At 34.2% G+C, this 127458-nt stretch overlaps 1 pseudogene; it reads left to right on the top strand.

The window, feature by feature from the left end:
• The first annotated feature begins 10620 nt into the window (after nt 1-10620).
• Nucleotides 10621-80482, top strand: LOC149554630 (triacylglycerol lipase 1-like; annotated as a pseudogene).
• The last annotated feature ends 46976 nt before the right edge of the window (nt 80483-127458 follow it).

Below are 127458 nucleotides of genomic sequence, written 5' to 3'. Positions count from 1 at the left end.
ACGTGATGTCTCCTGTCAATCACAATGATACTTTTCCAACTTGCCATTACAAACTTTTGCCATTACTAAGACAATAACTCCATATTGTCAAAAACAAAGAGCCTTAATGGTAAAATCGTTGTTCCTTGCCAAAAACTTGCACTTTCTTAAAATATTCTCAGACATTGTGTCCAGAGAAATGAATTAGACACCATGCACACCATTGAGATTTTCCAAGAATCTGAACAGCTTTCACCTGAGAGCATGTGAAGAGTGATGGATGTAACACTTGGCAATCATAACAGATAAGAGTTTCCATTTGAATATAACGTAGCATTTTTATCATGAAGAAATAAAAACATCCGACATAAGGAAATTATTATTGCATGATATTTGTCCATTGCGATGTGCCTTCTCACTTGTTGATATGACATGATATAAGCATGCAGAAACAAAGACACCCAATACAATTAAATTTATATATATTATCAATGAAAATACCACATGAGGTGACCCAACAAAATTTGGCCTCCTATTGACATTTGAGAGGAATTCCCTTTGAACCATGATGAAAAGATTAATCGATGAGTCTACAGACAACCTCCAACTTCACGCTTCATGCCACTCTGAACAAGCTTTCTTCATTGCTGAAATCATGACTAGGCTCTGATACCATGTTAAGTTTTGTGCCCAAAAATCAATGAAGATAAACAACAATAAGAAAGAGCCAAAATCAAAACAATAAACACCAAAATTACCCTGGGAAAACCCTTCTAGAATGAAGTGTAAATCCCAGCCATACAATAAAATATATCATTATATTGAATATAAAGTTCAAGCACATAGGTTTCTACTTCATTGATTTATAATATACTAAGCAATCATATAAATAGATTGCATAGCACTCTTCAACTATCACATGATGGTCTCTTTGAGTCTAAAAAATAAGATCCTTCATATTTTCACATATTCAACAATTCATATTTCCATACGCATTACTCTTTGCATGATGTATGAAACATGTCATTTACATAAAAGTAACTTAAATATGATCGTAAATATCTCTTCCAGCTGAAGATGACCATAACAATCATAAAAAACAAATTTCTCTCTCATAAAATTAGAGATAAAGATCTTTACTGCAACTACAATCTTCAACAAAAATTGGCAAACAAATCAACAAATTTTAACACAACAGAGGTTACAACAATTGCGAACTCTTTAAAGGAATCCCTCTCAAAGACTTAACTGTTTTATTTACCACCTACATAATAGGAGTCAAGAATATCCTTTGAACCCTTATCATCTGAATATATAGGTGGAGAAAATATAGTTCGATGTGATCAAGTGTAACAAACATTTTGACCTCAAAATTGCCAAAATGAAGCAAAGTATGTCCTCAAGTATGTAGTTATGCAAGTTAACTCTTTAGGAAAGTACATTTAGGTTGTATTTAATGGGACTTTGAGACAAAGTTACACTCATAGTGAAGTTGATCACTGCGTAAGAACAATCTTATCAAAGTCAACGAGACAAAGAAACACCAAGTCCCCAAGTGTAGATTTCCAGCCATGAAGTTTTTGATTAATGTTTTACAAGGTTTTGTTTGGAGTCATAATTGGAGTTTCTTGTTTGCAAAAGTTCCTCTATTGAATAAAATTCCCAAGTTTAGTTTGATCATAAGGATGAGTTTCATGTTCATAGCTTAAATGTCAATGAGTTTTTTTTCCCCAAATGGTCCAAGCAACTATCAGAATACAATAATTCTTACTAGAGTAATTCACTTAATTACAATAATTTTTTTGATAAAATTTGAAAATCTAATAATAAGGTGATTAAATAATGACCATATCATCAATCTACTAAATTCAATTACTAAATGACTAAATTCAATATAATTATATTCCAATTTAAAATTAAATCATAAGACTAAATTTAAATAATACCATTCATTACCTACTTTAGTTAAAACATAAAAATATCATTGGGAGGTGGACCATTGCACCCCAACCCCCAATGCGTTGTGGCCTTGGCCACACACGACTGCCAAAGGCAATGCGTGCTGCCCAAGGCAACAATGCTGCCTTTGAGGTATGTACAATCCCTTTAAGGGATTTATATTATAAAGTTTTTTTTTTTTAAGTTCTGAAAAAAAATTAGAATTATTCATTTTACACACACACACACACACACACACACACACACACACAAAGTTTTTAAATATTAATTAAAGTAGGTAATAATTAGTATTATTTAAATTTAGTCTTAAGATTTATTTTTAAATTAGAATTTAATTATATTGAATTCAGTCATTTAGTAATTGAATTTAGTATATTGAGGATATGATTACTATTTAATCGCCTTATTAATAGATTTTCAAATACTATAAAAAATAATTGTAACTAAGTGAATTACTCTGGTAAGGATTATCGTAGTCTAATGGTTGCTCAGATCATTTGGGAAAAAGAAAACGTAGGCATTTAAGCTATGAACATGGAACTTATCCTTATGATCAAACTAAACTTGGGAATTTTATTCAACAGAGGAAATTTGCAAACAAGAAACTCCAACTATGACTCCAAACAGAGCCTTGTAAAATATTAATCAAAAACTTCATGTTTGGAAAACTACACTTGGGGTAGAGAAACTATTGTGATGTTGTGTTTTATTCCTATGATGGGTGTGGGGAAACCTAGTAGGTTGACCAAATAGGAACGTGTACCAGAGGCAAGGAGTTAAGTTGTTTTCTAGTGATTCATGCCATCATGATTGTTCTATGTTTTGTGTTGATGACCTGTTCTTTGTGAGCTCTTATATCATGATTCTTGATACAACCTATTTAAGGTGTTTGGTATGTGTTCTATTTGTGAATCTAGTTGCTTGTATAGAACTAAGATGTTTATGGTGATTATTTATGAGATATGTATATATATGAGCTTAGGGTAGGTTATCTATGTGTATGTTGGGAAGTGGCTTGTAATGGACGTTGGAGCCCTAAAGAGGCTGCCTAGGTAACTCACTATAAGTAGTATTAATAAGTGATAACATGATAATTAATGGGGTTTAAAATGAATTAACAAGATGTTAGTTTGGTACCTCGCCCATGCCTTGAGTGCTAGTACAAACTAGGATACTTAAATAATTACTTTAATTAATTTCTTTGGCCGACTAATTACACTTAAAGTCATGAAGTAAATCACATACTCAAAAGAACATCAACTAGGCAAAAAATATAATCAAACTCAAGGCTTAAGTCATCGAATTCACATCACCTTGACGAATTTGGAAGGGTAGAGAATCAGATACTTGTCCTTTACTACATGACAAATTGGCTCAGGGTTGGGATTTGGACTTGAAAACTATCTCCTCTATGTTACCATTGAGATATTGCAATAGGGTACGCTCATCCTGGCAATTTAGGGATGTTGATATTGAAAACTATCTCCCTAACAGTTGACCAACTCTCGACTAGCAGGTGGCTACAATTCTCTCCCTCCCTCAACCACATCAATCTCAACAAACAAAAAGATAAAATAGACACACATACTATACACATGCAAGTATGTGGTAAGTATCCAAAATCAATATAACACATCATCATAGTCTTAACTATAATCATTATATAAAAGCATTGAAACATCATCCCATGAATAACAGTGAATCATAACAACACCATAAATATCTCGAGTACGAAGTATCTCATCAAATATATAAGCAAATCATTAAGATGGTATAAACCCATCTGGGTAACCAAATATTGCTACATCAAATAACGTAACATGAAAAATGACCTAAAAGTGTTTTACAATATGACTGAAAGCAAAAGGAGGTAGGCACTGCATCCACCCCCACTAAAATTAGGCTTACTCGTTGAAGCCTACAAACAAATAGGGATATAAATCTCGTAATTTGGTTGCATCCTCCCATGTAGCTGATGCCTCATTAGTAGGGTCCCATTGGACCCTTACCTGCTCTATGGCCCACCCCTTGAGGGCCAACTGTCACCACTATAGAATGTCAATGGGCTTTAAAGCCAGGTAGTCATACTCTACCTATAACACATTCCAATCAAGAACATGTACCACATCGGGAATATACTGTCTAGGTACACAAACATGGAAAACATCATGAATACAAAATGGTAGGCAACTGAATCTATCCTCTAAAGAATCTCAAATGGACCCACAAACTGAGGTGCTAGCTTTGAACCCTTTCCATAAAGGATCAAACTCTTCTGCGAACGCACCTTGAAGAAAACCTTCTCCCACTGCAAACTGCTTATCTATCCTATGAACATATGCATACGTCTTCTATCTATCATGTACTGTAGAGATGTGCTCACATATGTGCATTACTTGTTGCTCCATATCTTGAAGCATCTCAGGAACCAAGAGGATGTGATCCTCTAGACTATCCCAACTCAAAGGTGTATGACAAGGATGACCATATAATGTTTGAAAAGGTGTCATCCAATCGAACTATGACACCCATTATTATATGCAAACTCGTCTAGGTAAAGGTGATTCTCCCAAAGAGTTTGTCAATTCATGACATACATCCTCAACATATCCTCCATAACCCGATTCACTCTCTCTATCTGACCATCCGCCTGGGTGATATGTTAAGATGAAATTCAGTTGTGCTCCAAGATCATGCTTCAATGAGGTCCAAAATGCGGAAGTAAATACTGGATCCCTATCTGAAATGATTTTTCAGGGAATACCACACAATCTCACAATATTGTGCATAAAAACTTTGGCTATTGAAGCTGTTGTATATGATGACTTCATCAGTGAAAAGTGTGCCACCTTAGTCACTTGATCAATGGTGACCATGATAGCTCATGTCACTGGGGAATCATAGGTAATCTCGCGATGAAGTCCATGGAGTTAATAGTTTACTTCAATGAAGGAATGCGATTAGGCTAAAGAAGCCCTACAGGATGTTGGTGTTTTGCCTTAACTCTCTGGAACTCAAGACATCTAGCCACAAAATCAACGATATCACACTTCATCCTAGACCAATAAATTATAATACAATTGTCACAAGTCTGCATGCATCTTCTTGACACCTAGGTGTGTTGAGTAAGGTGCAAGATGAGCCTTAGATATGATCAGTGTACAAAGATCATCTAACAGTGGTACATAAATCCTCCTTGAATGACACAAAAGTCCATCTGACTCCAATACATAGCCTGAAAATCTGCCCTTTGAAGGTCTACCTGAGTCAATCTTTGCACTCACTTCTTGATACCATGTATCTATAGGAAGTGCCTGAAGTATATGACCCCTCAATTCAACATCAAGACCTCATGTATCTTGCGACTTAAGGCATCTACTACCACATTCTCCTTCCCCTAAATATACTTCACCTCGAAGTCATACTCACACAAAAACTCCATCCAATGCCTTTTCCTAGTGTTCAGATTGGGCTATGTGAAGATTTATTGTAAAATACAATGATGTCTATGAAACTCAAATCGATGGCCCAACAAGATGTGTCTTCATTTCACTAAAGCATGAACCGTGACTGCTAACTCAAGATTGTGAGTGGGGTAGTTCAGCTCATGGTCCTTTAGATTGGGAGACTCATACACAATCACTCATCCCTCATACATAAGGACCACTCCAATCCCCTTTAGGGAAGAATCGATCTTAAGATCAATCTTAGAGAACACCTTGACTCCCTTGATTTGGTCAAATAAATCATCGATCCTCTATAAGAGGTATATATTCTTAATAGTTACCTTGTTCAACTATATGTAGTCAATGCACAAGTATAATTATTCATCCTTCTTCTTCACAAAGAGTACAGGTGCTCCCCATGGGGAAACACTCGGCCTAATGGTAGCCTTAGCTAGGAGTTCCTCTAGCTGCAAGTGCAACTCATCCAACTCTTGAGTTGTCATCTGGTATAGGGCCTTAGATATGGGCTCTACTCTTGGAATGATTTCAATAAAAAAATTAATGTCCCTCTTGGGTGGCATCCCCAAAATCTTGCTAGGAAAGACATCAATAAACTCCTGCAATATAGGGTGATCTAGTGTCTTGTCCTTAGATTCCTCATCTTGCTCTAGTTCATTCACTGTAAGGGCAAACACTTGACATCCCTTCTAGATGCTCTGCCTAAGCTGCATCATGGAGATGATGCAAAGTGATATGGGTATTTGGATGCCTATGATCTCTGTGTCCTTACCCCTGTCATTCTTGCACTTAATAATCTTCCTCCTATAGTCAATTTTGGCTCCATGCACTCCTAACCAATCCATATGCAATACCACATTATACGATTTAAGGGAAATATCTCGAAGGTCTACTTTAGTAGTAAATCCTCCTAGGTCTAACCCACAATGATGCACTAGGGAGCCTCTGGCTACCTTGGCTCCTAAAGCTAGCTCCACTTGCCAACCTAGGTCTTGCTTAACCGCCTTGAGCTTGCACTTGGCTACTATAGAAGGTGATATGAAAGAGTTTGTAGCATTGGAGTCAAATAAAATAGAAAGAGGTGTACCTCTGATAGCTCCGATGGTATCAAAAATGGTACCTTGATGATTTGCCCGATGGTGGTCTACTGCTGCAAAGAATCCATGTGACTTCCTAGCATCACCCATTGTATGCTCAGAAGTTCTAGGTCTCTTTCTAGAATACTATAAAGTATGTTCTGGGTAGTTGGCTACAATATGCCCAAACTGTCCACAAGATAAACATCTTGTACCTCTGCCTAAACATCTAGCAACTAGAGGTAAACTAGATTGTTGGTGGCTTCTCTTACTGGTGAAGGGATGAGTGCTCTGTGTTGGCTAACTATATTGATTGCGCTTATTGCACTGCACATTACAGAAGTTCCAGGAGTTAGAACCATTGACACTGCTTTGAGCTAACTAAAAAGATCCTCTCTGTTGATGTTGTTGTTGATTGCCTTGATTGCCCTTTGAGAAAGGAGACTTCCTTTTACTTCCTGCTCCTCTGTTTTGTGTGCCCTTGGATCTTGAAGGTGCATTTCCACTAGTAGGTGCCCCCAATAAACCACCATATCCCAAAGTGACATTCTGCTCCACAAGAATATCATACTGAACTACATCCTTAAGGGTCTTAGGATGGAACACCTTCACACCCCCAATGATATAATTGTTCAGTCCCCAAATAAAGTATTGTACCATTAGTGGTGAACTCTTACTGATCCCTGCATATGACATGATCTCAAGGAACTTGCGCTTATACTTCACCATGGTCATGGTATACTACCTCAGATTGTTAAACTCATTTTCCCTCTACTGGTGCCTTTGGTCTGGTAAAAAGTGATAATGAAAGTTTTCAATGAACAACTCCCATGTAATAGTACTCATGTCTACTTTGAACTTCTTTTTCTCTATCTTCCACCAAGTGGCTGTAAAGGTATCCAAGTGAGTAATGGAATACCTTTCCTTGACATTAGAATCAAATTCGTGCATCACAAAGCATCTGTCCAAGGCAATCAACCAGTTCTTTGCATTGTAACCAGTACCTTCTCCTATGAAAGTTTTACCTTAGCTTGATGTAGGTCCTTCATTAGGGAAGCATTGATGAACCTCTGTCGATGGTCATGATGCTCTCTCTCTATCTCTCATCATTCCTAGAGTGATGCGATTCCTCATGTTCAATCCCTTTCTGGGGAGGTAGGCCATCTAAGATGATCTTCAACATCTTCCTAGTGTTTGCCTCCTCTAAGTTAGCATGATGCTCTCCAATGTTCTTCTCCTGAACAAGAATCTCATGATCAATTGAATGAGGGCCATTATGCCTGCCTATTCCTTAGTCTCTACCTCATCTTGAGCTATGACCCCTCACACTTGATCTAGTTTCAATCACCATCTTCCTACAACAACCAAGCGAAAACAATGACATACCAAAATCAAACAAAAGCATGATATCATGAAGTAGAATCACATAAATATTCATTTTGAAGAAAAAGGTTATAACTTCTCAGTTTTCCATCTTCCTATGTTTTTTTTTGGGAGGTTTGTCATTCAAGTTGTTTTTCAACTGTGTTTTCAAGTTTATAATTTTTAATGTTGATGTTGCAAGTTATCTACTTGTTATCTAGTGGACACACAATATGCCTAGAGTTCCTAGTGTAGAAACTTGGGCTCTGATACCATATGTAATGCGCCACTAGAGAATCCAGGAGAAATTAACCTATAAGGATGCCAAGTTTTCTATTTTTTTTCAAAAGATTAAAACATACGAGAGATAATAATGTGGAAGCAATAACTCAAATTCACATCACATACATACTTAAGCAAAGCAATAAACATTACATTTGTCAATGGCTCCATAACGTTGAATCACATTTTAAGTTTTATGAAGTTTAATATTAAACAAGTCCATGACTTAGGAATAACCACATGTGGCAAAATCTCCCAAAATAATATATCGATACAAAAGGATGCACACTCATCTGTTGAACATGATACAAGGTATGAGATGCTAAAAGAATATACATCATGATCAGAATATCATCATGTAGGATCACAACAAATGAAGTACAAAATATCATTGTAAGAGTATGCAACATAGTCATCTAGTAGAAAGTATAGAACAACTGCATTAGTGGTATGTCCAGCATCAGTGTCTAGTTGTCAGATTTCAATGGAAAAGAATCACTACCTCCCGACCTTGTGGAACCTAAGTGGCCCCACTCCCACCATGCCGGGGATATAATCTCAAGTCCCAAACATATAGTGATCCAATAGTCACAACAAGAATCTTCTCAAGACCTTGGAAAAACTCTGTAAGGTACATCTAATCCCAGAGGCAACAAGACATGTAAGAAACCTAATGTGCATAAGAGAAAGTTTCATCACATGAGTCAACTCTAAGGTTACCCTAGCACTCTCTCAGGACTGTATTCCCCTAGTGACTATATGTGGCATTGTTGTTACCCAATATGGACACAATTTAAAATCTTTTAGTCTTTGATCTTGAACTCCTTCGAACCATAGTTCAAAGTGGTTCAAAATGCAGAACAGTTGACTCAAAAAAGTTTAGAATCCTTATTCAGTTTAATACTCGAATTTAGTCTCGGTTCATGATTCAAGTTCAGTTTTGGTCAGTTTAACAGTTTCAAAAAAGTACAGAAGGGCAGATCAAGACTGTGAAGATCTGGTCTAGTTCAGAGGTTCAACATTGTAAGACCTTTGATGAGTTCATTCCATATTTAAGCCCCAAGTTTTGTTCAAATCACAATATACTGATTAAGATGCTCCAAATTTGAGCTTCACATATATCTTTCGAAACTATTGGCTCGCATAAGAATGTCGGCACTAAAATCATTGCAGGTATACATTGAGTGACCATATGGAAGCTCCTGACAGTTATTCATTATAATGGCATCGGGTCAAATCTTGGGGTTCTCAATAGCGAGTATTCGTTGGTAATAATGCAAAATTGTTCAAAACCATTATAGATGGCAAGAACCGCGATGCACAATTTTGGAGACTCCCCATAGTCCCTATCTTAGTGTATTCAATTTGAATGGTATAAACAATGGTGATGGGCATGCCCACAATGAGTTCTAACTACTCGGCAAACCATCTTAATGACATATACTAAGCGCTCAAATATAAAAACATGGAGAACAAGCAGCTTGAGTTCGATCACCATAGAAGAAAAGGTGTTAACTAGTTTCAAAGAATATAGAAATACATTTGAAATGTTTCACAAAATGTCGACGACATTTTCAAAAGGATATAATTGGGAGTTTCGAATGCTAGATAGCCATTTTTCCTAATAGCATATACACGTCATCGTGTTAGGCATCCCGAGTGCAGACCAATGTTTTGACAGGATACCACAAAAACCTGCAAAATGAGACAAGTGATATGATAAGACCGGACCTCAGTTGTTATGCATCAAAAGAATAATTTGAAACCCAATTTAAGGAAATCATGCAAATTCGATGTAAATCTGCAATACAACATAGAGTATGTCGTTAGCAATAGAAGGGACCCGACTCCCGTGGCTAAAAAAAGAAAATATCGAACATCGTGTTCGTTGCTGCCATGGAAGACAATGTTATCTTGTAGATCACACGAATTTAGAGACACCCCGATGATTGACATTTTGTTTCACCTCATAATGGGAGTTTTTAGACATTGGTATTGTTGGTGTAAATAAGTACTTTACTATTTACACTTACTTAAGTTTATTTAGGTTAATGTATTATTTAATTATATTACATTATTTTATTAGTTTTATTTATGAGACACTTAGGAGTTTGTGCAACCTTGTGAGTTGTCATGTTGACAACACAAGAGTACACAACTCTATTTCAACACATGGTGTCTACAACACTGTTTTGCGTGTCCCACTCTTCTAGGCTTATCCTCTCATCACCGCACTTACTTTCGTGCTTAATGGAGGATAATCCATATCTGGTGGACATGTGCTTGGTTGTATGACAATTCATGGTGCTAACTTCTATGCATTCTAGAAGCTCTTTTGTAGCCTTTATAATCAGGCACTCCTAGTGTACTCTAAGCATCAAGTTATTGAATACATTGTTATTCTGATCATACTCTCTCCATTTTTTGTCTACAGTTGTGCTTGTGTTTGAGTTCTTAGTTCTTGGGTGAATTTTTCCCTTAGGCAAATTCTTACAGGTATGAAGGCTGCTTTAAGACCCAATGTGGCATTGGCACGGTAGATTAAGTGTCATGTAGCTATCATAAAAAAATGTGAGTACAATGTGGTCGCAGATAGAGAGATTTCAAATAAAGTTGTCTTCTCATACAATACTTAACAGACGAGGTATCAAAGATTATCAATGCAAAATGTGATCTTGGAGATCATAGTAGGCAACTTTGAAAGACACAGCTCGAGATTATGAGAGATATGGGTTATGCGGGCTTACACATTGATTGAAGTTTGATGTTTTGTGTATATTTATGCCTTGTTCCATCATTGCTGCACCTTATTTGGGCTATCACCTATCGCTCTTGTTCCAAACACAAACCATGTTTTAGTGAGATTCGGGGGGGAGGAATTGATCCCTATGAGTAGATTGAATAAATTATTTGCAAGGGAAAGCTTTAGTTGGGTAATGTTTAATTGTTCTTTTGATAATGTGTGAATTTCTACTAAAGGGGTGGTCAATTTCTTCCTTTTCCTGATTTGGTTTCTACTGTAATGAGATTAAAGGGACAGTGATATACAAGCTTGAATATGGATATAATGTGGTTTTGAGGTTGTGTATAAAGAGAAATGTTTGTATATCTTGCTCAATTTTAGCACTATCGGGCCATTTGTCAAGTTAAACAAGAGAATTAGGGGCAGCAAACATCATTGTCCCGTGTACCCTCAATGACACGCTAGAGCATTTGAGACTATTGCAAAGATAGGTGAAGTTATGTTATATATCTACACTAGTGGGAATAATGTCACTTAGTGTCAATGCAGGGGGAATATTTAAAACATCAAGTTATATATGTGTGTGTATGTGTGTGTGTGTGTGTGTGTGTGTGTGTGTGTACACACACACACATACAGACACACTTATCTATTATAAGGAATAGATATGTTACAAGTTGATGAAAAAATTAGGTTTATCTCAATTGCTGAGGAGCATATCACATCGAATGGGTATTTCTTCACAACAAAAGGATATTTAAAGGAACATGATGTATCAAGAAGTAAAAAGGATCATTCATGTGGACTTGAAGACTTTACATAAGTTATAGATCCAAGGATTTGTTAGTCAAAATATAACCAAACAAATGTCATATGCAGAGCAATTTTGAATATAAATGTTGTGGAGGAACTAACAAGTAAAAAAAGGCCCGAGGATATAAATGGAAGATGCATACCCTAGTGATGGTATTAAAACTTTATTTGAATCGCATGCTAATTGTCTTTACTATAAACCTTATAGATGTAATATTTGTAAACATTGGACCATATGAGAAGAGATGATGATTGTCAAGAATCAGTTATGTAACTGAAATGTTATGGAGATAACCAAGTGTTAAATAAGCCAAAGAAAGGTAGAGTAGAGGGCTCTTTTTTTTCTCTCTCTCGATGGCAAACTTTGTGCTACTGTAGGGGAAGGGTTCTAGTTTTTCACAGAGAGATTTCCCAGTTCTTCGAGGAAGGGAAGACAAATTTTGGGGTTGCAGTAGAACAAAGCTTTATTTTTCTAGACTTTGTGTTAGTTAAAGAAGGAAATTTTGATTTTGGGATGTAATGTAAGGGAGGGAAATTTTATTTTCTTCTAAATGGTAATTCTGATGCATTGTGTAATAAGTTCTGCATAGTCTTTTACATTTTAGAGAAGGGAGAGTAGGGAGATCATTGTAGACCAAAACTTGGAGTTTGGGCAGTTTCTTCCCACTGATTGTTATCTTTGTGTAACTTTCAGTTTTCTCTAAATGCATTCAGTGTTGCTATTTTTTGAATACGTTTTGATATCAATATATCTTCGAAGCTTTGATTCTTTACTTTCTTAGGAAAATGGAAGATTCATTCATTGTTTTAGTTCTTTCTGTTATGTAAAATCTGAATGAATGAACTTTGTGTCATTTATTTCTTTTCAGTTGCTTAGTTTTTGTGCATCTATTTTGTGCTTATGGATGGATGTTTGTAAACCTTTTGTGCTTTCAAGTTAAAAGCATTCATATTTGTAATGTAGTTGATTCATCGTATATCATATACGGGGAGCTGTACCCGATAGAATTCAGAGGAAGGTTATTAATCCAATACAAACCTATCCAACTGTTAGTGCTAATTTGGTCTTCTTATCTGGGCATTTAGAGTTAATTTGTATGTATTTTCTTAGAAGACAATCTATTCAATAATAGTCATCAATATCCTTTCATAGAGACAAGGCATACCAATCAAGCAAGGTCACAACCACACACCATCACTACTCTCATCCTAGTCTATACTAGCACTCAAGGCATGATTGAGGTACCAAACTGACATCTTGTTAATTCATTTTAAACCCCCTTAATGATCATGTTATGACTTATTAATACTACTTACAATGTGTTTCCCAGGAAGCCTCTTCAGGTCTTTGACCCCCATTGCAAGCCACTTCCCAACATACACATAGATAACCTACCCTAACCTCATATAAATGTATCTCATAAATAATAACTGTAAACATCTCAGTTTTATACAAGCAACTGGATTCACAAATAGACCGCATATCAATTTCCTTCAATAGGTTGCATGAAGAATCACGATATAAGATCTCGCAAAGCACTGGTTATCATCACGAAACATAGAACAATCATTTTGACATGAATCACTAGAAAACAACTTAATTCCCTGCCTCTAGTACACATTCCTATTTGGTCAACCTACTAGGTTTCCCCACACCCATCACATGAATAAAACACAACATCACAATAATTTCTTTATGCCAAGTGTAATTTTCCAACCATGAAGTTTTCGATTAATGTTTTATAAGGTTCTATTTGGAGTCACAGTTGCAGTTTCCTATTTGTAAAAGTTCCTTGGTTGAATAGAATTCCCAAGTTTAGTTTGATCATAAGGATAAGTTTCATTTTCATAGCTTAAATGTGTATGTTTTTTTTTTTCCCCCAAATGATTCGAGTAACTATTAGACTACAATAATCCTTACCAGAGTAATTCACTTAATTACAATTGTTTTTTGATAATATTTGAAAATCTAATAAGAAGGTGATTAAATAGGTAATCATATCCTCAATGTACTAAATTCAATTACTAAATGACTGAATTCAGTATAGTTAAATTCCAATTTAAAATTAAATCTTAAGACTAAATTTAGATTATACTAATTATTACCTACTCTAATTAATATTTTAAAACTATATATATATATATATATATATATATTCATTTTTTATTATTAGCAATTCTTTTTTTCTTCAGAAATTTAAAAAATATATATATATAATATAAATCTCGTAAAGGGATTACGCCTACCTTAAAGGCAATACTGCTACCTTGGGCAGCTATGTGTGGCCAAGGTTGCAACGCATTGGAGGTGGGGTGTAATGGCCCACCTCCCAATTTGATTTAGATTTTTTTTTGACAAACAAATCTCCCATTAAAAAAAATTGGATTTCCACAAAAAAATTATTTCAATCTTTCATTTTGTTCTATTTAAAGAAAATCTGGTAAATTTTTTGTTGTCTCCAAAGCCTTGGCTTTAGATTGTTTATCTCAATTTAATTTCTCTCCATTGGGGTTTCAATTTTAAATTCCATAGATGTTTTCAGAACAAGAACCATTGATCTCTCTAAGGGGTTTCAAACTTCATCCTACCAATTTTACTAAAATGAATTCAATGTAAATTTTCCAATAGATCAACCATAGTATAATTTCCATTTCTTATAGGCACAAAGAAGATAGAAGTTCTTGAGTGGTGCAGGAGCACCAGGACCAAGGATGAAGACTTATGAAGACACTAGGGTCACTCATAGAACATAGGGGTCACCATAAGGCCAAAATAAAGGATACATGGGGCAATTGATTCTACAAGGTTTAAATGATCATTTGTGATTGTAATTAAGGCTAATAAAGTTATGTGAGTTCATGTAATACATGATTGTAATTGATGTTGTCAATGATGCCTTAATTGGGGCATATGGGTCAAGTGAACCTTATAAGGGTTTGAAGGGATAAATAGGAGTTTAATAAATGATTTGGGTGTCATAAAGTCTCATAAGACCATATGAATGTAATAAAGATGATGGTTAGGTTCCCAAGGTTAGAAAAGTCAAAAATTGCTAAGAATGATAATATGCAATAAGCTTTTGTTAAGGATATAACCGACTAATAGTTGGTTCCATAGGCGGTTTGGATCAGTTGGTATAGTGGGGAAATGTTTAAATATGATGTAAAATGTCCAAAAAGGGCATGATGGACTGTGTAACAAGTAGGACATTAATGAAAGTTCAGTTTCTTGTATTTTCTTCGTTTTATTATATTGTTGCAGTCTGATTACACACATAATTTCATGTGAAAAACTTAGCATATTTATCTAGAACCTATTGGAATACATGAAGGCGCGAATATACTCCATTTTGGTTTTTGAATCACACGATTTCATTGAAAATCAGCAAAGATATTCAATTTTTGGTGTAGGTTGTCCAAGCTTTTACTAGTGTGAACAGAGAGCACTTGAAATGTAGTTTCTTTCATAGTTAACGTGGAATAAACCACCATAATGGACAAGGTTATGGTAGAGAATGTAAATAACCTGTTTTACAAGTTGCAGGCATTTATGCAAGAGTTGGTAGGTGTTTGGAATGGAGAAAGATAGTAACTGTTTGGAAAATGAATGAAAAATTATCCCAAAAAATGCAGTCTCAGTGCGGGGGACATATCTCCATATTGAACTGTTAGATCTTGCCAAATTTTGGATATGTTGGAGAGGGCCAAGATATGCCAAATTTGAATGGTGTGATCAAAGAAATATGATTGGGGCCAAAAGTTATGGATGACTGTTTACGGGTATGTGTAGAGGACAGTGATAGGGAAGATTTTCATGGATTTGTTTCATGAATGTGTTGGGATGTTTTATAAAGGGATTAAAGGGTTATAGGGGTACATATAGAAGAGTCCTTTTGTTTCAAGTAGTAGTGGATCCTTTGAGAGTGATCTTAGTTGATAGGTTATTGGAGACAAGCGGAGTGCTGGAAGACTAGGACAGTCACAACACCATATGTTCAAAATGCATTGATGTATGAGTGGGAGGGTTCAAAGAGTGAAGACATTAAGATGTGGAGTCTAGTGGAAGATAATATTGTTGTAGACCACTAGCCTCTGTATCATTGAGGAATTTTCAAATGGATTTTCTCAGCTTCCTACCTCAATTTGATGCTAATGAAAACTGTTGAAACCTTGTGCCCACGAATTCCCATCTTCAAAAGCCCATAGAGAAATTCCTACCTACCAATTCTCAAGGTTCTCTTGCAAACCTTTGTGTGGAGAAATGAGCTCCAATTACAAATTAAAAGGCCTCTAACCCTAGTTAGGGTTTCTATTTTTCGATTGGCCTCACTTAATTATTTTTATTTTATTTTATTTTAATTAGACATTTCATGCACACTTAGTGCCTTTTGTATTTTATTTTACTTTATTTTAATTTCCATTTGTCTTAATTTAGCAAGCTACTTTTAGAGAATAATATTATTGTTGCAATTTCAAATAATATTTAGTTCTCGTTATTTATAGGTAACTTCTAAATTTACATAGGCTAAAAATAAAATAATTACTATTTGCCCACATTAGTTTTTGACATATTTAATTATTTCTAATTCTAAAGTTAGAATTTTTAGGTAAGTCTTGCAATTAACACTTTTATTTAACTAATTCTTATTTAATTAAATAAGTATGGTAATATTTTCTTCCTAAAGTTTTTTCCCATTTAAATAATTACTTTAATTAATTCCTTTCACTGATTAATTACACTTAAAGCTGCAAAGTAAATTGTGTACTCAGAAGAACCTCAACAACCAAGCAAAATATAAAATCAATCTCAAAGCTTAAGTCATCAAATTCACATCACCTTGACAAATTTAGAAGGGTAGAGAATCATATACTTGTCATTTACCATGGGAAAAATTGGCTCGGGGTTGGGATTTGGACTTCAAAACTATCTCCCCTCTTTTACCTTTGAGATATTGCGATAGGGCACACTCATCTTAGAAATTCAAGGAAGTATAAAAGTAACTTGCAACCTGCATAAAAGATGAGAATATATATATATATATATATATATATATATATATATATATATATATATATATATATATATATATATATATATATATATATATATATATATATATATATATATATATATATATATATATATATATATATATATATATATATATATATATATATATATAAAGCTAAACATGCAATGACAAGGAGTGGTACATTGTGTAGATGCCAATTAACAAGTGACTACGACTCCCTCTCTCAACCACATTAGTCACGAAAAAAAGAGATAAAAAAAACACACACACCACACATGCAAGTATGAGGAAAGTATCCAAATTCAATATAACACATCATTATATTCTTAATTGTAATCGTTATATAAAAGCATCTAAACATCATCACATGAATATCCATGAATCATAATAACACTAGAAATATCCCGAGTACAAAATATCTCATCAAACATATAAGAAAATCATGAAGATAGTATCAACCCATCCGGGTAACCAAGTACTGCTACATCAAATAACATAACATGGAAGTTGGCCTAAAAGTGTTCAACAACATAACTGAAAGCGAAATGGGGTAGGCACTACATTCACCTTCTTAACAACTTTAGGTTGCTCCTAAAGAGTAAACATAAATATCAACTCATAGATAGACAATATGATAAAGCATGAATTGATGCAACATGCATCTTTCTCTAATGACCAATAGATAGTGGAATAATCCCTAGTTTACCTCTGAGGTAGTCATAAGTATCCCTAGGTAATGGCTTGGTGAAGATATCAACAAATTTCACTTTCGATTTCACATATTTCAGCTTTACTTGTTTCTCTAGTACTTGTTTTCTCAAATAGTGACACTTGATTGATATATGCTTTTTCATGGAATGCATCACAGGGTTCTTTGAAATGTTTATAACAATGGTACTGTCATAATAGATTGTCACATGAACATTTACTTCCTCTTCTATCCCTTCAAGCAACTATTTGATCTATGCAATGTTTGAACAATTGATTGCAACTACTACATGTTCAGCCTCAACAGTAGACTGTGAAATGAAACTTTTCTTTTTTGCTTATCCATGTCACTAATCTTTCTCCTATAAAGAAAGCTCCTCCACTTGTTCTTTTTCTATAATCCACATTATATTCCCAATCAAAATCATATACACTTTCAATTCAAAATCTTCATTCTTTTTGTACCACAAGCCATAATCCTCGGCTCTTTTTCAGACATCTAAAGATTCTCTTCACAATAGTCAAATGTGTCTCTATACTTTGATTGTGTTATGTATATCCCATCCTTGGTATGTTGAACTTGTCAGCCAATGAAGAATTTGATCCCTCTTATCATTGACATTTCAAATTCTTTTCTCCTTTCATCAGCAAATGATCTACAAATTAGTGTGTTTCCTCCAAATATGATGTCATTAACAAAAGAATTTAGCGAGTAATACCTTATCTTCAGATTCACTTTTCAAGTAGAAGTTTCTATTTTCACTAGTTCTAATGAAACCTATTCTCATCATATATGAGTGGAGTCTTTCATATCATGCTTGGGGTGCCTATTTTAAACCATAAAGTGCCTTGTAAAGTTTGCATGCCATGTTTTTCTTGCCTTTTTCAGAAAATCCTTATAGTTGCTCAATGTGCATTTCTTCTTGTAGTATTGCATTAAAAAATGCAAACTTTGCATCCATTTGATATACCTTGAATCTTTTATAAGCTACGCATGCAAATAGAACTCTCACACCTTCTAATCTAGCAACATGAGAAAATGTCTCACCACAATCAATGCCTTCCTCTTAAGCATATCCTTTACACACTAGTGTTTCGTTATTTCTTGTCGCATATCCATTCTCATTCAACTTATTCCTTGAAATTCACTTGGTTCCAATAATATTTTATCCTTAGTTCTTGGTACCAATGTCCAATTGTTCTTTTCAATCTCATTAATCTCTTCTTTCATTCCATGAATCCAATTTTCATTATCTAGTGCATCTTTAACTAGTGTAGGCTCATAGTCACAAATAAAACATGCACTATCTCTCAACTTACTTCTTGTCATGGCTCTTGTATCTTTATTTTGAATTATTTGATTCAGCGAATGGTTCCTTCTAACATACTTTTCTTAGATGATTCTTTGTTGTTCAACATTTTCTTTACTCGGTGTGGGTTTAATTGGTTCCTCAATTTCCGCTTGGGTAAAGTGTTAGGAAATCCTTTATGATCATATACAAATCTTTGATAATCTTTAGGTTCCTTTTTTCTATCTCCTTCATTCTTATCCACAAACTCATCAATCCTTACATTCACACTTTCCAATATCTTGTTAGTAACCTTATTCAAATATTTATAAGCTTTTCTCTTTGTGGAGAAATATGCTTTCATCTCCTTTAAAATCAAAATTTCCATTCCTAGAATCTTTTAGAATGTAACACCTACTTCCAAAGATCTTAAAGTAGCTAACATTAGGTGTATGGCCATACCAAAACTCATAAGGAGTGTTGTTTGTACCTTTCTTCAATTGTACTCGACTGAAGGTATAAACAATAGTACTCATGGCTTCTCTCAAGAATATTTCTGAAACCTCCTTCTCAATTAACAATGTTCTAGCACAAGCAACTATATATATGTTCCTTCTTTTAGTTATTTCATTATGTTGTGGCATCCTTTGTACAAAGAGTTGTCTTTTAATTCTATTTTCATTGCATAAGACAATAAATTTATCAAAAATAACTTCACCTCCTCTATAAGATCTTATGCACTTTAGTTTCTTATATGTTTCCTTCTCAAATCTTTCCTTATACCATTTAGACATTTGAAATGCAACATATTTTTCCTTCAAAAAATATTACATATATCATCCTAGAGTAGTCATGAACAAACAAAATGAAATATTGATCACAATAATAGTTTTGCAATCTTGTAGGACCATAAAGATCAATATGAACCAACTCTAATATATCATTAGATGAATAATAATTTCTTGAAAAACTTGATTTTGTCATCTTACTGATCTAACATTCCTTATAGATGACTTTATCTAACTTGAACAATCTTAGTGAACCCCTAATTCTTTGCTTCTTACTAATCTTGATCAAGTTATCACAGTTTACATTATAGAATCTTTTGTGCAATAACCAAACATCTTCATATCTTGTTTCACCTATTGCAATATGACATGTATTTGCACTAGAGTTCAAATAGAAAAATATACCTTTAGATTGTTCACTAATACCAATCAATTCTCCAACAACATCATATATTTTTTGCTTTCGGTCTTGAAATGCTAGTTAGTGACCTGCATTGTTTAGTTTTGCCACACTCAACAAATTATATTTTAGTCTTTGAACCAAATAAGCATTATCACACTTAATATTTTCAATTAGAATAATGGATCCTTTCCTTTTCCAAAACACAAAGTATCATTACCAAGCCTAACACATCCTCCATCATATTCTTCTATGTTTTCAAACTTGTTAGCATCACTAGTCATATGATGTAAACAACTGCTATCAATAATCTATGTATCCATCTTATCAACTTGAGAAATAGGAGCTTTTCATCTCCACACCTTTCTTCTCCTGAATTATCCTTCATAGCAACATAGACTACTTTCTCACCTTCTTCTAAGTCATCAAATTCCTCATTAGTTTGGCCTTCCTTAGCTAGGTATGATGATTTCTTTCCTCTGTCCTTGTTATCTTTGAACTTTTAGAATTAATATTCCTTGTCCTTATCATTCATGTAATTGTTAGGACTCCTAGATGTAATATGACCAATATTTTTGTAATTGAAATATTTTAGAGGTAATTTATCTTTGTACTTTCCTTTCCCTCTTCGTGACCTCTTTACCAACATTGCTTCCAATTCTTCTTGTTCTTTCTCCTTGGGTAATATGTAGTCATAACCACTTCCACCTAAACTATGGTGAACATCTCTTTCTTTTTCTCTTCTTGCGCTAGCAATGGTTAGAGCCGTCTTGAAAGCATTTTCTATCTTTTGGTAAACTATTATCAAATTTATTAAGCTCAAATGCAGTCATCCTACCAATCAAAACATCAAGGATACCAATATTATCATGTATGGACCTCAATTCCTAAATAGCAGAGACTTTAATAACATATATAGGTGAGATAGTTTTAAGAATTTTTCTTACTGCATCTTCTTCACTCATAATTCCACTAGCTCCTTTGATAGCACTAACTACCTCCTTGATTTTGTTACTGTAGTGTACAATGTTCTCACCTTCTTGCATTCTCATGTCATCATATTTTCCTTTGTGACTCTCAACCTTTTCTCTCAGTACATTTTGATCACCTCCATTAACACATGCAAGTTTTTTTCGCATTTCCTTTGTTGTAGCACAATTCTTGATATCATCAAATTCAACATTAGTCAAAGAAGAAGCTATCTCAATTATTAACATATTGTGTTCTTGCTTTTCCCTCATTTGCTCAATTGTCATATGTCCAAGTGGTGGTGAAGTATAGTGATTATCCAAGTAGTATAGTTTGTAATCTCCAATTTCAAATAGGTACAAGATCATCCTTCTTAATTTCCATGTAGGGAAGTGTTCCTTGTTTGACTTGGATATCTCTTTCTTATAAATCTTTAGATCTTTAGCTAAAGTATTTTAAACCTTTATGTCTAAGCACCAAAAACTCTGATACCAATTGTTGGATAACTTAGGGGGGTAAATCAGTTATTTTAGGTCCCCTTAAACCAATTTTCCCCTTATAAAACCTCTCAAAAATTAACTTGGTTAAGCATTCAATTGACCAACAAGATTTTACAACATTATGCATATGAAAACATGAAATAACATGAAACACATTCATCATACATTGACACTAGTATTTAATGTGGAAATCTGATTTGGTTAAAAACCACCATAGGAATTGTCACCCACAAATAAATTTACTATTAAGAAGTGAGTTCGGTTAAAAGTTAACCATGTTAAAGTTTATAAACACATTTGCTAAATGTGACCCTGTTAGGGGATTTTCACCAAAGATCACCTAGATTTGTCACTCCTCAATTAGCAACCTTATTAAAGGACTCAATACATTCATTAGAATGCCACGTTACAAAGGATTTACAAATATGACTATCTAATCCTTTCGCTTAACATATTTTCTACTAAAATGGTTAGAAAGTAAAAGTGAAATGATTTGTAGAGATAAAAACTACCTCTGCCTATTCAGATATCCTTTCAACTCTTATCACTTCTTCAAACTCTTCTTTGTTGGTTGATCAAAAAACACACTTCATATCACTTCTTTCCTTCACACTTTTATTGGCCTCTGTTATGCTCGATGACTCTTCTGTCTTCCCTTGGCTATCAACAACTTTAACCTTTCTCACTCATCCCTTATACATGCAATGTTTTTTCGCTTAATCATATTCATTAGGGTTTCCATAATTTTTTCTCATCTGTTCGATCATATCTCATCTTACATTCAATATTTTTGCCACTTGGAAACATGTTTTATACATCACGTCGACTATAATTTACCTTGAAATTTGATCTTTTCTTGGATTAAAAACCTTTCCTTTAATCTTCTCTATTTGATCTTACCAATCCAATTTTATTTTTAGATTTCACTAAAAAACTTCTTTCTTTCCTTAGAATCTTCTTAGATCAGTCCAAATTCTCACTCGATGTAGTTTCGTGGTCGATTTTATCAAAACTATTTATCTTTACCAATTTGTGTTCTTCCCTTGCCAAACACTTTCATGTCCTCAATTAACACTATTAATTGGTTGACACTTATTTTCTCAACAACACTTACTTTCTTTTTAACACATGTTTGGTACACTTGCACTAAACGATATCTTTGCTTGTCGACTGCCATTTCTATCTTGATAGCACACACTTATTCCTTGTCTTTTCACTTCAAAACTTCAATCCTTCATTACTGACCAATATAACTGACTTATACATCATTCTAACACTTTATCAAATCATGTAAAATAACCAAACTAAAATTACCTTGTCAAATTCTGATTCATCAATTCCCCATTTAAGCTCATACACTTAACATCACTTCTTCATTCATATTTTGTCTTTAACAACCATTTCTCTTCTCAACATATCCTTCAGATAATTTTTCAAGCTTACATAAATCAATGAGTCAATAGACTTGACATCAATGATCATATAACAACTGATTCAATTCTCCTACATTCCTTTCAGTGCCTAGTTAACTAATATTGTTCATCATCAACATGAGTTTAGGTACAGTATGACTTGTAGTAACAATAATTTGAGTGGAGGTTTGGATGTGTCAATTAGCAGATTTAACACTTTATCATTAATTAACTTTGTCATAATACAAATGTCTATAAAGATAAGTAAAATTATGGGTGGGTCTAAAAATTGATGATAAAGTTCCATCAACATTGTTTGATAAATTGTTGATAATGATGAAGTTCTTGATTTTCTATTTTTTTGAAATTACTGGATGTGCCATCACACTTATTAATTGGAGCCATTGGAGTGGTTTTCTCAAACTAACTCACTTGAAGTTGATAATTATGAAGGATTGCACATTATTGAGGAAAATAAGAGAACTTATAAAGTACAATCTTATTTCTATAATCATTTTGTTAAGTAGTAATGAAAATATATTGCACATCAAGATGAGACTCATACTAAGAAATATGAGCATGTAAATGTATTAATGTACCAATGAATCGGTCACTTTTTCTCTAACACCTTGCTTGGAATCCATTAAATCAGTCAAAGAAATCTTAACTACACAAGGTTTGAAAATATTTAATATGGGTCAAAGGATCATCTTTATTGTTATAAGTATCAAGATGAGGAATCTCCATGTATTGTAGAAAAACACGAATGATATCCAATGACAAAGGACTAACAATGCCATAAGTAAATATGTTAAGCATGGATTAAGTCATTGAAGTGAGTTGTACTTGCAAGGAAGACATAGTTTTAGCTGAGATTATAAGAATAATATTGGTACAAAGGATGGTAAGAGGAGATGTGTTTAAAAAAGTTTAGGAGCATTATTATAAATTGAAGGAACAATAAATTATGAAAAGGTAATACTATTATAAGTGGGCATTGATGAAGGTATTGAAACACTTCAAGGAATGGTGATGATGATAAGATTAGAAATGCTAACATGTGTAGGATTGGGATTTTGATTTGAAGTTATGATGACGGGTGGAGTGTATGTTGATACACAAGGAATAGAGGTAGGTATAGGCATAGATGTATTGACCCTAGTATAAGGTGGAACAAATTATTACTCTTTGGCACAATCTCCAATAGGTTTGACATTATTATCAATAAGACGAGAGATAATATGGAGTATATTACCACTATGTTTATCATTATGAATTATCTTCCTTAAGCCTTCTACAATGGATATGAGCTTGGGATTTGAATTTTCTTGTCCTAACCATTATTTAATCTTTTCAAATTCATTGAAGGGTTTTTAGCTTTTACAGGAGAGACACTTAAGGCCCCTTCTTAATCATATGGTGGGCCCCAACATGAAATTAAGACAGCTTTGCTGAGATTGAGGAATCTAAAATATATTTAGTAAAAACAAGTGAAACCCTAAATAAATTTAAGGATGTGTGTCTAGAAAGGAAATACTAAAATGAAAAAAAAAGTCAATGTTAAAGCTAATGGTAGGAACCAGTGGAAGATTTACAAATTTTTTGATAAAGTAAGCATTAAAAGATTTGCAATGGTTTTGTTTAACTTCATGTGACACGTGCCTTGTGCTTGTATATCTTTGAACTTTATAGGACATGATTGCAAAAATATGCAATGGTATGAATTGACATAAAATGTAACCCTGAGGCTTCAACATTCAATTATTTCTATATTGTGATGTTTTGCATCCCACATCTTTTACTTGCATCTCTATAACCATAAATGAAAATGCCTCATCTAATGTACAATAATGCCAAAAGGCGTCAAAATTGACCTTAGAAAGAATAGTTATTTCAAGGACTTATTTATAAGAGGGGAACTATCTTGCAAGTCAAGGTGAAAATGCAACCATAAATTTAATCCTTTCACTTGTTAAAATTTCTTCACATTGGTGTCAAAAATATTTTTGGTATATAAAGGCAGCAAAATAAAGGGTGTTGACCCATACATAAAAATTTAAGAAGGCTTATAAGAGGGGACTATAGGGGTATGCTAATAACACATAATTTAAAAACCAAAAATATCAAAAAACTTTAACAATAAAATGATAAGTAAAGTAACTAGAAAGCATCCACCATTGTAAAAATTACATAAACACTCATGTGAGTAATGGTGTATTAAAATAAAGTTTCATATCCAACAACATGAATCTAAAACTAGTCTAATACATAGTCTGTCTCTGGGTTTGATTGTGTATGATTTTATAGCATCGACATTTCGGTCACACTATGTGATCCATCACGAGAATGAGAGGGATGTATATATAAAGAAAGAGATACAGACAAGCCTCACATTAGAGAAATAAAAAGGCAAGGGGAGAAACAACAACATGCAACACCAAGTAAAAATAAATAAAAGAAAAGGAATACAAAATCAAATATAAATAAATAAATGTGTGTGTGTGTGTGTGTGTGTGTGTGTGTGTGTGTGTGTGTGTGTGTGTGTGTGTGTGTGTGTGTAGATATATTATATTAAAAAAATACACAAAAGAGAAAGAAAAAATAAATAAAAATAAATAATATGGAAAAAATATAACTAGGAAAATGAAAACAGGAACAAGGGAAAAAAGCTAAAGAGGCATACTAATAGAAAAAAAGGCACAAAAACAAAAAAAAAAAAAGTGCAAGAAAGGGGATGAAAGCACACAAACCAACCAACAACCTGAGAGAAGTGTAAGGACAAAACTAAGATAAGTTATGAGCAGGGAAAATATGTATATATGCATATCAAGGCACAAGCATAAAATATATTTAAGGAAAAGAACAAAAGAACACAAATAAAGGCTCAAAAGATAGAAACAAGAGAAAAGAAAAAAGGAAAAAAAAGAGCAACAAGCAAAGAGGACCACCAAAAGGCCACGAAGATAGGGCAACTAAAAAAGGAGAGAATGACATAATAAAGGTGGGAGGGTAGGGAAGGGGGATAAGGGGCGAGGAGAGGGGGAGGATGGGGAGCGAGAGGGGGAAACAAAGACCAAGAAATAAAGCTAGGGTAGAAGAAAACACAAGGATCAAAAGAGTCCAACAAGATAGAGCGAAACATGTTACAAAGAGAACATTGAGACACAAATAGGGCAAGGACATGACAAGAGAACATGAAGGTTGATGGTGGTTGTCAAGCATGCTTAACAAAGGTTTCCAAGTGAGGCTTATTGACCACCCATCATTTCAATTGTGGTTGATGGGATGGTAGTTGATTTGGAGTCTCCTCTTGCAGTTATTGTTCTCCTTCAACAAGATTTGGATGCTCTCCAAAATAATTATAATTTTTGGTAGAGGAGGCGTTCTCAACTAAAGAAATTTTGAGGACCCTGTCATGCTTGATATTAACACTATGCTCATGGATTTTGGTGTGGAAAGAGTAACCCATTTCACCTATATATGGGGCTTCATAGGAGCACATAATATTATAGACTCTAGTCTAGAAAAGAATCTTTGGATGACAACATGAGCAGGGGGAATTGATTACTTCACCTAGAAAGGGGATTTGAAGGTAACATGAAGGTTGTTTCTAATTAAGATTTTGTTAATATTTTCGGAGATGGCATTCACAAAAGGGAGGGAGTCATGCAAGAGAGGCAAGGCTGGAGAAGGTTTAGGCTTGAAGCTAGAGAGAAAGAAGGACTTGGCTTGGTTAAGAGTCTTAGATTTTTCTTATGTGAGTACCCATTAAGTTGAAGATCTATCGAAGATGATTCATTATCGTAAATCCTATGGGCTCTATGGGAAAAATTCTTAAGGATTCCCACTTTTTGGCTTGGGTGGTGGTGGAATGACAAGTGGATATACAAGTTAGAATTGGTGCCCTTGCAATACACAAGTTGACCAAATGTACCATCAGGATTCAAGATAAGAAGAACATCAATAAAGGGTAACTAGTTGTTGAGCTCAAGCTTCTTGGTGAAAGATATGTTAGAAGCCAAGTTGTCGACGTTCTTGTGAAACTCTTCAATTTTTTCAAGACCATGTTGCTAACACACATTGGTGTCATCAACATATCATTTCCACCATATAGGTTTGAATGGGAAGGAATAGAAGGTCAACTCCTCAAAATAGTCCTTATAAAGCTTTTCTATGACATGGGTGAGGGGGGAACCATAGTGACCCGATGGGACTGCCCATAGATGACATTTCAAAAGGAGAAGAAAGTGGATCTCAAACATCACCAAATTGGCAATGTCATCACCAACCTTTCTTTTAATGATGTGAATACAACCTTACCCTTAGAACCCATAGAATATGTGATGATGACAACTTATACCAATAGTTGTCACATCTTCAACATATAATAAGCTTTAATGGGTATTCACATAAGAAAACTTCTAAGGCTCTTAACCAAGACAAGTCCTTTCTTTGTAGCTCTTAGCCTAAACATTCTCCGACCTTGCCTCTCTTGCATGCTTCCCTCCCTTTTGTGGATAACATCTCCCAAATTATTTTTAAAATTATATTAACTAGAAAGGGCCTTTGTGTTACCTTCAAACCCCTTTCTTGGTTAAATAATCAAGTTCCCCTTCTCAAGGGCTCCAAAGACTGTATTCCAAATTTAGGAGTCTCTAAGATTGTGCGCTCATGTGGAACCCCTATATAGGTGAAATCGGTTTCTCTTTCCACACCAAAATCTGTGGGCATAGTGCTCACATCAAGCATGATAGGGTCCACAAATCCTCTTTACTCGAGCACTCCTCCTCTGCCAAACATCTCATCTATTCCAACAGCTCCCAAATCCTGTCTAAGGAGGACAATTGTTTCAAGAAGAATCTCAAAGAAGCCATTGAAATCAACTATCATCCCATAAACCTCAACCAAGATGATGGGTGGTCCTTAAACCTCTCTTAGAAACCTTCATTAGGCATGCTTGACAACCACCATCATCCTTGTTGCTCTCTTGCCTTGTTCGTTCCCTATTTGTGTCTCAATGCTCTCTTTTACAACATACTTTGTGTTCTCTTGTTGGACTCTTTTGGTTCTTGCATTTTATTCTCCCATAGCTTTGTTTCTTGGTCTTTGTTTTCCTTCTCCCATTTCCTTTTTGTGCAAAAATGAAGGCTATGGAAAAAGTATTGCAGAACCAACTTCTGAAAGTAATCCGTGGTTAATGGAAGAAGGATTTTAATTAAAATAAGATGTGCAAGATAAAGGTGAATCATATATAACACAGGTAATGAACCCAACCTGCTCGGTATGAAAGCTCACATGACTGTTCATTACCTTCCTATCTAGCCCGTGGTGCCTCAGTCTTAAAACTACATGAGGAGCAATTAAAGGAAACATCATTTGTTCAAAGTTTTAGCTATAGAGGTTGGTTAGACAATGCCGATGATTTGTTTGACAATTTGAATGTTGAGTTGTTTGGCCAAAAAAAAGGTCTACAAGAAAAGTGAGCTCAATATGTATTACCAAGAAAATGTTGATGGCCGCCTCATAAGACTGTTGTGGCACAAGTGTAGAAGGAGCACAAATACAACCAATTTCCTTGGAGAAATTATGTAAATCCTCACACACCACTAAGGATAGAAAATACAACTTATTTGGAAATGAAGTTTTAGATGAAACTCTCGAGCTATGCAATTTACAAGCACAAAGCTATTAAATCTTCAAAGTTATGGTGAAGATGGAAAACAACGAAGGCATGCTAAATGCTTGATAAAATGTTGCAAAGAATTAGAATCTCATGGTAGTGAGATATGCATTTAAAAAAGAAGGTAGTTTCTCAAAGGCTAAAGTGGGGCTAGGAGGTAGTGTTCTATTGAGCTTGTTCAACTGGCAAGATGAATGCATTAACGAGCTTTGCATTAAGATGAAATGGAACGAGTCCAAAACTGTTTAATATAATGAAGCATGACCATACCAAAAATAATCCAAATATATGGATGAATTCGGGGCACAAATGTCGATGAACTGTAGTTGATTAGTTTTCACAAAATCAGTTGGATGGATTATGTTAGATTGTTTGAAGGAAGTAACTTGTTTGATAAAATTCTCATAGATATGTTGCCTCACGAGCTGTTCATTATAATATACAACAGTGATATCAGATATTTTCAGAATAGAAGAAAAACAGAGAAAAAAACATGACAATTATAGGCAGAAAATATTATCAATTACTTTCTCATGAATCCGCTTACATAATACATTTAAAGGATCTAAAATAAAGTATTAAAAGGGTGTCATGATTTGAAACTCAAATTTGGAGGGAATGTAAAACGTTCACCTAACTCATTAAATACAAAAGCTAATTGTTGGAAAATTCAAATGTGCGCGGTTAACATGACGTGATGGTATTTCACAAGAACTATCATGGTGAATACTGCAAAATAGGCATAACATGACATAAATCGACAAGAATAACTGATAGAGCCAACAACAACAAACAATAGAGCCAACAATTACATTTAATATACCCCCTTAATTTTGACTCGATCTCTATGCCCTTAATATTGGTGTATATAGGTTTATGAATAGTCAACTTGTGACTATCTTAATTCTTAATTAAGTCATGTTATCATTATTATATTGTTATTTAGGTAGGTAGGTAGGACTAGGTGTTATGTAGGGTTGTTTCTATTCAACCTAAGTATAATTAGGTATATATAGGAGGTTGTGAGTCTTATTTTAACATCATATTGTGAAGTGTGTTCTCATTGGAGATATTTGGAGGTTGCCCCCTCAAAGTGGCCTATTACTCTCAATTTTTATCAAATATTTATATAATATTTCATATTATTTCTTCTATTGTGTAAGTTATTTCATTACAAGTGGTATCAGAGCATGATCTTAGCACCATAGAGGCAAGATTATTTTCCAACATTGAGATGATTTTGGGAAGAGCATAACTTCCAGATTTTAGCGAAATTTTCAAATATTTTTAAATGGTTTGTGAAGACCATATTAAAAAAGATATAGTCCAAAATTTAGAGGAATTGGAGCAAATTTGAAAAATTTATTGCAGAAATACTATTTCTACACAATTTATTGAGATCTTCATATCTCTCACATCTTGTCGAATTGGAATGTAACTTGTATTGGGTTTTTGAATACATAGTAGAGGAGCCTAAATTTCAAAGCTTGGAGAAATTGAAAAATAAAAAAGTAAGATATTGCAAAATTAGGAAAATTCTCTCTCAAGGCGGCAAATTTGCTATTTTTTTTTTGGATATTTTCCGAGTTAGGGTATCTTGGCCTTAGTAAGTTATAGAAAAATAAATAAATAAATAAATCAGAGAATTTACATTTCATTTGTGTGATTTATTTCAAAAATATTGGTTTCTATCATGACGGGGACTTCAACAAGAGGTAAAAAGAATGCTACCACATCAAGCAAATCCTCTAATCAAGATTGTGAAGAAACAGATGATAATAATCCCAATGAGGAACTTAGTAAATTCAAGGAAGAGGTTAAGAGGGATATGTGTGACCTATGAGGAGATGTATCAGATATATGATGCATGTTAAGCACCTATATGAATGAAACAAGGAAGGAGCTCTCAAGCAATCAAGGTGAAACCTTCAAGTGGACTAATAATGACACAAATTTTATTAATCCTACGGGATCTAAAATTTTTTTTCCAAAGGTAGATATGCACAAATTTGATGGCAAGGATCCTCTAACATGGATAAATCAAATGGAGATTTTTTTCGAAGTACATCAAATCCCATATGGACTAAAATTCACAATGGCTTCCTTATATCTAGAACCAAATCAATTCATTTGGTGTCGTTGGCTTTGTACTCATAGAAGGAAAAAGGGTCTCACTATATCATGGTCAAATTTTACAGAAGAACTCCAAGCATAATATATCAATAGTGCGACAATAAGCTTCTTTAGCCAACTTGCTAAACTTTGATAAATATGATCAGTTAAGGATTATATTCAAAAATTCCAAAATCTATCCTTAAGAGTGGATATAATTATAGAGGATAACTTGAATGATTTATTCTTGGGTGGTCTCAAAGATCACATTCAACATGAGGTACACATGTTTTTTCCCAGCTCAGTAAATGAGTCTTTTATAATGGCAAGCAAGCTAGAGGAGAAGTTCTTGATCCCTAGAAAGTAAGGGGCTAATGTGACAAGAGAAAAAGGATATTCAATAGGTTCTCTTCCTCAACCAATTAGGTTGACTCCACAACAAATTGAGGAGAAAAGAGCAAAAGGGTTGTGTTTCAATTGTGATAGCAAATATAGTCGAGGACATAAATGTAGTGAAAAGAAATTGTTCTATATTGAAAGTCCAAGTGAGGAAGAAGAGGATGAGCCCATATTAGAGGAGGATATGGAGTCAGGTGAGGAATCACATGATTCTCAACCAATCATTCTTGTCATGCACTTTCAGGTTTCAGTGCACCACAAAATCTCAAGGTAGTGGGTTTCTTAAAGAAGTAGAAAGTAATAGTGTTGATCATCTCAGGTAGTACTCAAAATTTCATCAACAAAAAGAAGGCAACTCTTCTAAATTTTTTTATATATCCAACCCCAAAGTTTCAAATTTTGATTGGAGATGCGGGCATAGTTAGTTGTTCAGGGAAGTGTCATAACATTAAATTATGTATGGGAGATTATCAACTTGATACCCCAATGTATGCAATATCCATGGGTGCAATGGATATTATTTTGGGAGTACAATGGCTTACTAAATTGGGAATAATTGAGATGAACTACCAAGAACTATTCATGCAATTTCAATCAAAAGGAAAGGTAGCGGAGCTAAGATGATTGAAGGAAAAATCCCCACAGATGGTAAGCTCTCATCAAATGCAAAAGTTTCTTAAGAAAGGTGTGGATGGATTTGTGGCCCAGCTATGTTCATTAGAAGTCTCTCAATCTAATGCTCTTACTCATCTAGATTTACAAGCAATAATTGATCGTCACTCAATGATTCTTGGAGATATGCCTAAAGGACTTCCTCCTAAGAGGGATAATGACCATGCCATACAACTAGTTCCAGGGATCCAACCACCAAACATCAGGCCTTATAGGTACCCACACATTAAAAAAAATGAGATAGAAAAAATTGTTGAGAAAATGCTAGAGGCAAGAATTACCAGGCATAGCCAAAGTGCTTACTCTTCACCAGTTGTGATGGTGCATAAGAAGAATGAAACTTGGCAGATGTGTTCAGATTATAGAGTGCTCAACAAGTACACCATTAAAGATAAGTTTCCTATTCTAGTCATCGATGATCTTCTAGATGAATTAAATGGAGCTATGCATTTTACCAAGTTAGATCTTAGAACGGACTATCACCAAATTCAAATTAAGGAGAAAGATATTTGTAAGACAACATTTTGAACTCATGAGGGTCATTATGAATTTTTTGGTGATGTCATTTGGTCTTACCAATGCACCATCTACATTCCAATGTTTGATGAATTCCATTTTTAAGAAGTTCTTGAGAAAGTTTGTGTTGTGTTTCTTGATGATATATTAATTTATAGTAAGACTTGGGAAGAACATTTGCAACATGTAGATCAAGCATTACAATTACTTGAAGATCATCAACTCTATGCTAAGCCATCCAAGTGTTCTTTTGGTCTTAAGGAGGTGGATTATTTGGGACACATAGTTTCACACAAAGGAGTAAAGGTGGACCTTAACAAAATCTCTATTCCAAAAACTATGAAGTTGAGGGGTTTCTTGGGATTGACAATATACTATAGAAGATTTGTGAAGAATTATGGTTGTATAGCAGCACCCCTTACCACTCTATTGAAGAAGGATTCTTTTCATTGGAATGAATCTGCTAATGTATCATTTAAGCAATTGAAGAAGGCTACGTGTACAACTCTAGTGCTTTCCACTCTAGACTTCACCAAGGAATTAATTATGGAATGTGATGCTTCTGGAAATGGGATAGAAGTAGTTCTCATGCAAGAAGGTCGACCAATTGCTTTTAAGAGTCATCAATTAAAAGGTGAAAAATCAACTCAAACCTATTTATGAGAAGGAAATGCTAGCAATCCTTCATGCAGTTAAAAATGGAGGCCTTATTTAATGGGTCGACACTTCAAGGTTAAGATAGATCATGATAGCCTAAAATATTTTTGGAACAAAGATTATCATTAGAAGAGCAACAAAAATGGGTCACTAAGATGTTGGGATATGACTTTGAAATTGTATACAAGAAAGGGAAGGAAAATATTATGGCTGATGCACTTTCTAGGAAGGATGAAAAAGATGAAGCCTTATTGTGTGCCCTTTCAATATTACAAGAAAATTGAGTGGTAGAAGCCAAAGAAGAGTGGTAAACTGATGTTGCAACAAGTAATCTCATCTAGCGAATAAAAAGTGACCCTAGCAGTTTAGATAAGTTTTCTTTAAAGCGGGATATTCTTTGGTATAAAGAGCACTTGTATTTTTGCAAGAATTCCACTCTTAAACACAAGATTCTCAAAGAACTACATGAGTCCCCAATTGGCGGTCATTTAGGATTTTTGAAAACATATCATTAGGTTAAGCAAGATTTTTTTGGGAAAGGGCTAAGAGGTGATGTTCAAAAATTTGTGGCTGAATGTTTGGTTTGTCAAAGAAATAAGGGGGAAACAATTAAGACACCAGGTCTCTTGCAACCTTTATCTATTCCTAGCCAACATTGGGAAGAGGTATCCATGGACTTCATCATAGGGCTTCCCAAATCTAAAGGTCATCATGGTAGTAGTTGACCGCCTCATTAAATATGCACATTTCATTGCATTATCACATTCTTTTACAAGTATAGTGGAAAAAATTTTCTTGGAGAATATCCAAAAGCTACATGGTACACCTAAAGTTGTTGTTAGTGATCATGATCCTATCTTTACTAGTCACTTTTGGAAAGATTTATTCTCATGTTTGGGTACTCAATTGGCTCATAGTTCTTCATACCATCCTTAATCAGATGGGCAAACTGAGGTTGTTAATAAATGTTTGGAAGGATATCTACGTTGTTTCACTAGTAAAAAATAATCTCAATGGGTATATTGGCTACCTCATCTAGAATGGTGGTACAATACTTCTTTTCATAGCTCATCAAAAATGTCTCCATTTTTGGCACTTTATGGATATCATTCTCCTTCCATCACATCATCATTAAAGGTGTCACCAAGAGTTCAAGTAGTAGAGGACCACTTGCTTCATCAACAATAGGTACTTTCAGGACTCAAGGAGAATTTAGCTATGGCACAAAATCAAATGAAACAATAAGCAGACCAACATCACAGTGAAAGAAATTTTGAAGTTGGGGAATGGGTCTTCTTGAGATTGCAGCCTTATAAACAAATCTCAATAAAGAAAAAAAAAAAGAATAATAAGTTGTCTCCAAGATATTATGGACCATTCCAAATCATGCAAATGATTGGCAGTGTTGCCTACAAACTTGAGTTGCCACCACCAACAAAGCTACATCCAATTTTTTATGTTTCTTGTTTGAAGAAGGTAATTGGGTAGAATATTCCTATTCAAATAGTACTACCAGAACTTGACGAAGAAGGAAGAATAATTTTGGAACCAGAATGCATTCTTCAAACACGCATGAAGAAACTAAGGAATAAAACCCTAACTCAATATCCCATTCAATGGAAGAGCTTACTAGTTGAAGAGGTCACATGTGAGGATGAAGATTTCATTCAAAAGAATCCACACTTGGTTAGCATTGAGGAAAATGCTTCTTTCAAGAGAGGGGGCATGCTGCACCCTTAATATTGGTGTATATAGGGTTATGAATAGTCAACTTGTGGCTATCTTAATCCTTAATTAAATCATGTTATCATTATTATATTATTATTTATGTAGGTAGATTGGACTAGGTGTTATGTAGGGTTGCGTCTATTAAACCTAAGCATTAGTAGGCATATATAGGAGGTTGTGAGTCTTATTTCAACATCATATTGTGAAGTGTGTTCTCATTGGAGATATTTGGAGGTTTCCCCCTTGAAGTGGCCTATTACTCTCAGTTATTATCAAGTATTCATATAATATTTCATATTATTTCTTCTATTGTGCAAGTTATTTCATTACACTATCTATATTACAACATTTTCAACACTAACGATTCCTAATTGTTGCTTTTGAAATTTAAAACTTGCTTTGGCTAATAAATTTGTGAATACGTCTACCAATTGATCCCTTGATTTGCAATATTATAGGTTGATTTCTCCATTGCTGACAAGCTTTATGATGAAATGATATTGAGTGTCAATGTGCTTGCTCTTCTGATGAAAGACTAAATTTCTAGAAAGTGTAATTGCTAAGTTGTTGTCACAAAAAATGGTGATTGGTTCCTTCTTTGATGTTGGTTCAAGATCACTTATCAATCTCTTCATCCATACTACTTGACAAGCTGCTGATGTGGTTGTTGCGTACTCTACCTCTGTTGATGAAATGGTGACAATTGGCTGCTTCTTGTATGACCATGAAATTATACCTGTACCTAAACAAAATGGATAACCTGACGTGCTCCTTTTGTCATCTACACTTCCAACAAAGTCACTATCTGTGAATCCAATTAGTTGGTTGTCTTCATTACCTTCATACAAAATACCATGTTGCATTGTTCTTGCAATATACCTTGGTATTCTTTTTCCTACATTCCAATGCTTTAGTGATTCCATGAACCAAGAGAGAAGGCTAACTAAAAACATAATATCTAGCCTTTTTGGTGTCAAGTACATTAGGCTACCTACCAATTGCTTGTATAAAGTGGAATTTACTAATGCACCTTCATCACTTTTTCTCAAATTTGTACCTGGAACAAATTATTCATTCTAAGTTTTGTCAAAACATCTTGTGCATATTTCTTTTGATTGATAAAAATGCCATGTTCCAATTGTTCAATTTCTAAACAAAGAAAGTATTTCATCTAACCAAGATTGGTCATTTCAAATTCTCTTTCCATGTCAAGCTTGAATTCTTCAAAATGCAAATTACTAGTATATAGTAAATCATCCACATGGATACATACAATTAAAATTTCACCTTGTAAGTTTGTTTTGGTTTACAATGTTGGCTTATTGTTTCTGCGCTTGAACTCTTTACTGAATAGATATGAATCTATTTTGTTGTATCAAGCCCTTGGTGCTTATTTCAATCTACATAGAGCCTTTTTCAGCTTATATACCTTTTTTTCTTGTCCTTTGATCTCAAACCTAGGTGGTTGATCAACATATACCTCTTCATTTAAGATTCCCTTTAAAAATGTTGTTTCACTGATAGACTAACCAATGGTGTTTTGCTACTACTCCTAATATAGTTCTTATTATGTCTAATCTTGCTAATGGTGCAAAAGTGTCTTCATATTCTATATCGGGCTTCTATACATAACCTTTGGCTACTAACCTTTCCTTGTACTTTTCAATTTGACCTTTTTCATTAAGCTTTGTCTTATAAACCCACTTAACTCCTATTTTTGTTTTTTCTTGTGGTAAGTCCACTAACTCCCATGTGATATTTTTCTCTATGGCTTCAATTTCATTGTTCATTGCTTCTACCCACTCTTTCTTCTCAATTGCTTCTTCGAATCATATATGTTGACTAGACATCAAAGAAAATACTACTTATTCATCATTGTTCTACTATTCATATATTTCTTTAAGTGTTCTAGTCTTTTGGATCCTTAATTGTGCTATTGTAGGATTTGAATCACTACTAGAAGAAGGAGTATGCACTTGTTGTCCTTGATTTTCTCTTATTTCTATTGGAACCTCTAATCTAGGGAGTCTTTCTCTTGGTTGATCAACATCTATTGGTTCAAAAATATGTGGAGTAGGATGACTATGATTTGTTCCATTATCTTGTTCATATAATGGCTTATCTTCAAGAAACTTTACATCTCTACGTACTATTATTTTATTACTAATTGAATTATACAACTTGTAGGATTTTTATGCATCACTATAACCTAGGAATATACATTTATCACTTCTATCATCAAAATTTTTCCTTAGCTCCTCGGGTACATGTTTATAAGTTGCACTTCAAAAAATTCTCAAATTTGTTACATCTAGTTTTACTCCACCTCATGCTTCTAGAGGTGTCTTATCCTTCACACTTTTTCTAGGTGATCTATTCAAGGTGTAGATTGAACATGCAACTACCTTTGCCCAATATTTATTTGATAAATTTTTAGCTTTCAACATGCTTCTTGCTATGTTCATGACTTTTTTATTTTCTCTCTCTACTACTCCATTTTGCTACAGAGTATAGTGGGAAGTAAATTGTCTATGAATTCATTGTTCTCTACAATATGCAACAAAGCCTTTGGAATCATATTCACCCACCATCAGACCTTAAGATTTTAATTCTTTTACCACTATGATTTTCTGCCATTGCCTTAATTTTTTGAATCTCTCAAAGGTGTCAAATTTGTTCCTGATAAAATACACCCATGTCATCCTACTACAATAATCAATAAAAGACAAAAAATAATATCTCCCTCCAATAGACTCTATTTGCATGGGGTCACAAAAGTCGGTATGCACCAACTCTAAAAAATCTTTGGCTCTATAAGTTGCAACATTTCGAAAGGCACTCCTCTTATGCTTGGCAATTATGCAACTCTCACAAGGATTATGGTGAACATCTATTGTTGGTAGACCTAGAACCATCATAGAGACTGTTAAAAGCTAGATGACCATATTTAAGATGCGATAAACAAGTTTCATTAGAATTTGTAACATATTGTAGATAACCTATAGATTGTTTGACACTTCTCAAGTTTAGAGGATACAATCTATTTCTTGCCATTTGGACTCTAGCTATGACCATTTTACTGGGGGTTTTATCTAGGATAGTGCAGGTAGGTACTTTGAAATTGACTCCAATCCCATTTTAACTCATTTAACCTATACTCAATAGATTATGCTTTAGATTCTCAACAAAAAAAAAAATTTATGGATATCTTTCTTTTCATTTTTCGTATTTACAACAATGACAATACCTCTTCCTAGAGCATGAACCAAGTGATCATAGCCTAAATTTATGTTGCTCTTGATTGTTTCATCAAGTCTAGTAAAATTATTTTTGTTACCTATCATGTCATTGTTGCAGGTGTTTTCCAACAACCATGTGTCTTCTTTGTTGTTATCTTCTCATGCTTAGCATAATAGAAACATTGAATAAGTTTCTTCTTCCGAAATGGACACATTAACTCTTCCTTCATTTCGGCCTACTTGTTTCTTCCTGCACCCACTCTCAAAATGACCATATCTTTTGCAATAATAACAATGTATGTTTGATTTATCAAATATGCCTTAGTGAACATTTTACATTCCCACCCAAATTTGAGTTTCAAATCATGGCGCCCTTTTATTGATATATTTTAGATCTTTTAGATGTATTATGTAAGGGGATTCATGAGAAAGTAATAGATAATTTTTTATGCATGTAGTTTTCATCTTTTGCTATGTTTTTCCTTAGGTGAACATTTTTACATTCCCATATAGATTTGAGTTTCAAAGCATGATGCCCTTTTATTGCTTTATTTTATGTCTTATAAATGTATTATGTAAGGGGATTCATGAGAAATTGATAGATAATCTTTTCTGTCTATAGTTTTCATCTTTTGCTCTATTTTCCCTCTATTATGAAAATATATCTTTTGTTGTTGAGCATGATAGAAACATTGAAATGAGTTTCCTCTTCCACATTGGACACATTAGCTCTCCCTCTATTCTGATATGCTTGTTTCTTCATGCACTCACTCTCAAAATGTCCATATCTTTTTCAATAATAACATTGCATGTTTGATTTATCAAATCTGCAATAATAACATTGTACGCTTGATTTTTGTTACTTGTCATTTGATTGCTACAAGCATAGTACAAGAACCATGTGTCTTTTTTGTTGTTATCTTTTGGTGTTGAGCATGGTAGACACATTGACTGAATTTTGTTACATCCCAAATTTTGACCTAAATTTAAAGTTGTTTATAGCCATTAGATTGAATGGATTTTCTTTCATAATCATGTGAAGTGGGGAGTTAAATATATCCATTGTATTCATTACGTTAATTGTTTAATGAAGATGGTCATTATCCATTATTTGTCATGTGATGTTTAGTAGTTGGTTGATTTTGGAATTGTGGTTAATATTAAATACTTTTAAAAATGTTATTATGGAATTATTATGGAACTTGTTATTATCATGGAAATATTGCAAGGGTGATTGTAGGAGAAGATGAAGGAGGGAAACATTGCTAAACAGGATCAACAGAATGAGATACTAGCTTAGTTCAATTATTAGGTTGACATGTATGACCTTTAATTGTCTTGGTACGGACCTAGTGATTTGAACTTCAGGATAGAATCGATGGACCTGCATGAGCTAATAAGTAAACATTTAAAACATAAATTAATTAAATTAAAAATAATACATACCTCAAAAGGTTTTTGATTGATTTTTCCACCGCATCATTATAATGTATACCTATGTACGTGCACATAGATATATGAATAAAGTGACACCATAATATTATTTTTATAAATAATATGATGTCACCTCATAAGTATATTTACGTGCAAATAGATGGATATAAATTATAATTATTCTCGATTTATAAACTTCAACTCTTTTTCCATATTTATTCTTTTTCTTGCAAAAAAATGAATGAACATTTGGCATCCAAAAGCCAAGTCTCTTCTTTAGGAGTTACGGCTTTTTGGAAGCCAAAGAGACTTAGAACCTTCTTATATCATGAAGTCAAGAGAGATGGAGAGCATTAACTCATTATCTAACTTCCTTCTCATCACCTGACTTCCTTTTCTATCAATCGATCTCTATTCTTTTAACACCCGATACTTTTAGAGATATCACGATATCTCTACATTATACAATTTGATTAACATTTCCAATCTCCTTTTCATTATGCCTTTTATTAATTTTCTTTGCTAAAAACATGATTATAAGTCCATTGAGATTGCACTTGGAGATTTATCTTGAGGAATAGCTGTCATTAACGTCTAGCAAGACTCCATTCTTTTCTATATTATACCAGGTTATGTGGTCAATCATACTCCAAGTATTGCATTATATTTCATTATTAGTTGTTACTACAGTCCGATTACCATAGCAATAAGCTACAGTTTATATTCATCTTGCTTAATTATTATCAATTAGACCCTCTCTAGGAAGGAGTTATTTATGACAAATAAAAGCCCAGTATCCATGACATGATATCATAATTTATTTATGTCGTTGATAGTCAAAATCAAATGATTGTTTTCTACAAGTCTTTAAGAACACATTCTTCAAATCGCAGATTGCGATAAGCTAGAAACATATAATATTCATGAATTAGTTGAGAATCAACAGACATAGTCGATTGCTCTAAGATTCGAGCACCTAGGACTCACTGGTTGTATAACCATAGAAAAGGTGAAGAGGTGAGATGGAATCTACAATGTCATGGAAATAAAAGTCAGACATGATACAATAAATCTAAATTAATTTCATTTAATAGCTCATGCTTGTTAATATTATTGTTTCTTTGTCAAGTTGAATGGTGGTGATCGGGTCATCCATCAGAAAAACTTGGCCAAGGTTATTTTAAGACATGTTTTCCATCTATGATCACTTGATGTCAGTAGAGCTAGTTATTCAGACATGTCCGTTTATAACTGTGCAGACATTCTAAATATTGAAATGCCATGTGGCTAGACTAAAAATATCTCAAGCCTGATCCCATGGTAGGGAGGGCTTGTCTATTCAATAGATTGTGAGGGGATAAATATGGTCTGAGATTGGGAGGTTAAGCCTAAGTCAATACTTCTCCTCTCACCAAAAGCCAAGGCTTGCACAACCAATTAAAAGACTCACTGGATACATCTCGTATGTTCTTCTTTCCTTTTCATCTTATGCATTTACTTTACTTATATGTATGGAAGAATAGTAAATTGTTATTTTAGTTATTACAATTGATCATTATTAAATTATTTCAGTTGAACATTATCATATTTATTTGTATTAATCGTTATTTCAGTTATCATAATTGATCATTATTATAGTTATTTTAGTTGATTAATGCTATAGTTATTTCAGTTGAGCTTTGTTAACTCAATTAATCATTGGTAGTTAAAAGAAGTTAATGTCTCATGAAAGGATTCAATATATTTGTTTAATATTTATAGTTGATGAAAATTCTTTATAGATCATTTTTATTTTGTTATGAAAATCTGTCTATTACAAGTTTCCTCTTCCACAATGGACACATTAGCTCTTCCTCTGTTCTAGTTTGCTTGTTTCTTCCTGCACTCACACTCAAAATGTCCATATCTTTTGCAATAATAATATTGTATGTTGATTTATCAAATCTACCTTTTCCTTTATTGCTTCTTCCTTTTCCTCTTCCTCTTTTGATTGTGGCTTGTGTTTGTAGAGAAATCTCCAAAGATTCATTTCTCTTTTGAATTCTAGACTGATGGTTTAGCATTGAACCAATCATTTCTTCATTTGAATATGTAGAAAGATTTTTACATTCTTTAATTGTAGTTACCAAAGTATCATATGGATGTAGAAGACTTCTAATTATTTTCTCCACAACTCTTTTATCTGTGACATCTTCACCATATGCTCTTAGCTGATTTACTACATCCATGACTTGAGATGTGAACTGATCAACACCCCTAGTATCCTTCATTTGCAAGCTTTCAAACCTTTTTCTCAAAATTTGTAGCTTAGCATTCTTTACCTTTTCTACTCCTTGATATGTTTTTGCAAGTACCTCCCATGCTTGATTTGCATTAGTTGCTGTTGAAATCTTGGGAAAGACGGATTCCTCAACTCCATTAAGTATGTTCCACAAAGCTTTTGAATCTTTTCTTTTGTTCTCTATATTAGCATTCTTTTGTGCATTTATCATTTGAACTAGTTCTTGTGCACTGGGCTCTTCATACTTAGTTTATACAGCCTCCCAACAATCTAACTTCTTCAAGTAACTCTTCATGTTAATGGCCCATACATAATATAGTTTGTCATTCAATATTGGTCCTTGTGTGCTAGGATTACTTGTGGAAGCCATAACTACTTTAATCTATTTTTCCTTTTTCTCTGAGCTAGATGGCAAGATTTCTTTGCCAATAAATAGTTAAACACTTGATTACCTTGATCTGCTTTTATGCTGAGAGATATTATATACCCTTGGACGTTTTTGTTGTGGATGCTTCGATCTCTGCAGGTTAAACACAAGTGGTTTAACGTATGGCTGTACAGATTAAGAACATGACTAGTTCACCCAAAATGCTTTCAGACTTCAAACTATTGCTAAGAGAGGCACACTTTCTCCAACAAGATCTTGATCTTCTTCAGCTTCCAACTGTTAGCTCTCAAGTACTATCTTTCAACCATAAGCTTTGATACCATATTAGATAATTTTAGAAAAAAGAAAAAATATGAAAACTATAGACATCGATTACTTTCTCATGAATCTACTTACATTATATATCTAAAGGATCTAAAACAAAATATTAAAAGGGTACCATGATTTGAAACTCAAATCTGGGCGGGAATGTAAAATGTTCACCTAAATCATTAAATACAAAGATAACTATCAAAAAAATTCATACACGCGCGGTTAACATGACTTTTCGGTATTTTGCAAGGGCTAACGTGGTGAACACTGTGAAATAGTGAAGCACATGTCATGACGTAAATCGACAGGGTTAAGCAACAGAGTCAACAACAACAAACAACATAGTCAACAATTACTTTTAACGAGTGAGACCTGAGGATATGAGTTGGGTATGAAGGTGATCGACATGTGCAAATTCAACATACGTTTCAACTCTTATCTTCCTGTTGAAAGTTTAAGTGGTGTCATATCACAGAATGCAACGATCCTCGTGTATTCGCAAGATGTATGCATCATGGTGTATGAGTACCAATCCAAATAAAAGTTTGCATCTGGGCTTCCCAATATCAGCGGCTTTAACAGTGCAAATTGACTATTTGAAATTCACCAAAAAAAATATATTTCCAAAAGAATGAAATGAAGCCAGTGTAAATTTGTTACGCTAAATATGCTTTACTGGACGTTCTCAATTCTCTGGAAAAATAGAACTGCCACCAATATGGGAAAAGCGGGACAATTACATGTAAGCCACAAAATTTTTGTTATAATCTTGAACATGCATCCTACCTTCCCTTTTTAAAGATCTTTTCCTGTGACCTCCACAACAGAGTTGTCGTACTAGCCACTAATGATGACATCATTGCCAACAAACTTTCTTGTATAAGGGTTATATAAAGGATAACTATGTTCACTTTATTTGTCAGAAGGTCAAGGTCAGTCAAGAGATCTCCAATCATTAACTGTGGTTATTATGCTTGATGGGAAACATAGATTCATCTAGAAGATGCATTTGGACAACAGATGATCCCAAACTTGGAGAGTCTTGGTTGTTCTCTCCTTAGTCTAGATGATACACTATTCTTAGAAGCAAAGCAATTATTGTTCACAGATTCGGGCTGACAGAAACTACTTGCTTTGGTGATGAAAGGTGCTCCTTTTTTATTACAAAGACATAATAGAAATACAAAAACAACAACAATTTTTTGATAAAAAAAAATGGGTTCTTTATTATCTTCATATATGCAAAATTATAGAATTCTGAAATTGAATATGCAAACCCATGTGGACACCTTGCTTACAATAATCTGCAAGACAAAGTGCAAACTATCACCTAGAATTTCCGTAGACAACCCACTACTATATTTGGTACTGAATTGTGATTGCAGGTCGTCGCAATTGTGATGCCTACCCCTTGCCCTAGCGATAGAACCACAAATTATCTCTCGTCGAATGACCATCGAACTTTTGCTATCACAAATTGCAACGATGAGGGTATTCGTCGTAATAGCGACGGATGATACTATCATAACTTGGAAGAATGAAGGGACAAGAGTTCATATTCACGACATCGCAAGTGCAACGACACGCCGTCATAATTATGATGTCTTAAGCTTCTAGTCCGTCATCGCAATTGCGATGTCAATGTGATAGTTGTGCTATGGAAGCAATGCTCATCCGTCAGGAGTAGCCGTTGTAATTGCAACATTGTGCGACAACTATCTTGTGCAAGTGACAACTAGCCATTGGAACAAACCGTCACAATTGTGACATCTAGTTGAATTATTAACAAAAAATGTTTCTTTTAATGCCTAGGTTGCTTTTGTTGTCAAAGAAGCTTCAAGCTTTGGTTGTCATATGCAAATAGAAGTAAAGCAAGTGAAGAGATCTAAGAATGACATGGAACTATGTCTCAAAGTTCTCTTTTCAGAAGGGGCTAGGTGGCATGGACAAATGTGACATTGAAAGGACACCTTCAATGAAAAGAAATATGGTTACAAAACTAGGTCAGCATGGTTAATTGAGTTAGTTGCAATTAATAAGAAGCCTTCCAACCAATTTGTACTATAGTCTAGTTTGGGAGAAGATTGTCCATGTGACGTTGCAAATGATAGACTTGCAAAAGGTTTGGAGACATTCCAGGGATGCAAGGCATGATTGAGTCTTACCACAAGTTTTCCTCAACAAGAAATGATGTTGATTCAACTAGTCGTGACAATCATTTTCCAAGCACAAGATTAGGGTCCCTACATGAAATAGAAATATCATAGGGATTCAAAATGGGAAAGACTTACACAATAGCAGGAAAGCCTATAGAGTGCTGAGAAATGGATAACCTTGTGAATAGGGATAAGGAAGCTATAGATTTTCACAATGCTCTTCACTCATTCACTCCAGTAAATCAAATGTTGAAGTGTAGAAATTACACACCATCAGATGCATGATGGGCTTATCTTTCCTTAGATTCTTGTGATACTTAGAAAACTCCATCAAATGTTGGGGGAAGGGATATCCATCAAAGATTGATTATTCAAATTTATTGACCCCTATAGGTGGAATATTATTTGACAAAACTGTCACAAATTCCCTGGACATAGACTCCAACTTGTTTCAAGAGCATACTGGATGTTTTCCTATTGAAGAGGAAAACCCAGTTGAGGAGGAGAATATGGATTATCATATTGCAATGAATACAACTCGAAAAGGATTTATCTCATTGACTAAGAAAAAAACTATTAGTACCAAGAATATTCTGACAGACTCAGCAAAACATAATTCACCCATAGCTATTCCTCCAACTAGAAATTTCTTTAGAAGGATCGTCACCAGCTCCATAGACAAAAGACCATGTTTGTTAATAAAGAAAGCTTTGAAAAGCCCCAAATTCAATTCTATAAATCTTGGAGGGAAGGCTTTTGTAAAGAAAAATCTAAGTGAGTTGCAAAACAGATATGGTTCATCAATTAGAAAGAAGGATTCAAAAACACCCAATGTAAGAACTAGTAGCAGCTTTGCAAGCTAGATTTCACCAAGGATAAGTTAGAAACTAAGCAACATATTATGAAATGTGAAATCATTTATTCCATTACTTCAGTAGAAATAGGCAGCAAATCAGTTATGACAGGTAAATTCTTGTTAGATTCTGAGAAAATAATTTGTGTTTTATCATATGCATTCATTGTTTTTAATGTACTGAACAAAAAATATTTTCCATTGTTTTTTGACTTCTCTCAGTGCAAAAGTGATTCCTTTGAATCACATACATGCCCTTATTTGAAATCATTTTCTCATTTAGCTTTGAACTTCATGTGATACTATTGTCCTACAACAGTGACTTATCATCGTTTTTAGTTTTGTTTACAATATCACTTCATTTTGTAATGAGGAAAATCATTTTTTTTCTCATTATTTGGATGTCCTTCTCCACTACTACTCACAGTCTTCCATGACTCGTGACTGTGATAACAACATTAAATCACTATTCATTTTAACACTTCATTTTATCATCTACTAGTCATGTAAACAACTCTTTTAAATGTACTTACAAGAAAAATAAAAAGTCATATATTAAGATTAGATGTTTATAAGGGAATAAGAATCCTTATTTATAGAAAATATGTAAAAATGTTAGTATTGATCTAGAATGGGAATACCAACATCAATCTTACCAATCTTCCATAGCTTTTTCTAATAATGGAAACATGTATGTCCCTGATACATACACTATTTTTTGTGGAAATTAGTGGCTTTTGAGGTGAAGCTAATTAATTATTTTCTAGCATTCCAATCAACTACTAGTTGAGGACTTTGACATAACTATAAAATTATTAATATGATTATACCAATATTTTTCTGAGAAAACCTATATCAAATGGCTAGTTTGGAAAAATATAATGTCAAATGAAACATTCTCGTCATACAATCCTTGTTGCTACTCTGGACTTCAATGTAGATTCAAAAATTTAAGTTGAACATTTCAAAGAAGAACTTAAAAAATTCTTCCATCAAAAAATAAGGATTTACATTATTATTTCCATCATATTTAAAACACCCACATTTGTTATTGATGTATAAAATCATCTCTCTTAATACATATAGCCCATCACAAAAATAACTCTGTATGCATATCGGAGAATCATTAGCCTCACATAATATCATTCCAATGGAGGCATTAACAAGAAGCCTTTTACCAACCTCACACTAAGTTAATCTTTCTGCGGTAGAGCACCTTTACAGATAGTTTATTTGGTTAATGATCATTCTAACTTCTCACAACAAATGGATCAAACTATCCCCATGTAAAGAATTCTTTGATATGTCAAGAAACCCATCCAATAAAAATAACAAATTGATACTATGATGTATAAATTTTACAATAATAAATAGTTCCAAGAACATCATTGAGTAAAAAGGTGTATGAAACTGGTGTTACAATATAGTAAACATACATAATAGTGTCATGCAAGAAACTACTACATTAGTATGACTACTTTTGAAAAATGTTTTGCAAAGACTGAGATGGAAAAAGTAATGAATACATTACAATAGAATATAGGATTATATCCACAATCAACTCAGTATCCTTCAATTAGACCAAAAAATTGAGCACATATAAATTGGGAGAATGCCTTAGTTGAAGCAACAATAGTGTACATACTAGTTACAAAGATGTATGAAGCTTTGTGTTATAATCTGAGTATCTTCCTTACTTGTCCAATGATGTTCCCTAACTATGTAAGAGATGTGATTATATTTAACACACAGTTATGTTCATCATTATTTATCATCATGTAATTCTTGATGACTTCTATATAACTCCAACATATTAAACGAATGCCATTCGTGGGCCCCTTCAAATTACAAGTCTATGTTGGAATGTTATCGACTAGCATTTCCCACATCATTGTTCTACACTTTCTTATTTCTGAAATACATTTTTATGCTTATACTCTTCTCTTTTCTGAGAGAATTCATAAATAATTTCGCATTGTTTATTCCTTTTTTTGCATACTTCTAGGTATTATTTTTCCCCTGTTGATTGATTGTTGATATGAATTTATGTTATTTTCTAGTATGTCATATATCTATAGTGTTTCTCACAAAATATGATTCTTGTTGTTTGATTTTTTATATTCTCATTACATACTTGTGACTTCTAGCTACATCAAAGTTGATAAAACATCATTCAGTGGTGACTGGAAGAAACATCCCAAGTCTTAAAAATGTTTGAATCTGGGTATGGTCTTTCCAACATGTGATTCTTTAGCTAGGTAAGCTTCTCCAGTGGGTGTTTTAGAGGACTTATTACCAAACCATGTAACTGTTCACTATTTTCCCTTTGCTCATGTATGATTACCACTTGTTTAATGCATGTATTCTTGGACTGCAAACATATTCTATGTATTCCTATCTATTGTTCCTCCTAACTAACAACTTAATGAATGGTGAACCGTCATACAATTATTGACATTGCATTGTCTAAATTAGAAAGATTAATATAATATGGTCGGTGATTCCATTTATGAGAAGGTCTGATGCCAAAATGATTATGATTACATGAAATCATAGTATGGTCTTCCAATTATATGAATTTGAGTATGTGAAATCATAGTATCATCCTATTAGAAAGCACAATATTGTGGTCTTCCACTTATATAGTTTTGAGTATGTGAAATCATAGTATCTATTAAAAAGAAAAAGTATAGTTTCCAATAAAAAGAAAAATTAAGGGTTGCACATTGTGTAATCCCTCTATTTATTGACTATCTTCAAGCATTTTGATTACGAGTTGTTTTTGACATCCATTCACTCCTAAATGCATTTCTTTCAACCCTTATCAATGCTAGTCTCAATTCATATTGTTATGAATATATTTGATCTTTCTATTTTTCAAAAATCGATGTCTTTTCTCTTCATGAATGTGCCACCAAATATCCCCCTGTGCATGTGTATATATATTTCTTTCTTAAACATCTCATTTTCAATCTATTGTTATTGGCTGGCATTGAAAATATATGTAAAATAATACTATTAATAGGCTATGTATTGTGGTAATGTGTACATAAATATGACTAGACCATATTTTGTTGTTTAATATTAAAGTATTCAACATAAAATGGACGAGTCATCTTCTATGCTTCAAATGATAATAGCAATTTAATTTTGAACTATTTTTGTTTTAGTATTTTACAAAGTGAATACAGTTGAGTAGACACACCACACTTCTAAAACTTTACATCTTGGGATGAAGTTGGGTCAAACAAATTCTTGCATAGCCCTTTATCATGTTTAGGTCAATGTGTTTATTATTTTTCTATGATGGTTATACTCTAGAATGCTCTATTGGCACTACCAAAAATTCATCAACCATAACCAATTGTACAGAGGAGAGGGAAAAGGCATAACAAACTTCTAGGACTAAACCTCCTACCACTCCAATAGTTTTTACAAAAGTTGTTGGAAAGGGAAGGTGGAAGATGTAGACCATTTTGATGTTGTACTTATATTTACTTATAGTTTTACAAAGATAGTTTGTTATTTATATTTTTCTTCAGTGTTAAGACTATCAAGCTATTGCTAACAGTCATCAGCATTCCACATGAGGATGTCATTTTAAACCTTAAATGTATTTAAATATATTTACATTTAGCTTGTTTGATTTGTTTACTCATTTACTGACTCATTAGATGCATCTTCTCCTTGAATTTTGCAAAAAATGCATTTCAAATTAAATATAAGGATTTTTTTAAGTTTTGGTATTTGGTTGATAAGTTGCCAATTTATCACCAATATTTTGCCAATATTTTTTTGCCCTTTGTAATAATTTATCAATAATGATATTTTGAACTATGGTTGAAAGCTTGTGTTTAATTTAATGTTAGGCATTAATGTAGTGCCTCTCAATGTTTGCAATTTGTACTTTATTTATTTTGATTTGAGAGATACTTGTTACTCTTATTACTTGTACTTTGAGATGGCATGAGGGTTGGATGTTATACTTTGATTTCAGTATCATAGATGTTATACTACTATGCTGTTTAGTTTATCATATTTGCATGTTGATGTCATTTTGAGATGACAGTAGGTCTATGATGATGTCTAGTTATCTGATATTTTGGGATTCAGTTATGTGATGGATTTTATGTGATGGATATTTACTTCATTCTATCTCATTAGGCTTTGTGCGAACGTGAGTGATGTAAATGGATTATTTAGGTATAATGGAATAAATGTTTAAACTAGGTATTTAATGCATTTATTTCTTTGGCTATGTTATTACATGCAATTGCACTTGATCATGTGTTTTAGTGTGTAGGAATTATATCCTTGGCAATGACACATGGAGTTAATGATTCAGCTATTCATAGTTTACCAATTTCGTCCCTATATGGTTGATGTATTCCTATTTTAATTGTTTAATTAAACCTTTCAGTGATGATTAAATCCAAACTCATCTGTATTAGTGATTAGACCAGTGAGTGTCTCTATGCATTTAGAGGTTTTCATTGTCACAAAATTCGTTAAGGAAATTTTTGCAATTTTAGGTTATCGGGCTTTACATTTTATTGAATTCATTTTTAGGTAGCTACAATATAGATGAATTCCTATTTCTAGGAATAACCTATTTTTGTTTGGGTCGATTCGGAGGCTAGCTAGTTTTAACTAGCTTTTTCCCTAATTGATTATTTGCTTGAAAAGTGGATAAGTATGGAAAGAGGAATTTAATTCCTCACTTCTCACTTTTGTAATTTGGAATTTGAGAGCTTTTTTCTAAAATCCTTTTCTGAAGGATTGGTTTTCTATTCATTGTGAGAGCTACGGGTGTGGGATCTTCATGAGGATAGACACATTGGATCTAGCTCAGGGAGGCCTTGCTTTGCTATCATTTTTAGCTATATTTGTAGGTTGTTTATTTTACCTGTCTATTTTCCATTTTAGCTCTTTTGGATGTCAGGTAGGGCTCTCCCACTTTCTTGTTGCAACTTGGTTTCTATATTTGTTTTTGGTGGCTATTTTTCTAGAGGCTAAGAACTAGTGTTCCCCTCCATTTCTGTTTGTTAGTTCTGCCCGGTTGCTCGAGTATGAACATTTTCCCAATTTTTGGGATGAGGGTTCGGGGTTTCACACTATTATGCTAGCCATTTTTGCATACTATGTATGAACCCAAATTTTATTGGATTTTCATGGCTTTTGTGCCCAAAGACCAATTTAGTTTTATTTTTGAAGTTTTCTAGTTTTTGAGGTTTTTACCTCGTTTTGCGTACTACCCTATTTTCTTGATTTTTTTGGCATGATGTTGGTCATGGATCAGGATCATCTATTTGGATGTTAGTCAAACCAATATTGCACTTTTATGTTGCATTGGGATGCATGTTGCATTTGTTCTCCCGATCTGTTTCGGTTGAGTGGTCTTTTTCTTGTGCTCTCATCCAGTCCTTGTGTTATGATCTTCGTGATGGTGGTGTGCCACACACAAGTACATGCACTTACATTTTTCGAGTGACTTTCAAATCCCAATCTTCCATGGTACTTCCAGGAGTTATGATCATTGGGGTTGGGTTGGGAATATGCATGCCTACGGGCACTCATTGTTGGATGAGCATGGGTAGGGTAGGGTAGCATATGGAGGGGACTTCTATCTCACAACCTAGTGACTATTTCCTTTTGGTTGGCAGAGGAAGTTTTAAGTAAGTGATAACTAAATAAAACACTGGGTGGTAATATAATTAAAGATAATAAAATGTTAGTGCAAGAGCCTTCCATTGGGGAGTTGAGCTGCATGATCTGAGCTTGAGCTTTTGGATTGCAAGCAACTCTCCATGATGTCAGCCCCTACTTAGAAGCCATTGAGTGTTTGACTAGGACTTGTAGTTTATGCATTGTCTTTGATCTTGATTTTAGTCATCATTACTGTCTAGTGTGAGTTTTAGCCATGGATGTTTTCTTTATGTGTTTTTGTGGTTGGATCATTATCTCCTTCAGCATGGTGGGAGTGGGCCTACGAGTTCCACGTGATTGGGAGGTGTAGCTACCTTCACCACTACTGGGGATTGATGTCAAAAGATGGTCTATTATCCTAGTACGACCGTTGCTAGATGTTTTCACTTGGTACTTTGGGTTTCATAGTATGCTTTCTTGTGATTTATACTTTCATTGGAATGCTTGTATATCATGTTTAAATGATGTTATTTTACTGACACATTCCCGTATTATGATGTTTAGCGTATGATAGATGATGTTATCTGCTTAGTTGGAGTATCTATTGCTTTTGGTTTAACATGTTAGATTTCTTATTATTATGATGGCTAGGACCCTTGAGGTCTCATGATGCTATTATGGATGGGAGGAATTGCACACTTAGTTCATTATTTTAGTTCATCGCAATGATGCTTCTGTTCACTGCGATGTTGCTTTCAGTTATTTCCCTTCACTACTTTGTTATATGTTTAGATTTAGATTTTGTCTTTCCATCTTTTGGTTATTTGATCGAGTGTCTTTCCTCGATATGTGGATTCGATACTCCCTAATGTAGAGGAACTTTATTTCTTAGCTTTTTACCTTTATGTTTTCTTACGTGATGTCTTCTATTCTCGTGTGAGAATGCAAAAGCTCGTATGGTGTGTTGGGTTTTCTCACATGGCTTTTGGCACTTTCTCACGCAAAAGCCCACACCAATGTTTGGGGTACTTTGGCTATTGGGCCAAGTACTTCCTCGCACCATTTGATGCATTTCCTCATGCGAAAGGTAGATCCTCGTAGGTAGTGTTGCACTTTCTTATGCGAGATTTTGTCAATCTATTGTCCTCATGCAAAAAATAGGGGGTATCTTCGTTGGTTTTTGGGAAACACATTTTGGTGTTTTAAGTACCCTTTAGGGTTGCTAGTGTTTCCTTGCTTCTGCAGTTCAGAGATTTTAGGTTCTTTTGTCGTAGTGGTTTTTTGTCATTCAATTAGTCATGTCAGTTCGGATAGTGGAATTTGGAGATTCATTGGTTGTTGAGATTGTGGTTGAGTCTTCCGTTGCGATCTTTGTGATCTTTGTATAATGTTGTTGTGTGCACTCATACTTGTAAAAAAATAATCTTGGCTTATTTTGAATCCTTGTTCAAGGGATCTCCAGGTTGGGCATTACAATCTAGCTTCATAGACTCTATTCAAAATGACTTTGGAAGCCATGTTCTTATCATGCTAATAAGTATCCTTCACAAATGCAATAATAACCTCAATGTAAAAAATAAATAAATTCTGAGTGAATAGATGTAACATCTCAATAAGGATCCTTACCAAATAAATTCTACAATATAAAGGCAAAGTTGTGATTTACCATGAGTATGAAAACATCATAATGTTGAAATAAACTTTAAAAAATGGGGATTTATTTAAGTAACAAACTTGAAACTTTGATTTAAAACTCTATACCTACTTCCAAAGTGGTAGCAACTTGGACTCAATTTTCAAACTGCCAGATCTTTATGCACTTCAGAACCAACATTACACATATAAGAAAATAAGTAGTGATGCTTTTTAATAACAAAATAATATTGACAGTGCTCAAATAATTTGCATACCCCCAAAATATTATTCAACAATTAATGTGAGAAAACTATGACCTTACTTTAGAGTTAAATTTACATCATATGAAAAGTACAAACCAGGTGTTTTCTCTGCAGTCCTTAATAGCTTGGTAAACTCTTCCTCATCTTTTTTTGTTAAACCTTTAGTTCATAATACATATAGTTGAGGACCTATGTTGACATATCAAAATTCAAAAATTGCATAGAATTAATGTTTACCTCTTGTGTTGTTAACTTTTGCAAAGAAAAATTACAAGGTAGGTATCACATTTCTTGAATCCTAAAAATGGGATGACCCCTATAAGATACAACACATTTACAAGCAGTAATTTTGAAACATATACCCTTGTACATTACATTATATATATTTAAAAACATGCAGGGAATGTAGTCTATGCAATCATCTTGAATCACTTTATTAGGCTTTAGTCTTTGATAATAGGAAAAAGAATTCATTCACTTTCTAAAAATTTCAGATCCCAAAAGGAAGTTTAAGCATATGTATAGTTTGCAACAATAGCCTAGCAATTAATTAAACTTGTTAATGCAAAATCATAGATGTGAATGACAATCTTATCATTGATTTGATAAACTTGTGACTTCTAGCCACATCAAACTTGATAAAACATCATTCAGTGGGGACTGGAAGAAACATCCCAAGTCTAAAGAATGTTTGAATCTAGGTATGTTCTTCCCAGCATGTGATTCTTTAGCCAAAAAAGCTTCTCCAGTGGGTATTAGAGTCACATCCAAAATAAGATTCTACCACTTTGAATTGAGAATGCACATGCAATTACGTTCTATATGCATAAACAACAGGTGGAGCTAGAAAAATGCACCACGTTTACATTTATTTAATAGGTCTATTAAGTTTTTAAAATTGTAGACCATCGTGAACATTATAACTCAAGCTGCTATGGACAAAAGAATGCCCTCAACAAACTAGCACATAGAAAGTCTTGATTTTCTTGCATGTTGAGGACATTACCCTTTCCTATAAGAGTCAAAGTTACAATGTTTGTGATGGTCTATAAATTAAAATACCTAATTAGAGACCTCTAACAAAAATGAAAAATTGTTGCATTTCTTAGCTCCTCCTGATGTCGTATGCATATGAATTGAGATTGCATATTGAACTATGACCTTCTTCTGCATTGCCTGAAACCAAGAGATTCACATAGTTAGTTGTCATACAATCATAGGTTAATGTTGAGATTTGCTTGGTTTCAAGAATAGTTTGATATTCTCTACTAACCAGGGCCAACCACGTGAAGGTGGAAGCTCATTTGGCTCCACCCCAACGCCACCCCCCTGGCAACATCTAAATTCCACATTAACATTAAAACATAATATTTATTAGAACATTCACATGAACATTCGGTAGAACATAAATAAAATCTCTAGACATAAAAATTAGTCATTCTCAAATAAGTTACATAAATGAGAATAATTATTTTTTTGTCTTTTTCTTTTTTTGTCCTTCCCTATATTGTTGTAGAGGCATATCCATGTCATTATCGACATTTCTTCTCACCCATGAACATGATCTTGTAGTCCTTTGCAATAAATAATAAAAGGGTTAAAGTTAAAAAATTTGAGACTTTAAAGAACATTATAGAGCTCTTTACCTTGTCCAACTACATCATCTTGCTCGACAGCTTGAACCTCAGCACGCTCATCAGGAACAACCTTTACATCCCCTAAGACTACAATATAAGATTTTTTCTTAATCCCAACACATATTATAGTTAAATTTGTATTACTACACCAAGTTCAATTTAAAATGTTTACCTATATTAATAATTCAGAAATAAAAAATCGAATAGAAAATATATACTTTCAGTACTATGATGCACATTCATATCAACGCCTCCATGGTACTTGGCTGGTGTATCACGATTGGTAGGATGCAATCCAATGTAAATAATTAGTACATTTATAAAAAATATATACATATAAATACAAGAAAAATACTAAGAAATGTTAATCATTTATTTTAATACACATAAATATATCCACTTTAAAGTTTTAAACAAATTTACTTAAAACAAATATAACGACTTATATTTTTGGAACTTGATATCAAATACAATGATTGCTAAAGTATTCAATTTGAAATAAAAATCAATCAAGTTATTTACCTCATCGATAGATCCAACAAAAGAACCTTGTGCTCTCATTACTCGAAGTCGTCCAACCATCGTTGTATAGCCTTGTTTGTAGCCTATTTTCTTGTCATCTTTAGAAGTTCTTTTTTTAAACTCCAAGGCCTACATTTTTCTTGGTATCATGAATTTTTTTTGTAATCAATTTCATCAAAGACTAAATTGAGAAAAATTTATAAATATTTGAATATAATTTTTCATTTATTTATACTTATAATTCATGCAACAAGTTTTGAATATCCACCCAAGCTGAGCTTGTGTTGCTCGTACTTCTATTTGCTTTCTTCGGTTGCCTTCTTTCCTCAAGTGGTACTATTTCTCCACAATGTCTTGCACTTTTTCAGTGGCATCTTTTTAAAGATTCTTCCACTAAATAATAGGAATATAGGGGGGCCGCTCATAACAAGGGTTGTTTTACATTTGGGACTTGTAGTTGTACTTAATATAATTCAAAGTTTGGCTTGATTCCTCAAGGAGCCTAAGCCTTTGAAATATGTTGGGTCCAAAAAGTGTTTTCATGGAATCAATGAGTTTATCTTTTGACTATTTTGTTGTAAATTCCACCTTTTAAGAAAAGAAAAAAATTGTTAAATTTGTAAATGAATTGAAGCTACCTTTTAATTTACTTGAAGAAATTGATCAAAGGAAACATGATCTAGCAATGAAATCAAAATATAATACCATGTGTGTATGGTCCATCCAAATATGTGAAAACATTAATCATTAAGTTTTTCATAAAATAGATTATTCCCTACAAAATAATAATGAGATTAGTAGTTATTGCAAGGGACTGCACAGGAGGTTAGTGCATTTGATTATGAGTATAATATTGTATAGTAAAAGGAATTATCAATCTTTAAAGTACCTATTAGTTGGACTACTCTCAGGGGAAGTCCATCTTCATTGCTCATGAGAAATTGATCACAATTATTTAGTGTTCTCGTACATCTAACACGGGTACACCTAGGAATGTCCTCATCGCATCTTGCATAAAATGAATCCAATATTACAAAATACCCCCTAAGAAATAATACTTCAAGTGAAATAAACACATGAAAAATGAGAAAGAAAAAGAGGACTTTACTTACCAATAGGCACTGCCATCGCATCTATGGCCATGCAATGTGTTGCCAACATTGCAATCGACATCACCTCTTTGGTTATATTCCTTGTAGTAAGCAGCGTAGTGAACATATGATCAATGGTAGGAGTTGAAAAATGAGATTGGTAGAGCACAATAAAATAATATTGTTAGAGCTATTACAAAAAATATTGTTCGAGAAAAATAAAAGTGTAGGATAGAACATATGATTTACTTGAACCACCTAAAGTATCAGTCTCTAGGGCATTTCCCTTGAACCTCTTCAGCATAATCTATAAAAATAACACATATGCATTTTATTTAATGACATAAATAAAACAATATACTATTAAAAATGTTATTGAATTTTTTTTATAATTAAAAACTACATTAATACTTACTATATATGTCTCAACTAGGTGCATCAACTCATCCTCTCTCTATTGTATTTGAGGAGTTAGAGGTCGAATTGATGACAATTGTGTTAATGATCTTGATAAATCATGAAGCAACTTTTGCATTGCAGCCATAGGATCACTGGCTGATGCAAAATTAATCATAAATTCATCTTGCTCATCATGTGGCTCATCATAGACTACTTTTTCCTTTCCCTTTTCATGATCAACACACGTATGTGAGAACAATATTATTAGCACCATATTTAAAATCAATCCAAAATAGTAGTGAAGAATAAAACATAATAAAAAATACGCATTAACATATTTCTTGTATCTAATTTGTACAACAACAATGAGTTTTACATGTTAGGAAGAAGAAGTCTTGTAAGAACCATTGTTATCGTGCTTATCATGTGGCTGCTGATCCATATTATAGCCATGTCTTTCAAAAAAATCATTGAGACATGTTAAAACACACGTGCTATTATTCTAAGTTAGCAAAAAAAATTAAAATTATGTCTTGGATTCATTGATTGGACTTGATATTAAATGTGCATAGTATGTACCACCTCACCCATGATAGTGGCTTTGTTTGTATCTATGTGATTCGAATTGTAATCAATAAGAATCTCTTCGCCTCCACATATTATTTTATCTCACATACAAATATGAGATTTCCCTCGCACGCCTCAAATATGCAATTGAGTCACTTCTGAGTTGACATAGGTTGTGTATGATTTATAACACCTATAATATTTCCTAATGTTTTTGGACTTCTATCAATGTATATAGCTATTATTTTACTTTTTTCACTAACTTTTTGTTGTATGTAATTTACCACGAGTGCATACCTACACATACTTTTTTTTAATCTAACAATTTGCATCCAATTACTGTAATCATAGCAAGGTCTAACATACTCCATCAATTCAACAACCTTTTTGTAAGAGACCTTTATGCCATCTATGGAAAATAGGCCCAAACCATGTAATGAGGATGGTGTTATGTGATATATCCTCTCTCTAACACAAAAATTAGTATTTATTGGAGGAAGTTCATCGGGGACCCATTTTTTCTATAAATGTTTGTACCTAAAGGGTACATCGGAGTTTCCTTAACTCTCATCATCATAAGAACATGACCTCTCTTGAGGAAGGAAACATTTCATGTGCTTATTCAATTTCTTTTTGATATTTTGACCTCAAGTCGATCTCCTTGATTTAGACATACTAAATGTCTCACTTTCTTCTTCCATTCCTACATTTTCCTCGCTTGAGGAAGACAATTTGAAAAATACCTATTCATTGGTACCTGCACTCCATGAAATAAGAGAGATAGGTGTCAATGAGAGAGATATTTTACAAATGGTAAAAGACATTAATATCTATGGGATGTATTGACTTATACCTAATGATCCATGAGACTATGTGGGATGCTTGTGAAAGGGTTTCAGTTTTTTGCATATGTAAATTAATTATCTTATGTTACGTAAAATATTCATGATACATATACTCAAAATTACATTGAATATTAGCATCACATATGAATTATAAACAATAAAAGGTACATGACAAGTTAATCAAAGTAATCATTGATCTATCAAGAACTCAATATTGAATAGCATAAACATTGGTCACATAACTATACATTTCATTCTTGTCATTGATAATCAAACCCCCCTTCAATGTTGGCTGATCAACCCCCCTGCCATTGATATTATTCTTCATCCATCTCACCATCAAGATTATCATCATCACTGACATCATCACCACCACTATCGTGGTTGTCATTGTCATCATCATCATCATCATCATCATCATCATCCTCATCATCCTCATCATCATCATCTTGATCAATAGAAGCATCATCATCATGATCAGTAGTAGCATCATTTGCATCAAGAGCATCATTGACTAACTCTTGATCATGATCCACTTCTTTCTCTTCCTCGGTATCTTCTTCTTTCATCACATTATACTTTATCAACCATCCTCTTTGATGATGTCTAACAAAAAATGACCAACCCAATTTATGTGGAACCTCTAATTAAAATACCTATTCACATTGGCTTGGAAGAACATAGGGATCATCCGCAACTGGCTCAAACAACCTTGTATTAATCATTGGAAATTCATTCTCATGCTCAATAACAGTTCTATCAAGATCATTTTGATTGATTCATAGCTTGTACTATTTGACAACGAAGAGAACTAATTTGAAGGAATTAAAGTCATACTCAAGTATATCAACCAAAATTCCATAGTATTGATTTTGAAATTCTTGAGGATGTAAGTCATTTCTAGATGAAATATTGGTCGCCTGGAAGACTGCACTTATCCCGGAATCACAAGTTCTCTTTGTGTCATCAAAATTTTTGATGAAAATTTTATAACCATTTCATAACATAGCCTTGTGGTGTTTCACCTACATTAATGTCAAACATGTATAAATTATTACATCACGAGTTCAAAAACATACGGTTGATTAACAAACTTATAAGTACTTAGAGATCTCTTAAACCATATGCTAAATCTATTTCCTTTTGTGTAACATTGAGATCTCCATTACAATGAGCTTTTATAACCAATGAAGACACAAATTCCCATTTTAATCTATGACCAAAATGTAGACATCGTTCAATCCATATCGTCATCCAATCTTTGATTATTTGCAATAAACAAATGTATTGCATCCCAATCTTTAGCAACTATACAAAAATAAACAGATGACTTACAAGAGATTTATTTTGAAGATTAAGAATTAATTAACTACAATAACATCTCATAATTTATTGCCTTTGACATTCCTAAATCTACCGTTCCCCTCCAAATACTCCCCTTCAAAAAATTTAATGGATTTGAGATCTCAAATGCAATCTATATGGGTCTTTGTTGCAAGATTAGGAAGATATTGAGTAACGTACACAATCATCTGGTATACCATATAGCCCTCAACCATAGGACCCTCAAGACGTGCTCTTTATCAAACCAAACCATTCAAAAATTTCATTTTTCTTTCAACCATCCACAGTGATCTAGGTTGTACAAGTCCACACAATTCAATATCCTCAACTTGGTTTATGAGGTAGTGTCTTTGTGCATTGCAAAAAGTTGATGGTAAACACTTTTGCATTTCACAAATTAGTAGATGAATTCTTTTCTTCCAATATCTTATATCTTCTTTATGGATTTCTTTAGATGACAACCACCTACAAAGGATTCAAGACAAAAAAAAAATATAAATACAAGGCTTCACAACATATTACTTGTTTGATATATTGAACAAATATCACTTCTTACCTCATATATTCTCCAAGATCTTATATCACTTCTTTGATATTATTGTCAAAGTTGTCTGGGAGTGATAGTGGTAGTACATACTAAAATAATTGTCAACTGATCATTTCATTCTTTTCTAATATAATAAAATAGAAATTGAATGCAGTTTTACAAATATTGTAAATACAAAAGATTGTGACTTACCTTGATGAAGGTATGCCAATCATGCATTTTTAGCCCTGACCCAAATTCACTTTTCTTTGATATGAGATTGCTTATATTCATAAGAAATCCTATAGGAAATTAAAATTTTCATATGACTTATTTTATAGCATTACTTTGCTACTCCTTGATAACCAAGTAAGGACACTTGCATTAATCCAGTCTCCATTTCTATTTAATTCAATGATATTTTTCATTGCATGATTGGAATCATGAATGCCACTACAAATTTTGTTAAGTTTATCTTTGTCACACCTTCCATCCAATAATTTCCACAACATCTCTGTAACATTCTTTTCAATATGCATAGCATCAAAAAAATGCATAATTTGTAGTTTCTCATAATAGGGAAGCCTACTAAATTCTCTGGGATAATATTTTAGTGTTGAAAATAATTGATCAATTGTATATTATCTTTGATGTTACAAAAAATGTCATATCATTACATGTTAGTGTATGTCGAGCTCACTCGAGTAATTAAGACAATTTCCTGTGTCTACCAGGCATTCTAGTGTTTACCAAGTTTAAAAGACATTGTATGTTGAGTTCCCTCAGCCGTCGAAGAAAAGCTAGCAAAAGTTGAGTGTTAACCGAGCTCACTGAGTTAATGAAGGAATGTTGGATGGAAACAGTGCTAACCGAGATCACTCAATTACCAAAGGGAGTTAGAGAAGATGTAGTTTTAATCGAGTTAACTTAGTTAACATGGGAAAATCATTTCTGAGTTAGTGTCTACCAAGTAGGGTAGACTAACAAAGGATTTTCTTATTTGGCATATTGAGTTTAATTGATTTGTTTGTTGGTTCTAGCTAACTAAGGAGATGAATATTAATTTTCTAAGATGTATTCAAGTCAACTTGATATTATGTATGATATAAGGTCAAGTTGAGAATTGAATGTGTGTAAGTGGATGGAAGAATAAGAGATGCTTAAAGGAAGTGAATTAGAAGAATATCCTTGAGGAGCTATAAAGATACATTTGATCAGGAAGGATCAAATATTCAAGCCAAAATTGAGATCTGAAATTAGCAATATAGTTGCATTAGAAATCAGATCATATCATTATTACTCTCTAACCATTATAGAAATGTATCAAATCTCTTAACCGAGTTGGCTTAATAGCTATTTGTAAATCCTCTGACAAGGTGAAATTTCTAGATTGAAGTGTCTAAAGACCTCTAATAAGGCCACTCCTAATAGGGTGATCAAATCTTCTAATAGGGTCACACCTAAAAGTTTTTTTGGCAACCTTAAATAGGGTTGGCTCCTAACAGGGCTCACTCTAGAATAGTGAAAATTAGTAACTACTTGTAATTGGTTATTTTTCCCAAATTGGGTTTCCATATTAAATCTTGGTGCCACTTGTGTTCGTGTTATTTCTTTTATGTGTATGCAACTAAGTTAATTAAGGTTAATCATAAATAATATCTCAAGTTTTGTATGTTTAATATTTGTCAAGTAATAGTTGTTATTTAGTGGTTAACGAGTTACAACATATTTTTAGTGTTAACCGAGTGCCTATGTATTAATTGAGAAACACCAATTTCATCAAAGTTTATCTTTTGTATTGACATCTAAGGGATTTTAAATTTATTTTTATGGTAACTAATTCACCCCTCCCCTCTCAATTACTCCTCTTATATTTCCAACAATTAGTATCAGGGCCTTTGGTTCTTGGAGAGAAGGTTTCAAGGACCTAAGAAAAAGATCAAGATGTCTTACAGAAGGAGATCCCCAAGTTGAATAGAGACAAATTCAATGTATGGCAGGAACTTATGAAGTTACATTTGGTAACCATCAATGATTCAAGCCTAAAATATTTGAATTCTAAGTATGTGGCACCTACTAGAACTATGATTGTTGAAGAAATTGTAGAGAAGAAGAATCGTGATGATTGATATTGCTTCAACTCTCAACAATGCTGAATTTGATGAAGTCAAAGACTATGGTACTGCTTATGAGATATAGATCAAGTTGAAAGCCATCTAAGGAGGAGATGATAATGTAAGAAGAGCCAAATTTGAAAGCTTCAGAGGAAAATTTGATCAAATAAAGATGAGAGAAGATAAGAAAATTACAAAGTACATCGATAGAATAAAAGCTAGTGTTTGTGCAATCAAAGTCTCAAGAGGAAAGATTGAAGATGAGATAGTGGTAAGAAAGTTTCTCAAAACACTTCTTCTTATATATACAATCAGAGTTTTAGCAATTCAAGAGATGACATGTAATCCAAAGAATGATATACCATTGGATGTAGTAGTTGGAAGATTGACAACATTTGAGCTAGATAACTATGATAATTATGTTCCTAGTTTTAGAAATCTTGAGTCTACATTTGAAGCCAAGTTTTGACTCAAGAATAAAGCTAAAAGGTCTAAAGGAAAGAAATCTAAAAGTGAAGAGGAAGACAATTCTGGTAGTGGCCTTGAAGCCATTAAAGCATTACTTGCAATAAGGTATTCCAAAGGAAAAGGAAAGTATAAAGGTAAAATTCCTTTAATCTATTTTTCTTCTAAAGAAGTTGGTCACATTGGCGTAAGGTGTCCAAATATAGAAGACAAAGATGAAAAGAAGAACATCAAATTCAAAGGCAAGAAGGATTTTAAAAGCTACAAGGACTACAAGGATAAAGGTAAGAAGTCTTGTTTTATGGATAAAGATTCAAATAGTAGCAATGATGATGAAATGGTCTATATTGATGTAAAAGATGAATCTGATGATGAAGAAGATAAAATGACACTTACTTCTCATGTTAGCAAAAATGATAAATGAATTAATGATAGTGGTTATTCACATCATATAACTAGTGACAAAAAAAAAGTTTGAACATATGAAATACTATGATGGTGGAAGTATAAGATTTGGAAACAATGAACCATGTTGCATAAAGGGAAAATGTTGTATCTCACTAACCAATGAACTTAGATGTGATAATGCTTATTGGGTTGAAGGACTAAAACATAATCTAATAAGTATGGCACAATTGAATAACATTGGATTCAAGGTAGAATTCATGAATGGGAAGGCCAAGCTGCTAGATGGAAAAGAAAATCTAATTGAGTCTAGGAACCAAACTAAAGGTAACTTATTCTATCTAGATCTTAGTGAAAGTTCAATGTTCATTGCTTAAGTAGAAGAAAATTGTTTATGGCATAAGAGGTTGTGTCATGTGAACTTTGATAACCTGATCAACATAAGCAAAAACAAAAGAGTGAGATGTATTCCTAGTTTGAGGAAACCTAATATAGGCCTATGTAAAAATTGTCTAATTGATAAGATGGGCAAGACAAGTTTCAAGAGCAAGAACTATCTTTTTGAAGAAGTCTTGGAGTTGATTCATACAAACCTTTGTGGACCTATTGGAATTGAGAGCTATAGTGGAGATAATTACTTTATTTTATTTGTTGATATTTATTCTAGAATGATGACTATAATGTATCTGAAAGATAAATTTGAGTCTTTTCAAAAGTTTAAGTGGTATCTGGCAAGAGTAGAGAAGGAAACATGAAAGAAGCCAAAGTGTTTGAGATCGGATATAGGAGGTGAATTAATTTCTAATGAATTCAATGAATTCTACATTGAAAGAGGAATCCAAAGGCATGTATCAGCCCCTGGTACACCTCAATAGAATGGTATAGAAAAAGGAAGGAACATATCAATCATGGATTGTGCAAGAACCTTGATGATAGAAAAGAATGTTGTAATCAAATACTAGAAGGAAGCAATCAGTACAAAATTTCATACCTTGAATAGAGTAAAACTAAAGAAAGACTCAAATCAAACTCCTTATAAACTATGGTATAGCTACAAACCTAATGTAAGTTACTTGAAAGTATTTGGTAGAAAATGTTATATTCTAAAAGAGACTAGGAAAGGTAAATTTGATGTCAAAGGTGATGAAGTTATATTCCTAGGATATTCTGGCAAAAGTAAAGCATATAAATGTTTGAATCTATCAACTCATAAGATAATAGAAAGTGCACATGTAAGAATTGATGAGTTTTCAGAAAAGAGTGAAGAAGAGAGCAACAAATAACCTGAAGATTACAAAAAGTTTATTTACTTTGAACTTGATACATTGCCTAATCCAATTGGAAGTCAGTAGACTTCACCTCACGAGTCCCCAAAATCTCCAGAAGCACCTAAGTTACATCCAATATAGCCCAATTCACAGTCTAAAGGTCTTGACTCATAGTCAGAGGCTACCAAGTTGCAACCAGTGCAACCCAAGTCTGAATCTAAAGGTCTTGAGTCACAGATAGTGGAATCCAAGAAAAATCCAAAGCACCTATGTTAGCAAGATATGTTAGAAGGCACCGTGCACTTGATCAAATCATTGGAGACAAGTTAGATGTAACTATGACAAAGAAAAAATTGAAAGGTACATGTTTGCTTACTTAATTTGAACCTAGATTAGTTAAAGATACTTTGTATAATGAAAGCTAGATTGAAGCAATGAATGAAGAGATAGAACAAATAGAAAGGAATAAGACCTGGACTCTTGTTCCTAGACCCAAGGATGAGAATGTAATTGGAACAAAGTGGGTTTTTAGAAACAAAATGAATGAAGATGGAGAAGTTTCAATTAATAAAGAAAGGTTAGTATGCAAAGGATATTCTCAAGAAGATGGCATTGATTATGGTGAAACTTTTGCTCCTATTGCAAGATTAGAAGGTGTCAGGGCATTACTTGCTTATGCTACACATAAAAGATTTAAAGTTTATTAGATGGATGTGAAATCTAAATTCTTGAAGAGGAAGTCTACATAGAGAAGCCTGAAGGTTTTGTAGATCCCAATAAAAAGGGTATGGTTTTCAAGCTACACAAAACATTGTATGGTCTTAAGAAAGCTCCTAGAGCTTGGTATGAAATACTTCATAACTATTTGATGAAGATTGGTATTCAAAGGACAAATGATAACAAAAACCTATACATCAAAGAAGGACTAGACAAGAAGATTGTGTTGGCAAATATCTTTGTGGATGATACATTGTTTATTAGAAATGTTGAATTATGCAAAGCCTTTTCAGAGGAAATGGGCAAGTAATTCAAGATGTCCATGTTTGGAGAAAGAACATTCTTTATTGAATTGTAGATTCAACAGAAGAAAGATGGTATCTACATTACTCAATTCAAGTATATCAAGGAGATATTGAAGAAATTTGGAATGGAGGATTCAAGACTAGTTGGAACACCTATGTCTATTGGACATAAGCTTTCCAAAAATATGATTCCAAGGAGGTAGATCAGAACACATACAGATCAATGATTGAAAAATTGTAATATGTAGTGCATACAAGGTCTGATATGTAAGAATTTTTCTTAGGGAAAAATGATGCCAAGATCAAGAAGCTCAAGAACAAGCACAATATTGACCAAATGATGTATGATCATAAAATAATATGAGAATGAATAATGCACAAGTACACTAGAAGTTCATATATATAAAGGCCTCTAGAATGACTAGGAGTTAGCAATATCATAAGCCTCAGAACTAAGCACATGTCCACCAAGAGTGGATTATCCTCCATTGAGCACAAGAGTTGGTGCGATTATGAGAGGAGAAGCCTACATAGGTGTGTCACATAAAATTATGTTATAGAAACCATGTGCTTAATTAGAATGTGAACAACTATGTTGTCTACATGAAAACTTAGTTAATTATGCAAACTCCAATGTTGTAGACACCATCTGTTAAATTAGAGTTGCTAACCCTTGTGTTGTCAACATGACAACTCATATGAGTACATAAACTCATAGGTGTCTAACCTAATAAATAATAAAAGAATACATTTATTCTAAGTAAACTTAAGTAAAGTGTAAATAATAATTATTTACACTAACATCCCCCCCCACAAGTGCAACTTAGGGGAATGCACTTAAGCTCACAAAAGCTAATGCAATGCATAATGGGTCTTGGCTACTAGGCCATGTTAAGTACCCAAGTACAAATGCAATGTTGTACATAAAATGCAATGCAATGAAATGAAATCTCTCTAAAAATGGAGAAAGAGGGAAAACCTCATGGGAAAAACCCTCCCCCCAAAAGAGAGATATGTACAATATAGAAGAGAAGAGTCATGTGACCCCCCTAGTGAAAAATCCCTCACCCCCAAGAGATCTCACAAATGAAGATACTTGACCTTCGTGAAGGGCTTGGTGAAGATGTCAGCTATTGGCTACTCTATAGGACAATACTACAATGCAATGACCTGCTCATGAATCTGTTCTCTAGAGTAGTGCATATGAACCTCAATATGTTTGGTGTGTTGATATTGCACTGGATGTTTTGAGATTTCAATAGCACTCTGATTATCACAATGGATGACTATGGGTCTAGGTAGATCAAAACTAAACTCCTTTAGAATCTATTGTAACCAAATAGCTTTTGTTTCCATAGTCATAGCTCCTCAATGCTCAGCTTTAGTCGATGAAAGAGAAATAGTGTTCTACTTTTTACTCTGCCAACAAATGAGGTTGAAACCAAGATGAAACATATATCTTGAAGTAGACTTGCAAGAATCAAGATCCCCTGCATAGTTTGAGTCTGTATATCCCACTAATTGTAGTCCAGTACCAGTTGCATAGTGTATCCCATGTGTATGTGTACCTTGGATGTAATGGAGGATGTATTTGGCTACCTTCCAGTGAAGTTTATGTGGCTCTTGCATGAAGTGAGAAACCATGCCAACTACAAATGAGATTTTAGGACATGTATGTGTCAAGTAGATGAGGCTTCCAACCAACTGTCTATAAAAAGTAGCATCAACAAGTGGAGTGGAACACTTTGCTTCTTACTTAACACCTAAAAGAAAGGGAGTAGATGGAGCCTTGCAGTCACTCATGAAAAACTAAGCAACTAGGTCAAGAGCATACTTGGGTTGTGATAATGTGATCCCTGATAAAGACTAATGTATCTCAATACCAAGGAAATAGTGAAGTAGACCCAAGTCTATCATCAAAAACCTGTCCTGCAAAGTAGCCTTGACACTATCAATAATGGATGTTGTGCTCCTTGTAATGATCAAGTCATCAATATAAAGCACAAGGAGTTGGTGAGAATCATCCCTTTGAAGAATGTAGATATTCAGATTAGAATGACATCTGGTGAACACTTTGGAGAGAAGAAAAGAATTTGTCTTGGCATACCAAGCTCTTGGAGCTTGTTTAAGTCCATAGATAGAATTTTTCAATTTGCAAACCAAGGTAGCATCTTGAATGAACCCTTGTGGCTACTCCATATAAATCTCCTATTGAAGATCACCATTCAAGAATGCACTTTTCACATCCATCTGATGAACAACCCATCTCTGAGGAGCTGCTATAGCTAGCATTCATTTTTGCAACTAGTGCAAAGGTCTTAGTGTAATCAATGCCACGTACCTAAGAGAAATCTTTTGCAACAAGTCTAGCCTTATGTTTGTCAACAATTCCATCTGCTACAAACTTGGTCCAATAGATCCACTTACACTGAACCAATTTTCTTCCCTTAGGAAGAGAGACTAAGTCCCATGCATCATTTCTCATAAGAGAATTATATTCTTCTTCCATTGCTCTATCCCATTCTGGAATACTTGATGCTTCTTTGAATGATTGTGGATTAGAAGCTACTACAATATAAGTATTTTGGGAGTGAATTGTGTTGTGATCTTGTCCTCCTAGTATCTAAAGGATTCCCTACCAATGGTCCTGCCACATCCAATGTCAGTTGAGCCCATCTTGGTCTAGTGGAAGAAGATGTAGAAGGAATATCCTCAACCTCTGCTAGTTGATACCTCTATTTGGGTCAATGACAAACATCTTCCAAGTCACTATTATCACTATCACTCTATTCAATGAAGGAGGAAGAAGGAGGAGTTAAAGAAGTAAAGCTTGGACAACTTTCTTTTAAATGTACACTCCTCTCATAGAATATGTCATGTGTCTCTAGATCCATCAACTTGTAGGCTTTATATGAGTCTGACTATCCAACAAAGATGCAAGGTTTGCTTTGAGCTTCCAATTGTTTGCATTTCTATGGAGGTATTTGTGCCCATGATGGACAACCAAAGACTCTAAAGTGCTTAACTGAAGGTTTCCTATCAATATAAGCTTCAAAAGGAGTTACACCATCCAAAGCCTTATGAGGACTCCTATTCTAGATATAGTTATCACAATTCATTGTTTTAGCCCAAAAGAATTGATCAAGAGACTTGTTTAGTAGCATGCAAGTGGTCATCTCCTTGAGGGTTTAGTTTTTCCTCTTAGCAACACCATTTTGATATGGTGTGTATGATACTAAATGTTGGAGGTCAATTTCCTTTTGAGTACAAAAGTCTATTAGTCTTGAGTTCACATACTCCCCCCCCATTATCTGTTCGAAGAACTTTGATGGATTTTTCTGACTACTTTTCCACTTGAGCCTTGAAGCTAAGAAATTTTTCAAACACTTCACTCTTATGAGCCATGAAGAAGACTCAAGTAAAGTGAGAGTATTCATCTATGAAGGTGAGTGCATAGCTAGACTTGCCAAATGATGGCACTAGAAATGGGCACACCACATCACTATGAACCAATTCAAGAACAGATTGTGCTCTCCAAGACTTCACCTTTTCATACATTTTTTCTACATGTTTCCCAAGTGAGCAACCTAAACAAAAACCTTTTGAAAACTGAACTTGAGGTAGACCATGAACCATTTTTTTGTTGCTAAGTTGCTGAAGATACCTATAGTTGAGATGTCCAAATCTCTCATGCCACAGTTTGCTTTATTTATTTGAATGTAGTAACAAGGCTTGTGCATTTTATTTAGGCACAAAGGAAGAGAAAGTGTAAAGCCTTGAATCATGATTGGCTTCACCTGTTGCAATCATAGAGTCATCCTTGATGCTTTTCACTACCACTGAGTCTAGAAGAAATTCAACCTTATTTACACCTCCATAGTGAGTCATTTGGTAGACTGAAAGAAGGTTGAAGGTAAGATTAGGAACATATAGAACATCCTTGAATTCTCCATTATCCATCTCAACTTCACCTTTACCTTCAACTTTCACTTTAGTATCATCTCCTACAAAGATGTGTGGTACCTCTAAATGTGCCATGGAAGAAAAATCTCTCTTTGACACACCCATATGATGTGTAACACCTGAGTCAATAATCTATTCTCCCTGACTAACAATGTTTGTGAGTAAAACATGCCCTTTGCCCTTAGAATCTGAAGATGAAGATCCTTTCTCTTTATAAGCATTAGGAAGTGGAACATTGTGTTTCTTCATGATGTTCTTCCACTCATCAACCTACTTGTGATAACACTGACGTTCATCATGACCCATCTTCTTACAATAGGCACACTTCTTCTTTTCCTGATTAGTGTCCCCCTTTTTGTTGGTATTAGGAGAAGACTTGCCTTGTTGTTGATTTGATTGTGGTGTAGGCTTTTCTATGTTCCCTTGTTTGTTGTCTTTCCACTTCTTCTTTTTGCCCTTTCCTTTGTTTGAACTTTCACTAGTTGAATTTTTAGAACCCTCATTATTAAGCACCAATGCCTTAGACTTTGAAGACTTGAGGATCCCCATTGTTATCAACTTAGCTTGTTCATCCACTAACAGCTAAGCATAATCATCAAAAGTGATTTTCTTATAGGAAGCTCCTAACGTAGTCTTTGTGGTATTGAAAGAAGAGACAAATGTGGAGTTTTAGATGGCAATTTATTATGAATTAGATAAATCAACCTATCATCTTTAATGGGACTACCACAATAATCAAGTTTTGTTCTCAACTCATTCACCTTAATGATAAAATTCTGAATAGAATCAAAGCTCTTAGGATCTAGGGAGACAAGCTCATCTTAAATCTTGTAGACATCCTCCTCAGTCACTTTACCATATAGGTTTTTAAGAGCATCCCAAGTTTCCTTGGATCTATCATACTTCATGATCTGATAGAGGATCTTGTCTTTAACCCCTAACCTAAGAATACTTAGGGCTTTCCTATTTGCTCTTTCTCAAGGATCAATTTCACTTTTAGATACTTGATCACCTATTGGCTTAGGAAAGGAACCATCTACATTTTGAGAAACTTCTTCATGCATCAATTCACACCATTTTTTAATAGACCATGTGGCATAGTTATGTGGTGTTAATTTGGAATATTAAGATTTCCCATTATGCAATGAAATAAAAGATAACATCAAGAAAAGAGGAATACAACACTAAGAGACAACCCCCCAAAAAATGATTTTGACACTTTATACTTAGTGCCATTACAATAGTCACTTACCAATTTTGGCCTTAGTGGTCTTCTAGTTTTGCTATTTACAACCTCCTATAGGAGTTCAAAGTTGGTACAAAGCACTATATCTCAAATGTACAACAAATTTGAAGTTTTATCAAAGTATTACAATGTGTAAAAGTAACTATTTTTGAAAGTGGTACTTTTGTCCACACAAGCCTATAATTTGATTATAGATCTAGAAAGTAGATGAAAAATTATTCACTTTCAAAAAATAAAAACCTAATTTGGAGTCTAGATGAGCCCATACAGAGCGTTTGAAGTTGCAAAATGTAGGATTAGATAGGTGTAGTTGTCAAAAATTGAAATTTCTAACAAATTCATGCACCAAAACCAAAAAATAATAACACCACTAAATTTTTTTTAAAAATTTGGCCAAAAAATAAATAAAATTGCACCTGATTCGGAGTCTAGATGACTGAGATATGGCCTCCTGAAGTCGGACTGTCAAATCAAAAATGAATCTAGAGAGGAGTCTAATCAACAAAATGCTATTTTAAATTTGATTTCCAAATGGCCGTCACAACAATGTAATATGGCCTGCTAATGATGGTCAAACGATCATCAATTTTAATGTCATGAAATGCTTATGTCAGCAAAAAATGTCCTCCCCGAATGATGTGGCAGGTACAGATGTTGATGTGTTAGTCCATATGGATTACATCAATAGTGTTGATGTGGCAATGCCACGTGATGTGTGGAATACTTGCAAGGAAAACATGTGTCTATAGACATGTCAGGTTAGCTATCTAGTGACTGGTCTACGGAGCAGGCGGGTGATTAGTCTATGTGGCTAGCGGTTGATTGGTTCACGTGGAAGGCGGTTGACTAGTCCACTTGGAATATCATTAGTTGGGTCTACAAGGAACTTGATGGGAGAGTCTACGACATTGAGAAGAGTCAGTTGGTGGCTAGCTTTTATTATTGGCAAGAGGTAGATCCAACAGTAGTGAAGTGAATTAATCCCACATTCACCAAATTTTTGGTGCCGAGGATGTATTAAAGTGGGAGCTGTCAAATGTGAAGTAGCTTAAGGCTACCAGGTTGTGATGTCGTTGTGGTTTATATGATGTGCTAGAAGTTGTGTGAAGAATGCCATAAATGTAATCTGATGCCAAACTTTGTGATCGACGATGTCAATTATGTTATGGATAAGACCGTAAATGTGCAAGAATATTTTGAAATTTGTAGAGAATATTCCAATATGAGTCTGGGATTTGACCATCCAATTCCTACAAAAAAATTCTCTACAAGCCTGATAGGCCAAATTTTTTTTGAACAAAATAGGAAAATTGTAGATCTAAAAATACAAATTTGAAAATTCAAAAATATTGCAGAGAAAATACAGATCTGAAAAATTAAAATCACAGATCTAATAGATCATACCAAATTCTACAAATCGAGCCTTCAAGTGCTGGTTTGCAAAAAAATTGCTTCAATTTTGACTATGGCATAGGGTAGGAAAATTTATAGTCAAAATTCATCAAATCAGTGTTTCGAACGCAATGGTGAGGTCCACTTTGGCTCTAGACACTCTCAATGACTACAGATTTATCAGATCTGAATCAGTGGCCCTCCAAGAGGTGAAGCAAGAATGGTCTCCAATGGCTATGAAATGATGCTCCTATGACTCTAATACCATGTAAGAATTTTTCTTAGGGCAAAATGATGCCAAGATCAAGAAGCTCAAGAACAAGCACAATATTGACCAAATGATGTATGATCATAATAACAATATGAGAATGAATAATGTACAAGTACACTAGAACTACCTATATATAAAGGCCTCTAAAATGACTAGGAGTTAGCAATATGATAAGCCTCACAACTAAGCACATGTCCACCAAGATTGGATTATCCTCCATTAAGCACAAGAGTTAGTGCAATGATGAGAGGATAAGCCTACATAGGTGTGTCATGTAAAATTATGTTGTAGACATAATGTGATTAATTAGAGTGTGAACAACGGTGTTGTCTACATGACAACTCAGTTAATTATGCAAACTCTAGTGTTGTGGACACCATGTGCTAAATTAGAGTTGCTAATTCTTGTGTTGTCAACATGACAACTCATATGAGTACGCAAACTCCTAGGTTTCTAACCTAATAAATAATAAAATAATGCATTAATCCTAAGTAAGCTTAAGTAAAGTGTAAATAATAATTATTTACACTAACATGATATTGCATTAGTAGTTAGTATGGTGGCAAGATTCTCAGCTAATCCTAAAGAAAATCATACATTGGCAATCAAGAGAATCATGAGGTATTTGAATGGTATTGAAGACTATGGATTATGGTACAAGAAAGGAGGCAATTTAGATTTTAAAGCCTTCACAGATGTTGTTTGGGCAAAAAGTGTTGATGATAGGAAGAGCACCAGTGGTGGAGCGTTCTTTCTTGGTAAGAGACTAGTGTCTTGGAAAAGTAGGAAGAAAAATTGCATTTATCAGTCTTTATCAATCTACAACAGAGATGGAGTTGTAGCAATAGTTAATTGTTCCAATTTTGTTTGGTTCAAACAAATTTTGGCAAGTATGAAGGTAGAGATCAAGGATCTAGTGGTTATCTTTTGTGATAACACCAGTGCAATTGATATATCAAAGAATCCTGAGATGCATACCAAGACCAAGCACATTGCAATAAAATATCATTTTCTAAGAGAATTGGTGCAAGACAAAGAGGTAAGATTGGAATATGTGAATACTAAAGGACAAATTGCAGACATATTCACTAAGTCATTTCCTAGGGATGCATTTATGTATCTAAGAGGTACGTTAGGGGTCATTCCCCTATCTAAAGCTCACTAACTAAAGTTTAGTGATGCATCAACCAAAGCATGTTGAAGATTAGTCAAGTTGATGCAGAATTAAAAAGGAAGATTGCATATGAATTTTTACATGAGGTACATTGGAATTTATTGAATATTGTCTTTGGCATAAGATGTCAAAGAGGGAAAGTCCAATCATATATCATAGAAATTTTCTAAAGAGGAAGAATTTACTATCATAGTCATACATCAGAGAAATTTTGTTTGAATATGTCAAAGAGGAAGAATTTGGTCTGATATCAAAAGAATAGAGTTTTCTATAAGAAGATGTCGAAGAAAGAGTTTGCTAATAGAGGGAGAAATTAAAGACAGATGGCGTTCACACTGATTGAGGGAGTTCTCATGGATGAGAATCAGAATGAAACTAGGGATATTATCCTTACTATTATTTTGCTTTAAAATTTCATTGTATTATGACATGTTGTGTTGCCATCAATGCCAAAGAGGGAGATTGTTGAAAATAATTGATCAATTGTATGTTGTCTTTGATGTTACACAAAATGTCATATATTTACCAATCTATATATGTCGAGCTCACCCAGGTGATGAAGATAGTTTCTTGTGTTTGTCGAGCATTCTAGTGTTTGCCAAGTTCAAAAGATAGTGTATTTCAATTTCACTTAGGCATCAAAGAGAAGTTAGTATAAGTCAAGTGTTAATTGATCTCACTCAATTAATGAAGGAAAGTTAGATGGAACTAGTGTTATATGAGCTCACTCAGTTAACGAAGGAAAGTTGGATGGAATAGTGCTAACCAAGCTCACTCAGTTACCAAAGGAAGTTAGTGAAGATATAGTGTTAATCGAGTTCACATGATTAACATAGGAAAATAATTTTTGAATTAGTGTCTATTGAGAAGGTTCGGTTGATGAAGGATTTTCTTATTTTAGCATATTAAGTTTAATTGATTTGTTTGTTGGTTCTAGCTGACTAAGGAGATTAATATTGATTATTCTAAGGTATATTCAAGCTGACTTAACATTGTGTATGATATAAGTATAAGGTCAAGTTGAGGATTAAATGTGTGTAAGTGGATGGAAGAATAAGAGATTCTTAGAGGAAGAAAACTAGAAGAATAAGAAGAATATCCTTGAGGAGCTACAAAGATACATTCGATTAGGAAGGATCAAGTATTCGAGCTAGAATTGAGATTTGAAATCAGCAATACAGTTGGATTAAAAATTAGGTCATATCATTGTTACTCTCTAACCATTGTAGTAGTGTATCAAATATCTTAATCGAGTTGGCTTAACAACTATTTTTAAATCCTTTAACAAGGTGACATTTCTATATTGAAGTGTCTAAAAAACTTTAACAAGGCCACTGATCCTAATAGGGTGATTAAATCCTCTAATAGGGTCACACCTAACAGTGTGTTTTGTAACTTTTAACAAGGTTGGCTCTTAACAAGGCTCACTTTAGAAGAGTGAAAATCAGTAACTACTTGTAATTGGTGGTTTTTCTCAAATTGAGTTTCCATGTTAAATCTTGGTGTCACTTGTGTTCATGCTATTTATTTTATGTGTATGCAACTAAGTTAATTAAGGTTAATTATAGAGAATATCTCAAGTTCTACATGTTTAGTATTTACTGAGTAACCATTTCTATTTTAGTGGTTACCAAGTTACAACATATTATTAGTGTTAACCGAGTGTCTATGTGTTAACCGAACAATATTAGTTTCATCATAGTTTATGTTTTGTATTGACATCTCAGGGATCTATAATTTATTTTTGTGGTAACTGATTCACCCCTCTCCTCTTAGTTACTCCTCCTATATTTCCAACATTTAGTCCCTTTAGAAGGTGGTCAATGATGCCTTGACAACCATCACAATCATCAATTACATAATTAGACAACAAAACTCAACCAAAGTATATAATTTCTAAACGTAAACCATTAGGTTGAGCAATACTACCTTGAATTCTATTATATCCCAATTGTCATAAATGACATGCCATTCTTCATGGTTTTGATTGCAGTATCTTCTTTTCCATTGAAAAGATATTTTTTGACACTTTGATACTTATGATTTATGTGGAGGAAGTGCATATACTCATTAAACACCTGCTTTCTTAAACTTTGGAATGACAAGATTTCATCATTGGACCACACATTGGACATACAATTTTTGCTTTGTTTGAAGACCTACAAGATGACAATACAATTGGATTTAATATGTTTATTTTTGAAATTAATATTATCACATACAACTAGATTTTAACATAACATACCACATAAATGTGTCAGCCTTGGGGCATCATGAATTGTCCACACAAGCATTGCATGGAATTGAAATTATTTTTGTCCAATTGGTCTAGAGATATCATACATAGTGAAACCATTCCATAACACCAACAACTCATTGATAAGAGGCACAATATATACATTCATATCTTTCACTTGGTACTTACCTAGTTGAATGAACAACATCACATAATTATTGTGGTCATTTCACTCCAAGAATTATAATTACATGTAGAAAAAAATAAAATAATAAAATATGTGGAATAATCATTGCCAACATAATGTGCTCCCTCTTTATTGAAATCCACAAAGGAAGGTTATTGTTGATAACAAAAATAGGCCACACAGGGTAAACAAATCTCATCTCTCCAAATGGATTGACATCGTCAATTGCCAAAGAAAGCTTGAGATTACAAGGTTCTTCTTTAAAGTGTGGCCACTTTTCCTCTATGTCCATAAATTTTGAACTATCCATAGGCATTCAAATAATATCATCTCAACTTCTATTCTATGCATGGTAATCCATAAATTGTGCCAAGCTACTGCACTTGAATAATCGTTTAAGACATGGAATAATGAGGATGTAACGAAGAACCTTGCGAGGCATGTTTTTTGTCACTTGATCATCTTGATGTTTGCTCATATGGAATTCAAGGCATTATGTTACATTTTCATGTTCTTTATGATAAATAACATGATCTTCAAGACAAGCATATATTGCTTGATACTCCATTCCAATATTTCATAGTGGCACATAATTCTCAATACCACAGAGTGAGAACATTTGATGGTGGTAAAAAATAGTCACCTATCAATCTACAACAAAAAATATAAGTTGTTAGTATAAACAATCTTAATAGTACATGTTTCACCTTTTATAGACTATAAAGATGTATATGACAAACCTTAGCATACATGACATTGTTATGTTGGATAAATCATTCATAACCTTCAAATTCACCAACAACAATACAATAGAGAGAAGAGTTGATTGGGATCCTTCATAAAGGATCATGTATTCCTTCTCAAGTAAAGGTATATCATGGATGACCTCAATGTCATCCTCATCATAATCATCATCATCAGCAGCAGTACTAATACCAAATGTGTCATGGATCAATGCATTCGTACCATCATCTTCAAATGTGTTTTTTGGCACATGATCATCATCTTCCATGAGATTGTGATCTTCTCCTTTAATAATCACACCTCCATGTTCCTCCAAGATGTGGTGGTCCATATCAAATACTACACTGGGGAGATTGACCTATATAAAAATAATGATAATCAAACCCTTGTTCCATGGTTCATATGTATATTAATTGCAAAAATAATATAGCAAACAACTTACCAATGGATGATAATCAAACCCCCCTTCAATGTGACTATTCTCCCTATAATGTCTCTTAGATGTTTGGATTTTGATTCTTCTTGTTTTTAAACCATTACTACTCTTGCAAGGACAATAACATTTTTCATTGCCTTCTCTTTGAAAGTTAGACAACAATCTAGTGATTGTCTCCCTATTTTGGTCAAGTTCCCTTGTATTATCTGACATGATCCTACTTCATGGGAATAACTTTTTATTGTACCCTTATTGAATTTTTTGTACTTGCTAGATCTATCATTGATAACCATTTCAATATACACATTGAGATTAGAGAGAAAACCTTGAAAAAAAATTGGACATGGTGTTCTTAATATTTATATCTACACATATGGTTTTGAAAGAAAAAAATTGGTGTACTTAATGTGTATACTTGCAAAAAAATTGGACATATTGTACTTTATTTTTATATGTACACATGTTTTTGAAAGAAAAATTTAGTGTAATTAATGTGTATATCTACAAAAATATTGGACATGTTGTACTTAATGTTTATATTTGCACATATGGTTTTGAAGATGGTAGAATTATTGAACAAGTTAGTCTTTTAGAACCTACTCAAAATTCATAAGTGGTAGACTTAAATATGGTGTTTGATTAAATTCATAAGTGGTTGGGAAACTCAAAACAATTATGAAAAAAATGCATTTCACCTCACCTCTCTCAAATTCACCATTATTCCTTTTCAACATCCAGCCTTTGCATTTCATCCCTATTCGTCACATTTCTTACCCAATGATCGACCAATCTCACCCCTATAAATATGATTCATTTATATCTCCATCTACTGCATCAACACAACTCCCATTTCATATTGATTACTTATTTGGACTATCTTCCTCCCATTGATAAGTTTTGATAGTGGCAGAGAACTAATTTTCTTAGTTGTTGATGAGAACCAATAAACATTATTATCTAGCTTAGGGACATAAAGAGAAGATATGGATTCAATGAAGGAAATGTCATAATTTTTGTTTTATTTATGCCTCTTCATTTTGATTTTGTTCAATGGAGGTCTAACAATGTTAATAGAAAACAATAATACACTTTCTATAAGTTTACAATTGTTCAACAAAATTAATGTTTTACAAGAAAATGCACCTAAAGAACTATTAGCTATCAAGGATCAAACACCTATGCCAAAGTTACAACACAATGTGAAGTTGATTTTAGATATGGTAGAGGTAGATATTCAAAAGTTTGATTAGAATTTAAGGCACAAGAGAGAGTTTGTGGCAATATACCAGAAGGAGAAGGAGTGGTTTCAAAAAGAGATTGCATGACAAAAACAACAACTAGACAACATAAAGGATAGATATTATGAGAGCACTAGATAGAATCTAGGAAACCTACATAATAGAAAATTTGAGACCTCCTTCAAGAAACATATTTTCTTACACCATGGATTAATGGAGGTGTTAAAGACCATGTAACTTATGGCTCAATTTCTTTACAATTGGATGTGGGTATATGTTGTTTTCATTTTTAAATTTTCATTTGATCATGAACATGGTTTTGTGTAGAGTGGTGAATCATGACTTTTGAATGAGCCTGAACAATCTTTGGCATTTATGTTGGCTGATTTTAGATTTGATGTCTAGATCGGAAATGAGCGTACAACCACTTTCACTTATGGTCACATTATCTACAACATAACACAGAGGCTACTATGCAGTTTAGATTTTTGTTTTGCCTCCATTGCTTTGCCCTATATTATTCTTGTTTTTCCTATTTTGATGGTTTGTCTTGGTCATATGGAATGATTTATGATATGGAGAGTAATGACAATATTTAATTCCCATAGAGAAACTTTTCATTTATGTCAACATTTTAGTTAGTCACATCTCCAAACTCTACAAAACTAATTTGTAATTAGGACCTTTCAGTCATATGTTAAGTTTACTCATGAGATATGAGTTTTTCCAAAGATATCTAGGTGCCATATGTTATCCCATTTTCTCATTGGCTATCATATTACTTAAAATTAGAATACCTTCATCATCTTAGCAAGTTGTGTTTTTCAACATTATGTAGCTAATTTGTAATAGGATTTGTTTGATGAAATAATAATCTTTCTTAAAAATATAGATTTCATCTACTTTTATCTTATCATTAACTATCATATATTATAGAATTAAAGCATTTATCATCCTTTCAACCTTATCCATATAACCAAGATGCCATAAATACAGTTCATTGTACTGCAAACACTTCATAAAACTATGTATGTATTCAAAGTAAAAAAAAAATGATTACAGGAATTCAATCCCACCAATTCCATTCTAACATTAAAATGTTGATAATGCATGGTTTTAATTGGAGATATTAAATAACAGTTTCCATGGGAGAACATGCAATAATTTTGGGATTGGAAGTGGGACGAACTTGTAGAATATGATGCCTCATCAATGCTACAATTTGTAAACTACATGACCAGGAAACCCATCTACTACATTTGGTATTCTTAGTTCAAATTTTACACACAATGCTTCCTTAGAAGCTCACTTTTTATTAAACATTCAATGAATTGTAGTCAAGTATAGACTGACTTAAGGTGGTCTTCTAATGCCATGGTGTAATGTTCAGATTTGGAACATTTATAGATAATAAAATATCCAGTCTTATTAAAAAGGTTGTTATGATGAGCCTCGTTGCTTATTTAAATAACGTTTCTCCTCCTATAGTCAGAGTAGTTGCCTGGCTATTTGTAGATAAGGTCAATATCAAATAACAAGGGGTCAAGTTCTATTCTTTCTCAATGGATTATCAATTTTCTATGTAATTTTGACATATGACTAATTTGTGTAGGTGGATTTGCTTCTTGATATCTATGAATTTAATGGCTCAAGATAACCAAATAATCTCCAACTTTTGCCAATCTCATCAAGGTTAGGAAATGCATTAGTGATCATCCCAAGTGAAATAACAATCTAGATGCATCTGAGTGAAACATATACTTTCATACCATGTTAGAATAATTGAAATGAATAATATATCTAATATTTTTTATATAATTCTTATGTTTTATTAATAAACAATACAATATACAATTGATTTCAGAAACAAGATTTTGCATATTATTCATACTAATTTTTTTTTTATATGATACTATAGTGTATCAAAATCACAAATGGTGCAAACAACTTGCAAAAATGCACCTGTTGATTGCTAGAACTTGGACTTGTCAGACGAGGTTACAGGTTCTTTCATTGGTTCATGCAATTATATTTTACAAATTGATAAATTGAACAATATCTTATTACTTGTAGATAAAAGTAATTATTACTTTATAGATATTAGAATTTTAAAGATAGTGGGTTTGCGCAAATTGTATCTTTCAGAAATAGTTATCCATTTTTGAGTATTATTAGAATGATCTTGAAATTTAATAGTTATCTTTAAATTGATTTTTTTTTTGGAATACTTCACATTAGTTAGATTTAAAATATAAATATGCTTGCTCATGTAATTATTACAACCACAAGGCCATCATACTGCATAAACAAATCATTGAATGCCTACTACAAAATACACATGCAGTCCACCTCAATGAAAAACATAGCTCAATTGGTTCAGTGTAAGTCTAGTTCACCCATGTCTTTGTAATCTACTTTTGGACTCTTTATAAGGTTATATCTGTAATCTTAATTCATTTTTCCTTTTTCTAAAAAAAATATTGAAATTTTTTATATAACATTTGTTCTTAAATCATTCATGAACTATTTATAAACACTTTTTAAATTGTGTTAATATTTGTTATCTAGTTTTTACAGTGGTATGATCAGGAAGATTTGAGAAGTATGATAATGGATTGATTGGGAATATGTTGCATTATTAGAGAAGATCCCCACCATTTATGACTTTGTTATCCAATAAATGTTTAATTTTGCATGAAGAATATAAATAGATTATTCATATTGGAAGTAGATTTATTTATTCTAATGACATGCAAATAAATGAAATGCAAAGAGGAAGGATCCCTTGGTCTTATTGTAGCTTGGTATTCCTATTTTTGTTAAGATCATGTTGATTCTGTATTGAAATGATGTGATAATGCTATGTATTCTCATCTTCACATGACATGATTTTAGAAGACCCACTTCTTTTGGTGCTACTCTCATCTTTGCCCAAGTTATAGCCATAAAGCCAATTAAGCCATCTCAGTTTGAAGAGCGAAATGATATCCAAAACCCCACATTTTTCCAATCTCATCCATGACGTAGATTATTTTTATAAATAAATATATGGAGGATTTGTTATACTATAAACCTTATCATTAACCTTATCATACACTATATTCAAATAATCATATGAATTGAAATAGGAACGTGAATAGAAAGAAACTAGAAACACATTGTGTATAGATGAAGATATGAAACTCACTACTAAAATTGAGAGCTTAAAATGCAAACACCGTTGAAAACCTATTATTGCATGTTGAGGGAGGATGAATAAACTTCATAGAATGAAAATCATGTTAAATTAGAAAAATGTTAAGAATAAAATGAAATAAATGGTAAGGCATGAAAAAGGAACACAAAAATATTTAATAAAACATGTCAAGGGCATGAGTGCAGAGAAGTAATGGAAGAGTAAGGGAACGACATAGATCACAATGCAATGATAACATCTTCAAGGACATCGGCATGGAAAAATTGGCATTAATCCACCCACTAGCATCTTTGCAACTCTCGAATATTGCAATCGATAAAATGCATAATGATTTATGTCATGTATTATCATTTTTTGTTTATAATCATGTGGGTGTCATAATTGTGATGCCAACATTGGTATTCCAAAGGTGTCGGGGAAAACTGCAAAAAAAACATGAAAATCACCCACAAAATACACTCTCTTCGCAAATTTTCATCACAATTTGACCCCAAATGTTATAGTGACCTATGTGCCTTCCTTATATAGGAAATTTTCCACTATTAGGAAGGTTTTAGAAATTTCACCTTAACCCTTGAGGCCAGTTGATCCTAAATATACATATAGAATCGACACAAAACAATTAGAAATGTTATTTTGGGTTTTTTAGGTAGCCCTACTTTTGAAGACCATAACTTGCATACCATCAAGTCAATTGGCTGTTATGACCCCATTTTAGAAGCATCATTTGTCGATTCTACAACACCTAACTCATGCAAGCTCCAATCAACCGAGTTTCAGATCCCATTTGGAGCCTCTAAGGCCTTCAAAATAGAGTCTAAAGTTTTTGTACCAATATTTCACACTAGAAATACACAATAATTTCATGAATACTCATGATATTGTAGTGAACCTCAACCAAAAGGCTAATATATCCAAGATGAACCTCCACCTTTGAAATTAGAACATTCTTAGCTCGTATGACCATCCTACTAAGTAGCAAGCTTTCACAAACAACAACTTTGCATTGAGACAATCATTATTCAAGAGATAGAAAGGAAATAGTTTTGGGTGATGAAAGATTGCTCTTACACTAGGATGCTCCTACATCATTTGGGCATTGATGATATATGTAACAAGTGCCTAGATATGTAAGGAAGACATGAGATTGAGTGGTTGGAAGATTTTGATGAATTTGAGGAATGAAATATAATGCAGGAACATTACTATGGTGCTTATGTAATTACACATCACTAGCTTTGTAGCACCAAATATGAGACAACATGAAGGGAAAACAAAATTTAAAGATTCTAGACTAGGCTTTTCTTAACAAAGGACAAAGTGTTCTATATTTAATTTGATCTCATAAACTAAAGATAGAAAATAACTATTTGACAATACAAAATTTGAGTTAGAATATAACTATTGTTCAATGTTAATATGAACAAGAATAAGGCCAAAGAGGAGGTTCATAGATTATAGGGGATCATGGCACCGATAAGGAACATGATGATTGTGAGAACTTATAAATGATATCTTGAAATTTGATGACATGGTTATGAATCCTAGTTCAATGCAAATATGTAATGTAGAGAGAGTTTTGAGAACTAATAAAGTTGCATGCATTGTGTTAATGTATGGTGTGCAACTAAATGACAATGATAATTCTAATAGACTATTTGATAGCAAAGAGATAAGAATTGTCCAATTTGATATTAATAAGCACTTTATAGAAGTAAGGGTTTTCATGTTTCACAAGGGAAACAAAAAAGGCCTAAGAAGAGGTGTTATGCTACTATCATGTTGGCAAAGAGAGAGAGAAGCAAAGCTATGGAAGATGGAATTCACAAATCCATAAGAGAGGAGACATTCTTGATGAGAAAAAGAAAATTGTTACTAATCAACAATTGTTGTTAATTACAAAGAGAAATCAATCCTTATGAAGGAAATGAAAACCCTAATAAAAATCTAACCTAGCATGATAATAATTAATAAAAGAATTAATATTATATTACTCTAACACCACCACCCCACACCCACTTAAAGTAAACTTAATGAGTAGCTAAAAAATTAGAAACTACTACTGGAAGTAATTTGCATCTCAAAAACAAGGCCTAATGAGGTACCTAAGTACAACTAAATCTCTATAAAGACGAGAAATGGAGAAAACCACATGGGAAAAACCCTACTCTAAGAAGAGATGGAAAGAATGTTTAAATAACTAATGAAGGACTAAAAAAGCCTTAAAAAATAGAAAATGTCCCAGAAGATAGGAACAAAATTATGACCATGAAGAATGACACCGAAGCATGTAGAAGCTGCAAAGCTCTGTCAAATGTTATTTTTGGATTTTTAGGTAGCCCAATTTTTGAAGACCATAACTTGTGAACCATTGAGTCAATTGGCTATTATGACCCCATTCTAGAATCCTCAGTTGTTGGTTTTACAACACCTTACTCATGCAAGCTCCAGTAAACCAAGTTTTAGAGCCCATTTGGAGCCTCTAAGGCCTTCAGAAAAAAGTCTAAAGTTTTGTATAAATATTTCACACTAGAAATACACAATAATTTTAGGAATACTCATGATATTACAATGAACCTCAACCAATAGGCTAATATATCCAAGATGAACCTCCACCTTTGAAATTAGGACATTCCAAGTTCATATGACCATCTTACTAAGTAGCAACTTTTCATAAACAAAAACTCTGGACTAAGACAACTATTATCCAAGAGATAGAAAGGAAATGTTTTTTGGTGATGCAAGATTTTTCTTACACTAGGATGCTCCTACATCATTTGGGCATTGATGATATATACAATAAGTGCCTAGATATTTAAGGATGACACGAGATTGAGTGGTTGGAAAATTTTGATAAATTTGAGGAATGAAATATAATGCAGGAACATTACTATGTTGCTTATGTAATTGAACCTCATTAGCTTTGTAACACCAAATATGAGGCAACATGAAGGAAAAACAAAATTCAAAGATTCTAGACTGGGTTTTTGTTAACAAATGACACATTATTCTACATGCAATTTGATCTCATAAACTAAAGATGGAAAATAACTATCTGACAATAGACAATTTGAGTTATTATATAAGTATTTTTCAAGGTTACAATGAACAAGAAGAAGGCCAAATAGGAGGTTCATAGATTATAGGGGATCATGTCATCGATAAGGAAAATGATGATTGTGAGAACTTATAAATGATATCTTGAGATTTGATGACATGGATATGAATCATGGTTCAATGCAAATATGTGACATAGAGAGAGTTTTGAGAACTAATAAAATCACATGCATTGTGTTGATGCATGGGTTGCAGCTAAATGCTAATGATAATTCTGATAGACTATCTGATAGCAAAGAGATAAGAATTGTCCAATTTGATATTAATAAGCACTTTATAGAAGCAAGGGTTTTCATGTTTCATAGGGGAAAACAAAAAAGTCCCAAGAAGTAATGCTATGCTACTATCATGTTGGAAGAGAGAGAGAGAGAGAGAGAGAGAGAGAGAGAGAGAGAGAGAGAGAGAGAGAGAGAGAAGCTAAGCTATGAAAGATGGAATTCAAAAATGCATAAGAGAGGAGACATTCTTGATGAGAAAAAGAGAAATTGCTATTAATAAAAAAGTGATGTTAATTACAAAGAGAGATCAATCCTTATGTAGGAGATCAAAACCCTAATAGGAATCTAACCTAGGTTGCATGATAATAATTAATAAGAGAATTAATATTAAATGCCTAAAATATAGCTTAAGAAAAATAGAGTTAATAAGAAAATATTGTATTACTCTAACACCACCACCCCACCCCCATTTAAAGTAAACTTAGTGAGTAGCCAAAAACTTAGGAACTACTACTAGAGGTAAATTTGGGTCCTGACAACAAGACTTAATAAGGTACCTAAGCACAACTAAATTTTTGTAAAGAGGAGAAATAGAGAAAACCACATGGGAAAAACCCTACTCCAAGAAGAGATGGAAAGAATGTTTAAAGAACTAATGAATGACTAAAAAAGCCTCAAAATTAGAGAATGTCCCAAAAGATAGGAACAAAATTATGACCATGAAGAACACCACTGAAGCATGTAGAAGCTACAAAGCTCTATCAAATGTTATTTTGAGATTTTTAGGTAGCCCAATTTCTGAAGACCATAACTTGCGAACCATTGACTCAATTGGCTATTATAACCCCATTCTAGAATCCTTAGCTATTGATTCTACAACACCTAACTCATGCAAGCTCTGGTCAACCGAGTTTTAGAGCCCATTTGGAGCCTCTAAAACCTTCAAAACAAAGCCTAAAGCTTTTTTACCAATATTTTAGACCAAAAATACACAATAATTTCATGAATACTCATGATATTACAGTGAATCTCAACTAATAGGCTCATATATCCAAGATGAACCTCCACTTTTGAAATTAGAACATTCCAAGCTCATATGACCATCTTACTAAGTAGCAAGCTTTCATAAACAACTTTGCACTAAGACAACCATTATTCAAGAGACATAAAAAAAATATTTTTGGGTGATACAAGATTTCTCTTACACCAAGATGCTCCTACATCATTCAAGCATTGATGATATATGCAATAAGTGCCTAGATATGCAAGGGAGACACAAGATTGAGTGGTTTGAAAATTTTGATGAATTTGAGGAATGAAATATAATGCAGGAACATTACTATGTTGCTTATGTAACCAAATGTCACTAGCTTTATAACACCAAACATGAGGCAACATGAAGAAAAAACAAAATTTAAAGATTCTAGACTGGGTTTTTGTTTACAAAGGAAACATTGTTCTATATGCAATTTGACCTCATAAACTAAAGATGGAAAATAATTGTCTAACAATACACAATTTGAATTAGAATATAAGTAATGTTCAATGTTACAATGAACAAGAAAAAGGCCAAAGAGGAGGTTCATAGGTTATAGGGGATCATGGGACCAATAAAGAAAATGATGATTGTGAGAACTTATAAATGATATCTTGAGATTTGATGACACGGGTATGAATCCTGGTTCAATGCAAATATGTGATGTAGAGAGAGTTTTGAGAACTAATAAAGTCACATGCATTGTGTTGATGTATGGGGTGTAGCTAAATGACAACAATAATTCTGATAGAGTTGTATCTGATATCAAAGAGATAAGAATTGTCAAGTTTGATATTAATAAGTGCTTTAGAGAAGTAAGAGTTTTAATGTTCCATAGGGGAAACAAAAAAGGATCAAGAATAGGTGTTATGCCACTATCATGTTGGCAAAAGTTTCTACACTAAAAAGAGTGGAAAGGAAAAAAGGTTGTTGTGGATATGACATTATAGTTCAAGAATGTTCATAATGTCACAAACCATCACAAGGTATTTGAGGGATTTTGTGGATTCACAAAAGATGGAGATGCTTAACTATTGAAGTTGAGGGAATCTCAACCCACAACTCCCAAGAATCACTGCATGCAAACACCTATCATAGAAAGAGAGAAGCAAAGCTATGGAAGATGGAATTCACAAATCCATAAGAGAGGAAACATTCTTGATAAGAAAATAAAAATTGCTATTAATAAAAAAATGTTAATTACAAAGAGAGATCAATCCTTATGAAGGAGATCAAAACCCTAATAGGAATCTAACCTAGATTGCATGATAATAACTAATAAAAGAATTAATTATTATATGCCTAAAATTTAGCTTAAGTAAAATAGAGTTAATAAGAAAACACAGTATTACTCTAACACCACCCCCACTTAAAGTAAACTTAGCAAGTAGCTATAAAATTAGAAACTACTACTAGAAGTAAATTTGGATCCTGACAACAAGGCCTAATGAGGTACCTAAGCACAACGAAATCTCTGTAAAGAGGAGAAATAGAGAAAATCACATGGGAAAAACCCTGCTCCAAAAAGAGATGGAAAGAATGTTTAAAGAACTAATGAAGGAGTGCAAAATCCTCAAAACTAGAGAATGTCCCAGAAGATAGGAACAAAATTATGACCATGAAGAACACCACCGAAGCATGTAGAAGCTGCAAAAATCTGTCAAATGTTATTTTGGGATTTTTAGGTAGCCAAATTTTTGAAGACCATAACGTGCAAACTATTGAGTCGATTGGCTATTATGACCCCATTCTAGAATCCTCAATTGTTGGTTCTACAACACCTGACTCATGCAAGCTCCATTCAATCAAGTTTTAGAGCCCATTTAGTGCCTCTAAGGCCTTCAAAACAAAGTCTAAAGTTTTTGTACCAATATTTCACTCTAGAAATACACAATAATTTCATGAATGCTCATGATACTGTAGTGAACCCGAACCAACAGGATAATATATCCAAGATGAAACTCCACCTTTGAAATTAGAAAATTTCAAGATCCTATGACCATCTTACTAAGTAGCAAGCTTTCACAAACAACAACTCTACACTAAGACAATCGTTAGTCATCAGACTAAAAGGAAATAGTTTTGGGTGATGCAAGATTGCTCTTACACTAGGATGCTCTTGCATCATTTTGGCATTGATGAAGTAAATTTGGGTCCTAACAACAAGGTCTAATGAGGTATCTAAGCACAACTGAATCTCTCTAAAGAGGAGAAATAGGGAAAACCACAAAGGAAAAGCCCTATTCCAAGAAGAGATGGAAAAAGTTTTAAAAAAACTAATGAAGGACTGCAAAGCCTCAAAACTAGAGAATGCCCTAGAAGATAGGAATAAAATTATGACCATAAAGAATGCCATCAAAGCATGTACAAGTTGAAAAGATCTGTAAAAATAATAATTGTTGATCTAAAAAACCTCCATTAATATAGAACCTGACCAAATAGAGGAGATTGTGATCTGTATGAGTGTACTCAGAAAACACTACTTAAATCAGGTGGCACCCAAAGGAAACTAACTAAACTTGAAGATATAGATGGCATAAAACACCAAATCATGAAGAGTTGATCAATCAAACATGGAAAGATGCATCCAAAGTAGGAACAAAATGTAAGTGTTGATATGGTAAATGATCCATCTCGCCAAAATGCATAAGTACATCACCATTGCATCCACCTAGTACATAGGAACAAATAATGAATACATAGATCACTCCATCAAACTAAGGAAGCATAAGAACTAACAAAAGAACCCCCCTTAATCCAGACAAGGGTAGTGACAAGAAACTAGAAAAGTGAGCCAATAAAAGTACATGTCTGTTAGGAATAAGGTGTCTCAACCTTGGATAATTCCTATTCTTATTATTTGTTTTGTAAATGTATTTTTTGCAAATAATGTAATTAAGTGTGAGTGTACATGTCTAGTTGGCATGTTGATGTGTCACTCCACTTGCATGTGTCGGCATCTTGAATAGTGTGTAAGGAAATCATGATTGAAATGGTTATGATGGATTCCTATGATGAGTAAGAGCTATCTTTGGAAGATACGATGATGGGTGAAGACATGAAGACATGTGGCAATTAATCATTGAGTACTATACACTTGAGTCTCCATCTAGCGCACTGGGTTTGGGGAATCGCCCAAATTTTTTTTTGTGTTCCTACTTTTTTGTAGAATGGTAAAAACCTAACATGGTTCTTCTTTGGAAGTTACCCTATAATGGAAAGCACATGATATAAGTGACTTTAGGGTTGCAGATAGGAGAGAGTTAAAGTGTATTGTTGGTAGTGTTTTGTTGCGACTGGATTTGTCTTCCATGTTTTGAAAGAATTTGCATTGCAAGTGTGTTGTAAACTTTGTGTTGAAGATAATACATTGTGTAGGTTTTGGAGGGGTGGGGTTGTTTTACTAAAAGGTTTTCCCCCACTGACATATCTTTGTGTTTTTGTTTTCTTTCTCTATCTATTTTCTATATTCATGGTTGACTACAATATTGTTGTTTACATAATATCAAATCTAAAATTGTAAGGATTTAAATAGAATTTGCACAATACTTAAGGGATTAGTGTAAGAAGTTGTTTCCACACCTGAGTTTCCTTACAAGTAGTATCAGAGCTTGATTAACTTTTGATCCTAGTTGTTGGGTTGGGTTTTTTGAGCTAATCTCAAGTTGAGTGGGATTTTTTTGTATAGAGCATTCTGAAACTTATTTTTAGATTGAGATGGCTAGTTCATCATAGAGAAAAATGGAGGTATAGAAATTTAATAGCATTAATTTTGAGTTGTGGAAACTCAAGATGGAAGACTTGCTTAAAGATCATGATCTATGGGAGGTGGCTTCACTTGATGTGAGATCTGCAACAATATCTCAATCAAATTTGGATCTCAGGGATCAAAATACTAAGGGTCTCATTAGACTCTATCTAGCTGATTCAATTCTCCTAAATGTTCTTGATGAGAAGACCGCAAACAGTTTGTGGGCATTGCTTGGGTTTGTATATTAGGCCAAATCTCTGGTGAACATGTTGTTCTTGAGGAATAAGTTGTATTCTCTAAGAATGGAGGAAGGAGGATCTATTATAGATCATCTACATGCTTTTAATTTACTAATTGCATAGTTGACATCATCTAGTGTCAAGATAGAGGAGGAGGATTGATGTATGAACCTATTATGTTCCTTACCATATTCATGGGACCATCTTGTGGTGGCTTTTGGAAGTACTTTGGTCACTTTCAAAATGGATGATGTGGTTTTTTCACTATTATCTGAGGAGACATGGAGAAAGTCTTCAAATTTAGCTAAGGAAGTTCTTGTTGTTCATGGTAGATCCAACAACAAAGGGAAGAAAAATGACAAGTCTAGAAAGGGTAGATCCAAATCCTATGGAAAATGAAAGACTCATGGAAAGTCCAAGGAAAAATGTTGGAACTATGATAAGATTGAAACTTCTATAAAGATTGTAAAGAGCCAAAGAAGAAGAAGAAGGCCTCAAATTCAGGTTCAAAAAAATCTCAAGAAGATGGTGATTCTTTCATTATAACCTTGGTAGTGCATGCATCTGATGATGTGTGGTTGATAGACTCGGGTATTCCTTTCCACATAACCTCTCATCAAAGTTGGTTATCAAAGTATGAAGTTTTTGATGGTGGAAAGGTGTACTTGGGTGATGATTCTCACCTAAAGATAGTTGGACGAGGATAGATCACTATTTGATTCCCTGAAGGATGAATAAAGGGGATCAATGGGGTAATGCACATCCCTGGTTTGGCATGAAACCTATTATCTGTAAGTATGTTGAATGATGTAGGTGTGCAAGTTGTTTTTTCTAAAGATGGATAGAAGATGATGAGAGGAACTATGATTCTTGCTAAGGGTACTAGGAGAGGTACTATGTTTCAGCTTGATGCATGCATTTCTTAGTGCAATAGTTCTTCTATTTCAAAGAAGAGAGTAGCTATCACTTCATCCCCACCATCTGAATGAGCAATAAAAAGGATTGTGGTTATTGGTTCTAATGGAAGTGCATCATGTGTACCTAAGGGTGCAAACACATTGGAAGGAAAGCTTCTTGTAGAAAAGACAATGTTGTGGCATATGAGATTTGGCCACATTGGTGAGAAGGGTCTCAGAACCCTGAAAAACAAGAACCTTGTTGAGGGGTTAAATGATTGTAATCTCATGTGTGACTTCTACGAAAATTGTGTCTATGGTAAACAAAATCATGTTCAGTTTTACTCTAGTTCTCACAAATCTTCAGATGTTTTGGATCTTATTCACTCTAATGTATTTGGTCCTGTAAAAGTTCCTTCAATCTCCAAATCTGTATTTTTTGTATCTTTCATAGATGATTACAGTAGAAGGACATGGATTTATTTCCTAAAAAGTAAGACACAAGTTTTAGTTAGTTTAAGGAATTTAAAGCTCTTGTAGAGAATCAGATTAGTAAGAATGTTAAGTGTGTGAGAATTGACAATGGTGGTGAGTTGTGCTCAGTAGAGTTCAAATATTTTTGTAAAAAATGAGGTATCGAGAGGCATAAGACAACTCCTTATATCCCACAAAAAAATTGAGTTTTTGAAAGAATGAATAGGACACTGATGGAGAAGGCTAGGAGTATGCTTAGTGGAGTTGGTGACTTGGTCTTGAACAAAGGGTTTGATCTGAAGTTGTGGCCACTGCTTGCTATCTTCTTAACTAATCTCCTACATCAGCCTTTGTTGGTAAGACACACATGGAGGTGTGGTATAGTAAGAAGCCTTCAATTAGACATCTTCATGTTTTTGGTTGTGAAGCTTATGCACATGTTCCAAAGGAGAAAAGATCCAAGTTGGAAAATAAAATTGTCAAATGTATTTTCATCAGATACGATGTTGGTGTGAAAGGATACAAGCTTTGGGACCCTATGACCAGTAAGGTCTTGTATAGTAGAAATGTTATTTTTAGAGAGCTAACATCTTCTCCTATTGTGCTAGAACCAAATGAAAAAGAAAAGAAGGAAGATACTATTCAGTTGCCTCCTACCCCTGAGAAGATTGAACATAAAGACCATGTTGAGTCTAGTGATGAGGAGAGCACTAGTAGCTTTGATAGTTCGGAAGAAGAAGAAGAACAACCTCAACCTTAGCCCTTGAGGAGATCCACAAGAGTAAGAAAACAACTAGAAAGGTTTGGTTATTCTATGTTAGATTCCAAATGTGCTTTTTCTTTGATTATTAACACTGATGAGCCTAGATCTGTGAAAGAGGTTTTGGATGTGGAAGATGCAGGTTCTTGGATTGAGGTCATGGATGATGAGATGGCTTCATTGGATAAAAAAAAAACTTGGGACCTTGTACCTTTTCCTAAAGGATGGAAACCTATTGGTAGCAAATGGGTGTTCAAGAAGAAATTTTGTGTAGATGGTAGTGTTGAAAGGTACAAAGCTAGATTGGTTGCAAAAGGGTACTTATAGGTAGAGGGAATAGATTATGGTGAAATATTCTCTCCTATTGCAAAGTTGACATCTATTAGATTTCTTTTATTGATTGTTGCATCATATGATTTAGAGATAGAATAGATGGATGTGAAGAAAACTTTCCTTTATGATGATTTGGAGGAAGAGATTTATATGTCACAACCTGAGCACTTCATTGTTAAAGGTAAAGAATCTTTGGTTTGTAGATTAAAGAAGTCTCTATATGGTTTGAAACAATCTCCTATGATGTGGTACCTTAAGTTTGATTCATTTGTGTTGTCAATTGGATTTGTAAGATCAAAATCAAATCATTGTGTTTATTTCAGAGTTGAAAATGATCACCTTCTTATTATTGCATTATATGTTGATGATATGTTGTTGTTTGGGAAGGGTAAGGGTATGATTTCTAATTTTAAATCTCAATTGTCAGCATAGTTTGAGATGAAAGATCTTGGGATAGCAAGGTACATCTTGGGTATGGAAATCAGTAGAGATAGGTCTAACAGAAAACTTTGGTTGAGTTTGAGTAAGCATGTGAAGTTTTCCTTGGATAGGTTCAGCATGACAGATTGTAGACCATTGTATGTTCATGTTTCTATGGGAACTAAGTTATCTATAGATTATTTTCCAAAATCTCCTAGTGAGGTGGAGGACATGAGTAGAGTACCTTATGCTAGTGCAATTGGCAGTCTTACGTATGCTATGGTCTATACTAGACTAGACATTGCCCAAGTAGTGGGAGTTCTCAGTTGGTTCATGGTTAATCCTAGATGGGTACATTGGGATGTAGTTAAGAAAGTATTCAAATATTTGAGAAGTACACAAGATTACTCCATTTGTTATCATGGTAACTCTTCTAGAGCTCTGCATTCAATTTGTATTCTAGGTTTGTGGATTTAGATTAGGCAAGTGATATTGATAGCAAGAGATCCACCAATGCATATGTGTTCACTATGTTTGGTGATGCCATTGGTTGGATGAGTAAGAAACATGTGAGGCCTCACCTTGACCCTCTGTAGCCCTAGTTGTTATTTTATCATTTTGATACTCATGACTCAAGATGGTTGAGACACTATCAGATACTTGAACATATCATATTATTTCATGTTGTGTGATGTTGTTTTCAGATATTGATGTCCGTCATTTAATGCTTTATGTATATGTATGTGATGAATTAAGTAAAATGTAGGATTAACACATTGATTTTGGAATCTTTATGATTAAGGATATAAGTAGGATGCAAGAAACCCTGATTTATGTATGTTTCAATTTATGTAAATTTTTGATACGTATGTATGTACATGTGATTTTCGGGAGTACTGATGCGTGCAATGAGTGTGCAGATATTTTAGTCGAGGAAATCGACAGAGGAACAGAATTGATCTCCATGTGCTAATTTTGGAAACCTTGTTGTTCGTAATTGAAGTATTGTATTGTGAGATGTATGTATGTATCTTTCCGTGTTTAGTAAATGTGAATGTCTCGTAATTATGTTCTTTTGGTGTTGCTTGACACTCGTAAATTGTTTATGTTCTTTGTGTGCTAGTTAGGGTTAGTTGTGTACCCTTTGGACCTTAGTTGGTTTAAGTTAGTGTCAGTTGCTAATTTGGGTTCTTACTTGAGTTTAGTCACCCTTAATCTTGATTAGTGCTTAATCTGCTTTGTTAGAGTTGTTAGTTGGTCCTAATTATTTCCTAGCCTTTGTTTGGCTCTAAACCTATTCCTAAGGCTTCAAAACATGAAATAATTATACCCAAGGGTTATGGGTATGGGTTGGGGGTCTTTTCCAACCCCTAAGCCCCTTTTGTTGACTTTGGAGATCACTCAAAAAGTCCCTTTTTGCCTTTGTGCGAAAATTGCTTGTGGTCATCATGAGTTGTCTTACCCCACCTCCTTTTAGTGTCTAACCATTGTGAGGGCAGAGTTAGGAGTTTCTAGAATTGCTAGTGGGTGGGAGTAGTTATTGCTCCTTTTGGTGGTTGAGTTGGAGGCTTATTTAGAGGCCTTTCTTGGACTAGTAGAGGTTGTTACCTAATCTCTACAGTTAGAGAAGAGTTCTTGAGGATTGAAGGAAGGAGAAGGAAACTCTACTCAAACTTGTTCATTGCCATTACCTCTTTGTGAAGGTTGGAATTCTCATCTCCCTTATTCAGATTTCATTCTTGTTTCATGTTTATGCTACCTTGTTGTTGTTTCAATGTTTGTATGTTTGTGGGTATGTTGGGAAACTTTGGAAACCATGTTATTTTTGGTTGATTTCCTTTCATGTTTATGTTTTGAAATTTTGAGATTTTTTTTGTATGGGTGTTTTGGTATTACTCACCCTTGGAGAGGGCAGAAGTGACCAATTTTGGGAAAGGTCTGTTTAGTCGGACTCCATCCAGTGTAGAGTCTCTTCTCAGGATGAGAAGAGGGAGAAAGGGTAGGGTGTTATGGGCCCCTACCTGTCAGCACAAACCTTGTATGATTCTGGTATGTTGAAATGGAAGAATGGAAGTTCTTGGTATATAGCCCTGATTGGGCATCTGTCTAGTGTTGTGCTTGACTTCTCCTGGTTGGAAGAATCCACCTTTCCCTAGTTTTGATTCATTGTGAATCCTATTGTGTAAACCATGTATGATATGCATGTTTGATTGTCTCTTGGTTATAATTGGTTGTCACCCGATCAGATTCTGTTCCTTCCACGGTTTGTAGAAATGTGTTGCAGAATTGGATATGGAACCCTTGTTGAGGGTCATGAAGGAAATTTCATTTAAGTGTTGTATTTTAGGATTGAAATCCTATGTAATTTGTATCTAAAAACTTCGATATAATGGCAACGACATCGGGTTTTCTTACTGGTTCTTTCTCGATGGAGCCTTGAACCAGGATGCATAATAGAAAAATAAAATAAAATTATGAAATGCTCTTTGCAATGTTTACTTGTGAACTCAAATTTTGGCATATGTATGTGATACAATAGTTGGTAGATAATGCCTTTGAATTATGAATGTTCAAGTTTCAATTATGATAATGAAGAGAAAAAAAATTGATATGATGAAGTTTTAAATTTGATGTATAACTATGATGATGAAATCAAAAAAAAAAAAATCCTACTTTGTGAATTCTAAGTTTAGCTCATTCCTTGATAAATTTCATAAATGGATACAAGCAAATTGATTTAGAATTATTCACCACCTTTTTAATCCGGTGTATCGTATCATACTCCTCATAAGTTCTTCAAAAATAAAACCAATTGGATTAAGAAGTTTTGTAATCCTTGAATTCAAAAAAAAAAACAAGAATTAGAACACATATCATGTTCTTTGATGAATATATGTAAAGCACACATTTTTTTTTTAATAAAAGACTAAGAGACTATGCATATGCACTCTCTTGCATTGGTATGTTAGTTTAAAGAACCTATGCTAACAATAGATTATATTAAATCATGATTTAACACAATGGTATGCATATTTATAATATATCCTTGCTTAGTCAAAAAAAAAATTGCTTCAAAATAAATATGCACTTCCAGGAGTAAAAACTCTCTGGAAAATGCATGGGGAGAACATTTAAATCCCCCCAAAGTCTGTAGAGCATATTCCCTAGACGATTCCCTTTAAGACAATAAAATAAAACAAAATTAAATAAAAGAATCATCAATAGATTCGTTGGTGCAAGTATGTCTATATATAATATTAATTTAAATATCTTAATAAACTATCCTCTTAACCTTAAGCATTCAACCCTTGTTCTACCTAAAAAAATTTATGAACTTAACTCTTACTCTATTTCGCCTTACAACCTAGGCATTGACAAAGGCTTGGGAGCTTTTACTGCCCACACATTTCCATGTCAGATCTTGTCATAATGAATGATGAGTTTTGGGGGAAAGGGCAAGTCACCTTTATGAGTGACATCTTAGTGACATCTTAAACTTTATTGACCCCCTCTCCATGCCTTGCGAATTTTCTTGGCCATCATATGTTTTCTGCAAGCTCGGATCTCGTGCAGTACCTAGACTTGTGTGTGCAGGATTAGGGTCACGTGCAAGGATGTGAGAGGAGGGGCTGAGGATAGTTATAGAGTAGGGACTTAGTAGAGTCCATGTTATAGGTAGTTGGTTAGTAAGTTAGTAGGTTAAAAGTTAGATTATGGTAGTGTGCTTTAGAAAGTAGGTTAGTGATAAGTTAGTTTAGTTATGTTTTAGTATGTTAGTTTAGTTTATTTTAATTTATTTAGTTTTGGTAATTATTAGTTTACTGTGTTAGATTAGTTTTTAGTTATGTCTTAGTTAGCTTATGTTAAATTGCTAGTTTTAAATTTTATTAGTATGTGTTAAAAGTATCGGTAGTTAGTAATGTTAAAAAAATTAGATTTAGTTTTAAATTTTATTTAAGGTTTAAAGTTTTAATTTTGTTGATTAATTGCGAGTGTTTAAAGGATATTGCTTTAAATGTTACATATATTTCTTTAATAAAATTTCATGTCTTAATTAGTTAGCTTTAATTTTATTTAAATTTTAAAAGTTTTTGTTCTATATATATATTTAGTAGATTAGTTTAAGTTAGCGAGGTATTACTGATGTAATCTAGTTTAGATTTTGATTTATTTAACTTCCATTATATTTTTAATGTCATCGTTATCTTAAGAAGGTTCTTAAATTTTTAAATATATTTAGTTTTAGTATTCAAGTTAATTTAATTTTTCTTGAGTATTAGTTTTAATTCAAAAGGTCATAGGCTAATTATAGCAAGTTTAAAAGTAGATTCTTTTTGCTTAGATATTTGACCCAACTAACTCGGAGTCATCCATAATTAAATTTTATGTTAAGATATTCAAAATGGTTTAAAGATAATAAATTTTTAGGTATTTATATTCAGTTTTAATTTTAGTTAATTGTGTTTTTTTATTTAAAGTAACCTTTCATTATCAGTTAGTTTGTAAATCAATATTTGTCTAAGAAATTTATAGTTGATTCTGATTAGTTACTTTCAATTAATCTAAACTCGATCACTTTGACATGGTCTTTTAACTAATGATATCATATTGTTATAAGAACATAAATTATGATCGATATCAACTTTATAGCGAGAGTATAAATTTAACAGTGCAGAGAACCTATACTTAAGTTGTGACCATAACCTTATCAACTTAGAGCATTTTAATTATTATTCAAAAAAAAAAATTGTGTGTGTTTTTGCCCTCGTAGTTTGGGCATGACAAAACAACCTATGGTTGCTTTGTCCACTACAAAAGCTAAGTACATGGCTGCTACTTATGCTTGTAAGGAAGTCATTTGGCTTAGGACATTCTATTCTGATATTGGTGTTGATGTAGGATGGATTACTATTTGGTGCAACAATCAAAGTGATATTTGCCTTGCAAAGAGTCCAAATTTCCATGCCAAAACAAAGCACATTGATGTGCAGTTTCACTTTGGGAGAGATATGCTGGAAGATGTAAAGGTTAATTTGGAGAAGGTAGATACTATAAAGAATGTTGTAGATGCATTGATGAAACTAGTGGGCACAGAGAAGTTCAGATGGTGTTCAGAGTCTATGGGCATTTCAGCCTATAGCGGTTAGTTCTTGTTATGTTTCTATTACTCTTACAAGGTGTTTGACAAGTGGGAGAATGTTAGAAATAAGGTGTCTCAACCTTGGATAATTCCTATTCTTATTATTTGTTTTGTAAATGTATTTTTTGCAAATAATGTGATTAAGTATCAGTATACATGTCTAGTTCGCATGTTGATGTGTCACTACCCTTGCATGTGTTGACATCTTGAATAGTGTGTAAGGAGATCATGACTGAAATAGTTATGACAGATTCTTATGATGCGTAAGATCTATCATTAGAAGATATGATGATGGGTGAAGAGATGAAGACATGTGGCAATTGATCATTGAGTACTATACACTTGAGTCTCCATCTAGCGCGTGGGGTTCTTGGCATCGCCTAAAAAAAATTTTGGGTTCCTACTTTTCAGGAGAATGGTAAAACCCTAAGACAGTTCTTCTTTGGAAGTTGTTCTAAAATGGAAATTGCATGATATAAGTGACTTTAGGGTTGTAGATTGGAGAGAGTGAAAGTGTATTGTTGGTAGTGTTTTGTTGCAACTGGATTTGTCTTTCATGTTTTGAAAGAACTTGCATTGCAAGTGTGTTGTAACCTTTGTGTTGAAGATAATACATTGTGTAGGTTTTGGAGGGGTGTGGTTATTTTACCAAAAGGTTTTTCCCCACCGACATATCTTTGTGTTTGTGTTTTCTTTCTCTATTTGTTTTCTATATTCATTGTTGATTGCAATATTTTTATTTACATAATATCAAATCTAAAATTGTAAGGATTTAAATAGAATTTACACAATACTTTCCTTAAGGGATTAGTGTAGGAAGTTGTTTCCACACCTGAGTTTCCTTACAATGTCAAGGAACCACAATCAAGATGCACAAAAGAATACATATGTGTGTGTTAAGGTGATCAATCTTAGACATGTTACAAGGCTAATGTCATAGATGAAATACTCACTGACAAAGGAAGATGACGAAAAAGGAAAAACATCAACCCCCCATGACACTTTAATCCCAAGATTACAATAATCTATATGAGTGTCTTTAGATGACACTGATCAAATCAAAAGACAAAACAAGAAAAAAACAACTAAAACAAAAATATAGATGTAATATGGTACTTTATCTCAATGCATTTACAAAAATGCATACAATATATGTCTACAAAGACCGGATGAGACATAAGGATGATACAATAGATAATACAACCCATGATGAATAATCTAAAACAATGAAATTGATCTCAAACCTAAGACAACTAAGATATCCACCAGAATGCAAAAATACAAGAAACTAAATAGATTGTGCTTAGAGAATAATCTACAAAAATAATTAGCATCACAAGAAAGAGTGCAGAAAGACATTTCTAATGATATAAAGAATTCCCAAATCAGAGATCAAATGCTTAAGATATGTCTGTCAGTGTGCAAAATAGAACTCTTAACTTTTATATCAACAAAAGCTATCAAAAAGTATCAAAACTGGAAAATACCAATACCTTCATGATGGGCTCAGAACCAACTTTTTGGCGATATCTTGTTGGGAAAAAAAGAAGATCCTATGTGCAAGATATAAACCAAAAATTGAAGGTATGTCCAAATAGAGCTAGGAGGGATAACAAACATATTGATGAAATGCTAATGTCAGCAACTGACAAGCCCAAATTCGATGGCAAAATGATCATCGAGTCAAAAAATGCCAAAAAAATCTCATAATGGTGGAAAAAATAATCCTATCATTGAAAAACAGAGGCAAGTGTTGAAAAACAAATTGGTTACAGAAATCAACATAAGCTACATGAGGTAGTAGCAACAATAAAAATATATAGAAATATCAAGTCATTTTAACATGCAAGGTTCACAACTCCATATGCATCATTAGGATAGACAACCCCTTCAAGCATTAATAGAGCATGCTACAACTTCAAGTGTTCATAAGATCTGCAACTTAAATAATTTGATGAATTTATCGTGAGCATTTGAGCATTGATATTTCCACCATGCATCAACATGCAACCATGGTCAAAGATTCAAAAAGTACTTTCACATGTTTGTAGCATAACAACAAGGGATGATGTCAAATGCATCTAATGCCATAGGATGAAAGAGGTACATACAATGGAGTTATAAAGGGATATTAATTATAGAAATCATTTCAAAAGAAATCATGGAACTGTACCATACAATAAGAGCCTCTACACGTGCATGTAAAAGGCTAATTAGGGAAATAACATATCCATAAATCTCATGAGCATAAATGTGGAATCAAAGTCCAACATGCATATCAAGTGTTTCAACATAATAATGGACTCAAAGAATGTAGCCCAAGGTCACTATTTTCTAGAAAAAGGGCAAGAATAATGGAGCTTTAAATAAATGTAAAGCATCAAATATTTGAGAAACCAACATTAATATACAACCCATAGCAACATCATATAGCAACATCATATGGAGAAACAATGCACTATATGCATCAAGGCCACAAAACATTCATTCCAGAATAATCACCTTTCATATGTATGCAAAGGTAAATGACATAAATAGTGAAAAAAAATTGTAGCTAAGAACATAATAGAGCAATAAAAGTGCACCAGAAACCATGGCCTTTGTCTTGCAAAAAACAAATAAAATAGAGTTGCATAAGCATGAAGAAATCAAAATTAAAAAATGCATCCTCAAGACCATTCATTTTCATAACAAACAGAATGAGAAAATGGAAAAATAAAACTAAAAATCCTACCTTGTACATTATGTTTTGTTGTTTTCACTTTCAAACTCCAGAAAAGACTATTCAAGCTCTTCCAAAGTAGCAAGTTTCCAAAGAAATGCCAAGTTTGAGTTTCCTTGCCTTTAAAATATATTTTTTCCCTAAATATATTAATATGATTAATATTAATATTAATATTCATGATTATTATTATTTGATATTTAGGGGAAAAAATATATTGAATATGTTTAAATGTAAAGTGGTGGAATTTTAGGGGACTGTATTAATGGGCTAGGTGGAAATATATTATAATGTTGAAGGTTTTTTTTTATGTGAGGGGGTTTTATTTTCATACAGATTGGTAAAGGTAATGAAAATAAAATGTATGTGCCTAGGCCTTAAGGGGTTTTAAAATTTTTTTGCATTACCTATTATTGTAAAATATTTAATAAAATTATATTTTATAAATTCTTTTATTTAAATATTATTTTAATGCAAAGATTTAGGAGATTTGTCAAGATAAATTATGCAATTTTTTAGAAGGGATTAGTGAATTGTAGAAGATATATATCAGCTAATTAGGTGGGGGTACCCTTTACTCAGATTTTTTAAACATGATTAATGTGTTGAGACCCCTTATGCAAATTTCTAGATTTTAGTGGGTGCCAATTTCCTTTTTTATTCCCAGATTTGATGGTCGTGGCAGATGTGATTCCAAATTTTGGGGAAGATGTAGATTTGGATTTGAGGGCTATATATTCCCAACTCTTTATTTATTTTTAGTTAGCTCTTGCATTCTACCTCATTGGAGAGATATAGTAGTTTTGTAGCTCATGGCTTATTGTAATGTAGTTTTAAGCATTTTGGCTCCTTCTAAATAATATGCAATAGTAATCCTCTTTGGCTTTATTAATGTATTCCTTGCCTTTTGTCAATTTTAGATTATAAGTCATTGTGATCTCACTATGATCTCCAAGGTCCTTTATTTAAATTCTAAATGGTTCAAAGACATGTAAAAGGGTGATTTTTTATGTTAAGTATTGTGACTTGTGTGCAACAAAATTTAGAAGTTGTGAATCTAATTTCCTCCTTTTGAATATCTACACTTTTTTACATTTCACGCATCAAAAGTCAGTAAAGTCAAATTGTGAAAGGCTATTGTATAGTTGTTTTAGTTGTGATTTTCTCTCCCTTTTCCTACCAAGTTAAATCAAGCTTCAATAGGTGATTCAAGGGAAGCTAACCCTTTATATCGAAGGTTGATCCTTAACATGGCATACCCACAGGCCAATGATCATCCCATGTTTTACTACATTGCTAAAACTTCATTTCAGCACAAGGGCACAATCTAAGTGACAACAACAATAATTGTTAAGAGTCTTATTAAGTACATCAATGTATTTGGGAGTGCAAAAAAGAGTGAAGAAGATGTTGCAATTGTAAAAGAGAAATAGACAATGCATAATATTTGTCATTTTAATGTTGCACAAGGAAATTGATTGTATAAAGATGAAACCAATGAGAAAAATAAAATTTTAGGTATAAAGATAAAAGAGGTAAAACTGCACTTTCGTGAATTTGTAACAGATGATTTATATGTTGAGAAGTCTGACGTAATGACTATGAAGATGGAAAAGAAAGTTAATGCAAAAATGGATTTTATTGGTGTTGATCTATATACAAAGAAACATATGTATGGTTTTGCAAGGAATAGTGTAGTTACATGTTGGTGGAGGTGGCTAGAATATGGTAGATTGGATCCCATGAGTGAAAATAAGAGAAATATTTTCAATTAGAATAGGGGGTCATATTATGTTGGAGTAAATTTCATATCGAGGAAGAGGAGAAAAAAACAAATATGGTGGAGAAGGATGGTGAATGTTCAAAGTAGATGGTTGAAAAGACGAAGGAAGAAGTCCTTATATGATCCTAATACAATAATGGAGATTTATAAAATTTATTCAAAAATTGAATATGTATGTATGTATGTATGTATAGTGTAGGTTGAATATTTAAGATAGTATTTTGGAGTGTTAAAGGATAAAACATTAGTTTTTATGAAGACTTGAATTTCATTTCAAAATTCAAAGGAAATGTTATATATAATTTTGGAAGTATTATATTGCACAATTTTAAGGTTCCAAAGGTCAATTGGATTAGTTGACATATTAGAAATGAAAAATTAATTAATTTATCACTTTAGATTTCCATGGAAGTGTTCATCGAGTAGGTGACCTATGTCCTTCCATTCTTGTTGTATTATTTCCTTTTTGGTGCCTAAAATAAAGATAAAAGTTATTGAGTTACTAGAAAAAATTAAAGACTCTCAAATTTAACAAATATCATGGCTTGATTCTTGTTTTTAATCACTTCTAAAAATAATTTAGACTAGAGAGTGCTTGGAAATAGTTTTGCAAGATTTCAGAAGCATTTATTGAGAAATTTAAAGTAAATATAGATGAAATTCAAAAGACAATTAGAGGGAAATGAAAGGAAAAATTCAAGTGCCACTTTGTGATAATTCAAAAGATTTATAATTACTATAAAATTAAAAATGTTATTATGCTCAAGAGAAACAATCAACAACAACAAAGTTGGAAGGAAAACTTGCATGTTGCTTTAGGAAACTACTTAAGGAAGGGTGTAGGCAATTAGTTTGCCAAGAGGGGGAAATAGAAGAAGAAAAAGAAGATTTGTGTACATATTTTGGAAGTATTGTAGAGGAAGCCATGAGAGCTATAATATGAAGGACATAATCAGATTTAACAAGAGGATTAAAGTCACGTAAGTGTAAAGAGATAAGTACTTGAAGACTTACAGTATGCATGAAGTGCCTATAATTCTTGTAGAATTTATAAATTTAATCTCTTGTTGAAAACCCCAATAGATTTTATTGTTCTTGAGGAATTTTATTTTATGAAGGTTGAAATAAAGATGTGTTTCATATTTTATTTTCATATAGAGTTTTGGATAGAAGATTAAGGTTATAAGATTCGATAATTTGAGAAGACTATTCAATTTGATCACATCATACATACATATACATATACATGCATGTACACATGCACATATACATACATATGTATACCCATTAGGGTTTTAAGGAAGACTAGATCAATAAATAATAAAATATAATGCAAAATAGAGAAATACAATACATAAATATTTTACATGATAAACCTAATATGGGCTACATCCACTAGAGAAATAAGTGTCCATAAGATGTGTTCAAGGCATACATGAGAGTTACAATATGATAGAATTTTCATTTGAGATAATGATCAGCTTGGTTATTGTTGCAAGTAGCTTGACAAAAAGATGTGAAGAAGTTAGATATTTTGATGAAATATATTTGCAACAATGATTTTTCCCTTGACGTTTGATTTTTTTTTGACTCTTTATGTAAGAAAATAACAAAATTTGGAGGAAGTTGAATAAATTTGTGGTTTTCACCTTGTAAAATTCTTTTAGATATAAAGACAATATTTATTTGTGGTGCACATTTAATAAATTTAGGGATGTCGATGCAACTAAAATTTCTTTAACAATTAACCAAAACATAAGAGAGGGAAAAAAACACAAAAGATTTTATGAATTACAACCTTTCATTATTTTTCTTCCCAGTACCCACTTATAATAAGTGAAACCACCAATATTTGTATAAATCCAAAATTATATTTTTTGTTCACAAAAAACCAATTTTGTGTCATTTTTGCTAATTCTTAAAATAACTCTTAAATAATTGACTTTTTATAGTGAAGCTTCCTAAAACTAAGATAATATGATATTGTTAGATAACTAAGAGGGGGGTGAATCGGTTATCCTCAGGTCTTTTTTGATGTAGAGAAAATGAAGAATAGACCAAATCTCGATACTGATAACATTAACAGCATTAGGACTCACTGACAGCTACATTACTTTCATTGATTCTTCTTTATGACTTTATACCATGCCACCACCATTTCCTTGACAAGAATTGGGATCTGCTATTGTTCTAATTTATCTACTTAAAGAAAATATGAGCCTCCATGCTCAACTACACCCATGTATTGGGTTTCTTCGCTCATCCACAAGCATGTAAAACTACACACTTTTCTACCATGTTGTCACATGCATCCATGCCACCGCCTTTAAGCTATGTGATCAGGTTTCAACAACCCACCAAGGCCACTTTAACGACGATAAATACGGGCTTCCACTTCCATCTATGACCTGAGCATCTACAGCAAATCAAAAATGCATTACTTACTTATCACATTTCAGCTTCCTCCAAATTTGGCTTCTCCCCAACTTTGCAGCCGACTGTTCTATTTCCATTATTGGCTCTCTCCATACTAGACTAGATCCCCCCCTCTATTGTCAAATAAACTTCTCAGGCCTCGACATTCACAGGGGTGTGAATACTTGCTGTTATACATAGCCACCCCTTTCGTAAGCATTATGTGTTCAAACAGCAACAAAAATGGGCTGGTGAAACTACTTCCACCACCTTTTGATATCAATGGGGCAACTCATTATCCTAAACATTTCTTTTCATCCAACATGGGACTGGTAAGAAGAACCGAACATGACAACAGAGATATAAACGGTAAGTACAAAAACAAATCACTCTCCTCATTAACCACAAAACACAAAACATCTTATTACATGCATGGCTCTCTAGCTAGAGATCAGAGAGCCTATTTTTATCTTTTCTTGCACAACGAAAGATTAACTGTCTTGTAACTTCCCTCTCCATTCGAATTGCTTTTTACATAAAAGATTGGCTTTTAAATAACCAAAGCCTGACTGGCCTTGCTGTCTAGTAGGAATAAAAATGTTTTCTTTACCATCTAAGAATAGGAATCTGAAAGACGTTTTACCATCAATACCATGCAGCAATCATGGATATTCTTGTAACTGCCTATTATCTATCACCAGTATTTGATGGAATTCTCTTTAATTATTTAGCACAACTACGAATTAAAACAACTATTCTAATTTTAAAATCCACACACCTGGTCCTAGGTGGCTATATCTGGAGAGCTCATCAAATTGCTACTCCAGGTATGCCACCACATGTAGGACATTATTGAGAACATTTAAATTTAAAACACACACAAAATGTAAAACATTACTTATCATATTTTCCGCTCTGCTACTGCAGCATACTCCCCTGTAGAAAGAATCTCAAGTCCACTTGAGATGAGATCTTGAACGGATGAACCATACTTGTTGATTTGTTTCTCATCCATCCAGATAGCCTCTGTCACTAGTTTGTTCTTCCATTTGACTAAGTACTGAGTGTATTGTCGTCTGCGAGTCTTCTTTATTTTTGTATCTAGGATTTTCTCCAATTGAGGTGGTGTTGGTTTAGGTACTTGTTGCAGATCTTCTGTTACTGAATCTTCATGTATGACTTGTGTTTCAGAACCTTTGTATCGTGTGAGATCACAAACATTGAATATGGGTGAAATACCAATGTCTGTAGGTAACTAAATTTTGTATGCATTATGTCCATATTTTTCAGAATTTAACAAGGACCAACCTTCTTAGGTAGTAACTTTGTATTCTTCATTTGGGGTAACCTTTCTTTCTTCAAATATGCCCATACTAAATCACCAACTTCGAATTGTACTTCTCTTCTTTTCTGATCAACAACTTCTTTGTACTTCTGATTTGAATTCTGTAGCTGCAACTTGACTTGATCTTGGACCTCTTTAATAACTTCAGCAAATTCTTCAGCATGTGAACTACTTGGAAAAGTATTTGGAAGTTCCCTCAACTTGAGAATTCCTCTTGGATGTGTACCATACACAATCTGAAATGGAGATTTCCCTGTACTTCTATTCACTGTATCATTATATGAGAATTCAGCTTGAGCAAGTACGAAATCCCACTTTTCTCCATGTTGTTTTGTAAGGCATCTTAATAGATTTCCTAAAGATCTATTGACAACTTCTGTTTGACCATCGGTCTGTGGATGATATGTAGATGAAAATGATAAATTTGTGCCAAGTTTCTTCCAAAGAGTCCTCCAAAAATGACCCACAAATCTGCCATCTCTGTCTGAAACAATATTCAGTGGTAGTCCATGAATTCACACTATCTCCTTGAAAAATAAATCTGCAATGTATGATGCATCTTTGGTGGATTTACATGGTAAGAAATGTGACATTTTACTGAATCTATCCACAACAACAAAAATGCTATCATACCCCTTCTGAGTTCTTGGTAATCCCATAAAAAAATCCATACTAATACTTTCCCATGGTCTTGAAGGAATAGGTAAGGGCTGATACAATCCTGCATTGGAACTTTTACCTTTACCTTTCTGACAAATGGTGCACTCTTCCACAAATTTCCTCACATCCTTTTGTAACTTTGGCCAAAAATAGTGTCTACGAACCAGCTCTAAAGTCTTATCTAGTCCAAAATGACCAGATAATGCCCCACTATGTTTCTCCTATATGATATTATCTCTCATTGAACACTTTGGGATGCAAAGTTGTCCTCCCTTGAACAATAATCCTTCTTGAACCAAAAAATTAGAATATTCACTATTGTACCTCTCATCCAGATTAATACATGCCTGATAAATGTCTTTGAAATCAGCATCATCAACATACATACCTTTCAGATTTGAAATGCCTGTAGTTTCCAACTGAATTTGTGACATAGTTAAAGTTCTCCTGCTCAATGCATCAACAACCTTATTTGTTACTCCCTTCTTGTGCTTAATAGAAAACGTGAATGCTTGCAATGTCTCTACCCATTTCATGTGCCTATGATTCAATTTCTCTTGACTGTTTATGAAACTAAGTGCCTGGTTATCTGTATATACAATGAATTCTTTGGGTAGTAAATAGTGTCTCCATTTCTTCAGGGATTGAACAAGGGCATACATTTCCAAATCGTATGATGAATATCGCTATTTGGCTTCATTGATTTTCTCACTAAAAAAGGCTATAGGTCTATCCTCTTGACTAAGAACACCTCCTATAGCTATGTTGCTTGCATCACATTCTATTTGAAAGACTTTATTGAAATCAAGAAATGCAAGGACTGGTTGTTGGGCCACTTTTTGCTTAAGAAGTTCAAAGGCTTTATTGGCTTCTTCTGTCCAAACAAATTTACACTTTGGCCCTCCTTTTATGGTGTTCAAAATAGGTGCACAAATCAAACTGAAATTTCTGATAAACTTTCTATAGAAAGTGGCTAAACCATGAAAACTTCTAACTGCTGCAATAGTTCTAGGAGTTGGCCATGAAAGAATTACACTTACCTTATCTTGATCCATCTTGAGCATTCCTTTTGAGATCACAAAGCCAAGGTATGTTAGTTCCTCTCACATAAAACTACATTTCTCCATATTGATCATTAACTTTTCCTCTTGTAACCTTCTCAACACCAAATCTATGTGTTTTAGATGCTCCTCTTTTATTTCGCTGAAAACCAAAATGTCATCTAGATACACTATCACTTTTAACACTTTTCAATACTTTTAACAATTTAACCGTATCAACAAAGTCACTTGGTATATAGATTTAAACTATTCAATCAACCCACAATAGTAAATAACAATTTTCACATGCAAACATAGAATAACATGTAAACCATTCATACACACATTAACACTAATAGTTTTAATGTGGAAACCCAATTTAGGTAAAATCACCTCATACTTTTCACCCAAAAATAATTCACTTTCTGAACTGAGCTCGGTTAGAAGCCAACCCTGCTAAAGGTTACATATACACTTGCTAGATGTGACCTTGTTAGGGTATTTTCACCAAATATCATCTAGACCTTATCACCCCTTAATGAGTGGTCTATCTAAAGGACTTATAACATTCACTGGAATGACACCTTACAAAAGGATTTACAAATAGGACTTTTGAATCCACTTAGTTAAGAGATTGTCTTCTACAATGGCTATAAAGTAACAATGAAATGGTCTAATAAATATATAACTACCTTTTCTTTTTCATATATCCATTCCACTCATATATTTTCATTATTGAATGGTCATCACACTAACTCTATCAATCCACTTTCCTTCACACTTCAGAACTTCATGGTATACCCTTGTATACTTTCTAGGTATCGACTTGTTTAGCAACTTGACCAACACCTTTAACCATTTTGTCTAAACCTTATATAGACATATGTTTGCTCCTAAATCAGATTCATTAGGGTTTCCATGAGTTCCTCTCATCCACATGATCAATTACTAACTCAAATATATTGAATTTATCACTAGGTAAAATGTTTTACGGATCATGCCAATTGTAACTTCACCTTGGAACTTTAACTTTTCTTAGAACTCAAAACACATCTTAAATCTTCACCATTTGATTTTATCTTGCCAATTTTATGCATTAATTTTTCTATTTTACTTTTTCATTATTAGTCCATATCTTCACTCTATGTCGTCCTTTGATCAATTCTTCAAAAACTATTCTTCTTTATTGTACTGTGACCTTGCTTTGTCAAACACCTCCATCACTTAGCTAACATTGTGCTTTCTTGGTAACATCTCATGCTCGATAATATTTTTCTCCAAATAACTTGACTTACGTAACCTTTCTTATTCTTTTATTGACCACAATTTCTATCTTAGTGCAACTCATAGATTCCTTAACTTTTTACTTTACAACTTCATTCCTTTATTACTAACCAAAATAACTTACTTCTGCATCATCTTAACACTTCATCAAATCATGTAAAATAATTAAACAAATATTATCTTTCCAAAGACCAATTCATTAGTTTCCATATTAAGTTCACATACTTAACATCACTACTTCATTTCATTTTCTAACTTTACCATCCATTTCTCTATTCAACACCACATCCATCAGATGACATGCAACTTACATGAATCACTATTTGTCAATCATCTTCACATCAATGACAACATAACAACTGATCTAACTCTAAATTACATATAATTCATGGTTTGGTTATCTGACCTTGTTCCTCATCAAGATCACTTGTAACCCTAATAGTTTTCTCATTCATCAACATCAATTGTGTCTAACAGATATGTCAACTAACATTCAATATTGGAAATCAAATTTGAAATTATTAATAAAAATAGCTTTCTAAAAAACTAAGAAAAATATGAAAATCTTAAAAAGCCACTAAAACATCTTCCATCATTCTCCTTTGGTTGAAAAGAACACAATTCCTACAAGTTGTCCTTAAATGCACGCTTCTTGTCTAGATCTAATCCTTCCCATTATACTAGATATATATTGCATTGACCTAGAGAAGAGAAAACTTAATGTAATGCCCCACCTGGATATCCTTGGAACAAGAATAAATATAAGCCAAGATAATTATTTTTTTAAAAAATAAGTATGAATGCACATGACAACATCATACATGGATCACAATGATCGCAACGGAAGACTAAACAAGCAATCAAACACCAATAGATCTCCAAGTTCCACTACTAACCAATAGGACAACCCATATAAGAATTCAAATAATTTCAAATTTGAAACATTTTGAAATCAAAATCCAATTCCAAAGGAGTCAAGAACACCGTAGAGGGTAGTCAAAACACCTCTTGAAAACTTTTGGTAAAACTAAAAAGTGTCCACTATCTATTCGAACAAGTTTTCGCAAGATCCCAAGCGATACTTTTATGTAGCACTATGGGATACTTTCCAGTACTGTACGACCTTTCTTAAGAGGTCGTATGATACATTTAGGGTTTGGGTGACACTTCTCCAAAGGTCATGCAATACTTTACCAGTATCGTATGATTGTTTCACAAAGGGCGTACGATACTTTCAAGTATCGCATGATAGTTTTCCTAAGGGCATGTGATATTTTCTAGTATCGCACGATACTTCTTCTTTGGGCATGTGATACTTTATAAGTATCGCCCAATGCTAACACATCGTCACCCAAGAAAAGAAAGAAACACTCTAAGAAAAAACATAGGGATAAAACAAGGACTCATAACCTCCACATAGGGGAGTACCAGATCCATAATCGAGGCATAAACACTCAAATGATAACAACTAAAAGATGGGAATTGAATCTAACCATCTAAACGTAGCAGTAAAGGAAATGAACTAAAAGCAACATCATAATGAGCTAAAACAACAAAACTAATTGCACAGTTTCTCCCAACTGTAATAGCATCATGAGACCTTGAAGGTCCTAGCTATCCCCTGTGCATAACATCCCAAACTACCAACTCGATAGTCAGAGTTGTCTTATGAGAATGTCACTAATAAAATGTAATAACATTATAAGAACATAAAATCTAACATGCTAAACCAATAAGCAATAAATACTCCAACTAAGTAAATCACATCATCTAATCATATGCTAAACATCATAAAAAGGGAATGGGTCAAATAACTAACATCATCTAAACATGATATCCAAGCATTCCAATGAAAGCATAAATTTCAAGAAAGCATATTCTGAAACCTAAAGTACCAAGTGAATACATCCAGCAAGGGTCGCACTAGGACAACAAACTGTCTTTGTACACCGGTCCCCAGTAGTGGTATAGGTAGCTATGCCTCCCAACCACGTGAAACCTATAGGTCCACTCTCATCATGCTGATGAAGATAATAATCCAACCACAAACACACACAAAGAAAATGTCCATGGCTAACACACACACTAGATAGTAATGATGACTAAAACTGAGAACATGAGACAATGCAAGTAATATAGGTCTAGGTGAAACACTCAATGGGTTACTATGTAGAGGTTGACAACAAGGATATTCCCTTGGAATTAAAAATTCCAAGCTAGTATTGGTAGCATCAACTTCCCAACAAAAGGTGCACAATCCAACTTTTAATTATCTTAAATTTTATTACCACCTAGTGTTTTATTTAATTATCACTTAATTAAAACTCCCTCTACCAACCCTATGGTGTAATAAACACCAAGCTATGAGATAGAAGCCTTTAAAAATTCTTCACACCAACTCTATGGCGCAATGATCACCAGGTTGTGAGATGGGAGCCTACTCCATGGCACTACCCTACCCTACCCATGCCCATCCAATGATGAGTGCCTATAGGCATGCATATTCCAACACAAACCCCAAATGATCATAACTCTACCAAAGTACATATAGGGGATCGGGCCTCACAAGTCACTCGAAAAATGCACGTGCATGTGCTTGTGTGTGGCACACCACCATCATGGAGATCATAACACAAGAACTGGATGAGAACATTAAAAAAATCACACTCAACCAAAAATAAGTTCGAGAGGATGGATGTGACAAGCATCCCAATGCAACATAACAGTGCAACAATGATCTAACTAGCATCCCAATGGATAATCCAAGTCTACAACCAACATCACGCCAAGAAAACCTAATAAAATTGGGTGGCACACAAAATGAGGTAAAAACCCCAAAACTAGAAAACTTCAAAATTAAAACCCATTTGGTCTTAGGGCACAAAAGCAACAAAAATCCAATAAAACTTAGGTTCAGACACTGTATGCAAAAAAATGGCCAACATAACAGTGCAAAACCCCAAATCCTCATCCTAAAAACTTGAAAAATGTTCATACCCAACCAACCGGGCAAAACCATCAAACAAAAATGGAGGGGAACACTAGTTCTTAGCCTCCTAACAAATAGCTACTAGAAACATAACTAGAAAAAAAGTTTAAATACAAAAATGGGAGAGCCCTACTTGACAATAAAAGGGATAGAAACATGAAACAGCACAATAAAATAAATAACCCACAGAAGCTTCCAAAAATCACGGCAAAGCAATGTCATATCATATGCAAAAATAATAACATGAGTACAAGTATCTCTCAAATAAAAATATTACAAGGTACAAGCTACAAACATGAGAGACACTACATCCTCCCCCACTAGGCATAGGCTCACTCCTAGAAGCCAACAAAAAGATAGGTGTGCAATCCTCTCAATCGTGTAGCATCTTCCCAAGTAGCAGAGGTCTCGTCCCTTGAGTCCCACTGGAACCTTACTTTCTCTGTCCTGACCTCTCAAAGTCAGCCTCTAATGTTGAAGGATATGAATGGAATCCAAAGAAAGTTGTCTGTCCTCCACCTGCAAGGCATCCTAATCAAGAACATGGGTCACATCAGGAATATATTATCTCAAAACATAAACATGAAAAATATCATGGATGTACAATAGATAGGTGACAAAGCTAGTTGATAAGCAATAGGACCGATCCTCTCAAGGATCTCATACGATCTGACAAAATGTGGCACCAACTTAGAGCCTTTCCCATAACAAATTAGGCTCTTTCTCGAATGCACCCACAAAAAAAACCTGTCACCCAAAGAAAAGTGACGATCCAACCTATGGGCATCTACATACTTATTTTTCCTATCTTGAGTAGTAACCAAATGCTCTCTAATATGAACAACATGTTACTCCATATCTTGAAGCATCTTTGGACCTAGAAGTACTCGATCCTCTAAACAATCCCAACTCAAAGGGGTACAGAATGGTCTAGCATACAAGGCCTAAAAAGGTGACATGTCAAGAGAACTATGATACACATTGTTGTATGAAAATTTAACAAGGTAATAATCATCCTACTTCACTTGCCTATCCATCACATTCATGTGAAGCATGTCTTCCAGAACCTGGTTCACTCTCTCAATCTAAACATCAGTCTTTGGGTGATAAGTTGAACTAAAATTGAGTTGTGTGCCCAAATTATATTGGAGAGATGTCCATAGTGCTGAAGTAAACACTAGATCTCTATTCGAAATAATATGATGAGGGATCCCATGTAAACAAACAATGTCCTCCAAGAAAACATGCACTACAGAAGAAGTTGTGTAGGATGTCCTCATGGGTAAAAATGTGCTACCTTGGACAACTTGTCCACTATCACCATAATGCAATCATGTCGTTGTAATGACATAGGCAACGTCATGATGAAATCAATAGATATCGTATCTAACATAGTGTAAGGTAGGAGAATCCCCAAAGGAGATGTCCAAATGCCCAATAATTAATTACATAGCAGAAACAAAACAACAAAACAACAATAATACAAGATTTGATACCAATTCACAACTCTTTATTCATAGATATAATTGATTACATGCAATATGCCTAGTTGTAAGGCCTTTCAGGTTAAAACAACAACAATTACAATAACAACTATACAAGATCCCTCAATATCCAACTCAATCCCTAGCTAGTCCAAATCCACAACTGGATAAGAACACTAAGAAGAATCCACACTTGTACCCTCAGGTCCACCAAGACATTCTTTGGTTCTCAATCTATAGCCCTAACTCTACTCACAAACTCGCAACTCCACCACAATCCTGTTGTAAACTGCCTCACATTTGACACATTGTCCACAGACTTAGAAAAACTCGCTCTTCAGCTATTCTCTAGACTCACTTCTTTGAATGAATGAATCACTCCATGAATGAATTAATAATGCAAGATCTGATACCTAACCACAACTCTTTATTCATAGATATAATTGATTACATGCAATATGCCCAACTGTAAGGCCTTCTGGGTTACAACCCAAAACAAGGGAAATTACAATGACAATTCTGCAAGATCCATTAATATCCAACTCAATCCCTAGCTATTCTAGATCTATAACTGGATAAGAACACCGAGAAGAATCCACACTTGTACCCTCAGTTCCACCAAGCTATTCTCTTTTTCTTAAGCCATAGACCTAGCTCTATTCACAAACTCATAACTCCACCACAATCTTGTTGTAAACTGCCTCATATTTGGCACTCTGTCCATAGACTCGAAAAAAATCACTCTTTAACTAATCTCCATACTCACTCTGAATGAATGAATCACTCCATGAATGAACTAATAAAAGACTCCATAAGACCCCCTACTTATACCCAACTAAGCCACAAGTTGGCCTAGCAATTAAAAATTAAATAAACCCCTTGCATTAAATATAGGTTGAGCCACAAGTCAACTACAACACTAAATTTAATACCCATACATAAATTAAATGCCAAAAGTTGGTTCACAGACAACTTGGCACCAACAGAACCAAGACCAAACCGAGTGTCAACAAACTCCCAAGCATTGCTTAACTCCCACAAGAATTGTCGAGTTCCAACACATGTTAAGCACAAAAGACCATGCCGAGCTCCCAGACCATGCCAAGCTCCCAGACCATGTTGAGCTCCAAGACCATGCCGAGCTCCATAGACCATGTCAAGCTCCTAGACCATGCCGAGCTCTGTAGACAATGTCGAGCTCCCAGAGCATGCTAAGCACTAGTCCTTCTTTGACCAAGTACCAATCCAAAAACCCTCTGTTGGAGTTGAGGAAAGCCAACTCCGAAGACGCCCAAGATCACCTTCATGCGAGAACCTGTCAAAGAGAAGCCAAGAAGAGGAAGAGCATGAAGCAAGTGTAAAACCCTAAACGGACATGAGAGACCACATATGCAAACACAAGAGAAAATGTATTTACAATGAGAAGTGATAATGTGATAAAAATACAATGAGAGAGAGCCTGCTTATAAAGAGCTCATGGAAGCTTGTAGAACAAGCTGGAAGGTGGTAGAAGATAAGGTTGACAACTAAGCACTCTTCCACAAAAAAGTGGAACATGCTAGAAGGGAACAAACTCCTGTGTTGTCAATAACTAACCACTACATGCATTAAATACAAAATATTAAATAAATGCATTTACCTAAGTAAGCTTAAGTAATAGAATAAATAATTAATTATTTACTCTAACACCCCCCCTTAAGTGCAACTTAGGGAAATTCCTTAAGCTCACAAAATTAAGATGAATGCAGAATGGATCCCGGCAACAAGGCCATGTTAGGTACCCAAGTACAATGAAAAAGAAATGCAACCTCTGTAAATGGCGAAAGAGAGAAAATCACATGGGAAAAACCCTCCCCTAAAAAGAGGTAACCTAGTGAAGAACTGAAGAAGTCTCCAACTAGGGAAATGTTCCCTAAAACAGGAACAAGGAGTGATCATGAAAGAGCATCACTGAAGCATGAAGAAGTCGTAAATCTGCCAAACTGCTGATTTGAAGAACCTCCATGGAAGAAGTAGGCACGAACCGAGCATGTCTATATGGTAGATGATCCATCTCACTAAAATGCATAGGTAGCCAGCCATTGCAATCGCCTTGTATATAGGATCAACCACTGAATACATAGTTCACACTATCGAACCATCGAACCACAAATGCATTAGAACAACAGCATAACCCCCCCTTAATGCAGATGGGGTGTGATGATAGGCAACTGAGAAGGTGGGCCAAAGTCTCTTGCAAACGAACCAAGAATGACGAGAGAGGGAAAGAGGTACAAACACCTATATAGACACAGTCAAATGGACTTTGCATGGGGCTAATGTTGTGGAAGGGACACTCACTTGACAAAGGGAGAAGGCCTAAAATAGCAAAAAACTATCCCCCCCATGGTGCTTTATGAAAATAGTGTATGTACAACTGACTCAAAACAACGTTCATGATTCCCAGAATGCAAAAGTGGCACTTTATCTTAGTGCGATACATATAAGTGCTTCAAAATGATAGCTACAATGATCAAAACTAAAAAAAGGCTACAACAAAACAAAGCACAGCTAAAAACAAAGGAAACCATGCCAGGAAAATGATCTTCGGGCCTAAAACACTCAAGATATCTATCATATAGCAAAAATGCCAAAACTATGATAGAAAGAGCATGGGCCAAAAACTTAAGAAAAGGACCACATTTCTGAAAAGGTGATAGAACTAGCTTTCCAAAAATATAAAGTTTTCAAAAAATAGGCATGGGACACAAAAGATATGCTTGCCGAAGTCAAAAACATAACTACAAACTTTAACTAAAAAAATACGCAATAAAAAAGTATTGAAACCTAAAATTACCTGCACCAATGTCTCCATCTCTGAATCAACTTTTCAACGCTCCTTTTGGATCAAAAAAATACTTCCGTGTGCAAAAGTTATGGTCAAAAAACCACAAGTAGGTCCAAAATAGACCTAGGAGAGGTGTATGCAACGTTGATGACATCATGCTGATGTCAGCAAACTGGTGCATTAAAATTGACGATTTCTAAGCTGTCGCAGCAAAAGAGATGCCATGTGGCAGTGCCACATGGCGGAGGGGATGACGTGGCAGGGCCACGTGGCACGTGGCACGTGTATATGAGCAATGTTAGTATGCTAATAGAAACCAAATTTAAATAAAGCTTCTACAAACTAAACAAAATTCATAAACTTCAAGATAGACTAAGATGAGCTCTCAATTGAGAATATGAGCCATTAATGGGCTCTCTCAATGAGAAGCTCTCTTGTTGAGTAGCTTTGTCTAAATAGATAGGATGTATGCTCAAGCTTTATGCTTCAAAAAGGGCTTCAAATGGAGTTGGAATTTGGGTGTGAGTGTATGGTTTTGATGTAAAATGGCTTCTTAAAATGGCATTATGACTTTACTTCATGGATTGTGTTAAAATGGCTTGTGAGAGGATTCCTTAAATAGGCAAAGGGCTTGAGGGATCAAGGGCTAGGATGCAAGGATGGGAAAAAGCTTATGGAAGGCTCAGATTGCATGAGAGGAGAGCACATGGATTGTGCTTCCTTACAGCCAATCAGGGAGTGACACATGTCATAGGGTGAGAGGATGGAGGAAAGGGGAAGGATGAGTCAACAAAGGAGGCTCAAGGGATAAAATCTTTATAAAGACCCTCATAATGGCTTGTAAGAGCAATAAAAGGGCTTGGAAGAGTCATTTATGGCCTAGTGGGCTTCATAAAGTTTTATGGTTGAGATATTTTGAGGGAGATGAGAGCAATTTTGATTTGGGCTTGATTAGGAGGGTTTTAAGCTTGCTTAGGCTTGTACAAATGACTAGAGGATGGTTTAGGATTAGCTTAGGGATAGGCAAGTGGATGGCATTTAATGAGGGTGGGTGAAAGAGGAGATATTTGTTAACTTTGGCTTGGGTTAGTAAGTCTTAACCCATGTTTAGGGAATGTGACAAGGTTAGGAGGGGATTAGGATTAGGTTTAAAGACATCTTCTAGAAGAGTCTAGACTTTGGATGAGGATAAAGACTTTCTAGAATAGTCTAGAATTTCCTAAGATGAGGATGAAGACTTTCTAGAAGAGTCTAGAACTTCTTAGGATGAGGATAAATTAGATTTTTAGGAAATAAATAAAGTTTTATTTATTTCAAGGGTTTGGGTTGAGGAGATATTTATTAAAACTTTTTTAATAAACATGAAGATTAATATTTAATCTTAATTAAATATTTTGAGTTGGGATTAGGGGTAGGAAATGATGGGATTAGCCTTTAATCAAAATTAAAGAAGGATTAGAAGATTTTGGAAGAGGTTAGTGGTCTTAAGGAAATTGGCCAAGTTTTGGGCAAAAAATAAATTTTTTATTTATTTTGAATTTTTTGGTCAATTTATTACTTAAATAATTAATAAATAAGGAAATAATGTTTAAATAAGATTTAAACATTTTTGGGAGGGATTCCTTAATTAAATATTTTTAATTAAGATAAAGGGATTTAATGGAATAAAAATAAATTAATTAATTAATAAATAATGATGTCATCAGGAAATTTTCAGAAAATAAAATACTTTATTTTCTAAAGATTTTTAGGTGTCTACATTTTGCCCCTCTTTGATGTGATGCCGCAAGTGGCATGACATCAAAGATAAGAAAATAAGATGCCCAAGGCTAGAGCAGAAGAGGAGAGAATGGACTGCAAGATGCCCCCTTAAGAAGGCAGCGGGGAGAGAAAGCGAGGCTCGACGACTTCTTGAAAAGTACTAGATTTGCTATAGGATTGCTGGTTAATTGCCAATGTTACCAAGAACATCAAGGTCATGTCACCAACCATCCAAAGGACTGACAAACTGACTCGAAACAAATACACAAGGATTGCCCCTGCATCACACATGAAACTCAGAGGAAACCGTGTGGAACTGACACTAGGTAACCCACAAGCAAAAAAGAAACAAACGAAAGACTTGATCAAAACCATACGCTCAGAGTGCCCCATTCGTAGCATACCATGATATGGAAGATCGTGGCAACCTTGAGGAGGGAATAAAAAGAGATATTGGAAAAGATACTTCAAGACCCAAAAGGGAAGATTCCAAATCAAAAGAAAGTGAAAATCCAAAAGAGAACCATTTGCCAACGAGATGGGTAGGACGAGGTACTAACAGACCAAGATCAGACATGAGGAAAGCTATATCCTACAAGGATCTATCGGAAAGCACCTAAGTTAATGGATCTGGGTGAGTGATGCATCTGGCAAGCTGAACTAAGAAGGATAACACTGTGGTGATAGGAGATCTAGCTAAAGGATGCATTGGAATAGCTAACCAAGATGTGCGATGTGTGCAAGATGCTGATCAAGAAGGAACTGACACAAAAGCAGGATAGATACAATGGTACTAAGCTAAAGAGGATGTACAAGCTGACGGACTAAGATATTTACAAGCTGAAGCTGACCAAGATAGTTACAAGTAGGCAAAAGCTCAGGATGATAGGATAGCGGGATGGTTCGATGTTGTGGAAGATGCGAAAGCTAAGGGTGGGGTGATAGCGAAAGATATGGATTTGGCAGGATGCATCCAATGATGATGAGAGACTTTGTGACCAAGGATAGCTAGAGGAGTAGGATGAGATGGCTAGATAGGATGGTAGATAGCTAGGATTACGATGGATATAAAGACATGACATTGGGTTTGCATGAGGATAGCCTAGAGCTAGGTATCAATGACAAGGGAGGATGGACAAGACAAGATCTCCAAGGAATATACTGCCCCCAATCAGAAGATAACATGCAGAAGGAGGTCTTATGATGGATGTGATAGGATTGAAGCTAGGATGGAAAAAGCTGAAGGGGCTAGGGAGATGGATGATATCTAGGATGGTTGGTTGAAGCTGCAGGAGATAAGTGGATGGTGTGAGATGGAAGATGGAGGGTGGAGGATAGGTGGATAGATTGGAAGATGGATTTGGATTTCAAGAGATGACCAAAAGCATGAGGGTGATAGGCTAAGCTGGGGATGGCGGCATTATGCATGACGCTTGTTTGCCAAGTTTTCATCATGGTACTTGTCCAAGGCACTTGAATTGCCAAGTTTTCACCAGTGGACGCTTTATTTTTCTTTACTTTTTTTTTTTTTGACTTTTTGACTTTTTGACTTTGGACTTAGTTGGAATGATTTTGGCTTTCTTCGGCCATTTTTGGCTCATAGATGTTGGTAGGATGGATGAAAAAGGATTGGATTGAACAAGTGGAATGGTGGGTGGGAGTTTGATAGATAATGGATGCAAAGACATAAGGCTTGTGGGTAAATCGATAAGGAAAATGGAAAGATCATCATTGGCACACACCTTGAGAGGTGATAAAGTAGTGGGAAAGATGGTTTTGAGCGAGGTTGAGGAGAAAATGGAGGAAGAGAAAGATAAGGACTAAAAGTAGAGTTGGAAGATGGAGGATGGGAAATTTAGGATAAGAAGCATATGGACTAAAAGTGGATTGGGGGGATGAAGGATGCTTATATGGGGATTTCGATGAAGGATGGATGGATGAGGCTTTTTGAGTAGCATGAATGGATGCCAATTGAGATTTTTCTTTGAGATGCATTTCTTTTATGAGCATCTTGGGTATCCACATGATTTTTGACTTTTTTAGCTTGGGCTTTTGTGGCCTCTTGACTTTTTCTTTGATTGGGATTAAATGTTTCTTGTTTTGAACATGTATTTTAGAAGGGACATGTTGAGACTTAGATTTTTGTGGATTTTTGGATTTATGCTTTTGTATTTTGGCATCCAATATGCTTCTATTAGCCATGGGATGGGAACAAGAGCATGGAGGAGATGGAGGGATAATTGATGGAGTGATAGAGTTTAAAGGTTGGAAGGGATTCAAGGGTGAGTGCCTTTGATGATCTAGCTGGTGGATTTGAGGGGATGCAAGCATAGATTGGAACATAGGATATGGATGGATGTAATTTCCCAAAATGGAGGGAGGGAAGGAAGGATATGGGCCCAAAATAGATGGAAACGGGGAAGGTGTAGGTCCCAAAATAGATGGAGGGGATAAAGGATTCATATTAGGTATGTAAGGACCCAAAATGGATGGAAAGGGTGTGGGATTTAGATAAGGGATATATGGACCCAAAATGGAGGGTTGGAGATAAGGAGTAGGATGAGGGCCTAAAATAGATGTGGAATAAGATGGATGGGAACTTTGGGGTGGAGATGGAAGGACTTGGGACCATGCAGGAATAGCGGGGATACCAACATCTAGAAATACATTTTCATTTCTTTTTTCAATATGATGTTCATTATTTGGAACACAAGATGTGAGTCCATTACTAGCTGAAGGAGTTGGAGCTTCGGATATGATAATTAGTTCTTTTTCGATGGATCTATCATCATGGATTATGAGAGATGTATGACCATGAAGCAGAGGAGATGGGAGGATAGGATCTTGAGTTGGGTGGGCTGAGGGAAAGGGATCTTGAGATGGAGTAAGTAAGATGGTAGGATTTAGATATGGAGGGGATGGTAAAAGTGGATCATGTAGGGGAATAAGTGGGATCTCAGGATCTGTTGTTCTGTCTGAGGATATTTCAACATGCTTTTGGACAAGATCTTGACAGGAATAGATGGGAGTGGATGCATGAGGTTCATTAAATGGGATTTGGATAATGCTTGGAGGAGGAGATGTGGATGGGATTTGGAGCGATTCAATGGGTGGTGGGATTTTGACGCTTGTGGGAAGTGGAAGGATTTTAAGCAATTTGATGGATGGAATGGGGATGATAGCTATGGGAGATGGGGGTGATATTATAGATGGGGAAGCTTCATCACTGACTACTTCACATGGTTGGATTAGATGACATGGCTTATCGACTGTTGGAGGTGGCTTTTCTTGTATTTCCTCTAGGAGATTCCTTGGAGACTCGTGTGTCGGAGGTGGAGCTAGTGGATTGATAGGAATAGCTGGTGTGATGAGGGTGGAAGATTGGAAGCTTGGTTGATTGGGTGATGGAGGAGAAGCTAGGATATCAGATGGCATGACTAGATAGTTTGGAATAACTCTTTGATTTTGGGGGATGGTTGGTGGAAGGCCTCTAAGGCTCTCAAGATACCCTTCATAGTCAACAAGATTTTCATCATCATTGGAATAGGATGTAGCGGGAGAAAGGACAATACGACCAAACACATCATGATAGGTTTGGGATTTCATGTTTTTATGATGAGTTGGAAGGGGATGGGGTCTTGCATATGGATGAACACGGAAGCTCATGGTTGGATTTGGATTAAGCCTAGATTTTGGATTGGTTGATGAAAGATTTCCTAGGGAGAGTCAAAGCTGCATGACAGACCTAAGGAGGATTGGCTAGAGATTTTTGGCTTTCCTGTGGACGGAAGACTTAAAGGATATGCTATCAAAAAGTGAGAGTTTTTCTTTCCTATGCGCTAGATTTGGTGGTGGCTGTGTCAACTTGAGGATAGACTAATGATCCTATGGGCATGACACAAAATTGACCACTTGTGGATCCCAACCTTTAGCTCAAGGTGATGAGGGATAACAAGTGACAAAGCTAGATTACCCTAGACAAAGCTTTGTCAAAGGGATAACCTTGGTGAGGCTAGTGGATTGGTCGAATTGATTGGATAGCAAATTCTAGTAGAATGACAACAACTCTCTAAAGGCTTGAGTGTGATTTTGGATTGGGTTGCTAGCTGGCTGGGGGGGATGATTTGGAGAGACTTTGGATTTGGGATTTTTCTAAAGCAAGGAACTAGATAGATTCGGTTGCAGCGGGGGAGCTTGGATGATTTTCTAATGAGGCAGTGACTACGCTAAGTATGCCTTGAGCTGGGAGATTTCTGCTTTTTTGGGATTTTGACCAAAGTTGGCAAACATTCATTCAAAAGCTATGAACAAACAAGCAAACAAAATTTTGGAGCAAGCACGTCAAACATACCAACATCCTAGGAAGCTTTCTACAAGGATGAAATTTGTTATAGTTAGGGAGTCCTCGATATACGCAAGGTACATGAGGCCCAAATCCATAGATGAAATCAAAAAGATGTCACATAGCCGAGAGGAGCGGTAACCCACTTCTCCTCTTTCACTTCTCAAGGGTATAAAGTTCCTTGAGGCTTAGCCCAAGTGATAAAATCTTGATTCCAAGAGAGGTGTCTTTGGATTCACCTTCCAATTTTTATACTCCGTCGGAATGCTGGAGTTGAGGTCGTCCCAAGGGGTGATGAAATTCCCAAGAAGGCCTCCTAAAAAGTGTAAAACAAGACCACATACATGATCTTGGGCTTTAAAAGACACACGTTTATTCCAATTGATGATTTAGATTTTGTAAGCTATGATTGAAGACACATGTGATTATGGCATACAATGTTCATTCCAATTTGACAGCATCGTCAGCATAATGAAAGTCAAGAAATTATCAACATAAGAAATGCGAGCTTTATTGAAAATGCGTCCAAACCATGCAATGTTCATTGATTGTTAGGCATTCAAGATTGAGTGTGAGTTTTTTTTAAGCCCAAAACAAAGATGTGTGACACTCGATTGCCAAGCGCGCGCCCAGAGGCCCTCCACATCAAGATTTGTCCAATTTTTATGCCCAAATGAAGTATGAGCAAGATTAATGCGCATTCAAGGAATTTTCTAACTTAGAAAAACCACTAAAGACCCAAGTGAGTGGAGTTTAATCTTTGTGGAGCACTTAACACCCTCTTAGGTAGACCCATCCCCATAAATGGCGCTGAGATTGCAACCAATGGTTAAATTGATGGGTGATTAAAGAGGGTGAGTCCAACTACAAACTTACTCAAAGCGTCTTTATTAGTTTTTATAACTTAAAAGATTTTAAAAATGTGGATTCTTTTTATGCCTCAAAAGATGATTATTTTATCTATGACATTCAAGATTGGATTTGTTGTTTTAATCATGCATTCATAAAAAAAATAAACTTGATTTTAATCCATGGCACTCAAGAGTGATTTTAGCAACATGCATTCAAAGACAAGTGATTAAACATTCAAGTTTTTTCCTTTGAGCATTCAAGATTGAGATTTTGTGTGTTGTTTTAAGAAATTTGAAGTGCTTTGTTTTAACCTTAGATCATTCAAGATTGTTTTGGACTCAAAACTGAAAATGACTCTTTGGACTTTGGTTTTCATTCAAGATTTTGTGTTCTAGTTTGCATATTTTAAGCCCAAAAATGATATTCGTAGATTGTTTTGATGCATGAAAAACCTAAGAAACATTCAAGATTTTGCAACAAGACATTTGTTTGGAACAAATAACAAAGCTTTTAGGACAATTTTTGGCAACCATTTAGGACTCTTAGTTTTCATGAGATTTTTAAAAGAACTTTAAAATATTTGCAAATGAGGTTCATTTTATCCTTGATTGATGCTTTGAGTTTGATTTAGATTTTAGTGTGCACTTAGTGTTGATTTTGAACCTTTTGAAATGGAAACTTGAAGTTCTTTTTAAATTCCCAAAAATGAAGTGTTCCTAACTTTGCATGAATGCATCTAAAACCTTGATGTTGCAAGGATGCAAATGATTGGATTGGTTTAGTTTCACTTGTTAAAAGATTTTTTCTTTTTTGCAAATTTTTAATTTTTTAATGGATTTAAGTATGATTTGGGAGTTCATTTTAAGCACTAAAAAGAAGTGTGTATGATTTTGCTTCCTTAAAAAAAAAAAATGGCCAAGATCTCCCACAAGAAGAAGAAGAAGAAGTAGATGGAATAAGAAGAATATAGACAAGAAGAGGAAGAAGAATTCCAAGTTCTTTGTCCACCTATAAGCTTGAAAAATCTGCAAACACTATGAGATAGATTATGAGTTCCTTTGTCTTTTTCATGCTCATGTGGACCTACAAAACCAATTTATACAATCCTACCAATCACAAAAACAAGAAAAATTAGCCAAAATTAGCAAATGACATACAAAACTTGACTAAAAAAGCTAATGAAGATGGCCCATGCGGGGTCCCACCAGGCGTGCCAAAATGTATATGAGCAATGTTAGTATGCTAATAGAAACCAAATTTAAATAAAGCTTCTACAAACTAAACAAAATTCATAAACTTCAAGATAGACTAAGATGAGCTCTCAATTGAGAATATGAGCCATTAATGGGCTCTCTCAATGAGAAGCTCTCTTGTTGAGTAGCTTTGTCTAAATAGATAGGATGTATGCTCAAGCTTTATGCTTCAAAAAGGGCTTCAAATGGAGTTGGAATTTGGGTGTGAGTGTATGGTTTTGATGTAAAATGGCTTCTTAAAATGGCATTATGACTTTACTTCATGGATTGTGTTAAAACGGCTTGGGAGAGGATTCCTTAAATAGGCAAAGGGCTTGAGGGATCAAGGGCTAGGATGCAAGGATGGGAAAAAGCTTATGGAAGGCTCAGATTGCATGAGAGGAGAGCACATGGATTGTGCTTCCTTACAGCCAATCAGGGAGTGACACATGTCACAGGGTGAGAGGATGGAGGAAAGGGGAAGGATGAGTCAACAAAGGAGGCTCAAGGGATAAAATCTTCATAAAGACCCTCATAATGGTTTGTAAGAGCAATAAAAGGACTTGGAAGAGTCATTTATGGCCTAGTGGGCTTCATAAAGTTTTATGGTTGAGATATTTTGAGGGAGATGAGAGCAATTTCGACTTGGGCTTGATTAGGAGGGTTTTAAGCTTGCGTAGGCTTGTACAAATGACTAGAGGATGGTTTAGGATTAGCTTAGGGATAGGCAAGTGGATGGCATTTAATGAGGGTGGGTGAAGGAGGAGATATTTTTTAACTTTGGCTTGGGTTAGTAAGTCTTAACCCATGTTTAGGGAATGTGACAAGGTTAGGAGGGGATTAGGATTAGGTTTAAAGACATCTTCTAGAAGAGTCTAGACTTTGGATGAGGATAAAGACTTTCTGGAATAGTCTAGAATTTCCTAGGATGAGGATGAAGACTTTCTAGAAGAGTCTAGAACTTCTTAGGATGAGGATAAATTAGATTTTTAGGAAATAAATAAAGTTTTATTTATTTCAAGGGTTTGTGTTGAGGAGATATTTATTAAATTTTTTTTAATAAACATGAGGATTAATATTTAATCTTAATTAAATATTTTGAGTTGGGATTAGGGGTAGGAAATGATGGGATTAGCCTTTAATCAAAATTAAAGAAGGATTAGAAGATTTTGGAAGAGGTTAGTGGTCTTAAGGAAATTGGCCAAGTTTTGGGCAAAAAATAATTTTTTTATTTATTTTGAGTTTTTTGGTCAATTTATTACTTAAATAATTAATAAATAAGGAAATAATGTTTAAATAAGATTTAAACATTTTTGGGAGGGATTCCTTAATTAAATATTTTTAATTAAGATAAAGGGATTTAATGGCATAAAAATAAATAAATTAATTAATTAATGATGATGTCATCAGGAATTTTTTAGAAAATAAAAATACTTTAATTTCTAAAGATTATTAGTTGTCTACAGCACGTGGCACGCTTGCCACGTGTCACGCTCAGAATGTGTGACGAGGAGCTGACTGTGCTATAGAATATCCTGCTAGTGCTGAGTTGGCGAATAACCTGCTAATTGTATAAAAAAATGATGCAGAAGCGGCGGGAGACACGTGTCGAGCAGAGAATGGGCGGCCGAGGAGACTGGCGAAGGCAGAGCGGTAAAAGCCGGTGGCAGCGGCGAGATCGACAGACGTTGCAAAATAGGTTGCGATTGCTGACACAGAGGGGTGGCGCCGCCTGGAGAAGCAGTTTCGGGGTTGCCTGTCGGTGGCAGTCGGACCAGAGCAGTCCAGCGGCGGCTTAGCCGGCTGCGGTGGCCGACGAGCAGAGCGTGGGTGGCCACCTGACGGCGCGCTGGCGGTGCGACCATTTTAAATTTTTTTTCCGACCTTGCGTTCGTACAGTCGTACGGCAGCGACCTGGAGGCTTCAAAAATTCTCCAAAAATGCCCTGTGTCCAAAATGGAAAAGCTTTATATGAATCCTGACTGAAAATGGCCTTCCGGATCCAATGGTGATGTTCGTTTGGGTCCAATGTGCTTCAAAAAATTGCTGATCCCCTGATTTGAAGAAAAAATGAACAAACAAACTAGGGTTTGTGACTTCAAATCACGGCTTCAAAATTCTTCAACCAAGCAGCAGTAGGAATGCTCTGATACCATGTTGGAGTTGAGGAAAGCCAACTTCGAAGACGCCCAAGATCACCTGCATGTGAGAACCTGTAAAAGAGAAGCCAAGAAGAGGAAGAGCATGAAGCAAGTGTAAAATCCTAAACGGACATGAGAGACCACATATGCAAACACAAGAGAAAATGTATTTACAATGAGAAGTGATAATGTGATGAAAATACAATGAGAGAGAGCCTGCTTGTAAAGAGCTCATGGAAGCTTGTAGAACAAGTTGGAAGGTGGTAGAAGATAAGGTTGACAACTAAGCACTCTTCCACAAAAAAGTGGAACATGCTAGAAGGGAACAAACTCCCATGTTGTCAACAACTAACCACTACATGCATTAAATACAAAATGTTAAATAAATGCATTTACCTAAGTAAGCTTAAGTAATAGAATAAATAATTATTTACTCTAACACCCGCCACAAAAACTACTGAGCCTCCTCCCATGAACTCCAAAGTATTCACCGAGCAAACCCAAGATGCTCCTGCATCAAACTCCCTAGGTAAATAGAAAAGTGTGTCCCACACTTTGATGCCCAAAGAAAGAACAACAACCATCTTCATCTTCACCAAGGCTTCCACTCCAATAGGGACAATAAAACCAATAGGAAAATCATCCAAATCTACATCATTATGTTAAACACTAGAATCTCCACCATCCAATCAACATGCTCACTCTCAAGAACAAACTGAACATAATGCTTCAACATTAAATCCTCATCCACAGTAGCAACTAGAGAATCCACACTAGTAACAAAAAAACTCCACATTAGCAGCAATATGTAGATCTCCATCAACACACGCCAAACTTGCAACACTAGCAATCTCATTGCTCACAAAAAGATGCTCTGCAACACATAACTCACCACCAATAGCAGTTGGATCATCCTCGACCAAGTGTTCTACAATCTCCATGTCACACTCAACCAACTGATCATGAAAACCAACCTCCATTCCAACATCAATAAGGTTAGAAATACCCTCAACAACAACCTCAAGTTGTTCTACAAGTTTTGTATCAGACTCCACAAACTTATCAACAAAACCAATTTCTTCCACTTTGACTTTTCCATGCCATCTTCTGTCATGAACAAGTCTCTTAACTAACTAGACAACTCTCTTCTAGATCGGTAGA

Source organism: Cupressus sempervirens, chromosome 5 (genome assembly GCF_028749045.1).
Source record: "Cupressus sempervirens isolate cs-2001-9-10 chromosome 5, ASM2874904v1, whole genome shotgun sequence".
NCBI lineage: Eukaryota > Viridiplantae > Streptophyta > Pinopsida > Cupressales > Cupressaceae > Cupressus > Cupressus sempervirens.
This window is presented reverse-complemented; position numbering and strand designations above follow the sequence as displayed.